Source organism: Ursus maritimus, unplaced genomic scaffold (genome assembly GCF_017311325.1).
Source record: "Ursus maritimus isolate PB19 unplaced genomic scaffold, ASM1731132v1 scaffold_35, whole genome shotgun sequence".
NCBI classification, from domain to species: domain Eukaryota; kingdom Metazoa; phylum Chordata; class Mammalia; order Carnivora; family Ursidae; genus Ursus; species Ursus maritimus.
Genome location: NW_024426119.1, coordinates 17,283,009 through 17,427,187, shown reverse-complemented (window position 1 = coordinate 17,427,187; position 144,179 = coordinate 17,283,009). Strand labels below are relative to the sequence as shown.

Below are 144,179 nucleotides of genomic sequence, written 5' to 3'. Positions count from 1 at the left end.
CTCCTGAAAAAGCACCCTAATTGACAGTTCAATATCACATTAATACAATCCTTATAGGAGCCAATGCTGATTAGCCAATGTTGACCCAAAGGCTATCAAGCTATGATCTGGCTAGAATAGGGTTCTGCCTATAACAGATGCCATTGGTTCCCTGCCTACGTCCTCTCCATGCTTCCTGGTCCACTTCATACTGACAGTATCCGACTATAAGCACCTGCCACTTTCTACGTAAGGGAAATGGGGCAGGTTGCAAGTACATGGAAGTCAATGTCCCTTGAATTGGCCCTCAGCAAATGACAGATAGGAGTTGAAGGACAAATATCCAACTTCTTTGCCTCCAAATTAGGATAAATCTGAGGAATATTCTATACTGTCTCCCAGAGTTCCCCCATGGGACTGAAATCCACTTGTCCATAGCAGTAACCTACTCAACAATGAATCCTTTATTGGTTTCCTTCCTTTCCTTGTCCCAATTCTGTGCTTCCAGGAACCACCTCCAAGTTAACTACCAGCTCTCAAATCCTTGCCTCTAAGTCAGCTTCTGTGGCAACCCAACCCAAAAACTACTCAAATGCCATAATAGTTATTAATAAAGACAAACAGATGTTTTTTCTCAGGTATTTAAATTAGAAGTGTATATATATATATATATATATATATATATATATACACATGTATATATGTATATGTATATATACGTGTATATATATATACACGTATATATACATATATATATATACACGTATATATACGTGTATATATATATACACACACACACATATATATGCTTTTAGTTGGATAGAAGGAAAGAGATGTGTAAACACTATCTGAACCACATAAATGGCGGAGCACTAGAGAAAAGGTACAAAAATCCCTGCATCACCCTTTGGATCCAGAACCACCCGTCAACTGTAATCTGGATTAGACTTTGGCTTATTACAGCTCCTCTTGGATTGCCATGAGATTCTATCACTCTATAACTTTATATGTTTTCTAAGAATAGTGAACACTCACTCTTATCTCCATATACCTGAGTTTATACTGAGAACCTCTGTTTCTTGAAACTAAACTACAACATTGGAGCCATCGACTTTGACTTGTATTTTGGCTCCTGTATTGCAACTAAAATAAAATCCTGCATACAGCAGGGACTCAGTTACTAATGAACAAATGAGAAGAGAATTTAAAAGGTAAATATGGATGGATGTCCATAGGTTCAGAACTAGTTTCTAAATCTTAGCTATGAAAAGTAACAAAAATTCTTTCTCTTTCCTTTTTCCCCTGGGGCAAACACTTGAACAAATCTTCATACCTTGTAACCGGAAGGAGCAATTCTTGTTTTTGTATGCTTGGCATCTCCTTCTGCTTTCTTTTGGTACCTGTCCCCCTTCCTCCATGCTCCCCTTTCCTTTAGTCAACTACCTGTCCCTCACTTCATGAGGTTCTGTCTCTTCCTGGGTGGCTCAGTTCATTAAGCATCCTGGGATCAAGCCCCACGTGGGGCTCCCTGCTCAGGGGGAAGTTTGCTTCTCCCTCTCCCCCTGCCCCTCCACCCTGCTTGTGCTCTCTCTCTTGTGCTCTCTGTCTCTCTCTCTCTCTCTCTAATAAATAAAATCTTAAAAAAAAAAAAAGAAGGTACATACCCTGCAACTGGTCATTCATAATCCCCTATATTTGTGTATGACTTAAACCAAATCAAACTCACATCCCATTCCCATCAATCCCCAAGAAGAGAAGTTCATCTTCAGTAGAAGTGGTTGAAACACATAAGGAAATACAGCCTAAGGCAGGGGTAGGGGAACTGAGGGATGAAGGGAGGGTGAGAGGGAGGGAGAGATGGAGATAGAGAGAAAGATCTAGCAATATTTCTGAGTGTCCAGAGTCCTAAAGCTAGCTTCACGTTGTATTTCTCTAAGAACTAATAAATTTCCTTTTACCTTTTTAGTTAGTTTGAGATGGGCTTTTATCACTTGCAACCAAATAAAAGACTATATATATATATATAGTCATATATTACATATTAAACAAGAATCTTTTTCTTATACACACACACACACACACACACACACACACACACACACACAAGTTGGAAAACTAACTCTCAAACTCTGATAGAAATACATTTCAAAGTATAAATTCCTCCCCCATGAGCACTCCACCTGCACCTCAGTCCTTAGAACATGAGAGAGTATCAATAGAAGTCCATGATTCTGTGTCTCCCATTACAATGTTTGCTGAATTCCTGGGAAACTACAGCAGGGGCCATTGTGTACCAGGGGATTCTTAGAAATTAGGGTGTATCCAGTGGAAGGAGATTTTAGAAAGAAAAGAGAAGATTCTGGGTTTTTTCTAGACAGATTTTTTTTATAGAGTTGACACAGAGTGTTACCTAAGTTTCAGGTGTACAAAACAGTGATTAACAAGTTATACACTATGCTATGCTTAGTGCAAGTATAGCTACTATCTGTCACCATACAACACAATACAACACTATCACAATACCATTGACTATATTCCTTATGCTGTACCTTTTAGTCCTGTGACTTATTCATTTCATAACTAGAAGCCTGTATTTCCACTCCCCTTCACTCATTTTGCCCACAGCATAACACCTTCTTAGTCCATCCATGTTGTCGCAAGTGGCAAGATCTCATTCTTTTTTATGGCTGAGTAATATTCCAGTGTGTGTGTGTGTGTGTGTGTGTGTGTGTGTGTGTGTGTGTATAAGAAAAAGATTCTTGTTTAATATGTAAAGGGAAGATTATGGGAGGGATGCTAATACTTATTTCGGGAAGGGGTTAGAAAGAGTGGGAAGCTATTTTTTTCTAATAGGAGGGGGCTTAGAGAAATTTAACCAAGTATGAAAGATGATTTGTCTCAAAGCCTTTAATAAATGTATCTAAGTATCCTCAGGCCAGTTCCACTCGGCTGTCTCAAAAGGAACTACAGTTAATCTGAATCTGAGACTGTATCCCTCAAAGCTGGTCTTCTTTTAATACCACTTACCAGTGTAATGTCACCATCACTTACGCAATTTATACGTAAGCCAGAAACCTGCGGGTTATCATTAATAACTTATTTTCCTTCACTTCCTCCGTGTGCATTTAATCACCAGGTTGCATTTATTTTACCTTCCAAATGTGTCTTGAATCTCTCTTCTTATTCCCTACTTTGTTGCCACTTCCTCTGTGCAAGCTATCATCATACTAGACTACTATTCTAACCTACTAATTGGTCTTCCCTGTTTGTGCTCTTGCTCAAAAGTATACTGCATATCTGGTGATTTCTGTCCAGAAAATTTCCACCTTCCTCAGGGTAATAACACCCTAAATTTCATTTAGGAAACCACTCCTCCCTCAACTGATTTGGGATTACCTCTACCTCCACCTCCAGAGTTATGGATGCCCTAACTGGTATACTTTTCCTTAGCCACAGAGATTGTTTGAGGGAAGGGCATTTAACTCATACCTAAACCACTTAAAATACTGCATTCCCCTAGTCAAAGGAATTAGTTCAATGTGAGCATGGGATTTAAGTACATCCAGTTCAGCAGCATTGACGGGTTCTTTTGACCATGATGGTACCAGAGTGAGGAATGAGCCAGCACAAGGGTGAGAGCAGAATCAAGGGATCCCAGGGAGCCAGAGCAGAGGCATGACGACATCAACTGTCTGTGCATAAAACTGCTTGGGGGGCAGCTGGGTGGCTAGCTCAGTTGAGCGGCCCACCCTTAGTTTTGGCTCACGAGTGGTAGGATCAAGCCCTGCATTGGGCTCTGCACTCCATGGGGAGTCATCTTGAGGATTCTCTCCCTCTGCCCCTTCCCCCACTCATGGGCACTCTCTCCCTCTAAGTGAATAAATAAATCTTTAAAATAAACTGTGCTTGGGTGAGGTCCGAACTCTGAATTTCATCATTATGTAAGCCAATTACTTTTTTTTTTTTTTGGCTTAAGGCAAGTTCACTGGGTTTTCCATCACTTGCTGCTGAAAGATTCTTAGCTAATATCCACCCAAGCCAATGTACCATTGCACATAGAATAAAAGCAAAAAGCTGTAATACAACTTGATGCACATTTGCATTTGCTCCCAGGGTTCAAGCCACAAAGGCCTACCTTTAACCTCTTTTCGTGCCATTCCCTCTTCCTGAAACCCTCTTGGCCTCTATATACCCAATATTATGCTTTTTATCCTACTTATCCTTTAATTCTCAGCTCAATTGCCTTTCATGAGTCCTCAAACATACCAGATCCTCATTATTTACTTTCCAAGCACTATACAGGTTCAGCTCTGCTACTTATAAGCATAGAACTTTTACCTTTATTTATGAGATTCTTTCATCAACATCTGTCGCTCTCACATAACTGTAAGCTACATGTAAGAAACTCTTTTTGCGTACTAATAAATTTCCTGACGCATAGTAAGTGCTTTGTTATTTCTTTTGTTGAATAAATTAAGGAATTAATGAAGTCAACAGGAGAGGCACCTGAGTGACACAGTTGGTTAAACATCTGACTCTTGGATTTGGCTCAGGTCATGATCTCAGGGTCATGAGATGGAGCCCGGCATCGGGCTCCACACTCAGCAGGGAGTCTGCTTGAGATTCTCTCCTTGTCCCTCTCCCTCTGCCCCTCCCCCCTCTTTCTCTCAAATAAATAAATAAACGTTTAAAAAAAAAAGAAGTCAACAAAAGGAACACTCTCTTAGTATAATAAATTTCAGTTAATACCACACTTTATCAAATACAACTTGAATTGCATTTGAAAAGAAGCATAAAGTTACAGCGAGCATCATTGGTTCATCTACAAAATGAAAATGGGTTAGTAAAATGTATTAAATTTTTTGAAGACATGATGGGAGAAATTTTCCTGGTTATATCCAAGCAATTTATAAAAATGAAAATTTTAAAAGCAGATATATCAGAAACACTATTTTATCTAGAGGATAAATTAAATAGATGAGTTAATATCTTTGTAGGGTAAAAGGTTGAAAGATAAATTGGTTTTAATGTAACTCAACCAAAGGGGGCAGAATATGACCAATGTATTGATTTAGATGTAGATGGAATAATTTGGGAAAAACATGATTTCTGGCAAAGTTCCTCCTCTAGCTTAAAGCTGCAACAACAACAACAAAAAACTAATAAATGTTCACAATTCCATTTCAATGCTGGATCAAATCTCAACACACAGATTTTCTCTCAGCTATTGGAAAAAGAGTTTAGATGATTTTGTTATACTACAAATTGCAAAGTACTTCTTCCTGGTTAAAAGACAATTTTAGATTAATTTTAACTTTAAGAGGCCATATTTCTGCATCAGTTTTTCTTTTCTGGTGTCCTATCCTCACCCCAGAGAAATAACAGTTGTGTAAGGGAAGGTTAAGCTGACAACATTGTTGCTCTAGTGAGAGTTTCACAATATAACAAAATGTATTTTATATTTAGTGAAACAATACTTTGTTGTTGTTTTCAATAATGGTTGAATGAAAATATACCATGAGTCAATTTGGATTTTGAATGAGCTATGATTCCATAATTAAGAACACCTAGAAAAGTAAGATCATAATGCTTATATCTCTAAATTTGTTTTTTCTTCAACCTGAAATGCCTTCCCTTCTCATTTCTGTCTAATCCAAATTTTTGTTTTTAACTACACACTGAAGTCATATCTAAAACCTTATTATTCTAGGTTTTTTTTTTTTTTAATTTCTAGACTAGTTGCTTATTGTGTGGGATCAGTTGTCAACCCAATTGTCAACCCAAGGAATATACTGTGTACATATGATACAATGTATCCAAAGCCACCTAGAAAACATTTTAAAATACAACTTCCAAATGCCCCACTCCTCCCAATTCTAAGATTTTGGCTCAGTAAATCAGAGAACGTAAGGAATCTGAAAATTTAAAGAACATTCTGCTTATATCCATGTTCATAGTAGCATTATTCCCAGTAGCTAAAAGGTGGAAGCAACCCAAGTATCCATCCAAGATAAACGGATAAACAAACGTGGCATTACATACAATGGAGTATTGTTCAACCTTAAAAAGTTAGGGAATTCTAATATAGGCTACCACATGGATGAATCTGAGAACATTATGCTAAGCAAAACAAACCAGTCACAAAAGGATAAACACTGCTTGATTCCACTTGTATGAGGTACTTAGTTAAATCCATAAAGAGAGAAAGTAGAGTGGTTGTAGCCAGTTGCTGAGGAGAGAGGAGAATGGAGACTTACTGTTTAATGGGTATAGAGCTTTTACCCATGAAGATGAGAAAAGTTGTGGAGATGGATGGTGGTAATGGATGTACAACAATGTGAATGTATTTAATATCACTGAACTGTACACTTAAAATAGTTAAGATGATAAATTTTATATTATATGTATTTTTACCACAGTTTTAAAAATGGTTAAATGGTAAATTTTATGTAATGTATAGTTAACCACAACTGAAAAATAGTAATTCTCTAGATGTGGGAAACAATTCTCAGTCATTTGTGTTGGTTCTCCATTCTTCCTTATCACAATATTTTATTCATATATTTCTTTATATATTTACCGAGTATCTGCCACGTACTAGACATGATTCTAGATGCTGGAGATATAGCCATGACTCAAGCAGACAAGGTCCCTGCTCTCAAATAGCCATAATTCTGTCTATGGCATTATATTTGTAAGAATTAGGTGGTGTAGCATGACAGAGAAAACCAATTTCACAGTGGCTTTAACCCTCAAGTTGTTATTCCCTAATATAAAGTGTCTATTTGGCAGGGACCAGGTTCCTTCTAGTTTTCTTCTTTATCAACACTAGGGTATGATCGTATAGGTATGGCCCATAGTGGTTGCTGGATAGCTGGTCATTGTATCTGCATTCCTACCAGCAAGAAGGAGAAAATCAAACCCAAAGGGCATAACCCTCACATCTGCCACATTGTCAGAAAGTGACATCTCATTGACAATTACTTAGTCATAATGGCCATGCCTAGCTGCAATGCAAGCTGGGAAATGCATTCTATTCTTGGCAGCCCTGTGACTACCTAAATTTCAACGGTTGTTTCATTGAAAAAGAGGAGTATGGATACTAGAGAACTATCAGACTCTGCCACAATTACTTTCCAAGCAGATCTTGAATCCTTTGAAGGCTGAGAGGTCTCTCAGAGTAGAATTAGTAAGAAGAGAACAAGGAGCAAGGTTAAGAGAGCATTTGGGATGTTATTCACCTGAAGGTTTCACCCCTTTTACATGCCACTTCCTATTGATAAGGATTGCCTTAGAGCAAGGGTCAGCAAGTATTTTTTGTAGAGGGCCGGAGAGTAAGCATTTTAGGCTTTGCAGGCAACAGGCTCTCTCCGTTTACCACACAACTCTGTTATGATTGCATGAAAATACCCAAAGAAAATGTGTAAGTGAATGAGTGTGGCTGTTTCCAATAAAACTTTATTTACAAAAATACATGGTAGGTAGAGTTTGACCGACAGGCCATAGATTGCCAACCATTACCTCATCTCAAAATATAAGCCCTTACGAGATTTTAGTATATTACCCATATATTTTGTCACCTTCATGGGTTAGTAATCAAAACCAAATGTGTGACTCAGATCTGTCAGGAATGTGAATTTTGTTCATACCATCAGGTTAGCCACTGAAACAAGTAGAGGTAATAGTTAAGCATTAGGAGAATTTAGAATGGATAGTAAAGGAGGTGTTGTGGAGGAAGGCCAATTGTGGCAAATATTTTCTCCCATTCTTTGAGTTGCCTTTTCACTTTCTTGATAATTTCCTATGAAGCATAAAAGTTTTTAATTCTGATGAACTCCAATTTTTCCTTTTTGCTTTGGTTGCTCATGATTTTTGGTGTCATATCTAAGAAACCACTGTCTGCCAATGTCACAAGTACTTATACCTATGTTTTCTTTTAAGAGTTTTGTAAGTCTTAACTTCTACATTTAAGTCTTTGGTCTATTTTGAGTTAATTTTTGTGTATAGTATGAGGCAGGAGTACAAATTCATTCTCTTGCATATGGAACCCAGATCTCTAAGTACCATTTCTTGAAGAGACTGTTCTTAGCCCCATTGAATTGTCTTGGTGCTCTTGTTAAAAATCAGTTGTCTAAGAATATATGGGTTTATTTCTAAAATCTTAAGTCTATGTACCTATCTTTATGCCAGTCCATAGTTACTTTTACTAACCAGAATGTCTATTTTTTCCAGTATAATGAATAACATGGTCTTTTATTCATGTAATCATTTACCAAATATTTTCTAAGCGTATGTCAAGCACTATATGGTGCTTAGAGGGGAAAGAAAAACATTAGATTAGATCTAGGTAGAGATATACTTCCTTAGATGTGTTTCCTCAAATGTAGCTCCCTGGGAATAGTTCTTTTTGATCTGCAGACCTGCGAACTAAAGAGACAAAAATCTCTCTCTCACATACATTCCCAACATACAATGATGGGACAGGCACAAAATAACTGTCATAGGTACCGCCATCCACAAAGGGGAAAATTGAAGAGAAGTCACTGGTCTGAAGCAATACGAAAATCCAGCTGGACATACACGGGCAGTTCTTTGATCAGAGGATCAGTCCTACTGTCTGGGAATGATTCACTATTGCTCTTGGCTCTACCCTCTGTATTTTTGACCTTCTGATTTTCCATGGAAAATAGTCCACATTTGCAGCTGAACAATTTTCTCAGTCTGCTCTGCCCATAGAAATTTGGAGGTCCAAAGATCTCTTCTCATTTTGTATTATCTCTATATCTTTCGGTCTAAGTTGATATAATTCTTTTAAAATATTTGTGGGTTTTTTATGAATCAATTTACAGTCCACTCCATTAAACAAAATCTATACCCAAAAGTCTCTGAGATAAGCCCTTCTCTTACTTTGGTCTTCCTAGTAAGCTCCTGAGGGATAACACCTTTAAGATTCTTAGATGTCCTTTTTGATACACTTTTAAGATCCTTAGAGGACTTTTTGTGTGACTAAATTGTTTTTTAAGGAACAACTTCAGATCTTTCTAAGATCATGAAAATGGATTTTATATTTCTTCCCTGGGTTTAATCTTTGCTATCAAGCTTTTCCTTAATTGGCAATTTTGGAGAGCCTGGAAATGATAGCTTTATTTTCAAATTCAGTTCTTTATTTGGCTTATTTTTTTCTTCCCACATTTTACTATAAGCAAGAAGAAGCCAGGTGGCACCTCCGATATTCTTCCAGGAAATCTCCTTAGCTAGATTACCCAGCTCATTAGGTATATTTTCTATTTTCTACTTTATCACAGGTTACAGTGTCGCAAAACTTTTTGTCCCTACATAATGAGGATCCTCTTTCTCCAATTTCCAGTAAGATTTCCCTTACTTTTCTTTAAGCTTTCTCTGAGAGTCCTCTTGAAGGCCATTAGACTCCTCCACCAGTTTCTTCAAGGCCCATTCACATTTCATCGACTGCCCCAAGTCCCACATTTTCAGGGTTTTGTTACAGCAATACCCTACTCCTAGGTCCTAAAACCTCTTCCAATTGCTATGAATGCATATAAATTACCCCAAAACTTGGCCTAAAGCAATTGTTTATCATGCTCATGGATTCTGTAGGTCAGGAACTTTTGGGGAGTAATTTTTGTCTGCTTTATAATATTTATGAGATTTGAAGGTTGAGGACTGGAATCATCTGAAGTCTCACCACTTACATGTCTGGCAGTTGATATATATAAACTATTCACTAGGGACCTCATTGAATGGGCTAATTTTAGTTTTCTCATAGCATGGTGGCTGGCTTCTAATGGACAGAATCTTGAAAAAGAGATAGCTAGATGATAGCTGAATTGATTTTCATGACCTAAACCTGGAAGTCCCCCAGTGTTGCTTCTGCCTTATTCTATTAGTTAAAATACTCACAAGATCCCCTCAAGTTCAAAGACTCCACTTCTTGATAGACTAGTGGCAATTTGAGAAGAAATACGAAAAGTATATGGGACCAGAAATAATGCTGTGGCCATTTTGGAAAACAGGAGAAACTTAGAAAGGTACTCTTTCAAAAGATCTCTCACACAAGAAATCTATCTCAGGCTCTGCTTCTAGGGAGCTTGATTATATTAGTTTCAAGGGTTGCTGTAACAAAGTACCAATGAATTGGGGGACAGAAATGAGATAAATTTATTGTTTCACAGTTCTGGAGGCTAGAAATTCAATATCAAGGTCTTGGCTCCTTCTCAGGGCTGTGAGGAAGAATGCCTATGCCTTTTCCCTAGCTTCTGGTGGTTTGCTGGCAATCTTTAGTGTTCCTTGGCTTGTAGATGCAATCACTTCAATCTCTGCCTTCATCTCCACGTGGCATTCTCCCCGTGTGCATGTCTTTGTGTCCAAATTTCCTCTTTTTATAAAGACACCAGTATTGGATTAGGGCCCACTGTAAAGACATCATCTTAGTAATTATATCTGCAATGACCCTATTTCCAAATAAGGTCACATTCTGAGGTGCTAGGGTTCAGACCTCAATATATGAATTAAACAATTAAGCCCACTGAACAATTAAACCCATAAGACTGACCTAAGACATAAGAGTATGTATGTTACCGTATTTATTATAAAGAATATCTGAAATAATGCACAGGAAGTTCCTGGTATTGATTAAATGATTAATAAATGTTAATGAACATCATTTTTTATCTTTGGATCCAGAGAGACTAGCACAGAGCCTATCACCTAGTGAGAAAATAGTAAACATCTTTGGGTTTTGTCTGTTGGGCGTTCATTCCATCTTTTTCTGGTAAGAACACCTTGAAACAATTCCCTTGACAGTCTTGGTGAGGCAATCATTCAAAATGTCCTGCCCTTCCTTGAACAAGAAGTGAGTGGTTGGATGACCCAAGAATGCCATTCAGACTCTCTCCCAAACATTAAATCTCAAGTAGGATAACAAAGGGATGGAAAATGGCTATCATCACTTATCCTAACAATACTGCCACAAAAAAAGACTGACCATTAGTTCCTGTCACTTGGACACTTAGAGCTATTGTGATTCCTGTTCTTTCCACAGCCTGGTGCTTAGTTTTTCTTTTAACTCTTTGTGCTACTCCACATTTTTTAGCACATTTCTTGTTTTTGCTTAAGATAGCTAGAGTTTCTTTTGTTTATGAGAAATTGAAATAGAAATTGATTCCTGAAAGCACCTCTTACAACTGACACTTGGAATGACAATATGAAGTTGCAAGGGTCACAGTGAGGCAGGAAACAGTGTGGATTTCCCCTTCTCTGGCTGGGAAGACGGCTAGCTTCATGAGCACATTTTATCTGGAGACTCAGGCAAGGTGTCTACCCAGGCTAGAGATTTAGGAGAGTCAGTAGAAAAATGTCATCTGGTTAGATCAGTTTGGATATTTTTTCAGCCTGGGATGAGTTACTGTAAGTAACTACTGGCTCATCAGAAAGCAGAGAGAATAGAAACTGTTAAGGAAAGCCCCTTATATCTATGGCCTGTGATCAAAGAGAGTTAGTAGCCAGATAATCTTGAGCTTTGCTCATTTGGCAAAGCTGAATTCTCTTCCCCAAGATAAAGTTAGTGGAAGCAAAGTCCAGGATACTGAAAACTTTAAAGGAAATAACAAGGGACCCATTGAAAGTGCTACTAAGCACCTTTTTCTGGGTCTTCATTGCCTGATGAAATCTCCACTTAGCCCCACTTTGGAACCCAACCACTGACATACATGGGATGAGGGAGCACAGTTTGGTTCTGTCTCTTCTAACTCCAGCTACTGCTTGTTATTGCCCCCAGGAAATGTCCAAAATAGAGCCATTATAGGTAAGGGCTAGAGATAAGGGCATAGATCTAAGGCCTGTTGCTATGAGAGAGGATATTCTCTCTGTTGGATATAGATGGAAAGCCTACTAGATTTCTAAATAAATTGTGTTCCTGGAAAAATGATGAGCAACCTAAAGCAGTCTCCTATATTCCCCACAGATGAGTCCTCCCCATTGTCTTTCTCAGATGTGACCACAGTGGACACTGCACATTGTCTCCACTACCAGAAGAGAAAGGCAGAGTTAGCCACTTTGGCTATCCACAGATTTCAGTCCATCACTGAAGCAGGGAGAGTTTTTTATTCCTGGAAAGCAGGATGTGATGATGCTGTTAGACAGTGACCATCCTAAGCTGATTCTTCTTCCCTTTTCTACATGGGACTTTTATTTTTTTAATTAAGGTATACCCTGACCTCTTTGCATCATAGTAGCTTAGGTTAAATTTGTCATTTGACAAAGCTGCCAATATGCAGGAGATATTCTGGACCAACCTGAGAGTAATGAACAGCATTAGTCAGGGTTCTACAGAGAAAGACAACCAGTAGGATATATAGAGATATATAAAAAGAGATTATTATGAGACACTGGTTTATGTGACTATGGAGGCTAAGAAATCCCATGATCTGCTGTCTGCAAACTGGAGGCCCAGAAAGCCAGTGGTATAGTTCTAGTCCAAATTCAAAGGTCTGAGAACCAGAGGAGTCAATGGTATAAGTCCCAATCCAAGTCCAAAGGCCCAAGAATCAAGAGCACTGATGTCCAAGAACAGGAGATGATGGATGTCTCAGCTCAAGCAGAGAAAGCAAATTCACTCTTCCTCTGCCTTTTTATTTTAGTCAAGCCCTCAATATATTAGCTGATGCCCCTGTGCACTGATAAGGGAGATCTTCTTTACTCAGTCTGATTCAAATGTTAATCTCTTCTAGAAACACACTCACAGACACATCTAGAAATAAAGTTTTGCCAGCTATCTGGGGATTCCTCAGCCCAGACACATAACATTAACCATCAAATGCACATTGCTGAGAGCCCCTAGAGCTGGATGCAATAACTGGCAAAGAGTCCAGGAAGGGAGTTTGGGGATGTACATGGAAGAGTTGCACTATCATGAGTGTGAACACTTACGATGTTGTATGATGACAGGAAGAGTGGGTGTTTGTGGATATTGAACTATCAGGAAGAGTACAGGGAAAACTATTGTTTTTGCCTGCCCAGCATCCCAATTTTCCTTCATAAAACATTTCTTCCCCCAGGCTTGAGCCAAACAGTTCTAAAAGGGCTGAACCTATACTTCTCAGCTCAGCTGGCATGTAACCCAGACCTGATGTGTTAATTTATTCCATCTCTCTGGCTCAACAAATGATTTAGGAAAGCTATGCAATCCAAGTCAGATCAATAGAGTCAGCCACAGATTTTGATGGAATCATTGGGAAAGAGACACACTCTCTACAAAGGGACTGCTTGGCTGATAGGTAAATTTGCAGCTCTCAGGAACCAGCATGCCACCTTTGTGGGGAGAATTGTGCTTGAGCAGAGGAAAGCAGAGTGAGAAAAAGCTAATAAAAGTCTCCTTTGCTTAGCCATTTGGAGGAGGTGTTGTGGACATTTGTCTGGAGGCCAGCACTTTATGAACACTCTCCCTTTGGTTAGGGAGTTTCCTTCCTCCCCAAGTTAAAAGTCAGAAAAGTCAGAGAGCTTCCCTTGTAGCTGGCCACAAGCATGTGATCACACCAGACAGTCTTGTGAAACCCTCTCTGAGAAGAGACTGATGTGAGGAAGAAATGCCATGTGGAATTCATTTTTTGCCAATGAGAGTGGCAGTGCTGCCACTTGGCCTTCAGAGACAACACTGGTGAGTTTCCGGTAACAGAGCTCTCAATAGCACCTGCATCAGTGCTAGGAGGGGGTGGTGGGGGCAGTGGCCCCCCAGGCTAGCTCTGATGTCTGCTTCACGTGGTGTCCTGCAGGCTGCCTCTCTAGTCCTCTTGGCAATTCTGTGACCCACCAAATACCTTTGACAAAAATATTTTTTGACTTAACCAATCAATTAAGTTTGTCACTTCCAGCTAAAAAATCTTGATAATTATATAACAATCAATAAAAATCTGTTTATAGAGGTAGATAAATGAATGACAACTGTGAGGGGTAGGCATCATTACTCCTATTGCACAGATGAAAAATAGCCCTAGTAGTATTAAGTGCATCCTGCCCAAGTTCATACAGCCAGTAAGTCCCAAAGCAGAGATTTTCATTCTAGTCTCTCTCTTTTTTTAATCTCCAAAGTTTGTCTTTTTTTAGCATGGCATTTGAAACTTCCTTTCAGAAATAATCTTGTGACGGGGACTAGATTGGCTTGCTCAGAATTCATCCCAATCTCCTTCTACTAAGCCTTCCCGTACTACAGAGGCTGGAAAGTTAAAACTGACATTTCCCATTCTTATTTGCAACTGGGAATATGACTGAGCCTCCACCAATTAAACGTACTTACATGAAAACTGAATTTAGAACTGAGTCAAGTAGGAGGGAAAGCAGGCCTTCATCCTGATGGTGCAAATCAGGTACACAAGGTTTGGGGCCAACGACTGAGGCTGCAACTTTCTGATTTCTGAATCAGCAAAAGTAGTGAGATCTTGAAGCTGGCAGGTGGCAATGGGCATCTTGATTCCCCAGGTTCCTGAATGTTGTAGAGATAGTTCTCTAGACAGGTCAGCTCTGTGGTAGCCTTCTGGAAGTCATTTCTGGAAACCCAGCCTAGAGGCTATTCCTCTAATCCTTCTAATTGTGAGCATCCAATTCCTTGCATCCAATCCTTTTCTGTTTCACTATTAGACTGGCTTCTATTATCTGTTTCTGAATCTAATGCTGTCTAAAAAAGCACATGTAGAAGTCAAGTACAACATAACCAAGCAGCACTGCAAAGAGATTCTATCTTTTCTCAGAGTCACGACTACAGGGGGAAAATACGTATTCAAGGAGAACTGATATATTGAAAAAGCTCTATGGCCTTTCCAATCTTGCCATACTTGTACCTCAAAAAACTGAGTGTATCAATCAAGATACAGGAAGGCAATAGATGTTTCATTCAAACTTGAATAAAAACCAATTTTTAAAGATATGCACAGAGCATAGAGAACCACAGGGTTATGCACTGCCCCTAGACCTGAAGTAGCAAGAGGAAAGAGTCTGTTATAGACTGAATGTTTGTGTTTCCTCAAAGTTCATAGTGTTGAAATTCTAACGCCCCATATGATGATATTAGAGGATGGGGCCTTTGGGAAGTAATACGGTCATGAGGGTGGCATCCTCATGAATGGAATTGGTGCCCTTATAAAAGAGACCCCAGAGAGCTCTCTTGCCCTTTTTCCATCGCATGAGAGTACGGCAAGAAGTCAGCTGTCTACAACCAAGGAATGGGTTCTCACCAGACACCAAACCTGTCAGCACCCTGATCTTAGACTTCCAGCCCCCAGACCTGGAAGAAATAAGATTCTGTTGTTTATAAGCCACCTAGTCTATGGCATTTTGTTATTGCAGCCCAAACAGACTAAGAGTTACATAGCAAGGATCCTTCCAGGAGCTGTGACCTTCAGTTGAGGGATGAAGCCAGTTCACAGCAACCTCACAGGCAGGGAGCAGCAAGGGGGCAACCTCACACTCTGTCCTCCTTTCACTTTCCTGCCCATTCACTGAATCCACCTGGCAGTCAGAGGACAAGAGCCTGTGTTGTAGTCCTCACAGGACAACCTTCCATGGTGGAGAACAATGGGGAATCCATCTGAGGAGCAAATGAGAGATATCCAGCGCACCAAGTAAAAAATCAGCAAAACCCAGTGCAGCAAGAGATCATGAGGACTGTGGCTCAGAGTGTTTGGCTGCTACCAAATTTTTTAATGCTCACGGGTTGAGTGCATGCATTCTTTCTAAAGATGGTCAATATAATCTGTCCTATATGATTTGAGGGTGTTTTACTCCGGTCCACACAGAGTGTCATACAGTGTGAGAAGTGGAAGCACCTTAGAGATCTCGACGAACATCTCTCATTTCATAGATGAGGAAACTCAGGCTTAGAGAAATGAAATAAATTCCTCCGAAGTCACATATCCAGGAACTTGCAGAGCCAGGGGGCACAGCCAAATCTAATGATGCCCAGTGCAGGCTTCTTCCACATTCTGCAGCTAAAATCCTTGCTGGACACAAGTTAGGCTTCTGACAAAGTGTCCGGCCGTGATGTGGCTGAAGGCTCAGTCTTGAGCATCCCTCCGCCTTGGTTTTATTTTTCTCTTCATTTTGAACATTTACCTGAAAGGCTGAATTTCAAAGACACTTTTCCTAAAAATAACTAAAAGAGATGCAGGAGGAAATTAGCATAATGTATTTTATCTATAAATTACAGTGTGTAATCTAGAAATGCACAACAAAGCAATGCTAGTAGCGCAGAGAAAATTCCCCTGGGATATTTGGTTCCATTTAAAAACACCTCAGTATGGGGGGACGTGGGAGCTGCAGCCTGTGACACACTTCCATCAGGGCAAAATGTTATTCTAGTGATTCACAGCAAGAGGCCTGACAAACACTTTGAGTCGATATAAAGGTTCTTGCCATCAGGATAAAATGAGAATTGCAGTGGGTGGTCCCATTCTAGCTTCATGTCTCCTTCTACTTCTGTCCTGGCTTAGGTGGTTGCCCTGGAAACAGTAGGGTGGCAAACAAAACCATTTGGAACAACTTTTAGGAAGCTTTATGCATGAAGGCCTAATTTTTATTTGCTGCTGTCTTTTTTCCTCTTCTTCAAGGGTGACTTTTCCAAGGCTATCATTCCCTGAGAGGGTGTGCTCTTTGGACTACCTTGGAAGTTGATTCACTCTGAAGTCTTTGGCAAGGTCCAGTTGGAGGGCTGGCCAGAGTTTGGCAGATAGCACGGGAAGGGGGCTTTATTTCTCATTATTCAGCTTTGTATCCCAACACAGATGGTCCTGATCTCCTCCTCCCCCACCTAAGAATTTTTCTAAAATGACACCCAAGTTTTTCTTGGCAGAAGTTATAATTCCTGGCAAACAGTTCACTGCAGCTCTAATTATGATGACAGCTTTAATGGAGAAGATAATCATATTAAATGGTTCTTATTCAGTTCCATGTGATGAATTAGTGATTACCATGAAATGCGTTAAGCAGCCAAAAGTCAGGGGAAGGGATGATGTACTGAGCTACAAGTTGAGGTCTGAGGGATTCCGAAACTTGCGGGAGGTAGGACAAAATGACCTTTGAAGAGGAGATGCTGATTTTAATGTCTCTTGTGGCTCATATACTGAGTAAGAAACCCCCTTTTCCTAATGTGTCTGTTAAAGAAAAAATTATTCTGACACTTGTTAAAATGGTAAAGGAGACTTTATTCAAGACTATTGCAATAGGAGCTGACTCTATTGCAATAGGAGAGAGATCAGATTCAACTCCCAATACAACAAAGACAAGTGGGCATTTATTAGCCAATGTGCAGAGTGAGGGGTCAGTGGGTAGAAAACTACTAACAGGAGACATCAAGAGCACAGGAGTTCTTTTTTAAAAGGATTCTTGTAAAAGGCTGGTCATGGACTTACACATCAATGGTGAGGGATGAGGGACTTGACCAGACATGGGGGGTGATTAGATATCAATGCTGGAGATACTCTTGCTAAACTTACTTAGCAGGATTCTTGTTAAAACTGGACTAGGTATGCCAAAGAAGGACAGGGCGAAGACTGAGGCCTGAGAATCTTTGTCAGTCCCTCCTCCTGATCGAGGAAAAGACAGACATTCTTCTTTCCTCTGAACAATTTAAGTTCATTTCTTGCTCACTCTCCTTTTGTTATTAAGGACCAGCTGAACCATCTGTTGGGACTTGGGAGTAGAGGATATTTACTGGATGGTGCAAATAATCAGACATTTAATGAGGGAAATTTCTATGAAAATAAAAAGAAAAATAAAGATTAAGGTTGAAGCAGACTATAAGCCCAGTTTCTGAGTCCAGAGGGTGGCCAGTTGAGAAGATTTCTAGATGCTGGGCTTGAAGCATCTTTAGGTGGTGAAGTGGGGGTTAGCGGTGGTGATCTGGTAGATTTCCTAGGCTGCAGTTTGAATGTCTTCAGTGATAGTATAATATCAGGGTCATGAGCAGAGCATGGAAGATGTGGCACTTTCTGTAAACCTCCTGAATGGCCCACACAGCAGGAGCTCCAGGCTTAAAGGCTACCCATCATGCAGCGTCAGCTTGCAGGACAACCTAGGATCCCAGGAAGGATCCAGGCAGTCAGGTTTGAGTTCTCAGAGACACCAAGGTAGACAGGTGGGAGAAAAATTGGAAACATTCATTCGGACAGTTGTATAGCCAGATATTGGAGAAAATTAGGAGAAGTGAGTGTCTGGGAGGGACTGACCAAAAGTGCGCATTGGCAGGACTCAGTCCAGTCTGCGCGTATACAACAAAATCTCAAAGACAGTGACCAGGGCTAGGGGCTGATAGTCCACAAGGTGTGCTATGGTTTTTTTATTGCAGCATAAAATTTCTCTTTACACTCACCCTTTTCTTCACCAAAGTTAACCAAAGTAAGATTATTCTTGTTTACAAAATGAATCTGGTCACATTAGATTTTGCCTATTATTTACATGAGGGCAGCAAGAATAGTAACTGACCACAGAAACCTTTGAAATTTTGCTTTGCTGGAACTTTTCATAAGGAATTTCAAATCAGACTTTTAAAAGCCTCTCAAGGCTAGGAAGCCAAGCCAAGAATTCGCCACCAGATTTTACTTGCGGGATCTAAAGATTTGGGTGAATTTCTCTGTGTTCTAGGTCCCCAAAATATCCTAAGCTTCCTGGGCCTGCCAGGAAGTGACCTTCCTTACTCTCCTACAAGGCTGGGAACCCTGTCAGCCGTACCAGCCCAGTTTTCCCAAAAGGGCTTTGTAAGCCTTAGCTCCATAAAATCAACCTTAGTTCCTTGAAACTATTTGGTCATAACTGATTCTATGCACATCAGTCTTAAATATGACATTCCACTCAAAGCCTTGGTTATATAACCAGTGTTTCCAATTATGTCCTGTTTAAAGAGGACAGATTCTTATTGAACTTCTGCAAATAATTATATCATCATGAAAATAAGAATACTCAGTTAAAGTTTCTGAATTCTGGAGGAATCAGGCAGGGAGAAAAGATAAATGTTTCATTTCTGTTTATAAAAAGTATTATCTACTCAATTGTTGTGAGTTATAGCTTAAACGAAAAGGAATCCCTTAAATCCAGCAGCAATCTTCCAAACAAAAACCATAATCGTCCTTCATCAGTTCATTCACTTTTATGTAATTAATTCCTTATTCTGCTTGGTCTTGGGTTAGCAGTTTTATGAACCCATCAGCTCCTCTACCAGAGTTCTAGGCTGCTTTCTCGGTCAAATAGTATGGTCTCAAAGTAATTTAAGCAATGCCATCAGTAGCCTATGTCCCAGAGACCTGTCCTAATCCTTTCCATGGGTCTCTTTCCATTCCTTTTTGTTGAAGATGAAGCACTCCGGCCTACAGCTGATTGTAAGTGCTTTCAGAGAAGAATCAGAATAAAACAAAAACTGTCTATTAATGACAAAAGATTTTAAATGGTTAAAGATCTGAGGAGATAAAAATGATGCAATTGACAAGGGAATTTAGTTATTTCTGTGTTGTAGAACATTTAAAATGATAAATAGAATGATGACTGGTAACATTATATCAGAACATATCATGGAATATAACTAGAGAAGGTTAAAGTATCTTTTATTTGACAATAGTTTTCATGCAACTGAACATATCAAATAAACCTAATTGTTTTTTGGCATCTCTCTTTTTCAAAATAAAAGAAAAAAATCCTTTAAGATTTTGAAAGAGCCATCTGAGAAATCTCAAGGTCAGTTCAAGATCAAGATTTCATTTAGGATTTGATTCTGGGAGGACGAAACTGTCCAAAAGTTCAAAAGGTTTGAATACTTGACTAAATACGACCCCAGGTTACTGTGAACAATCCTTAGTCACCTATTTAACCAAAGTGACAATAAAAGAACTCAGAAGTAAATATAGGACAGGACAAGACTGTAAAATTTTTAAAAAGTTAGTTCTTTTAGAAATGAGAAGACTTGGGGATGCCTGGGTGGCGCAGTCAGTTAAGCATCTAATTTTGGCTCAGGTCATGATCTCAGGGTCCTGTGGGCTCCGTGCTCGGTGGGGAGCCTACTTCTACCTCTGCCTCTGTCCCTCCCCCCTTTCTCTGCTGGGGCGCACTCTCTTTCTCTCAAATAAATAAATAAAATCTAAAAAAAAAAAAATGAAGTGAGAAGACTTGGTTCTCTTAAACAGTTAAGGATATGATAAAGGTTAACATAAAGCACAGGAAATTATTTTGATAAGACACAGAATTATAGGAATTCTAGGAGAATTACTTTAAAGATAAAGAAAAATCTTTTACAATCTCTTATTAAGAGCAGACCAATAAACCAAGAAAACTGTTATTTCAACAGAGAGAAAACCAAACTCTACTTCTGCATCAGTGTACTTTTAATATTAAAACGCATTTTCAGAAGCCTTATAAATAAACCTATTCAATCAGCCAGCTTTGACCACATGAGATAAGATTCCTTTCCCAAGATTCCTCTCCTGAAAACCTTCTACAGCTTTTTATATCCATTCCGTTTTTGTCCTATATTTTCCTTTCTCCCTTTTGGACAAAATTACATTCTTATTGCCTTAACAAAACCCATCCTACATACACTGTATACTTTTCTTTACCAAAAACACATTCTACTTTTCTTGCATACTTTCCCTGCAAAGTTGTTTTCACTTCACCTTTATTGTTTCTAGTAGCTTCATTTACAAATATTGATTGTACCTTTTAATCATTAATAACCCCTTTTAACAGAAAACTACAAAGTAGACTATTGCAAACTGTCTCTTCTATACCAGCATTCTGTAACAGTCTAGCAAATTTTATAAATATACCATCTCACAATTTTTTTAAGATTTTATTTATTTATTTATTTATTTATTTATTTGACACAGAGAGAGAGAGAGAGAGAGAGAGACAACACAAGCAGGCAGAGCAGCAGGCAGAGGGAGAGGGGGAAGCAGGCCCCCCGCTGAGCAGGGAGACTGATGTGGAGCTCGATCCCCGGATCCTGGGATCATGACCCAAGCCAAAGGCAGAAGCTCAACCGACTGAGCCACCCAGGCGCCCCCCCCCATGTCACAATTTTTTAAGTCTATGCTTCCTGATAGTACTTATAAATGTGTCAAAAAGATGTTATTAACAGACTCAAATATAGTTAGCCTCTCTCTATCACACAAAAATAAGAGGCCAAAGGCATATAAACTTGAACTTGTGCTTAGTAATCTAATGTTTAATAGTTTCTCTTAGAAATGATCCCAATATCTAATGAATGTTTAACACAGTGTATCTCTAAGGTTAGAAGTTACAAAAAAGATTTTGGAAATTGTTTTTAGGCAGATATAACACTAAACAAAGCTAGCCCCCGTCTCGTTATTTCCTTGTTAACTATTTTTACAGCACAGGCATGTTAGGCAAGTATCAAAACAAACAAACAAACAAACAAACAAAAAACACAAAAGCAAAGATCTAAAAATGGTTAAATACCAAATGTATACTTGTATTATACTTAATACTGGTAACTCAGAAGACAGAGCTGTTCTTATTTTTTTATTAGATTTTATTTATTTATTCGACAGAGATAGAGACAGCCAGCGAGAGAGGGAACACAAGCAGGGGGAGTGGGAGAGGAAGAAGCAGGCTCATAGCGGAGGAGCCTGATGTGGGGCTCGATCCCATAACGCCGGGATCACGCCCTGAGCCGAAGGCAGACGCTTAACTGCTGTGCCACCCAGGCGCCCCTCAGAGCTGTTCTTATTGAACAGTATTAAATTAGTCTTATTTACCAAAGATTTTTCCAAACCACATAAACTTAAAAAGCATTTGGGTTAGTTTCTGTATTTCTGAGAGATTTAGGAATATTTAATTTATATAGCACTTATTCATCTCTAAGCCAATTTATGAAACTCTTTCACAAGATTTTATACATTTTTTGGTAATACCATCTAGAAGTAAAAAATATCACATATACACAAACATAACTTTGTAAACATACAGACAGATACAAATAGAGACCTTGTCACTTTCATCCTAAAATTGTAGCCATGAGGGGTGCCTAGGTAGCTTAGTCGGTTAAGCATCTACCTTCAGCTCAGGTCATGATCCTGGAGTCCCAGGATCAAATCCCACATAAGGCTCCTTGCTCAGGAGGGAGCCTGCTTCTCCCTCTGCCTGCCGCTACCCCTGCTTGTGCTCTGTCTCTGTCTCTCTCTCTGAGAAATAAATAAATAAAATCTTCAAAAAAATAAAATAAAATTGTAGCCATGAGTCAGGTAAACATAGCAATGAAAAACTCGGTGGTTTATATAAAATAATTGGCTCTTGTTTTTGCTCCACTTTTTATTTTTATCCCAAACTGTGTCTCTGACAGATGGAACAAGTTAAGGTTACCTGCTCAATTGACAGTTAATGCTTTTTATCAATATTTGTGGAGGAAACTTTTAAGATTTTGTTTTGCCCTGCATGTAGTTTCTTTGGGTGGTCCCTGGGTCTCTTGAGAGGCTCCAGTGGAGAATGGGAGACCTAAAGTTCAGAGTTCAAGTGACTATAAGAAATTGAGGGGCTGGAATAGGAAAGAGAAAGTCTTGCACAAGTAGACAGAGAGATGGAGGAGGTAGGGGCTTGACGGCAATCTTATCAATGGATTCAAAGGAATGGAGGATTGAAGGTGGTAAAAGGAAGAAGGAGGAATGGAAACAATGCTGAGAGAGAAATCTTAGAGGGACAAGTTTGGGGAAGTCATTGAAGTTCCAAAATAGCCTTAGTAAAATTATTCCAATAAGAAAGGAAGTAGAGGGCGAGTGCCATGGTGGTGGGACATATAGTCAACAGGGGTATGAGAAGGGGGTTTCAGTCTACTGAGAAGCTCCCTTGTTCTTCACTCATGATACCTTGCTAACAAAGAAGGCTCAGACTCTAACCCAGCCTCCACTTGCCTGGGACTCTAACAGAGCTTCTAGAGTAAAGGCGTCCAAAAGAGTCTGGCATTTGCCACTTCAAGAGTCGGGGAGTAAATTCCCACTCAGAAAGATCCAATACGACATCCATCCAGAAAGATGCTTCTTAAACAGCCACTTTTCAACCAAAGAATCCTGGGACGCTAACTGGCCTCAGAGAGTATACTCAGAATCTTAAGAATAAAAATCTGCCCTTACCATGCTTCAACAGTCTGTCATCCTGAGCACTAGCTCAAGAGTTGGACTCACCAATGGATCTCCAATCAGTCAGGAGTGAAACAAAGTCTTCAGAAGCATACCCTTTGGGTCCTGGAGGAGAGTTTCCAGGGGTCCAATGATGAATTTAATTCTGTCCAAGTCATGGCACCATAACTGTTAAAGAAAAGAATTATTCAGGCACTTATTAAAATGGTAAGCAAAAGGGGTGGGTGGCTCAGTCAGTTGAGCATCTGACTCTTGATCTTGGCTCAGGTCTTGATCTCGGGTCGTGAGTTCAAGCCCCACATTGGGCTCCCCCTGGGCATGGAACCTACTTAAAGAATAAAAATTAATAAATAAAATGGCAATGAAGACATTATTCAGGACAACTGCAATAAGCACTGTAGTAGGGGAGAGATTACAGCAAAGACAGCAGGGGATTTATGGCCAATATGCAGAGTGAAGGGGTCAGCAGATGGAAAATTACTAAGAGGAGATTCAAGGGTAAGGGGATCCTTACTAAACCAACTTAATAGGATTCTTGTTAAAACTGGGATAGACAGGCCAAAGACAGGATAAGGGCCAAGGTGGAGACCCATAGAGAAGAGGGCTCAGAGAAGCCGACTGGACTACAGCCAGAGTATGCCATGTCCACTACTAATACACATAAGTTTACAAAGGTAAGAATGGAAAGGAAGGAAGGGAAGAAGGAAGAAAACGTTTATAAAATTGCCTTCTTAACTTAGACTATTTTGAGTGCTACCACATATTTGTTTGTGGGTGAGAAATTTGATCTTTCGCAATAGCCAAAAGATATTTAGGGCCAAGCCTTTAAAAATAAGGAGGGGATCAAATTGAGTAACAGAGTTACAGCCATAAAGCAATGAGCTGGCGCTTCTTGTGTGTGGTTTACAAATCGGATGACCAAACTTGACCCCTTTTGCCTGCCGCTCTCCCAGTTTGAGGACTGAAATCTCCCTCAGTTCCAGGTAACCCAGGAAAGTTGATCCAAGGCTACCCAGTTTTAAAACTCAAAGTCCCACATCCTGGGAAACCCTTCAGCTCCAGGCAAACTGAGACGGTTCATCACCCTGTGTGTAAAGAGAGCTCTGAAGGTACTTCAACGAGAAGTTCTGGAAGCATTTTGAGTCATGGCACATGACAAACTAGATGTTTGGCTTTCAATATAAGGAGTGGGTTTGTTTTTTTTTTAAGATTTTATTTACTTATTTGAGAGAGTGCGTGCATGAGAGAGCGGGAGCAGAGGGGAGGAGGAGAGGGAGAGGGAGAAGCAGGCTCCCTGCTGAGTAGGGAGCCCCACGCAGGGCTCAATCCCAGGACTCTGCTTAACTGACTGAGACACCCAGGTGCCCCAGGACTGTTTAAAAAAAAAAAAAAAGCCTCATTTGTTTAGTCACATATTATGCAGAAAAATAAATATTCACCCTGACTTCTATTTAGTTAAAAGTATGTTTACTTACTTTAATGCAAATAAAAGCCCAAACACCTCTTCACAAATGTTTGGCTGAACAAAGCTTGTTTACCAAATTAAAATACCTGTGTACAATTATGCATGTTTTCTTTTTAAATTAATATATCTCTTTATGTTTTGCTGCAAAATTCCTACTAGAAAAAAAGACATTCAAATTTGCTATTCATTCATCCATAAGCTACAGTAACTGTAGTTGCTAGGTGTGGGAACCAAAGTGCGGGTACACGTGTGTGGTCTTCCATGGGGAAGCGACCCTCTTCACCCTCAGGTCTCCAAACTCTAATATATCTGTACCTTCGCTCATTTTCCCAACGGAGGGTGTATTGTTCCTTTAGAAGGCTTTTTTTTTTTTTGGTGGGGGCATGCTAGAGATGGATAAAGAGGATGAGATGGTAGCAAAATCTTGCAGAAAGCTCTGTGGTTGCTGTTCTGCTCTGATTAGTCACAAACACCTTAGGATGACATTACTTTATCTTTTCAAAATCTATCTGATAGGCTTTTTATATGTTTTCCTGTTTATGTGAGGACCTTTCTCCCTAACAAGTGGGGGCCAGGAAAGCTGGGAGGGGATGTGGTAGCTGGGACCCTGGGACTTGTCTGAGGCTCCCTGGCGCTGAAGAGAAAGAGACTGGAGAGGAAGCAACCTAGAGAGAGGCTGAATTGAAAACCACTTAATGCCAAAGTATCTAAATATGAGGACAAACTGGGAAAACCACTGAGAATGAGGAGGTTAGAAATACAGTGTACAGCAGAAATGAAAATAAATTAAGGCAGCTGCCTGATGGCAATGGATGTTTTAACCAGAACTTGCACTCTGCACTCTACTAGACTCCATCCAGTGTGGGTGGCTAAAAAGACCTGCCTGTTCAGGGTTCTGAGTGTGGGGGATGGAATTTCCTGTGTTTGGTTCTCTAACTTGCTTCCCTTCTCATGGTCAAAGTACCAGAGCTGGCTGTGGTACTGCTGGGAATCCAGAACCCTTCGTTAAGATTCTTGGGTCTCCCCACTTGGTTGTCAGGTAAATTGATGGAGTTCTGGGTTGAGGGCAGGGTGTGAGTGAGCTAGGCTAGTGGAGCTGGTGGAAAAAGACTTCATCTCTCCTTTTACTATGAAAGAAGCAAGCAGAGACAGCTATGACAATTTCACATCATCACAGTTATTAATTTTTGCCTCTTTCCTTCATGGAGGAAGAACTGTCCTGGAGTGTAGGTCCTCATAGACTTCACCTCACTTAAGCCCTGGACCCTCTCCAACCTATTCAAAGGCTTTGTTCTTCCCATCATCTACTCTCTTTAGGATTTCCACCTTTCCTCTGTCTATTAGAAACATTCCTGTCTGCATATAGAAATGTTAGAATCTCTCCCACCTTAAAATAACTCTGTCCTCCTGTGACTCTATGCCCTTCTCCACCTACCCCCTCCTGCTGCTCAGATCCACCTATATCATCATTCCTAAAATCAGTGGTCAATGCCGAATGTCTCCACCTGCTCACCTCAGAGTTTCGTTTCCGTCTTCTCCAATCATTTTCTCCATTTTCTTCTCTACAACTCTACTGAAGCCCTTCTTCTCAGGATCACTGACAAGCTCCACCTCTCTAAATCCACTGAACCATTCCCAGTCCTTCTCTTACTGGCTCTCACAGCACTGTTTGACTCAGTAGATCACTTGGCTTCTGAGTCAACATCTGTCTCAGCCTTCCTCCTACATTCCCGCTTGGCTGCTTCTTAGTCTGCTGGTTCCCTCCGCTTATTCCCGATTTTTAAATTTGTCTAAACCTCTTCTGTTCTTTAAATACATTCACTCGCTTTGGAGGAGATTCATCCAGTCCCATGGCTTTCATTTCCTTCTCCCTGTCAATAATTCCCAGATCTCTATATTCTCCAGTACTGACATCTCCCCTGAGCTCCAGACTTAACAAACATATCATGCTGCCTACTTGACATTTCCATTAGATGTCTAATTAGAATTTCAAGTTGAACATTTTTTTAAATAGAACCGGATTTTATCTCCCAAACCTGTTTCTCCCAGTTTCCTCCACTGCAGCTACTGGCTACCATTCATCCATGCTATGGTCTGAATGTGTCCTCCCCAAAACTCATATGTCAAATCCTAACCCCCAAAACTGACGGTATTAGTGGGTGTGGCCTTTAGGAGGTGCTTAAGAACAATCATGAATGGGATTAGTGCCTTTATAAAAGAGCTCCAGAGATATCCCCAATGCCTTCCACCATGTGAGGACACAGCGAGAACATGCTGGCTTTGAACCAGTCAGAGGGCCCTCACCAGAAGGTGACAATGCCGGGGCCATGATCCAGACTCCCAGGCTTCTGAACTGTAAGCAATAAATTCTTGTTGTGTAAAGATACCAGTTCCATGTTATTTTGTTATAGAACCCTGAATGGACTAAGAAAATCCAGTTATCTCAGAATGTAAACTTAAAGCCCATTCCTAACCACTTTATTCCTCTTACACCTAGATATCACACAAATCCAATTGTGTGGGCCCCTATATGTGCCTGATGGCTAGGACTGGATGTCCTCAGAGTTCCCAGCCAGATGATTTCCAGGATTAGTGTTGTAAGTCTTCACTCATGGTTCTATACTTTCCAGGATGGGTATGAAATGGTAAACCCAAAGTGTGTGAAAAAGATGACACTGATGCGAACCGAGTCTTTCCACTTATCTTAGCCACTCTATTCTCTATGACAAGTGATCTTTGTTCTCAAGAAGGATGAGCAATTGAATTTTTCCAAAAGCCAATTTCCCAGGGAAGGAACCCCAAAGGGTGGAGGCATGAGGGTTGGGTCCTCTTGGGGTCTAATGTTTCCAGTCTGAATGGTTGGAGACATTCGTATGGGTTGGGCTGGGTCAGGTAGGCTAGTGGAAGGTTGGAGGAATTAAGCAAGTCTAATTGGAAAGCTGCATCTGCATCTGAGAATGAAAAAAAGCCTCCTTCCCTTTTGAAAGTGTCAGTTATTCTAACAGCCAAGGAAAAGAAATGTGTAATGAATTTTGTAATAAATTCCAGGAATTGCTAAATATATGTAATGAACCATGTGGGCTCTTACTGTGGGTCCATGAACACTTGAAGTGCAATGCAGATGTCTTGACTGTACAGAATACAACCCAGAAATTCCTCCATTTTCTTGAACATGTACTGTTCAGGGTTGGCCTGCAGGTGGAGCTGTAGCCCACAGAGGGACTTCATGTTCTACAGCATGGCAGGGGACTGACGGGATGTTAGATCCAGATGAGTAATTACGATATTGCCCAAGTAGATCTTGCCTCCTTGATTCCAGATGTGATTCATTCAGCACTAGAAGATGACTAAGGTACTGCACAGGCAAAATGACACCATAATCTGACAGACTGAGCCTCTCCCATTGTTCTGAAAGCTCTCGGACCAGTACACGGAAGTATCTACAACCTCCTCCAGGTCCAGGTAGGTGATAAGAGAAGAACTGCTTTCTGGATAAGCCCCAATGAACTGCCCATGTGAAGTTGCTAGTGCCTTTGACGAAAGGACATCTATCTATGAGTAAAGTGGCCAAGTCTCTCATAATGCTTGTTCCTAGGCTCAAAACAGCAGGTTAGCATCCCCATTCCACCTCCTGCCACATATTCCAACTCTGCTAAAGCTTGTGAAAAGAACTGTTGCCCATAACTGGGTTGGCAGGAAGGCAAACATATTTGAAGTAGGGTCACAAGTTCATTCATTCTGCCCTTAGATGTGCAAAGAGAATGCAGCTTCTTTATTTCCCCGTAATACATCTGCTCATCCACAGGGAACAAGGAAAAAGAATCCTAAATTTATCCCATTCAGTTGAATTTAGTTCAGTTCTATAATTCAGATAACCCCTTTATGCAAATTCTCTTTCATTTCTTTACGTAAAATGGTAAATCTTTCAAATTTTCTCTTCACCTCTTTGTGTCCTTCAAGATAACATCTGTGTGTACTAGGGTTTATAAGGGTTTAGATGACCCATAGCGGCAGAGATAGTATCATCTGGATCTTCACTGGTGAATAGTGGAGTGGTTGGATTTTCTGTTCCCTGGACTGGTGACCACTAAAGTATAGTTCTTCTGGTGTGGCTGATTTATTTTTTCTTTCTTTCTTTCTTTCTTTCTTTCTTTCTTTCTTTCTTTCTTTCTTTCTTTCTTTCTTAGATTTCATTTATTTATCTGTCAGAGAGAGAGAGCACAAGCAGGGGGAGCAGCAGACAGAGGGAGAAGCAGGCTCCCCACTGAGCAAGGAGCCCGATGAGGGCCTTGATTTCAAGGCCCTGGGATCATGACCTGAGCTGAAGGCAGACGTTTAACCACTGACTGAGCCACCCAGGTGTCCCTCTGGTGTGGCTTTCTGAGATGAAGTACTACCTATCTCTGAAATCTGTAGTTCTGGCCTTCTCAAAGTTCCTATTCAGCTATCTTTTTGTTTTGTCCAGAGCCCTCTGATGTACTTCTGTGCTCTCAAAACACATGGAACTTACTGGGTCACTTGTACACCAGGTCATGAGGGCCCAGGAGGGATGGCTCAAGCTCATCTGTCAACTCACCTCCCACTGCACCTACTTACTATCACTCCTTGCCAAGACTCTGACCTTCGACCTTGCTTCTGCTTTGTCTTCCTTATTTCTTCCATAATCCTTTAGAACTGGAAAGGGCAGTCTTTAGGCAATTCATTCATCCATGTACTATTTCCCTTGTAGGCTACAGAAATGAGACTCATGGTTTAGCTTCCATAGGTAGAAAGAATATCTTCTCTACACTTAAGAAAAAACACTGTGATTTGAGTTCCCCTATCTAGTTCTAGATATGCCTTAAATCTGAATTTAAAAAATCCTTTCTGGACAAAGCCTAACTTTAAGTCTTGATGTAGAGTCAGTACAAAATATAATCAAAGTCTCAAAGGTCAGAAATTACTTTGTTCTGGGGCGCCTGGGTGGCACAGCGGTTAAGAGTCTGCCTTCGGCTCAGGGCGTGATCCCGGCGTTCTGGGATCGAGCCCCACATCAGGCTCCTCCGCTGGGAGCCTGCTTCTTCCTCTCCCACTCCCCTGCTGTGTTCCCTCTCTCGCTGGCTGTCTCTCTGTCACATAAATAAATAAAATCTTAAAAAAAAAAAAAAAGAAATTACTTTGTTCTATAACTACACTGTCCAGTATGGTAGCCAGTAGCCCCATATGACTACTTAACTTTACATTTAAAACAATTAAAATTAATTAAAATTTAGAAATTCAGGTCCTCATATTAGCCACATTTCAAGTTCTCAGTAGCCACATGTGGCTAATGGCCACCATACTGGGCAGCAAGGGTATAGATAGAACATTAACATCATTGTTAATGTAATGAAAGTTCTATTGGATGGCTATTCTAGAGCTGTACCCACCTCCCCTTCCTGAAGCACTAAGATACTTTATGGAGAAGGAAGCTTCCCATAAGTTTTGCAGGATATGGCACTACATCTAAAAATATATTTTTAAATAATTACTCCTAATAGCTGTTGCCCAGGACTCCTAAGACGCTGGGTTAGTCAATAAGTCCCACCCACTTCTCCAAGAGTCAGTGATGTTCTCTCTCTCTTCTAAGGAGAGGGGACATAGTTTGTGGAGTCTAGTGCATAATCAAAAATTTTTTATTATATTCAAAAGTTATTTTAAAATGTCAAGATAGCAGTAGCAGAGTATGAATGCAATTACTGGCTTTTCCAAGTGAGGGGTCAGTATAACTGCATAGTCTCACACCTATGAAAGCTGGCTTTGTTCAAGATAATCGTACCTAAAAAAGAAATCAAGGCAGCCCTGTGGGCTCACTGGGGAATTTGCTCACGAGTGGCAATGCCAGGGACCACAGCTGGGCCAGCGCTGACCATGCTCAGACGTTAAGTCAGACAGCTGCCCAGGGAATGCCTGGACTGGGGGGAGCCCCCTAGCTAAAAAGAAGCAACAGGAAATAAGGGCCCCAACATGTTATATTGGAAAGCCCAATGCTGGAAGGTCTTGGCATGTCAACTGCTTCCAGCTGGGTATGTTTCCAAACCAGGGCCATGTGCAGCTAGGAAGGCTGAGATTTGTCATGGCCATCATTTTAGGAGCTACTGGAGGACAGGGGAAAGGCCACACACCCAGAAACTTCAGCTTGCCTACTTGGACTGTTGATGTATGGTATCCAGGAACTTGTGCAAAGGGGAGGTCTTCCCTGCCTCAATCTGAGAGACAAGGGGATTTGAAGAAAGGCCAGAACAACAGTCACTCAGAACTTCAAAATGAATCATCAATGCCAATGAGGAAGATGGAAAAGAAATAATCTACTTGTAACTTGGTTAAGCAGAAGCTGAGGAAAACAGACAAAAACTAAAAGACCTGAGGTGGCAGGTGAGACTTGGAACCTGTAAACATTCTGTAAGATAAGTAAATTAACTCCCACAGCTTTTTAGAGTATAGCAGATTGGTACCTACATGGAAATGCTGGTTAAAATTCAATAAAAAAAATAATTTTTTAATAAATAGCTGAGCTCAAAAGGGGAAAAAAAAAGCTTTCAGAATAAAAAGAGAAAAGAAAACCATAGTGACCCTCTAATTCATTTGATGGTCTAAATAGTTCTTGTTCAGGGCTTTCTTCAGGTGTCCTTGTCTGTCATATTGCCTCCCTACCTTGGGCGAAGAAGACCTGGTCCTGAGCCCAGCCCAGGCTCTTGGCCACCCTCTCTGTTCAAGCTCAGAAGCTGAATAAAGGATCTCTCTGAGCTTCCTGAAACACAGAATCTGGGGACCCAAGTAATGTCCTCGAAGGAAGACCCTTGAAGTATGAAAAGAGTAGAAATGTCCAACCACCCAGCTTGGGAAAGCACTATGGAAACTTGTGGTTTTAATTTCTCACTGGGACTTTTTAATTTTAATCCTAAACCTGGGCAGATAGCAAAATTCCAGTAGAGAGGAAAGAGGAAAATATATTTGAAAACTAGATTAACCCAGGGGTGCCTGGGTGGCTCAGTCAGTTAAGCATCCAGTTCTTGGTTTGAGCTCAGGTCATGATCTCAGAATCATGAGATGAGCCCTGGATTGGGCTCTGCACTCAGTGTGGAGTCTGCTTGGGTTTTTCTCCCTTTACCCCTGCCCCCCTCCCTTCTCCCTCCCCCCATGCAAATGTTCTCTCTCCCTCTCTCTCAAATAAATAAATAAATGAATAAATAAAATCTTAACAACAACAACAAAAAACAAAACAAACCTAGATCAACCTAATAGAAAGTAGAGAAGAAAAAAGTCAAAATTAAAGAATGGTAAATAGAAAACAACATAATGGTAGGAAAAAGTCCAAATAGGTCAATAATCAAAGTACATATAAATATTAACATATTGAACTTGGCTACTAAAAGACAGAGATTTTCATAAGGACTTTTAAAAATTCAATCATGTACTGCTTATTAAGAGATACACGTAGGGGCGCCTGGGTGGCTCAGTCATTAAGTGCCTGCCTTCAGCTCAGGACGTGATCCCAGAGTCCTGGGATCGAGCCCCACATCGGGCTCCTCGGCTGGGAGCCTGCTTCTTCTTCTCCCACTTCCCCTGCCTGTGTTCCCTCCCTCGCTGGCTGTCTCTCTGTCAAATAAATAAATAAAATCTTAAAAAAAAAAAAAAAGAGAGAAACACCTAAAGCATGATGATGGGGAGGTCATTATGTAAATGTATAATATGGACTAAAAATTTAATAAAAATTAAACAAATATAATAATATCAATATTAATTTTTTAACTTTAAGGCAAAAGGAGGGTTATTATATAAAGATACAAGGGTAAACAGAATAAATCACATTGAAGAAATAGTCATTTGGAACCTCAGATGTGTGTGTGTGTGTAAATCAAAAATCATAGTTGTAGAAGACATAAACAACATAAGTAATCCTACACGCAAAATTCAAAATACACATAATTTCTAGCACACATGAAACATTTATAAAAATTCACTATAATATGTCAAAAAGTAAATTTCAAATGAATACTAATGATACAAAATCATATGAAACATGTTCTCTAATAACAATGAGATAAAATTAGAAATCAATATAATAGTTGCACTGTCCTATTCATGTTAGAAGCTTCAAAATAATTATTAAGTAGGGGAGAAAAATTAATGAAAATTACCAAATGCCCAGACAATGAAAACACTAGTACCAAAATGTGTGGTATGCAATTTAAGCAGTATTTAGGAGGAAATTTAGAGCTTTAAGTGCATATAATAGAAGAGAAGGAAGCATATACCTCAAAAGTTAATTAGAACAAAGAATGCAAAAGAAAAGAAAAAATAACAAAAGGAAGAGAAACAGATGAAAAGGGGGGAATCAATAAGGAATCAATAGACCCAAAGGCTAGTCCTTTCTGAAGACTAATAAAATAGGCAAACCTGGCAAAATCGATTGAAGGAAAAAGAAAAAAAGTGCGGAAAAAGGGACACGACTACAAATAGTCAGTTTTTAAAAGCCCTAGAAAATACAATGAGTATCATTACACAAATAAATTTGACAATTTAATGAAATGGACAGTTCTTTAGAGATATATAAATCACTAAAATTGACTTGAAAAAGAAATGGCAACCTTTATATTTATTTATACCCATTAAATAAATTGAATCTGTAATTTTAAAAAATTGTACCCATTAAGTATGTCTCCTCAGGCAAAAGAAACAAAAGCAAAAATTAACTATTGGGATTATTCCAAAATAAAAAGCTTTTGCACAGCAAAGAAAACCATCAACAAAACAAAAGAACAACCTACTGAATGGGAGAAGATATTTGCAAATCATATAAATGATAAGGAGTTAATATCCAAAATAGATGAAGAACTTATACAACTCAACAACAAAAAAAAACCAGTCTAATTAAAAATGGGCAGAGGACCTGAACAGACATTTCTCCAAAGACATACAGATGGCCAACAGGCAAATGAAAAGATGCTTGACATCACTCAGTATCAGGGAAATGCATATCAAAGCCGCAATGAGATACCACCTCATACCTGTCAGAATGGCCGAAATCCAAAACACAAGAAACAACAAGTATTAGTGAGGACATGGAGAAAAAGGAACCCTCCTGCACTGTTGGTGGGAATGCAAATTGGTGCAACCACTGTGAAAAAGAGTGTGGAGGTTCCTCAAGACATTAAACATAGAAATACCATATGATCCAGTAATTCTATACTGGGTATTTATCCAAAGAAAATGAAGATATTAATTCAAACAGATATATGCGTCCCTGTGTTCCTGGAAGCTTCATTTGCAATAACCAAGATATGGAAGCAAGCCAAGTATCCACTGATAGATGAATGGATAAAGAAGATGGTGTATGTATATATATATATATATATATATATATATATATATACACATATTTGCATGCAACGGAACGTTACTCAGCTAAAAAGAAAAATGAAATCATGTCATTTGCAACATCATGGAAGGAATTAGAGGGTACTATGCTAAGTGAAGTAAGTCAGACAGAGAAAGACAAATACCATATGATTTCACTTATATGTGGAATATAAAAAAACAAAACAAAGGAATAAACAAACAAAAGCAGAAACAGACCCATAAATACAAAGAGAATATAACGAATACAATACAAAGAGAACAAACTGATGGTTGACAGAGGGGAGGGGGGTGAGGATGGACAAAATGAAGAAAGGGGAGTTGGAGGTACAGGCTTCCAGTTATGGGATGAATAAGTCACCAGGATGGCAGGTACAGCATACGGAATATAGTCACTGGTATTATAATAGTGTTGTATGGTAACAGACAGTAGCTACATTGAATCACTATATTGTACACCTGAAATTAATATAACAGTTTATGTCAGCTGTATGTCAATTAAAAAAAAGAAAACTGTACCCATTAAAAAAGCACCATGCCAACCAAGTACTTACCCACATAGGTGAGTTTAACCAAATCTTCAAAATTTATTTCCTGTATTAGACAGACTTTTTCAGTGAAGAGACAGAAGAGATCCTTGCTTCATTTTATGAGATAAGTATACTTTTGATACCTAAACTGCACAAAGACAATATGAAAAAAGAAAATATTTAGTTATTCTCACTTTTGAACACGTGCACAAATATTTTAAAACACTACCTAACTGAATTAAATAACGCATTTATAACACACCATAACAGATAAGGTACAAAGCAAATACAGTAAGATGTTAACCATAGAACCTGGGTGGTTGATGTATGCGTGTTCACTGTGCAGGCCCACTTATCTAGTTTAAAATTTTTCATTTGAAAATCTTAGGAAAAGTAAGAAATAAAATCTTTGTACATCTGCAACCTCTACAAGCATATCATGATAGAATCCCAAGAATGACTAAAAAAAATCTATCAGTGTATTTCGTCTCACTAGTACAGATGAGTAATTTATAAAAGTATAATTTATGGGGCCACCTGGGTGACTCAGTAAGTTAGGCATCTGACTCTTGGTTTCTGCTCAGGTCATGATCGCAGGCTCATGAGATCAAGCCCCCCCCACAACCAGTCGGGCTCCAGGCTCAGCAGAGTCTCTTTGGTATTCTCTCCCTCTCCCTCTGCCCCTCCCCCCACTCACATTCTCTCTCCCAAATAAATATGTAAAATCTTTTTTTTTTAAGTGCAATTTATGGAAAAAAGAAAAACTACTGGCAAACTGGGAATGGACTACAACCTCATCTTCCTGATGAAGAGTGTTGTAGGATTAGGCTTGGCTATTAGTGGCAGAAAACTCCAAACTATATAGAATTTTACTTCTCTCTCATATAAAAGACTAGTTAGGTGGCCCAGAGCCAAGTTCCTTGTATCATATTGTGTCATGTGTGATCTTTACTCCTAAGATTACTTCAAGTCCAATATATTGCTCCAACTCCAGTCATCACATCTGCATTCCAGGCTGCAGGAAGTAGAAAAGGGGAAAGTGGTATGTTTCCCCTTTAGGATACACTGAAATTTTCATATATGACTTCCACTTACAACCCCATGGCAGAAACTAAGTTATGTGCCCTCATGGAGTGGAAGGTGGCTGGGAAAAGCAGGCATTTTCTTGGCAGACATGTCTTCAGATAAAATGTAAAGATTCTGGGACGCCTGGGTACCTCAGTCAGTTAAGTGTTCAACCCTTGATTTTAGCTCAGGTCATGATCTCAGGGTTATAAGACTGAGTCTTGGAGCCTGCTTAAGGTTTTCTCTCTCCTTCTCTCTTTGCTCCTTCCCCTTCCCTCTCTCTCTAAAAAAAAAAAAAAAATGAAGATTCTACTTAGGAAAAAGGAGACAACCAATTCTGGGGGAAGGGGAGCACCCAGCAGTCTCTTCCACATGTATCTATCAGAAACCTCTAGAAAACATGATACTTAGTGGTAAAACATTAGACGTGTGCTCTTTAGAGTCAGGAACAAGTCAAGAGTACCCGTTATCATAGCTTCTCTCCTTTTTTTTTTATTTAAGATTTTTATTTATTTATTTGACAGAGGGAGAGAGAAAGCAGGGGGAGGGGCAGAGGGAGAAGCAGGCTCCCCGCTGAGCAGAGAGCCCGATGTGTGCTCAATCCCAGGACCCTGGGATCATGACCTGAGCCAAAGGCAGATCCTTAACCAATTGAGCCACCCAGGTGCCCCTCCTAGCTTCTCTTAAACACCGTATAGAGTCCTAGGCAGTGTGATACTTAAAAAGAAGCAGGAGGAGGAGGAAGAGGAGGAGGAAGAGGAAGAAGGAAAGAGAATTTTTCTTATTTGCAGACCATGGGATTAGTTACATAGAAATTGCAAGAGAATTTGTAGGTAAATAATTCAAACAAATAGGAGAATTCAGCACTCTGGATAATTCAGAGTGTAAGAGAAAAAATATATATTTATATATACTTATATAAAATCTCTCATTTACAATAGGTACCTAGGCAAAAATCTAAAGAAATTTATGTAAGACCTATTCGGTAAAATTACAAAACATTACATAAAAGATGCACTGGATAAATGATAAAACACTGAAAGACTGAAAGATATAATTGTGTAAATCTATAGCTCTCCCCATGAATTTATAATAGATCTATGAATCACTTTCATTCCAATCAGAATCCCAACAAGACTTTTCATGGAATTTAACAATCCTGCCCTAAAGTTCATGTGGAAAATAAAAGAGACAAAACTAGCAAAGAAATTTTTGAAAAAGAAAACTGAAGAGTGGAGATTTGCCCTAGTAGGCTCTAAGGCCATAGTTATTTAAATAGTGTGGTATTGAGGCAAGGATATAAAAATGGGCCAAATGAGCATAATGAACAAAATAAGTCAATATTGACCTATACATATATGGAAACTTGGCATGGGACGGAGATGGCTTTATCTGTCAGCAGGGAGTGGTGACCATTAGATAAACGGTACCAAGAGAACTGGCCACAGCCAGTGCATATCTTGGGGGGAGGGGGTATGTAGATCTCTACTTCATGCCATAATAAAAATATAGTCCACACAGATTAAAAATTTTAATGTATGGGGGAAATCTTAAAAGTTAAAAAGTAAAAACAGGAGAATGTCTTCATTACATTTCTTTAGGTTTCCCAAACAAAATGCTAAAAGCACAAATGATAACTGAGAATTTGAATACATGAAAATATAAAAATTGCATTAGACAAAAGACACCATAAATGGTAAAAATGCAAGCCATAATTATAATACATATTATGGGGTATCAGTATCCAGAATATAAAATAATCCTGACTAATCAATAAAGAAAAACAAGTAATGTGGTAGAAAATTTGTCAAAAGTTTCGATAATTTATTATAGAGGGAAACTAAATCGCCAAAAAGAGTAAGAAAAGGTACTTTCAGGGGCGCCTGGGTGGCTCAGTCGTTGAGTGTCTGCCTTTGGCTCAGGGTGTGACCCCGGCGTTCTGGGATCGAGCCCCACGTCAGGCTCCTATGCTGGGAGCCTGCTTCTTCCTCTCCCACTCCCCCTGCTTGTGTTCCCTCTCTCGCTGGCTGTCTCTCTCTCTGTGTCAAATAAATAAATAAAATCTTTTTTAAAAAATAAAGAAAAAGAAAAGGTACCTTCAGAAATAAATGCAAATTAAAACCATAATGAGGTATTATTTCATCCCTATCAGCTTGGCAACATTTCTTAAGTCTGAGAAGCCCAAGTGTTGGTAAGACTGTAGCAATAAAATAAAGAAAGAAAAGAAAAGAAAAGAAAAGAAAAGAAAAGAAAAGAAAAGAAAAGAAAAGAAAAGAAAGAAAGAAAGAAAGAAAGAAAGAAAGAAAGAAAGAAAGAAAGAAAGAAAAAAGAGAGAAAGGAAGTAAGAAAGGAAGGGAGGGAGACAGAGAGAGAGAGAGAAAGAAAGAAAGAAAGAAAGAAAGAAAGAAAGAAAGAAAGAAAGAAAAAGAAAAAGAGAAAAGGAAAGAGAAAGGAAGGAAGGAAGGAAAGAAGGAAGGAAAGGAAAGAGAAAGAGAAAGGAAGGAAGGAAGAAAAAAAGAAAGAAAGAAAGAAAGAAAAAGAGAAAAAAAGAAAGAATTTTAAAACATGGTTGGTGTGAATGTGCATTGTTCAAAACCACACTGGAGAATAATGTTGCAATATCAGATGAGGTCGGTATGCACATACCCTATGCCCTAGAAATCTCCTTGTGGATATATATCCTAAAAAACGCACATACATGTCCCTGGAGAGACATGAAAGAGAATACTTATTGTAGCATTGTATTTAACAGCAAAAACTTGAAAACAAACTAACTGTTTAAAAACATGATTGTGGATAAATTGTGGTGCCAGAGTCACACAATGAAATACTAAATACGTATGTACTAAATATATAACAACTAGGCAGGAAGGATACATGCTAATTTTGGGATAGTGATTACCTTTGGGCAGAGAGCAACAGAACTGGGCAGTGGGGGCTGTGGTTGAAATGTATCTGTACTGTTAAAACAAAAAACCCTAAAGCCATTATGGCAAGATGTCAACATTAGTTAAATCTGTTAAAAACCATGAGCCTGGCCGTATGTACAGACTGCTAAGGCATACTGTTAAGGAAAAAAGTGAGCTGTGGAAGAATTTGACGAGTAGACTACCATTTGTGTAAAAGGAGGATCAGCTTGTGCTGAATATTCCTGAATGATACAAAATAAATGGACACTGATGGTCTCTAAAGGGGGAGGAGGCTGGGGACTGGGGTCAGCAGTGGGAAAGAGACCTACTTTATGTACCTTTTTCTACTCTTGGACTGCTTTTATCACTTGCATTTGTTTTCTCAAAAGTAAAATAGTAAAGCAAAAAACATCTTTAATTAAAATTATTTCTACCCCAACAATGCATTTAGAGCCAAAATTACTGTTTTGAGGAATATTTTGCATAAAAATATAAGTGTACCCTTATGTTTGCCATCTTCCCAAATGACTGATTTTTCCAAAGAGTTCTTGATAATGAGTTCCTTATGATCAGTCACACCGAAATATACACTCTGCCCGCCGCATCTGCCTTAACTGTGCATCTATTTATATGGTATGACGGATACTTTCCCTAATAAATCTTACCATTTCCCCTGCTAAGGAACTGAGTGCTGACTAAACGGTTGATGACACATGGGAGTTATTCCTACATTTTCCACACGCAGTAAGACAAATCGATGCAATGCCCCTAGTGCTGGTAGAAACACTAACAGCTTTGGGGCATTGTCAGAAGGGGTGGGGGGCATACAATGAATCCATAGTTACTGGACTTTCCTATGAGGGGCAGCCTGAGGCAATTTGAGAGCAAAAGCAGGATTTGGAGTTCCTAACCTCACACGTTTTATTTCTGTGAGCTAATCTACAATCAAGAGAGCTCCCACGCTGTCAGATCTAGAACTCGACTACCTCAAACAGTCAACTTCCCTCTTACATTTTGCTTTGAGTTGCTTAAGTATGAGTTTGTTTAAAGGCTGATTACCGGAGCAGAGTAGTATTTTCAAACCTTTATCATAGGACCACTTTAGGAAACAAAACTGATCCTCACTGCTTTCTGTTTCCCCAGACTAGACCTCCAGGGTCCCGCGCCCCAGCTGGTGTAAAGTGCGAGATTCTGGTTTATACCACTTTCTGGGTATCGAAGAGGCAGGAGAGAGACTCAGGGTGATAGGGGAAAAGAGGAAAGAGGCTCATAGTCATCTCTTTTTCATGTCTTTCATTTCACAACTTCTTCCTTCCCATGCCTGCTGTTGTGCTCCCTCGCCTTGTTCCAGAGCCAAAAGACAGGTCAACTTTGCTGCTTCTGATCCAAGTTGGCAGAGGCTGGGGCAGCAGGGTGGTAACTCTGCCTGACGTACTCAAGCTACACTTGGGACATGTCCAACAGCAAAGTCACTCAGTAAACAGTTCTCTGTATTCTCTTTTCCTTGAGCTGGCTGTAATATCTAGGACCCAGTACCACCCACTCTCTAATTCGAGACAAGCCCACAGACCAGAAACTTCACGGATCACCCTATCTTAAAGCAGTCTTTTGTGAGGTACAAAAGGCCATCTACGAAATCACTGATATGCTACATTATTTCAATTCCAAGCCCTACTGATGTCCTTTTCAGGGCTTGGTTTTTCCATTTTTAGGAATATTTCCTGTACATCATTCATTCAGTACTCAAGAACCTTACTAAATGTCTATTTTGTGCCTAGGTTTCCACTGGGATTGAGTGCGGGTAAGGGAGAGGAACAGATATTACATGCAACAGTTCCTTGTTTTAAGCTTACAAAGTGACTGGAGAGAGAAAAGTCAATATGAAATAAATAAAGAATAACTCAAGACAAAATATCTTTCAATGCCAAAAGCAAGGACTATATATCAGAGACCTGGAGAGATTAGGAAACGCTTTAAGAAAGATGTTGGGCTGGAGCTGGGTTGTTAAGGAAGGGCGGAAGGTTGCGGAGGGTTTTCTAGGTGTGACATAATAGTGAAGACCACAGACGAACAGACTGTGGGACTCTCAGAGCAGTCTAATAAAGCAACTCTGACACCCATAAACAGGTAAATAAACAAACAAAACCAAGGGGCAAAAATAGGTTCATAAGGTAAGAATTAGTTATTTTGCTACATATAGACTCCTAGAGATCAAAGGGACCTCACGAATTATGTAATCCACCTTCTGCCTTCATTTTACAGATGAGAACACAGGATTAGAGAGGTGAAGTGATTTCACCAGATCAGGTAACAAATTAGTGCCAGAGCGGAAATCAAACTCCAGAGCTTCTGACTCCCAACACATCACACTCTACTTTAAACCATCAGACTATTATGCTCAGATGACTCCAGGCCAACTGGGACCAGTGACATACTAACAGTAACAATGTAAGTTTCAAAAGGGAGGATTGTAGGAGGGATAAAGCTCATTTTTTACACAGATACTTGGGATATTTCTAAATTTTTCTTTTCTTGAATTGTAGTACTTATTGCCTCATGTTTCACCTCCTCTGCTTCACATTCAAAGTCTTCCACAACATGGCCATGCTGGCCTTTCTGACCTTATTTCCCAACATTCTCCTCTCTACAGCCTCTACTCTAGCCAGATATGATCGTCCACAGTCCCCAGCTTTCACCAGGCTCATTCTCCCCTCTGGGGCATTGCTCCTGTCATTTCCCCCTTCTCTAAGAATTTGTTCCCCTTTTCAACATTGACATAAAAACCTGGGCTTCACTTAGGATCTTCAGCTACTTCAAGTCTTCTCTACACTCCTACTTAATTCAATGCAAACCAGTTCATTTCAATAAAATGTTATGAGGGACCTGCTGTGTGCCAGGAACTCTTACTAGGCACTCAGGATTCCAGACTCAGTAAGGCATGGGTGCTGCCCACTAGAAGGAGAATGCAGGCAGACGTTGAAAGCAAACCATCACCACCCAGAATCATAAAAACAAGTACAAAAGACAGAGACAGCACAATCGACAGGATTGAAAGGGAAGAGACCTCACTGAGAGAGTGATGTATGAGCTAGGTTAATGGATGAGTGGGAGTTTGTCAAGGGCAAAATTGGGGGAAAGGGAAAGAAAAGACTGGTCTATGCAGAGAAGACTACATGTGGAAATTCACAGCATTTGGTAAATTTTGTTTTGTTTTGTTTAGTAAACCAGCTTTGGATTTGGTACCAGTTTTTGGTTTGCCTTCAAAATAGTGTGCAAATAGATGAGCAAGGGGAGATAAGGTAGGAGAGCTCCTCAGGGGCTTCTCACCAGGCTACAGAGGCTGGACTGATCCTGTCAATGATAAAGAGCTACTGAAGATATTTAAGTATCAAGTGTTAGGTTGGGTGTTTCAGAGGAACGTTGGCCCTACCTTATATTCGAGTAATCGAGTAAAGCTAAATGAAGGAAAGTTCTGGAAACAGACTCTGAAGAATGGGTAAAATTTCAACAGACTGAAATGGAGGGGAAGTTATTACACCATTAGTGGAAACAGCAAAGCTGCCATTCAATCGTTATTATATTGTTCTAAGTATGTTAATTTTTTTCGCCTGAGACATATTACCTAAATTCTTCAAGGACAGGGATTATTTTTCAAGTTTCCTTTTAATAGCTCCAAGTACCTAACACATCTCTGGATACACAGTGGGTGTTTGGTCCATTATCAATGACCTTTGGGATATGGCAAAAAAAAAGAAGAAGAAAAAGAGAGAAGAAAACCCCTCATATTTGTTCATGACAGAAGCTTGTGTTTATTCCTAAATCTGTTGCTAGGAATGAAAATTCATAAGGTTTTATAAATCCATAATTTGAAATGAAGATGGTGTGTATAATTGGAAGCTTATGGTTGTCTAATAAAGGACAGAAGATTCCAATTAAAGCCAAAATTCCATCTCTAAGCAGCCTTTCTCACTGTGTGGGCATCCCAACTGCTAAGTTTGTTTAATAGATCAAATTAAATGGATGACTGCTTTTGAAGGGCATCTTAGGGACTTGGGACTTAGCTTTCCTTTGGTGCATGTGTCCCTAAGCTCACTACTGACAGAAGTATTCAGTTTTATTATCAGAAAACCAAACCACTCTTAGACATTGAGGAGAGTGATAATATGATATAAACACTTAGTGAAAGACTATATATACATGTTATTTATTTCTTCTTTAATAAAAAAAGGGGGGGCAATGGTTTCCCCAATTCTCTTTGTTTGTTCCAAATCTTATCAGGTTCTGAAAAATACCCTGTCCAAAAAAAATTATTTAGGTATAAAGTAATTTTTGCTCCATAAAAATAAATGTTTTTATGTGTTCAACTGTGCTCATATTGCATTACATATGTTATTTTTAACTCGTAAGTGGTGAGATGCTGTCATGCAGGGATGATATTCAAAACAGTTAACAATGGTACAGCATGTACACCAGTCATTGAGAAGGGACCCCTGAGCAATCTGGACGGATGCCAGCTGGTTCTCCAGACCTGCGTATACAAGCTCCATCTCAGCCCTGGCATAGTAGACTTGTAAGCTACTTTTGTCCATGTGTTTCCCTTTTGATAACAGTCACACATTTTCCACTGGAGGCCTGCCCTCCCCCATTCCAGGTGATCTTGAAGGAAATGACCATTATGGGACTTCCCTTTCCCTTGGCCACAAGGCTGGGACATATGATCCAGATTAAGCCAGTCAAAATATCCCATTCTTTCACCACAGTGATTAATTGAGAAATGGGTACATGACCCAGTTTAGGCCAAGTAGAGTCCTCCCCAGAACTTTTCCCCTGGACTTAATTGGGATGATTTCCCCTACTTTGGAAACTGCTAAACTTGAATGCATTGAACGTAAGGCAACTGGAGGCCACATTGCCTTCACAGAGGAGAAATCCTTCTGAAGAATGAAGCCAAGAAGAAATAAATGATCCTGAGAGAGGACTAGAGAGACAAGGTTCTGACAACATTATTCGAAACTCTGGAACCAGCCATGCCTACAGCCAGGTGCAATCTCCTGGACTTCCCATCAACTCAAAAAATGTGTTCTCTTTATCTATCTATCTTTCTTTCTCTCTCTCTCTCTCTTTTTTCCTTCTTTCTTTTCTTTTGCTTAAACTAAATTGAATTGAATTTCTTTCCCTTGCATTCAAATAAGTACTGATTAATAATTATGCCCACATAACATAACTCTATATAATTTCCATTACACAATGCTGATGAAATCTTGAACTTAATTGAAAACTCTGCTTTTTATTAGATTGTCCTAAGGCTCCAAACCAATACATTATGCAACTAGAAGTCATCATGGGTCCTTAATCAGGGGAATAACAAAATAAAGATGGTGCTTTAGAAAAGTTTGCCTGCCAGAGATGTGTGGCAACAATCAAAACAACATATGCTCATACATGCATTCGGAAATATATATATATTTCCTTAATTTTCAAAGATGCCAGGTACCATTTCTTTTTATGTTAGCATAACTGAAATGAACTGTTATTGCCCCTACCTTAAGAATGCTTAGAAATTATTAATACGCTCTGCTTTTTATTATTTGGGACACTGAATCATAGATTTAGAACATTTACTTGTCCTAAAAGCAGATATTAGGAAGTTGCTATATGCAAGTTACTGTTAGAGGCTCTAGGGACAAAAAGATGAATTAGACAATCTCTCTGCCCTCTAGGAATTCACATTCTGTGAGAGAAGCAGAAGTGTAAATAGATAAATAGTGTAACTGTTGGCAGGACTGGAACCCTTCCTTCTGCTGGAGGTCTCCTCTTCACTGGCATTATTAACTGAGAGCTGTATGCAGGGAGGAGAGTAGGTGCACAAAGGTCCGTAAGAGCAGCTCCTGAGTATTCCAGGCCAGGCAGCTCACTGAATCATGTAGCCCTGGGTTTTCTTGCATTTCACACACAACTCAGATTGCATTTATCTTTTTTTATGTAAAGAACTTCCTCACAGGAAAAATAAAGAGTTATTCCATGGTTGTTGAACGTGGTCTTAACTCTCTTTACAAGGCCAGACATGATATTTAGGAAGTCACTTTGGTTGATTTATACTGCAAACTGTAAATTAAATTTAAATTTTAAGACGTTTAATTATGAACAAAATTCTTGATAGCACAGTGAGGGGACCCACTAAATTTATATTTTCAATCATTAACAAGACTCTGCTTATTTGGAGCCACTCCCTCCTTAAAGATGCAGAGCAGTTAGACCTTTAGAGTGGATTCTGTGGCAAGGAACTCCTCCAGGCTATCTCATTTTCCTCAATTCCTCATTGGAATTTCACAATAACTTAACACATAGCTAGAATTCACTACAAATTCCTAGGAGCTAGAAGCAAAAAGACGCTGACAACAATTTATTTTACCTTTTTTCCTTATTCTAGTTCCTGTATCTTTCTGTAAGTGTTGTTTGCTTTAGTGGATGGTTGGAGTGTTTGAAAAGGAGAAAAAAATATAAGTCTTCATTCCTTTTCCCTTTCCATTTTAACTGGCTCTTTAATTCACCATGTAGACTTTCAAACTAAATGTAGTCTAAAAAGGCCTGGTTTTTACTTCCAAGGTAACTCTTAAAAGGGAGGAAATATTTATTGTGTTAGATTTCTTATTAGAAAGGATTTAGTGCCTGACTTCTAAATTAAATGATTTAGGAACTTAAGAGCTCTTTAGAAATTACCTAGTCCATGTTGGGAAAACTGGACAGCTACATGCAAAAGAATGAAACTGCAGTACTTTCTTACATGATACACAAAAATAAACTCCAAATGGCTGAAAGACTGAAATATGAGACCTGAAACAATGAAACTCCTGAAGGAAGACATAGGCAGTAAGTTCTCTGACATTAGTCTTAGCAATATGTTTTTGGATATGTCTCCTCAGGCAAGGGTAACAAAGCAAAAATAAACAAATGGAACTATATCACACTAAAAAGCTTTCAACAGCAAAGGAAACCATCAACCAGACAAAAACGCAGCCTACTGAATGGGAGAAGATACTTAGAAATGATACATCCAATAATTGATATTGATACAAATCAATATCCCCCAAACCTAAATAATCTGATTAAAACATGGTCAGAGGACCTGAACAGACATTTTTGCTAAACTACTTGCTTAATTCACAGAGCTAGTAAGGGCCACAGCCAAAACTGGAACCCAGATCTCAACAAGATTGTCAACATTGTTGGAGAGTTCCCTACCCATTTCTCATAATAGCTATTACAAATCTTCACAACTGTTTTCATGAATCTTATACAACTATCTCTCCATCACTCTGGTCCCTACTTCACAGAAAACTAAAAGCTACCAAGCATGACTCCAGTTTCCACTTTTAAACTTTCTCATATGTCATCTCAAAGGAACATTATCATTACTCTTCAACGGGAAATCCTGCCATTTGTTACCTGTATCACACTGAGTCCCAACTTTTTTGAGAGCCTATTTTGTTAATTATTTCTTCTGACATATATGGGAATCCTTTCTCCACTCACTCCTTTTTAGTACATAAATATGCTCAAGGACTTGCATTTATAATGATGTTATGTCCCATTCCAGAACCATTTTTTCTTTCCTTTCATCATAACCAAGCACATTTTAAGAAACTGTTCCTACATTCTCCCCTTACTCACTCCTTCAACTTTGAACATAAGACTTTTGACACTATCACTCAACTGAAAGTGTTTGGGCAAAGACCATCTCTGCCTTTTAAGGACATTTCAATTTCCTCCTTGTGAGAACTCTCTTCTCTTTTGACCACTTTATTGCCATCTTAACACTGAGTTTGTAAGCTTTTCTCTTTCCCTTCATTCATTCCTTAATTACTAATGCTTCCTAACGTTCTGTTCTCAGCACCCTTTCTTTCTCATTTTGTACTTTCTTTGGACAAGTCCCACTTAATCCATGCCCAACTCTGACACACAAATCTGTAAAATGTAAAAAATATTTCTCTTAAGCTTTCAATGTTAACCAAAAGCAATTTTATTAAAATATTATTTACTTAAATATAAAAATAAGTATAAATTCCTTATGCTTATAGCTCTTAACAAGCTTACAACCAAATCTTTATAAAATAAATTCAAATAAAGCTAAAAATCTAAAAAACTCCTAAGATGAAATAAACATCAATTTATGTGGATGGTTATATTTTTTTTCTTTGAAACTAAATTGCCAACTCAATGTGAATATGGGGCTGGCTGCTAATAACATAGGCTCTTTTTAATTTTTTTTTTTAAGATTTTTATTTATTTATTTACTTGAGAGAGAGACAGAGACAGAGAGAATGAGAGAGAGAGAGTGACAAGCCGGGGGGAGGAGCAGAGGGAGAGGGACAAGCAGACTCCGTGCTGAACACAGAGCCTAATGCGGGGCTTGATCCCAAGACCCCGTGATCATGACCTCAGCTGAAACCAAGAGTCAGATGCTTAACTAACTGAGCCACCCAGGCGCCCTGGTTCCTTTTAATTTAAATAGAACCATGTACTGTGAGATGATTCAGTTCTCCCACCACTGTTCTCTATTCACAGTACTATGAAACCTTCATTCACATGAAGGAGCACACAATGATACCATTTCATCTTCACTTGACCTGATTGCATCATTTACATAGTAAGCCAGGCTCTGTGATACTTGGCACACACAAGATTATAAAAATAAACACAAATGCAGACATTGAAGTAAGTTGGCAATACTATTGATAAAGTGGTCATCCAGATGATCCAGATTATTCGTGAAATGAAAGCATGAATATAAGCATTACTATAAAAATCTATTTAGCAAACACATAAACCTCTGAAAATATATTTGATGGATCCCAGTGTTCCAGCACCCCCAATTTTGTAAACCCCATATCTGTATCTATAGCCCAAAACCCTCTCCTGAGCCTCTGCCCTGTATATGCAACTGCCTACTGAAAATTTCTCCACCTACATGACCTATAATCACCTCAGATACAACATGTCCAAACTGAACTTGTTATCATTCCCCACACACACACACACCTTAACCTGTATTCCCAATCTTAGTTAATGACATCATCATCTACCCAGTTACTTAAACCGAAAACTCAAACTAGTTTCCTACCTCTGCCTTACCTCCTACATTCAATTGTTACAGATACTAACTACCTTCAAATCAATGGTCATTTTTCTTTTGACCCAGAAATCCTACCCAAAAATATCCCAAGGATATAACCAAAATATTAATAAAGCAACAAAAAAGAGGAAACATGTTCACTTCACTATTATACTTAATTTAAAAAACTAATGAAGAAATTAAAAAGAAAATTGGCATGACAATTTAAGAGTAGCGGAAGAGTAAACTAAATATGGTAGGGGTTATCTTTATTCAGAAATAACATAATATTCTAGTTCTTGGCAGACTACATATCAAGTCTCTTTTTAAATGCCCAGTGCAAAACACCTTAAAAATGCTAAATTTAAAAATAAATTTTACACCCATGATTGATTTATTGATTTATCAGGAATACAAGAGAGATCCTCAGAAGCCAAAATAAAGAACAAGAAGAAGGGGATCATAAATCCAAAGAGGTATAAGAGATCTGAAGCCAGCTACTATCTTGGGTATCTGTCAATCTTTGGTGGCCTAGCATTTTAGTTTTGAAGGGCATTGAGCATGGCAAACAAGAGACAATGTAAGCCCAAGGCAGGATATTATATTGGACTTTGCATATAGCAAGGAATCCCAAAAAGCTATATCCTCAGTGAGTAACCTAGAAAACAATCTATCCCACACTCTTGGTTTTGATTCAGGTTGTGATCTCAGGGTTGTGGGACTGAGCCCTGTGTGGGGCTCCACGCTCAGCTTGGAGTCTGCTTAGGATTCTCTTTTCCTCTTCCTCTGCCCCTCCTTCCCCCACTCCCTCCCTCCCTCTCTCCCTCTCTCTCTCTCAAATAAATAAATAAATCTTTAAAAAAATAACTAATACAGCTAATAAACTAATTCAACAAGCTACAGGGTATAAGATTAATATTCAAAAATCAGTTATGTTGTTATATACCAGCAGTAAACAATCCAAAAAGGAAATTAAGGAAACTATTCCATTTACAATAGCATCCAAAAAACAAAAATAGCTCAGAATACATTTAACCTAGGAGATTAAAGACTTGTACACTGGTAAGTATAAAAAACTACTGAAAAGAAATTAAAGAGCTAAATAAATGGAAAGATACTCTGTGTTCAAGAACTGGAAAAAAATATTGTATATGGCAATACTACCCAGAGCGATCTACAGATTCATTGAAATTCCAAAGGCCTTTTTATGCAAAAACAGAAAGCCAATCCTCAAATTCATGTGGAAGTACAAGGGGCTCTGAACAGCCAAAACAATCTTGACAAAGAAGAACAAAGATGGAGGCCTCATTATTTCTGGTTAGAAACTTACTACAAAGCTACAGTAGTCAAAGCAAGGTTGTACTGCATGAGAATAGACTGATAGAGCAACAGAATGAAATTGAGAATCCAGAAATAAACCTATATATCTGTGGCCAACTGATTTTCAACAAAAGTGTCAACACTATTCAATGGAGAAAGAACAGTTTTTTCAATGAATAATACTGGGAAAAATGGATATCTATATATAAAAGAATGAAGTTGGACTTCTGCCTCACAGCACATAGAAAAATTAACTCAAAATGAATCAAAGACCTAAATGTAAGAACTAAAACTATAAAGCTCTTAGAAAAAAACAAAGGGGTAAATCTTCATGTACTCAGACAATGGATTCTTAGATGTACCATTAAAAGTATGAGCAACAGAAGAAAAAATAGATAAACTTGACTTCATCAAAATTAAAAACTTCTGTACATCAAAGAACATTAAGTTAAAAGACAACCTCAGAATGGAAAAATATTTTCAAATTATATCTGATAAGAATAGTGTCTCAAATATATAAAGAACTCTTAAAACTCAAAAAAAAAAAAAGACCAAAAACCTAATTTAAAAGTGCACATAGGACTTGAACAGACGTTTCTGTTAAAAAGAATATGCAAATGGTAAACAAGCACATGAAAAAGTGCTCTACATCATTAGTCACCAGGGAAATGCAAATCAAAACCACAATGAGATACCACTTCACACCCACTAGAATAACTATAACAATAAAACAAAAACAGAAAATAACAAGTATCGATGAGGAGGAAGAGAAATTGGAATCCTTATATATTGCTAGTGGGAATGTAAAATGATGCAGCCACTGTGGAAATAGTTCAGCAGTTCCTAAAACGTTAAACATTTAATTACCATATCACCCAGCAATTCCAGTCCTATGTATAAATCCAAAAGAATTGAAAACAGGGACTCAAACAGATACTTGTATGCTGATGCCAATATTCATTACAGCATTATTCATAATAGTCAAAAGGTGGAAGCAGTCCAAATGTCCATCAGCAGATGAATGGATAAACAAAATATGGTATATATATATTACTCAGCCATAAAAATGAATGAAGTACTGATACATGCTACAATACTGTTGAACTTCAAAAATATTATGCTAAATGGAAGAAGCCAGACACAAAATGTCATATAGTGCATGATCCCTTTTTTATGAAATATCTATAATAGGTAAATTCATAGAGACAGAAAGCAGATTGGTGGTTCCAGAGCTAGAAGGAGAGAGAAATGGGGAGTGACTGCTCAATGGGTCCAGGGTTTTCTTTGGGGGTGATGAAAATGTTTTGGAATTAGATAAAGGTGGTTATACAACGTTGTGACTGTACTAAAATGCCATTGAATTGTACACTCTAAAATGGTTAATTTTATACTATGAATTTAAAAAAGTATAAATTAATACATATTCATAGAAATAGAGAAAGCAAAATGTGACTAAATGATAACAGTTTGTGAATCTAAACAAAAGATGTATTTAAGTTTGTTGAATTATTCTTTCAAATTTTATGTAGGAGTCTCCTCTCAAAATAAAATATTAGGAAAACTTGTACAAACAATAACTTAGCTTCAAAATATAGAAAGCAAAAATTGACAAAATCACAAGGAGAAACTGGCAAACCCACCACCAAAGTGAGAGATTTTAATAAACTCTCTTAATAATTGATAGAGTAAACAGATTAAAAAATTAGTAAAGATAAAGAATACTTGAACAAGTTTGATTTAATTAACATGTAAAAAACTTACATCCAACATCTGCAAAAAGATAACCTTTTAAATACATATGAAGTATTTATGAAAATTGACCATGTATTAGGAGATAAAACAAGTCTCAACAAATTCTGATGAATCAGTATCATACAGAACACATCCTGACTACAAAGCTAGTATTCATAAACAAATAACAAAAAATACACTTTTAAAAATCTACATCAAAAAATTTCTAAACATATTTCCAAATTATTCATGGAATAAGGAAAAATACGATGAAAGAAAAAATGGAACTAAATGATATCGAAAACAGTACACATCAAAACTTGCAATACTAGAGGAAATATATAGCCATCTTAGAAAAAAGAAAAACTGAAAATTAATGACATTAGTTGAAAACATTGAAACATTATAAAAAGAGCAAGAGAATAAAGATATTCAAGGTGAGAAGATAAAATTAATGAAATAGAAAATATACATGAAAGAGCATTAATAAAGGAAAAGATTGCTTTTGAAGACACTAATAAAATTGTCAAACCTTTGGCAAGATTAAACAGAAAAAAGGGAGACACAAGTTAAAGAATTATAAATATACACATAAGTTAAAAACATAAGAATATTAAGAAAATATTTATGCCAATAAGTTTGAGCAAAGAGGACAAGTTCTTAGAAATCAGACTCGAAAAAAAAATAGAAAAAATGAAATAAAAATAGAAAACCCCAAATGATCTTACAACCAACACAGAAATGAAATATCTTGAGTATCTTAAATCTTTTCACAGACAGCACACACACACACACACACACACACACACACACACCATACAATACATTCCACATCAGACCCAAATGGTTTTACCAGCAAGTTCTACTGCGAAGAGTTGATTTCAATTTTAATCAAACTTTTCCAGAGAATACAAAGAAAGTAAGCACTCCCCAACTGAATTATAATAATAGCATAATTTTGATGCCAAATTCAAGCAGAGGTATTATAAGAAAGAAAATTTCAGGTCAATCTCACTCATGTAGATGCAACAATCATAAATAAAGTATTAGTAATCTGGGGTACCTGGCCGGCTCAGTTGGTAGAGCATGCAATACCTGATCTCAGGGTTGTGGGTTTGAGCTCCCTGTTGGTGCAGAGATTGCTTAAAAATAAAATCTTTAAATAAATTTTAAAAAATAAAGTATTAGCAACGTAAACCTAGAATCATTTTTTTTAAGATTTTATTTATTTGAGAGAGAAAGAAAGAAAGCACAGAGGAAGAAGGAGAGGGACAAGCAGACTCCCTGCTGAGCACAGAGTCTGATGTGGGGCTCGATCCCAGGACCCCAAGTTATGACCTGAGCCAAAGGCAGATGTCTAACTGAGTGAGCCACCCAGGCACCCCTAGAACCATTTTCTTAAAATATTTTATTTATTTGAGAGAGAAAGAGAGAGCAAGAGCGGGGGGTGCGGATGGGGGGCAGAGGGAGAAGCAGATTCCCGGCTGAGCAGGGAGCCTGACTCGGGGCTTCTTCCCAGGACCCTGGGATCATGACCTGAGTGAAAGGCAGACGCTTAACTGACTGAGCCATCCAGGTGCCCCTAGAATCATTTTTAAAAAGCAATTCATCACAAATAAGTCAGCTCTCCAGTCAAAACAGCCTTGATTTGTAGATGTTTGCTGATTTCCATGGTGTAAATACAATAGTCTTAGCTAATTTCAAGCTGCCAGTGTGACTTCACTGAATTCAGAATTGGGGAGAGATGCTAACAATCAGTTTTCACAAATCACTATGAGCTGGCTCCTCTATACCATTCACATGACTCACATACCATGACACTGAATACCAATGGATAAAGATAATCAGGCTGGGATAACTGGCTATGCAAATTTTCTAAATTACATTGAATCTCCACCTCATACCAAACAAAATCAATTCCAGATGGATTATGGGCTTAAATATTAAATGCAAACTTTCACATATTTAGAATTTAGGAGATCTTTCTGAACTTGAAGTCAGAAATTATTTCTGTAAGACACAAAATCACTGACAATAATGGGAAAGATTTACATTTTATTATTAAAATTATTAAATTTTGTTCATCAAAATACACAAGCAAGAGAGTAGAAAAACTCATCACTGGGTGAAGTGTGAAAATTCTCATTTGGAGAAGATTCTTGTCCCCATACAAGTACAGCTGGATACCATTGTCTTCTGCCTCCCTAGTGACTCCTCCTTATGTTTTTGTAGCTCAAGTCTCTCTGCTGGCTTTTTTCCAAAACACTCCCCTCTCTCTCTTCTTCACAGCCACGCTTATTGAAAGATTAATATACATTTACCTTCTCCACATAGTCATTTCTCAACTCACATCTTTATTCGGCATTTCCTTCTCATTTCCAATACACTGATTTCTTGGTTGACAATGACTTTCTCTAGGGTGACATGATAATGTGAAATTCCATGAACACTTTTCAGTGTTCAACTAACTGGCCACTCCTCAGAAGCATTCAATAATGTTGACTACTTACTTCTTGAAATCAGTTCCTCCCTTGGCTTCTCCAACAGTACTTATCCTTATTTCTCACTCCTTCCTCTAAATATCCTCTGCAGGTCTTCCACTCTATTTTGCTTCTTCCTACCTCCTACCAAATTTAACTAGCTTTTAAAAATATATAAGAAAGACTGTATAATCATTAATTCTAGAGCATTTCTAGAGCATTTAGGAAAATATAAAGGAAAGAATTAAAATTGCCAGTAATCCTAATACCCAAAGATAATAATTATTATTAACATTTTAATTAGTATATACTGCCAGGCTTTCTCTAGGAATATATACTTATTTTCACAAAATGGTAACTACCATACATAATGGTCCTTTTATCCTTTAGTATAATGTACATACTTTCATATTAGTATAGATTAATATTGCTACTTTAATTATCAATAGCCAATATTCATTGAGATTTTACTGAGGGTACTGTGGTAAACTCTTTACATATATTTAATCTTCACCCTACAACCTTATAAGATAGAAGCTATATTATTATCCTTATTTTACAGTTGAGAAAACTAAGGTTTTGACAATTTAAGTAAATAGTCCATGGTCTAATAGTGGCCTAGCCCTAGTAAGAGCTACCCAAGATTTGAACTCAAGCAGTTTAACTCCAGAACTGGAGCTCTTTTCACTATCTATAAAGCTTAATCAGGCAGAGTAATTTCATTTGTGCCTAACAGGATGCCCAACTAAAAGAAAATTAAACAATTAAAAAGTCTTAAATTAGATAGTTTTAAAGCAACCTCAACAATGCAAAGCTTTGGGTTGGCATTTCTATGATTCTCACAGCTTTCCCTCAGAGTCAAAAGATAGCTACATAGCTCCAAGCACCACATTCTTACATTCTCACATGAAATATCCAAAGATAAGAACGAATGGGCAGGGTTTTCTCCTCCTGTATTTTTATCAGAATAAAAACCTTTCCAAAAGCTCCAAGAAGAACAACCTCAGTGTCTCATTGACCAGAAATAGCTCATTTGTTGACCTCTAAACCAAACACATAGGGATAGGATCACCACTGTCTTCACAATTCACTCCTCAGACTACGTCCACCTTCCCTGAGCATATTACCTCAACGTCTGAAATAAAATGGCAACCCTGTTAACAAGGGAGAAGAGGAAAGTGATGACTATTACAGTGGCAACTAATATGATGCCAATAGACATTTAAAATTTTATGTATGTAACACGATTTAATTAAGAAATCCCATGTTGAAGGATATTTATGTTATTGCTAATTTTACACTATTATAAAGAAAGCTGAAATGAACAGAGGCTTTTTAATTTTTCCCTAAGAGAAATTCCTAGAATTTTTGTATCAAAGCAAATATTCTAAGGTTAAATATATATATACATATATATATACATTGCCAAATTACTCTCCAAAATATTTAAGCAAATACATGCTCTCCCCAGAAGAGTATGAGAGCACCCATTTCTTCATACTCTTAAACATTAATTAGCTTTAAATATTTGAAAATATAATTTAAAATTGTATAACTTTTTCTCTTAAAACTCAGTTTTTAAGTTACAAAAGCAAAAGGCTGCTTTCTGACAAAAATTTAACATCCAAATTTGTAAAAAGTAAACATTTTCCCCACCACGCCCCCAACTGCCACTGTTTCATTCACCATGGTAACCACTGTTAACAATTTTTTTAACTCCACAATTGCAGGGACTTTGTCTACCTTGTTCTTTGCTGGATCTCTAGTTAATGACCCAGTCCCCACTACATACATTTAATAAATGGTTATTTGGGGGGCACCTGGGTGGCTCAGTCAGTTAAGCTTCTGCCTTCGACTCAGGTCATGATCCCAGGGTCCTGGGATCAAGTACCGCATGGAGCTCCCACCTCAGCAGGAAGCCTGCTCTCCCTCTCCCTGTGCCACTCCCCCTGCTTGTGCTCTCTCGCATGCTCTCTCTCAAAGAAATAAATTCTTTAAAAAAAAAATAAAAATAAAAAATAAATGTTTATTTTTTAAAATGCCATCATACCTGTCATTTTTTTCTGAAACCTGACATTTCCACACAACGACATATTGTAAAAGTCTTTATTCTTTGTACATATAGATCTGCTTCATTTAAAAAAAAATATGAATAGTATTCCATTGTATGGATGTAACAATTTATGAAACCCCTAATTAAATGTTCTCAATTTTTCACTATTATAAGCACCACTGAAATGACAATCCTTGGAAGTATATTTTTGTTTTACAGTGCAAATATTTCTGAGCGATAAGGTCCTATAAGAGATTCAAGGTCAAAAAATATGTGCCAGGGGCGCCTGGGTGGCGCAGTCGTTAGGCGTCTGCCTTCGGCTCAGGGCGTGATCCCGGTGTTATGGGATCGAGCCCCGCATCAGGCTCCTCGGCTGGGAGCCTGATTCTTCCTCTCCCACTCCCCCTGCTTGTGTTCCCTCTCTCGCTGGCTGTCTCTCTCTCTGTCAGATAAATAAACAAAATCTTTAAAAAAAATATGTGCCAAATTGCTTTCCAAAAGATTGCACCAATTTATAATATCTGAATGTTTTCCTATTCTCAAGCCAGCATTTGATACCTTAAACATTTTTACCTTTTTCTACACTGAGATGGTAAAATTATATCTTATCATTTGAATTTTAGGCATAACTTCTTAGCCAGTGGTTTAACAATTTCTTACATTCATTGGCCATTTTCATCTTATCTGTAAATTGCTCCTTTAAATCCTTTACCTATTTTTCTTTTTTAAAAATATTTATTTATTGAAAGAGAGCAGGAGGAGCAGAGGGAGGGGGAGAGAGAATCTCAAGCAGACTCCTCACTGAGTGCAGAGCTAGACGTGGGGCTCGATCTCAGGACCCTGAGATTATGACCTGAGCCAAAAACAAAAATAGGATGCTTAACCAACGGCACCACCCAGGTGCCCCCTATTTTCCTATTTTTAAAATCTTTTTCTTATTTATCTGAGGGAATTGTTAATACATTATAGTTACCTTTTTCTGCTATATATTTTGAAATATTTTCTCCCCAGTTTGTTTTTTGTTCTTTAATATTATTTGTGGTATCTTTATCATATATGAATTTCAAATTCAAATCTTTTCTCGGTAGAGTATCTGCTAACTGTTGCAGCTTCGTAACATGATATTTTGCTATCTGGTATGGCAAGCCCTTCCTCAACACCTGTTTAAAAATGTCTTGCCTTTTTCCATTTACTTTTTGCAATTCACCAAATTTTCCTAAAAATTGTTCAACCTCTTTTTCAAAATTTTGTGAATGAACTACCACATCAAATTACCCAATTCAAACACTTTTGATTCTTTCCTCTCTCTCCATAGGAGTCTACCTCTTCAAAATTTCTCAAACCTTTCCTCTCTTCACTGTTCCCACAGTCATGGCTTTAGTTCAGGCCTTATTACTTCTTTTTTTTTTTTTTTTAAAGATTTTATTTATTTATGTGACAGAGAGACAGCCAGCGAGAGAGGGAACAGAAGCAGGGGGAGTGGGAGAGGAAGAAGCAGGCTCCCAGCGGAGGAGCCCGATGTGGGACTCGATCCCAGAACGCCGGGATCACGCCCTGAGCCGAAGGCAGACGCCTAAGGACTGCGCCACCCAGGCGCCCCCAGGCCTTATTACTTCTGAACTGAATTTCTGTAATAACCCCCCCAACAATCTCCCAAACTCCAGTCTTACCCTCATCCAATCCATTCTCTACAATGTGATCAGAAATACTTTTCTTCAGGGGTACCTGGCTGACTCAGTTGGTAGAGCATGTGACACTTAATCTCAGGATTGTAAGTACAAAACCCACACTGGATGTAGAGATTACTTAAAAATAAAATCCTTTGGGGTGCCTGGGTGGCGCAGTCATTAAGCGTCTGCCTTTGGCTCAGGGCGTGATCCCGGCATTCTGGGATCGAGCCCCACATCAGGCTTCTCTGCTGGGAGCCTGCTTCTTCCTCTCCCACTCCCCCTGCTTGTGTTCCCTCTCTCACTGGCTGTTTCTCATTGTCAAATAAATAAATAAAAAATCTTTAAAAAAATAAAACTAAAATGAAATCTTTATTAAAAAATACTTTTCTTAAAATAAGACTTCATTATGTGATTAGATATTTGAAATTCTTCAGAGTAAAGTTTGGACCTTTTAGTTTATCGTGGCAATGTCTACCTATTACTTTGGTCTCCTCTCCGCCCACTTTCTCTATAATTTCTTGCTGATTCTCTTCCCAGTCTCTATGGATCTTCCTTTTGTCTAGAATCTTTTCATTTGCTTTTTCATATAGTCATTTCTTACTCCCCTAAAAACTCAGCTCAAGCTTCACTTTCCCTCGAAACATACATTTGTGATGCCACAGCATCTAGTGCGTACATCTGTCATAGCACCTATCAAACCATTCTGTATAAGAATGCTCATAACAGTTTTATTCATAATAACCCCAAACAACCTAAATGTCCAACAATAACAAAATTAGTTAATGTTGTTTTATTGATGCATGAGAATGCTAAATATCAATAAATAACAAACTACTGTACATGGAACAACATGGATAAATCTTACAGATAAAATATTGAGTAGAGAAAGACAGACACAAAAGAGTACATAGTGTACCATCCCACCAGCTATACTGGAAAACCTAATAAATTAAAGGCATTGGGTGAAGTACATGGAAGAATCATATCTCTGAAGTAGGGAATAATTAGTTATAAATTAAGCACTACTTCAGCTGCCCAAAGAATCTTAAAACTAAGACTAGAAAGGATCAAATTATTTCAGTTACTTAACTGTGTCCAAGGACAAAATTTAAGAATATTTATAGGAATATAAAAATATCCAGCATCTAGTTACAATAAAATTCAAAATGTCCAGACTCCAATCGAAACTTGTCAGACATGAAATACAGCAGGGGGAAAAAAAAAAACCAGTCCATAACAAGGAGAAAATTCAATCAATCAAAACCAACCAGAACTGAGAGAGATGAAGGAATTAGCAGAGGAAGGCATTAAAACTCCATGCCACTTGTTCAATATTCAGTAAAGACATGGATGATATGAAAAAGACTCACTAAAACTTTTAGAGATGAAAACTATAATACATGAAATAAAAATACACTAAGTGATATTAACAGCATATTTAAAATTATAGAAGAAAAAATTAGTGAACCTGAAGTTATAGCAATGGAAACTACCTAGAACTAAGCATAAAAAGATAATTTTAGCAAGGGAAACAAAAGTAAAAGTAAACCATTGGCACTTCATCAAAATAAAGAGCTTCTGGGGCGCCTGGGTGGCACAGCGGTTAAGCGTCTGCCTTCGGCTCAGGGCATGATTCCGGCGTTACGGATCGAGCCCCACATCAGGCTCCTCTGCTATGAGCCTGCTTCTTCCTCTCCCACTCCGCCTGCTTGTGTTCCCTCTCTTGCTGGCTGTCTCTATCTCTGTCAAATAAATAAATAAAATCTTTAAAAATAAATAAATAAATAGCTTCTGCACAGCAAAGGAAACAATCAACAAAACTAAAAGGCAATCTACAGAATGGGAGATGTTTGCAAATGACAAATCTGATAAAGGGTTAGAATTCAAAATGTATAAAGAACTGATACAACTCAACACCCAAAAAACAAATAAACCAGTCAAAAAATGGGCAGAAGACATGAACAGACATTCTTCCAAAGAAGACATACAGATGGATAACTAATAGATGAAAAGTTGCTCACCATCGCTCAGCATCAGGGAAATACAAATCAAAACTACAATGAGATATCACCTCGCACCAGTCAGAATGGCTAAAATGAACAACACAGGAAACAACAGGTGTTGATAAGGATGTGGAGAAAGGGGAACCCTCCTGCACTATTGGTGGGAATGCAAACTGCTGTAGCCACTCTGGAAAACAGTATGAAGTTTCCTCAAAAAGTTAGAAATAGAACTACCCCACCATCCAGCAATTGCACTAGTAGGTATTTACCCAAAGGCTACAAAAATACTGATTCAAAGGGATGCATGCACCCCAATGTTTATAGCAGCATTATCAACAATAGCCAAATTATGGAAAGAGCCCAATGTTCATCAACTGATGAATGGATAAACACAATGGAATCTTACTCAGACATAAAAAAGAATGAAATCTTGTCATTTGCAATGACAGGGATGGAGCTAGAGAGTATTAAAATAAGTGAGTCAGGGAAAGACAAATACCATATGATTTCACTCATCTGTGGAATTTAAGAAACAAAACAAATGAACATGGTGGGGGAGAGGCAGAAACAGACTCTTAACTATAGGGAACAAACTGATGGTTACTGGAGGGGAGGTAGGGAGGCAGGGGAGGGTGGATGGATTAAAAAGGTGATGGGTATTAAGGAGGACACTTGTGGTGAGCACTGTGTGTTATATGTAAGTGATGAATCACTAAATTCTACACCTGAAACTAATATTGCACAATATGTTAACCAGATGGAATTTAAATAAAAACTTGGAGGAAAAAAAATGTAAATTAAAAAATTTAGCAGAGCATAAGGGACCTATAGAATAATGTCAAGGGCTTAATACATGTGTAATTAGAATCCTTTAAAAAAAAAAGAGAAGGTGACAGAAGAATATTTGAAGAAATAAAAGTCTAAAATATTTCAAAACTGATGAAAATCATAAACCCAAATATTAAAAAAGCTTAACCAATCCTAATATAAGAAACATGAGGGGTGCCTGGCTGGCTCAGTCAGAGAGCATGTGACTCTTGATCTTGGGATGGTGAGTTCTAGCCCCATGTGGAGCCTACTTTTTAAAAAATAATAAAATATTTTATTTAAATATTAAAAATAATTAGAATTAAAAATTATAGAGACTCCTGAAGCCTTAAGAAAAAAAGAAGCATGAAAAATGTTACATCAAGACACATCATAATTAAATTGCTCAAAACCAGTGAAAAGGAGAAAATATAAAAAGTAGGAGGGGATAAAAGACACATTATGTAGAAAGGAACACAGGCAAGGATAACAGCAGGTTACTTTTCAGACACGATGCAATAGAAAAGACAGTGAAGCAACACTGTTAAAATAGTAAAAGGAAAAACTATCAACATCTAATTCTATACCTAACAAAAATATCTTTCAAAAGCAAAAGCTAAATACAGACTTTTCAAACATCCAAAAGCTGAAAACATTCCATGAGGAATGAAATGTTTTCCAAAGAGCATGGAATATCTTCCAATTCCTCATGAGCACACCTAGGCTATAAAAGAAATATTAAAGGTCCTTAAGGCAGAAGAAAAATGATGCCAGATGGAAATACAGATCTATGCAAGCAATACAGAACAATGGAAACCATAACTCCTTGAATAAAAACACAAAAATTTAATCTCTAAATCCCTTTAAAAGATAATAATTTAAATAAAAATAATAACAATGTGTTGTGAGGTTTATAATATATGTAAAAGAGTGACAAAAGCAGTTATAGAAGGCTTTTATACTATACATGAGGTGGTATAATAACACTTGCAGGTAGATGAAAGAAGTTAAAAGGTATACTACAAACCTACAGCATTAAAAAAAAAAGAGTTGTAACTTAAAATAACATTAAATGTAAATAATCTAAACACACCCAGTCAAAAGACAGAAATTGTCAGATTGGATAAAAAGCAAGACAATTACATGATTTCTATAAGAAATATATATATACATTTTTTAATTTGAGTATAGTTGTCACACACAATGTTACAATAGTTTCGGGTGTACAGCTTAGTGATTTGACAAGTTTATACATTATGCTATGTTCACTACAAGAACAGCAGCCATGTATTCCATTACATCACTATGATAATATCATTGACTGAATTGCTTATGTTCTGCTTTTTATTCCTGTGACTTACTCATTCCATAACTGGAGGCCTGTATCTTTCTCTCCCCTTCACCCATTTTGCCCAACCGTCCCCCCACCCTCCCCTCCTCTGGCAACCATCAGTTTGTTCTCTGTATTTAGTGTTCTGATTCTGCTTTTTATTCTTTTTTTAAAAATTCTATTTATGAGTGGAATCATATGGTATTTGTCTTTTTCAGTCGGACTTATTTCTCCTAGCATAATACCCTCTAGGTCCATCCATGTTGTCTCAAATGGCATGATCTCAACCTTTTTTTGTGGCTGTGTAATACTCCATTGTGTATATATACTGTATTTTCCTTACTCATTCGTCCACTATTAGACACTTGGGTTGCTTTCATGTCTTGGCTACTGTAAATAATGCTACAATAAGCATAGGGGTGAACACATTTTTTTGTCAGTGCTTCCATTTTCCCTGAGTAAATACTCAATAGTGGAATTACTGGATCATATAGTATTTCTATTTTTATTTTTTTGAGGAACCTCCACACTGTTTTCCACAGTGGCATCAATTTACATTCCCAATAGCACACAAGGGTTCTTTTTACTCTATATCCATGTCAACACTTTCTGTTTCTTGTTTTCCTGTTTCTTGTTTTCCTGATTTTAGTCATTCTACAGGCGTGAGGTGAGATTTCATCATGGTTTCGATTTGCATTTCCCTGATGAGTACTGATGTTGAACATCTTTTCATGTGTCTGTTGGCCATCTGTATGTCTTCTTTGGAAAAACATCTATTCAGGTCCTATGCTCATGTTTTTTCAGGTGCTCTGCTCATTTATTAATTGGATTATTTTTTGTTGTTAAGTTGTATGAGTTCTTCATATATTTTGGATTCTAACTCCTTATTGAATATATCACTTGCAAATATCTTTCAGTAGGTTGTCTTTTGTTTTGCTAATGGTTTCCTTCACTGTGCAAAGGCTTTTTATTTTGATGTAGTTGCAATAGGTTGTTTTTGCTTTTATTTCCCTTGCCTTAGGAAACATACCTAGAAAAATGTTCCTATGGCCAATATCAGAGAAATTACTGCCTTTGCTCTCTTCTAAGATTTTTATGGTTTCAGGTCTCACATTTAGGTCTCTAATCCATTTTGAGTTTATTTTTGTGTTATGATGTTAGAAAGTAGTCCAGTTTCATTCTTTTACATGTAGCTGTCCAGTTTTCCCAGCACCATTTATTGAAAAGACTTTTTCCCACTGTATATTCTTGCCTCCTTTGTCATAGATTATTTGACCATATAAATGTGGTCTTATTTCTGGGGTTTCTATCCTGTTCTATTGATGTACATGTCTATTTTTGTGCTTGTACCATACTGTTTTGATTACTACAGCTTTGTAGTATATCTTGCAATCAGGAATTATGATAGCACCAACTTTGATCTTCTTTCTCTGGATCGCTGTGGTTATTCAGGGTCTTCTGTGGTCCCACAGAAATTTTAGTATTATTTGTTCTATTTTTGTGAAAAATGTTGTTGATATTTTGATAGAAATCGCATTGAATCTGTAGATTGCTTTGGGTAGTATGGACATTTTAACAATATTAATTCTTCCAATCCATGAGCACAGAATATCTTTCCATTTGTTTGTGTCATCTTCAATATCTTTCATCAGTGTTTTACAGTTTTCAGAGTACAGGTCTTTCACCTCTTTGGTTAAGTTTATTCCTAGATATTTTATTCTTTTTGCTGCACCTGTAAATGGCGTTGTTTTTAACTTCTCTTTCTGCAATTTCATTGTTAGTGTATAGAAATGCTAGTGATTTCTGGGTATGAATTTTGTATCTTGCCATTTTACTGAATTTGTTTATTACTTCTAGCACTTTTTTGTGTGGAATATTTAGAATTTTCTATGTATAGCATCATGTTGTCTGTGAATAGTGACAATTTAACTTCTTCTTTACCAATATGGATGCCTTTTATTTCTTTTTCTTGTCTGATCGGTGTGGCTAGGACTTCTAGTAGTGTGTTGAATGAAAGAAGTGAGAGTGGACATCCTTGTCTTGTTTCTGACCTTAGAGGGAAGTTTCTCAGTTTTTCACCATTGAGAATGATGTTAGATGTGTATTTTTCATATATGGTCTTTATTATGCTGCAGTATGTTCCTTTTAACTCCATTTTGTTGAGAGTTTTTATCACGAATGTAGGCTGAAAAATATCAATTGGTTAAAACTTTTAAAATGGAAAAAATATGTCATGTTAATATTAATATCAGAAAGATTAGTGTACATTAATTACCAGCAAAGTAGATTTCAGAGCCAAGAATGCTATCAGAGACTTTAAAGGATCATTTCATAATGATAAAAGGTCAATTAATCAAGGCAATATAACAATCTAAAAATCCTTATTTGCCTAATAAGAGAGCTTTGAAATATATGAAGCAAAAAATAATAGAACTACAAGGAGAAACAGGAAATCCACAATTCTAGTAAAAGCTTTTAGTAATGCTTTCTCAATAATTAATACCACAAGTAGGCAGTAAATTGGTAAAGATATAGATTTTACAAACACTGTCAACCAAGTTGACCTAGTGACATATATAGAACACTCCATCAACAATAGCAGAATACATATTCTTTTCAAGTACCTTTGGAATATTTTACCAAGGTACACCATATTGTTTGCCATAAAACAAGTCTCAAAAACAACATTTATATCATATAAAGTCTGTTCTCAACCACAGAAAGATTACATTAGAAATCAATAATATCAAGATCTCTGGAAAATCCTTGAATATTTAGACACCAAATAAAACACTTACAAGTAACAGATGGATTAAAGCAGTAATACAAAGAATATCAGAAATTATTTTGCACTGAACGAAAGTGAAAAGAAGCAATTAAAACTTGGTGATATTTACTGAAGCAGCACTTAATGGGAAATTTATGGCCTTAATGACTATTAGAAGAAAAATCTCAAATCAATGACTTCAGCTTTTACCTTAAGAAACTAGAAAAAAAAAAGGGCAAAATAAACCCAAAATAAACAAAATAAAGGAAATAATAAAGATCAGAGCAGAAACCAAAGAAATAAAAAACAAAAATCATGGGACAAAATCAGTGAAACTAAAAGCTATATGCTTTGAGAAGATTATGAAAATTGATAACTTTCTATACTGATCAGGAAAAAAGAAGACACAAATGACCAATATCAGGAAGAAGAGAGGTGACACAAATATAGATTCTACAGATGCTAAAAGGTCAATAAAGGAAGATTATAAATAACTTTGAAGCAATAAATTTGACAATTTAGATGAAATGGACAAATCCATAAAAGACACAAACTACCAAAACTCACTCAAAAAGAAGTAGATAACCTAAATATATGAATATCTATTTAAAAACTGAATTTTGGAGAGTGCCTGGGTGGCTCAGTCAGTTAAGCGTCCGACTCTCGATTTGGGCTCAGGTCATGATCTCGGGGTCATGAAATTGAGCCCTGCATTGGGTTCTGTGCTGGGCATGGAATCTGCTTGAGATTCTCTTTCTCCCTCTGCCCCTCCCTGCTTATTCTCTCTCTATCTCAAAAAAAAAAAAAAAAAAAAAAAAAAAAAAAAAAAAAAACACCAAAAAAAAAAAAAAAAAAAGGAACAAAAAACCTGAGTTTGGGGCTAAATCCTTCCCACAAAGAAAACTCCAAATCCAGATTGGTTTACTGGTGAATTCTACCAAGCATTTAGGGAAGAAATAATTCTAATTCTACACAAATTCTTCCCAAAAAATTGATGAAGAGGAAAACTTTTCAACTCATTCTATGAATCCCACCAGACAAAGATATTATGAAAAAAAAAAACCCCACAAACCAATATCCCTCATAAACATAGATATAAAATTCTATACAAAATTGAGCCAATCAACTCCAACAATATATAGAAAGGATAAAGCATAATAGACCAAGTTCAGTTTACCCCAGGAATGCAAGATTGTTTTACAGTTGAAAATCAATTGATATAATTCACCATATTAACACAAATTTAAAAAGAAAACCATATGATCATTTCAACAGATACAATGCCTTTGGAAAACATCCAACATCCATTCTTGATTTTTAAAAAAAACTCTCAGCATGGTGCCTGGGTGACTCAGTTGCTTAAGGCTCAGACTCTTAATCTGGGCTCAGGTCATGATCTCAGGGTCCTGGGATCAAGCCCTCTGTCAGGCTTCCTGCTCAGCAGAAGCAAGAGAAATCAAGGAATAGATCCCATTTACAACTGCACCAAAAACCATAAAATACCTAGGAATAAATCTAACCAAAGAGGAAAAGGATCTGTACTCTGAAAACCATAGAACACTTATGAAAGAAATTGAGAAAGAAATGAAAAAACATTCCATGCTCATGGATTGGAAGAACAAATATTGTTAAAATGTCTATGCTACCCAACCCAATCTACACATTCAATGCAATCCCGATCAAAATACCATCAGTATTTTTCACAGAGCTGGAACAAACAATCCTAAAACTTGTGTGGAACCAGAAAAGACCCTGACTAGCCAAAGTAATGATGAAAAAGAAAACCAAAGCTGGTGGCATCACAATTCCAGACTTCAAGCTGTATTACAAAGCTGTAACCATTAATACAGGATGGTACTGGCACAAAAAAAAGACACATAGATCAATGGAACAGATTAGAGAACCCAGAAATGGACCTTTAACTCTTCAAAAAGAGTTGTCAACCAATCTTTGACAAACAGGAAAGAATACCCAATAGAAAAAAGACAGTCTCTTCAACAAATGGTGTTGGGAAAATTGGACAGCCACATACAGAAGAATGAAACTGGACCATTTCCTTACACCATACACAAAAATAGACTCAAAACAGATGAAAGACCTAAATGTGAGACAGGAATCCATCAAAATCTAAGAGAACACAAGCGGCAACCTCCGTGACCTCAGCTGCAGCAACTTCTTGCTAGACATGTCTCCAAAAGCAAGAGAAACAAAGGAAAAAATGAACTATTGGGACTTCATCAAGATAAAAAGCTTTTGCACAGCAAAGGAAACAGTCAACAAAACCAAAGGACAACTGACAGAATGGGAGAAGATATTTGCAAATGTCTTATCCAATAAAGGGTTAGTACCCCAAATCTATAAAGAACTTATCAAACTCAACACACAAAGAACAAATAATCCAATCAAGAAATGGGCAGAAGACATAAACAGACATCTCTCCAAAGACATACAAATGGCCAACAGACACATGAAAAAGTGTTCCCCATCACTGAGCATCAGGGAAGTACAAATCAAAACCACAATGAGATACCACCTCACACCAGTCAGAATGGTTAAAATTAACAAGTCAGGAAACGACAGATAGTGGCGAGCCTGCAGAGAAAGGGGAACCCTCTTACACTGTTAGTGGGAATGCAAGCTGGTACAGCCACTCTGGAAAACAGTATGGAGGTTCTTCAAAAAGTTGAAAATAGGGGCGCCTGGGTGGCTTAGTCATTAAGCATCTGCCTTCGGCTTAGGGTGTGATCTCAGGGTTCTGGGATGGAGCCCCTCATTGGACTCCCTGCTCTGCCAGGAGCCTGCTTCTACCTCTCCCACTCCCTCTGCTTGTGTTCCCTCTCTCGCTGGCTGTCTCTCTCTCTCTGTCAAATAAATAAATAAAAATCTTAAAAAAAAAAAGTTGAAAATAGAGCTATTCCACAACCCAGCAATTGCACTACTAGGGATTTACCCTAAAGATACAAATATAGGGATCTGAAGGGGCACCTGCACCCCAATATTTATAGCGGCAATGTCCACAATAGCCAAATTATGGAAAGAGCCCAGATGTCCATCGACAGATGAACGGATAAAGAAGATGTGGTATATATACACAATGGAATACTACCCAGCCATCAAAAAAAATTAAATCTTGCCATTTGCAAGGACGTGGATGGAACTAGAGGGTATTATGTTAAGTGAAATAAGTCAATCAGAGAAGACAATTATCATACAATTTCACTCATATGTGGAATTTAAGAAACAGAACAGGTTCATAGGGGAAGGGAGGGAAAAACAAAACAGGTTCATAGGGGAAGGGAGGGAAAAATAAAACAAGATGAAATCAGAGAGGGAGACAAACCATAAGGACTCTTAATCATAGGAAACAAACAGAGGGGTGCTAGAGGGGAGCAGGGTGGGGGGACAGGTAACTGTGTGATGGACATTGAGGGCATGAGGTGTAATGAACACTGGGTATTATATGAGACTGATGAATCACTGAACCCTACCTCTGAAAGTAATAATACTTTATATGTTAATTAATTGAATTTAAATTAAAAAAGAAGAAAAACCCTAAGGAATCCACAAAAAAAGAGCTACTAAAACTAGTAAGTGGATCTGTGAATTTAGCAAACTTGCAGGATACAAGATTAATATATAAAAATCAATTGTATTTCTATATGTCAGTAAATGAACAACTGGAAATAAAAATATTAAAATAATATTTATAATAGCACTAAAATATGAAACATTTAGGAATAAATCTGACAAAAGATATGAGAGATTTGTACACTGGCAACTCCAAAACACTGCTGTGACTAATTAAAGAAAATCCAAATAAATGAAGATTTATACTCTGTGCTTCAGAAGGTTCAATATGGTGAAGATGGCAATTCTCTCCAGTTTGAGCTACAGAGTCAATGAAACTTCAGTAGGCTCTATTTTCTTTCTTTCTTTCTTTCTTTCTTTCTTTCTTTCTTTCTTTCTTTCTTTCTGTCTTTTTTAGAATTTGGAAGGCTAATTATAAAATTTATATAGCAATGGAAAGGGCCTACAATAACCAAAACAATTTTGAAAAAGAACAAATTTGGAGAGCTAATGCTACCTGACTTCAATACATTATTTTGAGTCAATACAGTGTGGTAGTGGAGTAAAGATGACAAAGAAATATTACAACAGAACAGAATCCAGAAATAGAGCCATACATACATATGTGGATGACTGATTTTTTACAAAGGACAAAGGAAATCCAGTAGAGAAAAGATACAGTTTTCAACCAATGATGCTAGGCAGGACATGGGAGAAAACTTAGAGACATGCCTTCTCAGGGCATGTCATATTTGGCAGATTGGGCTACATAAAAATTTATAACATGGGTATGGAAAAGATAACCTTAACTAAAAGATAAAACAACAGATCTTCTGAAGAAAAGATATAATTAGGGTACAAAGGATTAAATTCCATGATCCATCAAGAGTTTCTGCAAATTAGTAAGTAAAGGACAAAGACCAGGCAATTCACAGAAAAAGAAATACGGTCAAAAGACCTAAGTTGTTCAACAGAAGCTTCTTACTTTGAGTAGTTCCATTTTTTAATTTTTGTTTTTGTTGTTTGTGCGCTGGGTGTCATATCCATAAATCATTGCCAAGATTTTTGCAAAGGAGCTTCTTTCCTTTGTTTTGTTCTAGGGGATTCTTGGTTTCTGGTCTTATAGTTAAGTCTCTAATCCATTTCAACTTAATTTTTGTCAATGGTCCAAGATAGGGGTCCAGTTTCATTCTTTTGCATGTGAATATCCAGTCTCCCCAGAACCACTTATTAAAGAGACTCTTTTCGCCATTGAGAATTCTTCACTCTCTTGTCAAATATTAGTTGACCATATATGAATGGGTTTATTTCTGGATTCTGTTCCAGTGGCCTATTGTCTGTTATCATACCAGTACCATATCATTTTTTGTTTTGTTTTGGGGTTTTTTTTGTTTTTTAGAGAGAGAGAGTGCAAATGGCGGTGGGAGTGGCGGAGGGAGAGAGAATCTTAAGTAGGCTCCACACCCAGTGTGAAGCCCAACATGGGGCTCAATCTCACAACCCTGAGGTCATGACCCTGGCCCAAATCAAGAGTCAGACACTTAACCAACTGAGCCACCCAGGCACCCCCAGTACCATATTGTTTTGATTACTATAGCTTTGTAGTATAGTTTGGTATCAGGAAGTGTGATGCCTCAAGCTTTGTTCTTCTTTCTCAAGATTGTTTTGGCTATTCAAGGTCTTTTGTGGTTCCATATGAATTTTGGAATATTATTCAGCCATAAGAAAGAAGAAAATCCTACCATTTAAAGGAACACGGGTCAAACTTGAGAGCATTATGCTAGGTGAAATAAGTCAGACAGAAAATGACAAATACTGCATGATCTCAGTTATATGTGGAGTCTTAAAAAACTAAGCTCACAGAAACAGAGAATGGATTTGTGGTTTCAAGGGGCGGGGAGGGAGAGGTAGTGGGAGCAGAGAATGGGTGAAGGTTAAGGGTACAAACTTGCAGTTATAAGATGAGTAAATTCTGAGGATGTAATATGCAGCATGATGACTACAGTTAACAATACTGATTGCATATTTGAAAGTTTCTAAGAGAGTACATTTTTAAAGTCTCAGCACAAAGCAAACTGTAACTTTATGAGGTGATAGATGTGTTAACTAATCTTACTGTGTTAATCACTTTGTAGCACATACACATATGAAATCACTATGTTGTCCATCTTAAACTTCCACAATGTTATATTGTCAATTATATCTCAATAAAGCTGGAAACAATAAATAAAAAAGAAGTTGTTTAATATCATTAATGATTAAAGAAACAAATTATTTTCTGACAGTCTTATTACTGAACCTATAAAAGGTGGACAATGGTCCCACAGGTCCAGGCCAGTTCTCCAGTGTGCTCTTGGAAGTAGGGCGTCCCTTCTCTAGGCACAGAAAGGATATCAAAACATGATAAACTTATTCTGCATACATCTATCTATAGGACCTTGAGAAGAGCATATCAGAGTTGAGCACTGGATTTCCATACTCAACTCTGGGCAATAAGAGAAGTAAACAAGATACTCCCTCAGTCCTTGCCAACTCTAATAAATCTTCTGAGATTGGCTTAAAGACTTATTTTTTCTTAACTCAAGGGAAGATAACTCATCTTTCTGGAGAGGCCACTTGGTGACAAATGCTATCCCACAGACTTTGCGTTAACTATTTCATTTCATTTCTACCACAACACTTCAAGGTTTATATAGATGAGAAAATTGAAGCTCAGAGAACTTAAGTAACAATATACTTCAATATTCATGTTCTTTCTACTGCAGTGCAAAGAATCGGTAAGTCTTTCTCTGGTCATATGCAAATCAGAATATGACAAAGTCTCTGAAGAACACCCAATTGGTTAAAATTATAATAATTGGTAGAAGTTCCACATGAACACTGAAAACAACTTTAATGTTGCATATTTCTGTGAAAGGTCCTGATATTTATGATATTGTGTGTTGCAGTTTTAAAGTAAAAACAAAACAAAACAAAACAAAAAAACCAACACCGGTCTTGGAGACAGACCTGATCTCAAATCTCAGTTCTGTTGTTATCCAGTGGTGTAATCCTCACCAAGAACCTGATTCTCTATGCTAAACCCTGACTTCATGGTGTTCCAATCGTATGCTATCTATAATGCCATCATATGACTTGTTTTGGAGTTAGGTGTTTCTGACAGTCTTCTTAACTGATAGATTGTGAGCTACTGGAGGACAATTACTTTGTGTCACTAACAATACCCAAAAAGTTACCTGTACATAAGAGTTTTACCATACATATTTATAAGATGAATATCTTATTATAAACAAAAACGGGAAAGCTTAGTAATACTAAGAGTTGGCAAAAAAATATATATATATATATGGGAAGGCAAATTTGCCATGATTAATAAAAGGAGTGCTATAAAGGATAAGACTCAAATGCTCCCCCTTCCACACTCTACTCTATACTTCCTCCACCCATACCTTTTTCCTTTGATTTTCTTTGAATGCTCTGAATTGAGAGGAAACTATTTAAGAACAGGGACCATGTTTTATTCGTCTTTGAATTCTCAGAAATAGCATAGTATAATACTCAATAGAAGACTCTTGAAGGGAACTGAATGGTAATGTTGAGAAGGAAGAGATCATTGCAGGAGAATATTCATCGCAAGAGGTAAAGTTACAGTTTTAACTTATTTTCAGTTGCAATTCCTCTACAAGTAGGGAAATTCTATATCAAAGACTGAAAAGAAGCACATCACAAAACATGGTTCAGTCCATCTGAGTCCTGTTTCAATTTTAGCACAAAATGTGTTGAACTTCAGCATTCCTGATTCACACCTTTCTAATGCAAATATATCAAACTTACAATTATTTGAGGGTGAATTATCAAATTTGTACATTAGCAAGGCTTTTTGCTTCTTCTACTCCCTCTAGCTACATAGTCCTTTGGGCGCCTTCTTTCCTTGTGCATGAATGGCAGTGGGATTAACTCATTATGAATAAAGGAAACATCTGTGATGCTTAAATGGCGGTAAGGAATGCATAGAAATCCAATACCACCTGTATGCAGCTCTATTACTGGTCATAAATTGTATTGAAAAAAAGCTGTCACAGTATTCAAAATTCAAAGGATATTTCCTGAAGTAGTTCATCAGAGAACATTTTTTCCTCATATCAACCAAAGAACTAACTAAATGAAGCATTTTATTTACGATAATAAAAAATGTTATATTGATTCAAATCACGGGCAGTGTCTACAGACACACAACGGAAAGTGGATGTCAACATCACTGAAAGATTTGGCCAGTCAGGCCTATCCCAGCTTGTCTATGCTTTTCATTTAGTGGCAGGAAATCTATCAGTCTCTATCACTTAGTGGTCAATTAATCTCAGGTTTTGGTTCTATTCAAAAACTTTGCTTTGATCCAGTTGTAATCAACTCATAAAAGTAAGAAAAAGCAATCCTGTTTATAAATTACGAGCACTTTAAAACCTGGCAAATGTAATTAAATCTTTATTTCCCTACTCGTATTTTTCTATCACTGTTAACACATAGGTATGAATATAAGCTTATATGCTCACAAACACACACAACTGCCAGTTGAATGCCAACACCTCTGGAAAGGGAAAAAGAAGACTTGTATAGGGAAACCAATGAGTAAAGCTTTAGTCTGTGTATGTCATCTGGTGAGTATCCATATTTACATAAATACGAAGAAAAAACACGAAAGGAGTTAAGGAAAAGAAAAAAAGTTAAAGTGAATGGTAGTCTTCAGAGCTACCATGCATGGCTACATGGATTGTCAACTGCACAATCTCAAGGATAGCAGTCATTCTGACTACCGAGGTGGATGGCGCCCCCTGGAGTTGTGCAACATAGTTGTCTTGGTGGGACATTCTTTTCTTTGGGATTTAAACATTTTGCTTTATAATAAGGACTAGACTGTAAGTACAGCTCCAGATCATACTTCTTAACCTCCTGGCATGCTTGGAAGTAACTTATTACTCACAAGGGGACAGAGGAAGGAAAGAAAAGTAGAAAGGACAGGAAAAAGTATCTATAGAGGTAACAAGGATAAAATAACACTAGCCAAAAATGTTTTGTACATTTGCTATGTGCCAGGTATGGGTCACAACACTTTGTATATACTAATTCTTTTAATCCCTACAACCATCATAGAAGCAGGTACTGTTATCCACATTTCACAGAGAAGTGAGGTCCAGAGATGTTAAATAACCTGCCTGAGACCACATAGCAGTAAGTGAGGTAGAAGTAGCAGAGTGAGCTGACTCCTCTGCTCTACAAAATTGTGACTCTTAGCTGAAAGTCAATTGGAGGCTCCCCTCATTTAAATCTCTATTTGCTCTTGCTAAAATAAATATTTTATGGGGAAAAGCAGTCTCTTAAGAAGACCCTATGTTAGGGGTGCCTGGATGGCTCAGTTGGTTAATGGTTAATCTGTCTGTCTTTGGCTCAGGTCAATGTCTCAGGGTCCTAGGATCCAGCCTCACACTGGGCTCCCTGCTCAGCAGGGAAGCAAGGAGGCTGCTTCTCCCTCCCCCTCTGCCCCTGTCCCTCTCCTTTTGCCCCTCTCCCCTGCTCGTGCATGCCCTCTCTCTAATAAATAAAGCTTAAAAAAAAAAAGAAGATCCTCTGTCTGCAATCATAAAATCAGATTTAAGAGTAGAGAAAAAATTAAGTTCCAAATAAAATTCTGACAAAATGATAATTCTCCAAAATAAGCCCCAAAATTGAAATATAAAATGCCAAGGGTTACATTTATATTTAGCACAAAGGCCGAAGGATAAAAATTCTTAACTGATCAGTTAGCACATTGTGGAAACTTCTGGCTTTTAGAATGAATAAATAGAAATGTTAGCAGAAGATGAGGAAACATCACAGAGGCACTGATAAAAAAAGAGAGGGGAGCAGTAAATAAACACAGCCGTCACAAGAGCCTCTAGAGCAAAAGGAAATGGGAGTCGGGGGTGGGGGCACAGTTACATAGCACAGGAGGCCTGAAATATTTCTCAAGTGAGTCATTAGCCTTTGTATATCTAATTGATTCCTTGTTTCATAACTTCTGAAAATTTGAATTTCTGTCGATCCAATTTATTACATTCACTTTGAAATGACTTCAAGAACTCTACGAAATTTAAATTTGAAAAACCAACTTAATGAAATTATGACATCAAATGTAAGAAGAAATCACAATAATTATCTCCGCAAATTATTTGTTCCAATTGTCCCATCCCCATGCTGCTATGTTAAATTATTTAAGCAACTGAAATATTTAGAGCTACAAAGGAAAAATGTAAAGGTAAAGATAAAATAGCATTTGCAAAATGACCATTAATAAAGCTCCGTCCTACAGACTGCAGGCAAACAGTCAATTTTCCAGCTTGTCAAAACGACCCACTTTCTGAGCATGTTTAGAGTGCGCAGAGGTCTTCATTTATACCAGGATGTCAGGGTTTGAAGAAGCAATAATATTTTGAAAATGATCTGTGATGTACATCGTTTTGTCAAATATCTGATCAACTGGGGAAAACGTGTCAAAGTCAAGAAATGTTACTTGGCTACACTGGGTAGGATACAGACCTGGCCACCCACTCACCAGCTGCAGGAAATGAATTTAAAGTAAGTTGGTCATCTGTCCCAGGATAAAAAACAACTGCCAAATATTTTATCCCAATTTGTCAGCCCTGCTCCATTCTAGTGAATTCCATCAATCCAAGGCCAGTCCCACTGTTTATTCTCTCCAGAACAATAAGCTTAACCAATAGGTTTATTTGTTTAAGTCATCTGGTGATTTCTTTTAAGTTTAGCCTTGTTTCTACTACCACTTGCATTTTGCTTGCATTCATGTAAGCTTCTGTGGCAGCTGCTTGAGAAGAAAAGGAAAGGTGGCTCTTGTGGAGCAGTGAGGAGAATACATTTTTAAACTTTCCTTTCTTTCTCCTAAAATTAGTACCTAGCATATGGAATATTCAGCAGGTGGCTCAGCAGGGAAAGGCTTACTGTTTTTCATACCTGCCACTGAGATGTTTGACATTCTGACTTGCTAAGAGAGTAAGATTTTTGAGGTGATTACTGTGTGTGTGTGTGTGTGTGTGTGTGTGTGTGTGTGTGTGTAGGGTGGAGCGTGGGTGTGGTGTGTAGTCATGGGCATGCTGAGGAACATCTCATGGAGTTCTCTCAGAGGAGAGAGTGCAAGACAGAAGCAACTAACAAAGTAATGCAATTGAGAAAAGCTAAATACTCGAAAAGGGAGTGCATTTGTGTGTGTTTCATACTATTGAAGTTGAATAACCAATTCAAATCCCACTAGTGTTAGAGAGTAAGAAATTACTTTGTGGGGCCCTGGGCCTTCGGCTCAGGTCATGATTCCCAGGGGCCTGGGATGGAGCCCCATGTTGTTGTCGTCGTCATCGTCGTCGGGCTCCCTGCTCTTGCTCTCCTTGCTCACTCTGTCTCTCTCAAATAAACAAAATCTTAAAAATAAACTGTTCTTTGGGGGGAAAAAGTCACTTTGTGACTTAAAGAATTCAGGAATTATGCTTTATAATAATACAATAACAATACTCTTTGAATCCTATTTGAAGACCCCAATTTAAAGTTCACTGCAATAACTTCCCCCATTGTCTGAAAAGCAACTATTAAATCAGCATTCCACAAACATTTATAAACATAAACAGAATGCATCATGCACTATTTTAGGCAATGGAGCTTTAAAGAAAAAAGTGGAGTTTCAAATTTAAAAGAAATTTAGGAAGTATAATAAACTAACCTTGGACATGTGCAGTGAGAGAGACAAAATAGTCTCAGATAATCCCTAGGTCTCTGGTTTGATGAATAGGTGAATGGTAGAATCATTAATGATGTCTGCTTACCTAATATCCACTCTGCCCATTTTTTAATGTAATTGACCTATACAGTATTAAAGACCGGATAAAAACCATATGAAAACTATATTTTCCTGTCTCTACTATGTCTGATTAGACATAATGACATAAGACATAAGCAGACACCTTTGGGTGGAGTATCCAATGTGTCTAAAGTACATTGACTTAGCAGGGTGACCACATTTTTTTCTTTACCTTCCTTTTCTCTGCCTGGAATGTGATAGTTGAGGCACAAGCAGCTAGTTTGTGACCATGAGGTAACTTGAAGATAGACACTTCATGCTAAGGAGTGTAGAACAAAAAGATGGATTCCTGAAATTGGTGAGTCACCACGTTAACCCTGGGTTGCCTAATTCTAGAGTTTTATTTTGACAGAAAAATAAATGTTTATCTTGTTTAAGCTTATTTCAGGTCTCTGTTACTAGCCACTAATCCTAATTGATACCTCGGTAGAGAGAATCAAGTTCCTTGGGGCTTTTTGGTAGGTGGCAGGGTTAGGAGGAAGTTCAGTTTTGGATGTGTTGAATGTGAGGTGCTTGCTGGTGGAATGCCCAGACATCACTTGGAAACACAAGGTGGAGATATAGACTTGGGGAGTGATCCAATTTGGAGGCTAACATCTACAGCTTATCATTTCCAGCCAGCGGTTCTTTATTTTCTTCAGATCAACTATGGTAAGGACTTTCTGTTTTTCATTTTGAGCATTTATTTTCTTTTATTTTTTTTAAGATTTCATTTATTTATTTGACAGAGAGATAGAGAGAGCACAGCAGGGGGAGCAGCAGGCTTGCCTAGCAGGGAGCCCGATGCAGGGTTAGATCCCAGGCCCCGGGACCATGACCTGAGCTGAAGGCAGACACCTAACAACTGAGCCACCCAGGCGCCCCCATTTCTGAACGTTTAACTTGCATTTTATCTTGAATGCAAAAAAGGCAGTCTTCATGCAGAAGCTCAAAAATGAGCATGCAAGGGGCCCCTGGATGGCTTAATCAGTTAAGTATCTGCCCTCAGCTCGGGTCATGATCACAGGGTCCTGGGATCAAGCCCCACGTTGGGCTTCCTGCTCAGCAGGGAGCCTGCTTCTCCCTCTCCCCCTGCCCGTGCTCTCTCTCTCTCTCTCTCACTCACTCTTTCTCTCAAATAAATAAATCAAATCTTTTTAAAAACTGAGCATGCAAGGTGAAATTGTGCAGTGATTTCAATCAATGAAAAAATTATGATTGCTTCATGAACTTCAAAATTGTTGTCAAAACATTAAAATCTCTTATTATCTATACATGTACAGAGGAATGAAAAAATAAAGCTATTACTTAGTATATTGAAATTTAAGGCATTAGAAATATTGAGAATGGAAGTGTTTTATTTCTTTGTTTTAAACGCATCAAGAGTAACCTAAACACTGCTTGCCTTCTTCTCACTGTATAACCTACAATAGGGAATAAGGATCTTGTGTTTGCCCTAGTGAATTGTTATACTCTTTCCTAAGTTTGGATTAGCTTCCAACATTTTATCCTTTGAAATTTGTGTTGTGAAGTATCTCCAAAAGTTCTGTTAATGTGGAGGGGTTTTTTTTGTTTTGTTTTGTTTTGGTTTTTTGCCTGTGTTACTTCTGGGATATCTCCACCCTTTTTGTTGCAACCACTTTCCTTCTTTATGTTGATAAGTTCTCCTTCATGAAGTTCTTAGGCTGTACATCTAGAGTCTTTCAAACAGTGGCAGTGCCAACATTCCCACCGTCAGCTATTTCTTCTATAATTCTATTTATGTTCAATGTGAATTTCACTTCCAGCCGTGTTATTTTTGGGTTATCTGCTGTACTGTTGGCCGATTCCCTCTTTTGATTATCCATTTTTATAAAATGTCATGTGAATTTATCACTGGGAGACCAGATTGCAACACAACTACACACTTTTGCTGTGTGTGTATAAAATGAATAACAGATGCAGAGTGATCAATCACTGATAGACTTTGAAAGAAGGGATTCAGTTGGTCACTGATCACAATGTGCATGTGTTATTTATGTGGTGATTTGTAGACTGAAGACCCAGCAACGAAGTTTGTACTTTATGCAATTACTGAACCGAACTAAATCATGGTAACTGAAACGTGAATGGTGACGTTCAGGACTGGATTATTTAACTAAACCATGGTAACTGGAAATCATGCATGTCAGAACCATGCAAAGTGAGACCTGTGTAGAATCCAGCTGAGGGCTGCTGAGGAAATCTAGATATATCTATGCAACATTCATTCCCTTCCTTTCATACCTCTTCTTTCTCCCCACTTTTTAGCTATTTCATTTCTATTAGTATCACCTCTAGAGAGTGTTAACAGTAATTTGCAAGGCATCCTAAATTAGTCAGTTTTACTACTGATAATTTTGGTTAAATATCTGACCTAAAATGGGGGTTTTAAATTATCCTCAATCATATATTTTCTGTCCTGTTTTCATTTCCTATAACCATGGTCTGCTGAATTAACATTGCTGTAATAATGTTCTGTCATAAAGGACTTTTATTATAATAAATTCTGTGTTGTTCAACATCCTGCCAATCAGAATTATCTTTTCATTCATTCATTCGGTAAATATGTGCTAGGCACTGTACCATGTGCTTGGAATATTTTGTATCAGCAAATAAAACGGGCAATAATCCTTGCCCCTGTGTGCTTACATTTTAGTTGGTAGTTGTGAGGGGCTGGACCATGAGGCAGTAATAATGAAGTCTGCTACAGTGCTACCATGTTGTTAGGCTATGATGATATTATAAATAAGACAAATAAAGATATTCAAGTATATGTTTTTTTAAAAGGATTAGCAACTTTGGCAAGGTGATCAAAATTAATACCACTAATAAAATGATATTATGAACATCATGTACTTTCTTTTTTATTTTTTTAAAGAACTTTATTTTTTTTAGAAAGGAAAAAAGGGGGGAGGAGCCGGGGGAGAGGGAGAGAGAGAATCAAAATCAGATGTTTAACCAACTGAGCCACTCAAGTGCTCCTGACATCATGTACTTTAGATAGGATGCCCTAAAACGGGCATAATATCACTATGTGATATTCTGGTCAGATATGTGTGACTTTAATCCAATCCTGATGAAACTTCAGACAAATCCCAAATTATAGACATTCTATACAAAAGGAAGTATCCTCCAAAAATGTGAATATCATAAATGCTGAAGGTTTTTTTTTAACATCAATTTTAGGGGTGCCTGGGTGGCTCAGTCATTAAGCATCTGCCTTCATTCAGCTCAGGGCGTGATCCTGGCGTTCTGGGATCGAGCCCCACGTCAGGCTCTTCCGCTGGGAGCCTGCTTCTTCCTCTCCCACTCCCCCTGCTTGTGTTCCCTCTCTCACTGGCTGTCTCTCTCTCTGTCAAGTAAATAAATACAATCTTTTTAAAAAATAAATAAATATCAATTTTAGCATTCTTTATTGCCAGGAATTTTATACCAAAAGATCATTATTCACATTTCTGTATCTGCAGCAAATTTTGACTCTATTTACAGAATATCTTCTTGAAGCATGCATTTTGACACTGTTTTGGGGACTGTCTTCACTTGAATTACATAGCAAACAAAGCCTGAACAAATTTGAGGACTGGCACTTCGTTGGGAGATGTAATCCAGGGACAGGGAGAGTGAGGAAATAAGCAAATGAGGCCGAAGAGGGTGCATTACTAATCTGACCACAGTTTCATGAAGAGATACGGTAAGGATGTCTTTGGGAAAATCATACCTAGAAAACAAAAGCTTAATTCTGATGTTTTGCTTTATTTATTATAGTGTTTATTCAGTGGCTTTACTGAGCACCTACTCAGTACTGAGCACCTGGCTTAGTATTAGAATACCACTGAGGATTTCACCCTAAGTCACCTAATTCTCAACCGCATGGATATATCTACACCTTGTGTTGAGTTTTTCTGTTCAGAAGTCCTTTCAAGTCAAATGATTTTCTATCTCCTTTTTACTGAGAAGAGCTAAATGAGCAGTTGAGGTTCCATTTCTACATAGGAGAGGCTTAAATGGTTGGAAGTAGGTCTTAGAACTTGTACTCCATGTAAGAATGAAAACTATTTTTTTTAAGATTTTATTTATTTATTTGACAGAGAGAGAGACAGCCAGCGAGAGAGGGAACACAAGCAGGGGGAGTGGGAAAGGAAGAAGCAGGCTCCCAGAAGAGCAAGGAGCCCGGTGCGGGGCTTGATTCCAGGACCCTGGGATCACGCCCTGTGCCAAAGGCAGACACTTAACAACTGAGATACCCAGGCCCCCCTGAAAACTAATTTCTTTTTTTTAATAATAATTTATTATTATGTTATGTTAGTCACCATACAGTACATCCTTAGTTTTTGATGTAGTGTTCCATGATTCATTATTTGCATATAACACCCAGTGCTCCATTGAAAACTAATTTCTTGACCTCTCTTGATTTAAGCCTTTATAATATTTACCTTGAAAACTACTATAGACTTATATTCAGAAGAAAGTAAAAAAAAAAAAATCATTCTAAAGCCAAATAGAAAAATGTGTGGGTATTAATATGTTTTGGGGGATACCCTGAGTCATTTCCCTCCATTGGTTAAAAAAGGGCATTTTTAAGCAAAATGGTGCCACAGTAAAAGAAATTTGTTTTTGCTATTCCTCCACTCTCCTCTTTTTCATGTTTCTTCCCTACCCCCATAGACATAAGGATCTTAAATATTCATGCTGCCCTTGCCTACCTATGGCAACCCCTGATCTTGCCTTTTCTAGACAGTGCTTCATTTTATTTATTCTTTTATAGTGCCTTTTATACTAACCTCCTGCCATCACAAAGTGCCATAGACTGGGTGGCTTAAACAATAGAAAAATATTTTCTCACAGTTCTGGAGACTAAAAGTCAAGATCAAGATGCTGTAGGGTTTGTGTCTGATGAGAGCTCTCCCCTTGAGATGCAAATGGCCACGTTCCTACTATAGACACCTATGGCCTTTCCTCAGTGAATGCATGGGTGGGGGAGGTGGGTGGAGAGCAAGTTCTCTGGTGTTTCTTCTTATAGGGACACTAATCCTATCAGAAGAGAATCCCACCCTTATGACCTCATTTAACTTTAATTACTTCCTTAGAGACCTCATCAAATACAGCCACACTCAGGGTTAGGACTTCAGCATGTGAATTTTGGGGGGATGCAAACATTCAGTTCACACCATCTCTTGTTGTAAGTCTTCTCTCAAATCTTAACTTTCCCCTAGCATAGCCTTAGAGACTTGTTTTGGCTAGGTAGCTATTGTGATGAACTAATCTGTCAACAGACTAGTTCTGCTCTTAAAGAGTGATTCACACAGGAAAGCAGATAGAGTTTTATCTGTTAGAGAGTATCAGTTTGAAAGAAGCATTTTATTAATTCATCTAACCATCAAGCGTTGCTGGCCATGCTCAGCCCTATACCCAAGCATTTGCTAGATGCTTCAGAAACGAAGGCATGTGATGCCTAGGCATCTATTTTTTCCCCATTTCTGGCATATACCATTTTGGATTTCTCATTATTAATGGTATCATTGAAGTTCAGAGAAGAAACTTCAATAACAACGAGAACAAAGATAGGCATGCCTGGGTGGCTCAGTTGGTTGAGCGTCCGGGTCTTGATACCAGATCAGGTCATGATCTCAGGATCCTGGGATGGAGTTCCGTGCTCAGCACGGAGTCTGCTTGCCTCCCTCTGCCTGCTCCTCCCTCCCTAAAATAAATAAATCTTTAAAAAAAAAAAAAAAAGAATGGGAACAAAGATATACAAATCATACTTTCTAAATTTAAGTTCTAGTTCTATATAATTTATTAATAATCCCAGAAATGAAGACAATAATAAGCCTTATACTATGGTGATTTGTGAGGAAATTGATTCACTTATTTTGAAATATACTGTGCCAGCTACTAATTTATTGCTTCTCAGCTCTAAATTCCCCCTTCATTCACTCTCTGCAAAAACTCCCCCTTAAAATGAGCACAACTAAACTTTATCAGTAGAGACCATGGGAAGGACATTGCAGAAAGAAGAGGGTTTCTCTTCCTGGTTCCTGATTGTTGCATTTTGCCTTTTCTAGTTCCTGCTGTATCATCTATCAGTGGTGCAAGTATGTGGGGAGGAACTTCTGGCTCTGCTCCAACTGTATACCCAAAGTGCACAGTCCCCCAGCAACCTTGCAGACCCCAGCCCAGGCCCAGTGACCACCTCAGGGTGGTTACTCCAGTGCGGGCACCATGCACTCTAAGCCTTGTGCTCACAACAGGGCCTCAACTCCCTCTAAGCCTGACAGCCTTGGCTCACCTGCACTAGTGAGGGAGACCAGGTAGGGCGCTCTTGCAGCAGGCAAGAGATAATGACATCTTTTAACTAGGGTTATTGAAGTAGAGATAATGAGAATGGTTGGTTCCAGATACAATTTGGAATTAGAGCCAATAAAACTTACTGATGGATTGAATGTGGGGTGTGATTTAAAGTGAGAAACTAGATATTTGTACCAAGCAATGGGATAAACAATAGAGGCATAATTTATTGAGATGGAAAAGATTCAGGGAAGTCCATTATTTGGGAAGTGGGGAAGGCAGATGGAAATCAAGTTATCTATTTTAACCATGTTTAATTTGAAATAATTATGAGACATACAAGTAAAGATACTGAGTAAGCAGTTCGATATACTAGCCTAGAACTCAGGAGAGAAAAGAAGGTTGAACATACAAATTAGAGTCATCAGCATTTAGATGGTTTACTAAGCCATGGCTCTGGATAGGATTACATGAAGTCTAGATAAAGAATAGAAAGAAGGAAAAAGAAAGGGGAATGGAACAGAGGGGAGAGGAAGAGACAGTTCTGGAATAAATACAGAGTAAGCTTAGGAGAGAGATTGAACCATCAGCTGTGGTATTAGCTTGTCATGGGTGATCCTGGTAAGAAACTTTTTAAGGGTATCAGTATAAACAAAACCAGTTTAACACTAATAACAGCTCTAGACCTCTGAGGGCTGCTTTTTTTCAAATCTTATTGATTGCACTAATATCTTCTATTCCTTCAAACCAACCATCACATTGTTACACTAAACCACTTGGAACTGTACTTTCCTTCTTTTATTTCAGCCATTGGTTTGTCAGCAAATTGGAAAGCACAGGTGGGAACTGATGACATTTGAAACATTTTTATTTTCAGGCATTTATACCATCTTTGTTACCATTTGAATTTCAGGTCTTGCTCTGACAAACTCAATTTTACCTGAACATTAAGTAAATGAAAATCAGCCTGGGAACTGTGAGAATAGATAGGGTTGGGGTCCTCATGTCTGAGATGTTCTTGGCTCGATCTGAGCTCTATCCAACATCATTTGCTCCACCTTGCTTCTTTCAACATTAAGCATATATTAATTGAACTCCTTTCCTTGCTCTAGTTTCTTCATACTATTTATCATTACCTGACATTATGTTATGTAACTTATTTCCTTATCTGCTTACTGTCTGTCCTACCCTCACTCCCATGTAGAACAAAAACTCCACGAAGTCACAGACTTTGTTTTATTCATTCCTGTTCTATATGCTGTCCTTGGACGAGTGGCACATAATTGGTGCCCAATATTTGTTGAACAAATGAACTTACCAGAAATTAGCTTGGTTAAAACAGAAAAAAATCACGTAGTACAAAAATTAGCTTGTTTCCTCCTCGAAATTAAAAGGGATATATTATGTAATGATTGAACTATGGTAACTGGTAATGAATACACACAGTACACAAATGTTAGTACAAGTCCTGACAAAGCTTTTTAAAAGATAGTGTGCACATCAGGGAGTTCACAGGTTACTCAGGCTTTTGTCATTCTCTCTGAAGCTGGACAGTGTGAAAGGGAAAGGTCTCTCCTTCTGTTTATATTTGTACCTTCAGTGTGAGAGCAGCGAAAGAGAACAAACATGGTGGGGGAACATCTGAAGGTCAGCTTTAGGGGCACCAGATTAGGAATGAGCTACACAGACATCTCACATCCATCATTCATTTATTCATTCATTCTGTATCTCTCTCTTTCTTTCTCTCTCTTTGCTATTCTCTCTTGTGTTCTGGCTCCCCTTGACCAACTAAAATACCCACCCTATCCCTAATTTGCCTTCAAAACGGTATACCTTTCTCCAGAACAGATGATCTTAACCAATATGCTAATTTTTAGAGTCTATTAAGCATATCAACCTATTGTCGGTTTTGCATGTTGCCTTCCCCACCCCCTGCCCCAGTATTCTCTCTTTTGACTTTGTTTAATTGGCTCCAGCATAGAGACTGGCACTACATAAATGTTAGTTCCTGTTTCTCCCTCCCTTAAGACACACATAGATGAAGGGGCACCTGGACAGCTCAGTTGGTCAAGTGTCTGACTCTTGATTTTGGCTCTGGTCATGATCTCAGGGTCATGATGTCCAGCCCAGCATCAGGCTCTGTGCTGGGCATGGAGCCTGCTTGAGATTCTCTCTCTCCCTCTGACCCTCTCCTCTCTCTAAAATAAATAAATAAAATATTTTAAAAAAAGACACACATAGATTAAGCATCTTCTTCAGACCAAGTACACACCAAAAATTAAGAAGACACAATTTTACTTTCAATGAGCTGATACTCCTGCCAGGATAATAGCAGTGCTGGTGTTGATACGGATGGAGTTAATGTGGTTTTATTTATTGAGCCTTCCTTCCCTGGCTCCTGGATCAGGGAAAAGTAGAGGCTTGTTCATTTCTATCACCTTTCGTGAACATTAGCATGTTTTATAAATTTTATGATTACCTTATTATACAGTTTGTATTGACTATAGATTTTGTGTACAGATACCTTCAAGGATTGATTATGTAACTTCTTTTTCAAAAAGACTCAAAGTCTGACTATAATCCTGTCACAGTGGCCTGGTTTCAGTTTTTGGAATATTCCAAGCTTCCCCTTCAAAGCCTTGTTAATGCTCTCAGTATGAGCCTCTCTGCCTGGAATGCTCTCCTCTTGGCTCTTAGGCACAGCCAGGTTCTCCAACATGAAGCCACCATAACCATCTTACATAACAGCCAATGCTATCACTATACCTAATCATAACACTTATTTGTTTCCTTTGTGAGACTTGACATCATTTATAGTTATTTCAATGACTTGTTTTTAGGTTTACTGTCTTCTTCACGAAACTGTGAGGCAAATCTTGTCTGTCATGTTCATAGCTATACTCCCAATGCATAGCAGAGTACCTGGCATATAATAGTTGTTGAGTAAATATTTGTCAAATGACTGGTTAAGTAATGAGAAAGACAGCAAAAGAGGGGAGGAAAGATGGAGAGAAAAAGAGACCTGCACAATCCTCAATCATCTTGCTCTTCTGAACTCTTGAAGGGTCTACTGTCTGTTAATCTTCAAAACTCTTTCCTTGTATACCTCCTAAAATAATGCATTTAAGTGATACATGCCTCACATGTTTAAGTTGATATCTATAATTTTGCATTCTAAGTTTAAGTAAATGCAAACAATAAATATCCTGTATATTATAAATAGCATTTAAAATAAATCTATTACACAATATTCTTTGAAATTTATCCAATGGGACATAAAGACAATAAAGATTTAATATCCACCACTATTCATTTTTAAAAGGCACAAACATTCAGCCATACCACTCCTAGACATCAGTTGGAAAGTAGTATAGAGGTCCCCTGAAAGACATATACAAAAGTACTCATAGCAACTTTATCCACAATAAACAAAAACTGAAGAAAAAAACAACTGTTCCTCAGCAGTAGAAAGGCCAAGTAAATTATGGTACATACATATGTACATACATACATATATACACTGGGATATTATGTAGCAATGATTCTCCAACTCTTTGGTCTCAGGACCCCTTTATACTCCTAAAACTTACTGAGGACACCAATGACTTTTTAAAATCCATTTGGACAGTTCTATCAACATGTGTCATATTAAAAACTAGAACTGAGACATTTTTAAAATGTTTATTAACCTAACAACAATGACATGGATAAACCTTGAAAAAGTTATGCCAAGTGAAAGGAGCCAGACACACATACACACAAATATTGTGTGATTTCACTTATTGGAAGTACCTAGAATAGTTAAATTCATAGAAACAGAAAAGAAAATGGTGGTTGCCAAGGGCTAGGAAGAAAGGCAAACAGAGAGTTATTGTTTAATGCATAAAGAGTTACAGTTTGGGAACAGAAAATGTTCTAGAGAAGAATGGTGGTGACAACTGCATAACAATGTGAATGTACTTAAGGTCACTTACCTATACACCTAAAAATAGTTAAAATGGTAAATTTTGTTATGTATATCCTACCAAATTAAAAAATAACAATAATAAATCTATTCCATGTTAAGGTATATATTTTTATATATGAGTGTATCTTCCAAATAAAAATATTAGTAAGAAGTAGTAGCCTTATTTTTAATTATTGGCAAGTCTTTTAACAGTCAGGCTTAATAGAAGACAATTGAATTTTGATATCTGCTTCTATTTCAATCTGTCACAATGAGTTCTTTTGTTAAAGTATATGAAGAAAATCTGGCCTTACAAAAATATATAATGGAAAAGAGAAAGATTATTTTAATAATCTTCTCAGAAAATTCTGAATTGCCTTCTTTAATACTACATCAAAACTTGATAAGCGGTAATTTCTTAAAATACTGTTTCGTTAATATATGCAGATCTTCCAAATACTGACATACTTCACTGTATGTCAGAAAAAGCACATTTGTTAATATCACCACCAATCTCAACAGAAAAGTTGTAAAGTACTGGGAAGATATTAAGCCCAGGATAGTGAATATAAATTTTCCAAAATTCCATTTTTGCTCAAAAATGCAAATTTTATCAATGTCAACAAATATAGTCAGTTGTTTGCCTTGAAGTAACAGGCTCACTCCTTTTTTGTTTTTAACAAAGTATCTGCCAAACACTTGTCTGAGTAATCATAGTTTGCCCTTGTTTTTTTCAAGTAAAAATGAAGTTCTAGGAAAAAAACCAACCAGTTCAGTTCACAATTCAGTTGCACAAGTGCTTTGTTTTTTATACAATCATCATACTCCTATATGCAGCAGAAGTACTTCATGTGTATTTTCCATTTCATCATATATAATATTAAGAAGACACGTACTAGTCTCAGTAACCTATGAATGGAAGGAAGCTTCTTCAATCTAATAAAAAACTATGAAACACCTATTTCTAATATCATAACTAATGATAAAAAACTGAATGTTTTCCCTTCCAAGACTGAAAACAAGGCAAGGATATTTGCTTTCATTGCTTCTACTCAACATTGTACTCAAGAATCTAGCCAGTGCAATAAGACAAGAATTCATCTGTGAATAAAGACAGTTTTATTTCTTTCTGTTCAATCTATGCGCTTTTTATATATATGTGCTTTTTTTATATATATAAATTATATATAATAACATTATTATATATAATTTATATATATATATATAATTATGAGAAATAATTACCAAAAAGCTGCTAGAATTAAAAAGTGGATTTAACAAATTCACAGGATATAATATAAAATTATATGTAATTAACAACTGGAAACTGAAATGTAAAAAATAAAATTTTCAAAAAATAGAAAATACTTAGGAATAAATCTAAGAAAATTTGTGCAAGATTTTTGTATCCTGTAAACCATGATATATTCATGAGAGAAATTTAAAAAGATATAAATAGAAATTTAAAAAGATATAAATAAACATATACCATGTTCATGGATCTAAAGATTTAATTTTTTTAAGGTGGAAATTTTCCCCAAACAAATCAAAATCCCAGTCTTTTTGTAGAAATTGACAAGCTAATTTTAAGCTTTCCATGGTAAACCCAAGCATCCAGAATAACCAAACAACTTTCGAATTCTTTTCCTCTTGAGTTCTTTAAAGTGGGTATGACGTTTAAAACAAGGGCTTAAAACAAATTGGCTGTCAACATAGATGTTATGGACATTAGAAGAATAGTAACACAACACTATAAATAATATTACAACAACAAATTCAACAACATAGATGAAAAAGACAAATTTCTTGAAATTTACCACGTGCCAAAATAGGCACAAGGAAAAGCAGAACAATAAACAAATTGAATTGTTATAAAAAACCTTCCCCCAAAGAAAACTCCAGGGTCAGACAGTTTCACTACTGAAAACACTGAAGTTACACAAATGATTTTCAGGAAAAAGTGGAGGAAAGAACACTATCCAACTCATTTTATAAGGCCAACAGTTATGGGCTGAATTGTGTCCCCTCTCTCCAAAAACTCATATGTTGAAGTCCCAACTCTTAGTACTTCAGAATATAACCACATTTGGAAATAAGGTCTTTATTATGGTGATTAAATCAAAACAATACTGTTAGAGTAGGGTCTTAATCTAATATGACTAGCGTCCCTATAAGAGGAAGAAGAGACACCATGGGCACGTGGTTGCATAGAGAAAGGCCATGTGAAGACACAGTGAGAAGACGGCCATCTACAAGCCAAGGAGAGAGGCATTAGGAGAAACCAAACATGTCAACAACTTGATCTTGAACTTCTCGCCTCAGAACTGCGAGAAAATAAATTCTGTTGGTTAAGCCCAGTCTGTGGTATTTTGTCACAGCAGCCTTAGGAAACTAACATACCAACATAAGCTGAATACCAAAACCTGACAAAGATGATATTTAAAAAATTACAGACCAATATCCTTCATGGAAAGAGAGGCAAAATCCTTAACAAAACACTAGCAAATCAAGCAGACCATACATAAAAAGAATAACACTTCAGGACTCAGTAGGATTTACCCCAGAAATGCAAGACTAGTTTAAGAATTTAAAACCAATCAATGTAATTCGCTAAAAAAGATAACCAATATGATGATTTCAATAGATACAGAAAATGCATTTGACACAATCCAACATTCGTTCCTGATAAAAACTTTAGCAAATCAGAAATAGTAGGGAACTTCCTCAAATGAATAAAGGCATCTATAAAACACCTACAGCATAATTAGCAATGAAAGACTGAATTGTTTTCCCCTACAATGGGAACAAAGCAAACATGCCATTATTACTACGTGTATTCAACATTGTACTAGAAGTCCTAGTCACTGTGAGAGGAAAAAGGAAATAAATGTCATTAAGATCGAAAAGGAAGAAGTAATATTGTCCCTATATGCAAATTACTTGAATATTAATGTAAAAATCCTAATGAGTCTAGAAAACAATTACTAGAACCCATAAGTAAATTTAACAAGGTCACAGGATACAAGGTTCATATATAAGAACCTATTTAAAGCAAGCATTAAACATATATCTTTATATACTAATAGCAAACTATTGTAAAATGCAATTCAAAAATCCACTCTGTTTACAGCAGCACAAAAAAAATAACTATGCATAAATGTAACAAAAGATCTTTATATTAGAAACTACAAAAGACAGTTGAAAGAAATTAAAGAATACCTAAATAGAGAAATATACCATGTTCATGGATTAGAGGATTCAATATTAATATAACAATGCTCCTCAAACTGTGGTATTATTAAAGTATAGATATATAGGTCAATGAAACTAAATACAAAGTCTAGAAACAGACCAATAAACATACAGTCAATTTTACAAAAGTGCCAGTGTGATTCAATGGAGAAAGTCATTTTTGCAATAAGTAGTGCCGTAGCAATTGGACACTGGACATCCATATTAAGAAAAAAAAAAAAAGGACTATTGATCCTGAAGTCACACCATATGCATAAATTAACCTGAATTGGGTCATAGTCCTACACGTAAAACCTAAAATTATAAAACTTTTGGAAAAGAACATCAGAGAAAATATTTGTGTCCTCAAGGTAGACAAAGATATTTCAGAGGACACAAAAAGTATGGATCCAAGGGGGGAAAAATTCACGCTAAGGTGCCAGCAGTTTTAACCATCGTTGCTTCTGCATCGTGAATTAAAACATCAATGCACTGAAAAAGGCAAATAAATAAAATCCTAAATTATTATGAAAATAATGACTCATGGACCCTCCCTGAAAATTCTCAGGCAGCACCCCCCCCCACAAGGATTCTCAGACCACACTTTGAGAATAGCTATTTTGCAATAATTAAAAAGAACGGACTGTGGTGTATGCAACAATGGATGCATCATACAGACATAATGTTGAACAAAAGAAGCCTGGCAGAAAAGAGAGCATACTGTATAATTCAATTTATACAACTTCCAAGACCAGGCTAAAGTACTCTATGGCATGAGAAGTCAGAATAATGGTTATCTCTGGGATAGGGGAAGGAGATTAACTAAGAAAGGTCATAGTGGGAAGGGGGATCACCTATATCTCGATTTAAGTGGTGGTCTGTGCATTTTACTGTATGGATGTTATACCTCAATAAAAATACAAAAAGAATTTTATAAACAAGTTCTTAATCTTTAACAGTTTTATATAATTTCCCCCCTTGAATTTATATTTCAATTCCACTTCCCTGCAGAACATTATTCTAATGAAACATATGTCTATATTTAAGTCTTTTGTCAAACATACTCTAGTACCTTTACACAACAAAACCACAGGCATATTCTCAAGCCAGTCAATTTCAGGGAAGAAGCCATAATGAAGCTGAGAATCTGAGAATTCTAGTTTGAGGACGATGGACCATAACATTTATTTGGTATCTCATACTTAATTGTTAAATACCTTTCATTCTATATATGGCTTATTTCACTAGAAAGTTTCTAAAAGGCAGGATGCATCTTGGATCTTCCATAGCTGAGGGCCTGACACATAGTAGGTGGCTCACTGATTCATTTTCTCATTCACTCATGCAACAAAAATTTCTTCAGCATTTTATTTATGTTTAAGGCTTGCTAGCCTCTCTGCCTATAATGCTGGGTAAGTGAAGGGCTCAATAAATTCCCATTGATAATTGATTGATAATTTTCAGCTACATTTCAGAAAGAGTATAATTCTCTTTCTCCCCCAAATTCCAAGTACGGGTGCTCTACCTGTCTTACTAACCCTGTTGTAAAAACGGGAACACCAAGACACTGAGATTAATTAACTGACTTGTTTAGGGTCATGCACTTCATCATGAGTCAAGTGAAGATTAAAACCCTTAGAGGTTCTTTTCTGGACTGAGGTGCTAAGGGAATTCATTCAAATTGACTAGAGTTCATATTTCATTTAAATGCTCTCATTTCACTTCTGCTACATCCACCTTCTCTGACTTGTATTTTAGGACCTGCAGTCTGAATTGGTTTACTTCTACTTCAGACCCTGTCAAGATAAATTAGACACTGAGGGTCCACGACACCATCTGAAGTACAAGTGCTATTAGTTGAAAATACACAAGCAGTTTTATATTTCAGTATTGTATAGCAATTCTTTGGAGAACCTATTTTCTATTAAAAATGAAAGTGGGAATAATAAACCTAGGTGAATTTTGAAAATGTTAAAAAATTTGATTTTACTATATATCCTCAGGTAAGTATAGCCAAAGGAAGGCAGAGTAATAGTAAATATTTTTATCTCCTGCCAATGCATCTACAAACCATTCTGTTGAATAAGATCTGGCAGGTTCCTGACTGTGAGCAGAGATAGGGTAACAACTCTGATGATACATAAACTGGTATCAGATACAGGCTCCATTTTTTGCTGTAATCATCCATCCATAGCCTAGCCCGCTCAGCTGACAAGACATGTTATTAATAAAATGTACTGTACCACAAGTGCATTGCCCTACATGGTGTTTATCTTGTTGTAAAGTGTAATTGTCTGAAACAATAGCCTCTGTGAAAAGATATGTTATGAGCTGTGTAAAGAGCAAAATAATTTCGACTAATAGTGGTAGTTGTTAGTGAAGAATTAAACCATAGATTATGCTGCACAGACTTAACAACTCAGCCTTGCTTTTAAGGTTCCTGTGAGATAGCCTTGAATTTCATGCCACACCTTGTGGATAAATGAAGATCCTCCACCAGAATGTAAACTCATCGAAGGCAGAGAATTCCAACTCATTTGCCAATGTCTCACTAGCACAAAGTGCAGTCCTTGAAAGAATTGACATTTAATATTAGTTAAGTAAAAAAAAAAAAAAAAAAAAAAGAATAGGGAAGAAATGGAACAAGTTTCAGGTTCAAGACAATAACAGCGTTCTACCAGGTTGTGACTCAGAAAAATAGAGTGGGATCCAAACTCCAGGAGACTGGTATTAGTGGAAAGAGAGAGGGTAAAATGGAAGCAGTCTGAAATCAAGTCGCTGAGGATACCACGTGGCACTCCCATATTGCTGAGGCAGACAGAGAAGCCCTGGGTATAGAAAAGGATGAAGCTTGTCCTTGGTCCCTACTGCTCTCCCCGCCCCAGCCCCACTGGATAGGATCCAAACAAGTTCTTGCATCTTTCAACCTGGATTCTCCTGGCACAACAAAAGGAGCTTTGGATCTCTAATTCTCACTAGTGGAATGTTGGGTGGAATAGCTGGCAGGTGACTGCACATGGCTTAGGGACCACTGTGACGGGCTAGGACAAGAGCAAGGCCTTAGAGAGGCAGGCAGATGGAGCGTCAGATCCTGAAATGGAGCCTTTCCATTGGGATAGTAAAAAAAGTATACGAAGGAAGATAGAAAAATTTAGAAGTGATGGAGGAGAGTAGATACAGAAACATTTTGAAGTAGAGGAAAGGAAGGTTGAAGGAGCCTGCTGAGACCTCAACCACAGCCACTTTTCCTTATTTTTTTCCACAGCAAAATTTTATGTTGTTTGGATTATATCCTCCCACACGCTCACAGAAAGTGATTTCTCTCTCTCTCTCTCTCTGTCTCTCTCTCTCCCCAGTGTGAGAGGTAAATTATGTTTGGCATCATCCTTTTTACAAACTGTTAGTTTAGGATGTGTATGTGACACAATTCTGCCCGATGGGACTCAGTTCTGCCAGAGGCCTTTAGAAAATAGGGTTATCCTTCCTTTATTGTGAGAAAGAGAAAGACAGAAAGAGGTGGGAGACAATATCCCCCTTCTTTGGGCAATGCCCTTCCTGCACCTGATGCCAAAAAAGCAGAAGCTATGGTACAGCCTTGAATGGAGATGGCAGGAGAGAGTGTCATCGGAGAATGGCAGAGCAGAAAGAAGAAATCCCCTTGGGTCCTCGACACCAACCTTGAGTTACTCAATTAACCAATATAGGAACAACTTTCCTTTGAACTTATTTGATGAGATAATAAATTCCTTCTCTTTCAAAAGCCACCACTAGTCAAGTTTTCTGTTGCTTGTATTTTGTCGATAGCTTGATCTTTTCTTGTAAAGGTGAGAGCATGTGTTTGAATGTGAAATGTGGGATTTGAAAGTTTGAAACATATTTCAGCTTTCGTCTATAGCCTCCCTCCATCTTTCTCCTCCCCCCCCCTTCCCCATGTCTACTGGACTCAGATGAGGGCCAGGGGTCACCAGACTGGACGCAGAAAGACTTCTCTATTTTTCAAGATTTAGTCTTTCCTAGCTACAGCCCACTGTCTTTGGCTCCTTCTTTACTAAGGACATGTTCTGTCCCAGGAAACTCCTCAGTCACTGCAGGAAACAGGTTTTTTGGGCCTTGCCCCAAGAGTTCCACAGACATACCCAGATATATCTGAACCCCAAGCCACAGCTTAGACTCAAATGGGGAGCCCCAACCACAGCATCATTCTGTACCTGTAGCTAGCGATGCTTTGTGGAACACAAGTGGAGAATGAAAATGGCCAAGACTTAGGGATGGGAGAAAGTCTGCGAATGCAGGAATTAGCATGGCTTTACTAGATTATAAATCTTACGAAGACCACTTAGCACCCAGCACAGAACTCAGTTAGTCTCAACACATGTGTATTAAATGTAATTGAAATGACCAGATTGCAGGCTGAAGGTCAAATGGCTTCCTTTTACAGAATCTTCTATCCAGAGAATGCCTTTCAACCACCACCACCACCACCACCACCTTCCCCCCAAAACAAAACCTTCAATGTTTTCACCTCTGTTATCTAAGTCTATTTTTTATAATACACTTTGAGACAGGCAGCAAGAATAGTTTTAACTTACCAGGAGGAAACGAAGACACAAAGAGATGATCTGACTTGGCCACGGTCCCAGAGGGCATCCGTGGCAGAGCTAGGATGGTCGCTAAGTCCCTGGGGGCTCTCAAGCCATTGTTCTGATGTCCCTGTATGTAATTGTTTTGATGGCAATTTCCCTGCTTCTCTCTCACTGGCCTGCTAATCACGCATGTCAATCACATTCAGGACGGCCATGGGCCTAAGGGTCAGCCACAGTCTCAGGAGGACGTAATTCAAAAGGAAAAACAAGACACAATAGCGCACTTTCTCCTTCAAGCATGTATGTCAGTTGTGGCCTCGTCTAAGTCTGACAGTGTGTGGAGAGAGGGTTGCATTTTTTTTTTCTTCCCGGTGGAGAAAGGATGTATCGAGTGCTCTGACCACAGCAGAAAGCCCAGTGAGAAATCCACCAGTGTAAGATCCTCTTACTAGAGAACACTCAAGGATATTGCAAGAGTTCTCCACCCACTCTCTAAAGAATCAGGAGGGGTGTCCTCTTTCTTCCTCCTCAGTGAGTCTCTGTAGCTTCACTCCATCTGTTAGGCAAGCCTGGACGGTGGAGCAGTAGTGTAAACCTTGACACAGATGCTAATTACCCTTCCCCTACGGACCACTTGGCCTTCTTTCCTCATTTCACTTTCACTTTAGAGAGCAGCATCTGGGGCCCACGAGACGGGGTTCCAGGCCTGGACCTGGAAAAGGCCCCGAGGAGAGGCGCGCGTGCGGCCGCCAGGGCGGGGTGGGAAGGGGAGCGTGCGCGGGGTGGAGGCCGTTCGCGTGAGGCGTGGATCCTGGAATGTGCGTGTGCGCGGCCCTCGAGCACCGCCCGCGCGGCGCCGATTGGCCGGGGGCGCGCGGCGGGGGAAGCCCTTGGCTAATCTCCTGCCACTCAGCCGGGTCGACGTCGGCGCCGGGGCCGCAGCGCGGCACGCGGAAGGACAAATAGTCCCCGCGGCGGCTCCGCGCGCCCCTCCACGGCTCGGCTCGCCCCGCCCGGGGCTGCCGGGGCCCGGAGGCCCGGGCGGCGGGGGAGGGGCGGCCTCTGCGGCAGCTCGACCCCCGCTCCCCTTCTTCGCGGCCTGAGGAGTGGATGGCGCTCCCTTGAGAAAAGTAATTGGATTCCCGGCTCCCTCCAGCCGGAATCGGCGGAAATCGGTGGCTGAGCCTGCAGGTTGGGGGGCGGGGGGCAGAAGAGAGGTCGGGGAGCAGCCGCTTGGGAAGGAAACTTGGTGAAAGCACCACTCTGCCCTGACGTGTTGGCGTGCTTGTTTCTGTACAGGCCGCGGTAGAAAGCTGGGTGGTAAGGAAGGATCAACGGAGATGACCCCTGGTGCCCCAACCACCTGGCACGTGACTCTTGCCCCTCCAAGTTGTCATCATTCCGAAATTCACCTGGTTGCTGATCTCCGGGAAGAGAAATAATTTGGAACGTTTGAGTGTTTCAGCCACCACCACCTCGTTTTTCTCTCAGAGCTCTACTTGGAGCTAAGATGGAGAAAGAGCCCTGCCAAATCTGGGATCGGAGATAACTCTTGTTAACCGGGTACCTCGGGAGAAAATAACATTCTCACCAGAGTCATCCAGGAAGGTATCTCAGGTCCTTGCTTTAGCAGTAGCGAACTTCCCTAAACTGTCGTTCTTTGGGGAGATGGAGCAGAAGTGGGAGCCTTAAGCAGAGTTTTTGGCTGAAATGATAGGAATGTGCTAGGAATTTAAGTGACTAACTCATCCCTCTTGAGATTGGTTTTTCGTCTTATTTACCATACTTCACTCATTCATTCATCTTCAAGCTTTTTTATGGGGGGGGGGGGTTCTATGTGCCATTCTCTGATGTACTTACCAGGGGTATATCAGTGAATAAAACAAGTCCGTGCACTCATGGAATCCGTTATAGTTCAGGCAATACATGCAAAAACAAGTAGATACACAATAAAATGTCATGTAGTGGTGAATGCCATGAGGACAAAACAGAGTAGAAGGACAAAGATACAGGTGAGAGTAGTGTGGCTTTTTAATACTTTAGGTAAATTGATATAGAAAGGCCTTTTTGATGAAGTCATGTTCAAACGGTGGTCTGAATGAAATGAGGGAGAAAGCCAGGCAAATGTATGGGGGAAGGAACTTTCCAGGCAGAGAAAAGAACAAGTATGAAGGCTCTCAGGTCAGAGTGTTTGGGGAGCTTGAATTAGTGGGAAGCAAGGAGGCCAACATGAATGCTATGCAATGAGCAGGAAAACAGAGGTGGTCTTTCTGACTTCCTTCTTCCTCTGCTCCGATCTAACCCATCAGAATAATCATTCTAAATCTTCACTTTTAGTACATCTCTTGGTGCTTCGATAGTTTCATGGCTGTATTTTCTACTCCATTAAATTTAAATTCTTTTGACTAATTGTCAAATTCTTGCCCCAGTCTAGTTCCCTCTTAACCAATGAACCATTTTTCAATCTACTCCTTTAGTTCCAGTTATGTCTGTCTCTCAAGTATATTTATGTTAACTTATTCCTATGTATATTTGTTTATGGATCTACCCTCACACAACTTAGTATTGATTCAGTAAGGATGTATAGTTGAAGGTGACCTAAAATCCAACTCAAATTGGCTTAAATAGAAAAGGGAATTTATTGGCTCACGTTAACTGAACAGTTCAAGATAGTTTTGTTAGACATGGCTTGGCTGAAGAGTTCAAATTATGTCGTCAAGATTTGGATTCTCCCTGATACGTTAGCTCTTTCCTCTGCTGTTGGCTTCATTCTCAGGCTCCACAAATGAACAACCAGCAACTCTAGGCTCACACTATCCTCACTACCAGCAAAGGTCAAGAGCCTATTCCTAAACCAATCACTGTTGCCAGAGAAAGAGATGCTCAGATTGGCCTGCACCAATTGATAAGCCCATCTCAAAAACTGAGTCCACCAGTAACACATGAATGGCACAAGAAGGTGCTTTTAGGAAAATAGGAGTAGGTTATCAGAGGAAGGGTGGATATGTCTTGGGAAATGAGAACAGCAGACATACCACACATCCCTGTTCTCTTGATTCTTCTCAAACATTCTTCCCACTATATATGCCTTCAAAATGTTTATGCCTAGTCAATGCAATATTATTTACCAAAAAATATGCTCACTTCCTCCCCAAAGAGAAATGATCCAAATTCTTATGTAGTTACGGAAGATAACTCCCAAGTCCAGGACAGCAGGGTAATAAGCATGTTTCTCTATTATAAAACAGTATAGTTCCTCAAGGTCTAGTAACCTAAATCTCTGAGATAAAATTAGCCACAAAAAAAAATTAGCTACAAAATACTTAATACATAATGACAGAAAAAGAAAAGAACAACTGCTATGAAAACTCATATTTGGAAAAATGACTAATGGCAAACACATAGTGGTCTTTAATTCATAGCATATATCATGCTGGACAGAAACACCAATGGCTTCCTACCATGAGAGAGGAGAAAGTTCTTTGATCAATACATCTGGCTGCCATATGTTCAACTATTGGAGATTCTCTCATCTATTGTTCCTCCGTGCCATATCTGTAATGGACATTGGGGAGTATAATCCTTCTAGGGAACACACCTCTTTAACATTCTCTTTCCTGATACAGTGGTGATTGAAAAAAAAAAACAACCAAAAACCAAATTGCTATTGCAGAGATAATTAGCTTTTACTACCAAATAGCTCTGATCCTCTTCTGTTATGTAGAATTGTTGCTAGAAAGTAGCTGCATAGGCAGGGACTACATTTTCCAGCTTCTCCAATTAATCTTGGTAAAGTTGTATAATTAATATGAGTGGAAGTGATGTGAATCACTTCTTGCCAATGTGGTTAAGAAATAGATATCTTTTCTATGGTTTCTTTTTCTTCTTCTAGCTGCACTAAAAGGACTCTAAGATCCTAGAGAATAGTCATAAGAGAGCCATGAGATAGAAGGAGTTTGGGTAGCTGAATGACCTTGCAGAAGGCCACTTGCTAATCAGGAATACTGATATTGGACTTTACAAAAGTGAAAAGTAAACATCGGTAGTGTTAAGCCAATCAAACTTCTGCACAATGTGTTACAATACTTAGTGCTAAGCCTAATACTGGCCTTTATTCTCCAGACTTAGGATTTCTCCCACCATACAATTTACTTTACTCTTTTTTTTTTTTTTTAAGTAGGCTCTACACCCAATGTGGGTCTTGAACTCATTCCCTGAGACCAACAGTCCCATGCTCTACAGACTGAACCAGCCAGGTGCCACAATTTTCTTTACTTCTTACTAAGCTTCCAGTCTATTTGCACCTGGCCAATTTCATGGGGAAAACACTCCGAAGTTAGATGTGATCTTAAGCTGCAGTCTTTGCATCTAGATTCCAACACGGGTATTTTTATCTTTCCATAATACGCCTTCGTATACTCCCCACTTAGTGGCCTCCGTTTTGGTTTCTGCCTGAGAATAATTTGAAACAATACTAAAGGAAAAAAAATGAAAAACAAAAAAAACGAAACAATGGCTACTAGTTTTGCAAGGGGGGACATGGGCAAAGTGGTGCTGGAGGGAGTAGAATGGGGTAATGATTACCTTCCTAAGCAGGCAGGAATTGCTTGAGAGAGGCCTGGGTGTGTTCGGACTTCTCCCAAGTGCCAGTCTTTTCCATTTCTTGCCTTCATTGGCATTAAAATTCTCTTGGGGCTTTTCCAACTCTAATGGCTTCAGATTATTGAAATTTCTGTCATATTTGATTGCAGCCTTTAGCAAAAATGGGCACTTATAACAAAGCAGTATTTTTCCCTCTCAGGCTTAGATAAATCAAGTTCAATCCTAAACTTGAGTCTTTCTTATAGGGCCTAACTGAAAGCCAACATGCCAACATGTAATAGTATCTGCACTCTAGTATCTGACCTTTTAGTAACATTTTTTACATTTCATACTTGATAGGCACGTGTTTTGAATTCTAGTATACAACAGGTGCCACTTTAATGTACTACTTTGCTATTGAATTCCCAGCCCAATATAGATGAGGCCTCATCTGAATCAACTGATTCAACATTTTAAGATCTTTCACTTACTAATCCCCACTTCTGGTACCAATTTGTGAATTGTTAGAGCTATTTTAGTTGCAGGTGACAAAATAAAAAACACAAACTTAATTATACAAAAAAGAATATATTGGCTATTGGCTCACATAGCTAAGGAACTAGTGATATATTTAGCTTAAGGCATAGCTTGATCCAAGGGCTTAAGCAATGTCATTAGAATTCTATTTCGTTTCATCTCTTGGCTCTCTCTTCTGTGTTGGCTTCAATCTCAGGCTCCATATGGTGGCTCCTGGCAGCTCCAGTTCACATAATCCTTACTGTTAGCAATCTCAGTGGAAGAGTACGTGCCTTTTTCCCAGAAGTGCCAGCAATAATCTCCTTATATTCTATTGGCTTTGATTAGGACATGTGACCAGAAGAATGATTACTCATGTTGTTAAGAGTGGAGTCCAGTCTCCCTAAAAGACATTGACTGAGAGTAATAGAGGAAAATAGGGTATGGTTACAAAAGAGTGAATGTCTTTTGACAACCAAAAAATCAAATGTCTCTCATTAGATACCAATGTGAAGTGATTCCTAATTGCTTCCTATGTGTTGGTTTTCTCTCCTTCACTGGACTGTAAGTCTCTCTGGAGCAGGATCATGTATTATATGTCTTAACAGTGCCAGCCCAGCAGGCAGTCCTTAGATACTGGCTGATTGATTGCCTCTTCGTGTAACACTAAAGATGGCACACCAAAGAGGGTAAAGAGAGCTCAGGAAAAGGATGATTTACAGAGATGTGGGAAGGGTTAAGGGAACCCACTAGCAGTGGCCATTTAACTGGTAACAATGAGAAGACTTAAGCCTGAAGGAGCAGGGGAAAGGAACTTTTTTTTTTTTTTTTTAAGATTTTATTTATTTATGTGACAGAGATAGAGACAGCCAGCGAGAGAGGGAACACAGCAGGAGAGTGGGAGAGGAAGAAGCAGGCTCCCAGCGGAGGAGCCCAATGCAGGACTCAATCCCCGAACGCCAGGATCACGCCCTGAGCCGAAGGCAGACGCTTAACGACTGCGCTACCCAGGCGCTCCGGGAAAGGAACTTTTAAGAGCTATAGTTTAGAAGGGGATGTCTGACAAACGCTGTGACTATAAATAGAGAAATGCAGCCACTGCCAAATGTGGCCCAGGAAGGGACTGGGGAATAAACACTTGTCCTCTTTCCCCCCACTCTCCAAATTTCTGTTGGTACCTCCCATTGGCCAAACTCAACCAGAAGCTATAGGGTTTGGATGATAGATAAAGTCTGTAGAGGTCAGCCTTCAGTATAGAGCAAGGCAAATAGATGAAAAATGGATCTGGACGAGCAAATGGAAAATAACCAGGACATCCTTGTTATATTCCTTAAAGCAACCCTCAATAAAAACTACTCCTGTTTTGTAAGTGTTAATCATATAGCCTGATTTCCCAAGAAAATGTAATTTTATCTTTTCCAATACACTTGTTAAATATATAACTAATGTGGCTTAATTTTTATAGCATTTCAAGACTTTAACATTCATGAATTCATAAAGCATGAAAAATCTTTTGTTAGCCTATGTAGTTAAAAAGCTATCATCATTGTACCGATATGGAACTCCTCAAGAATACAGTACCTGGTAATCCATCAGAAAGCCCTGGCACAGAACTTGTCAAACAGTGACAAATTTGATAAATGTTTGATGATTTGAAGAATGATTAAATGAATACATTAAAGCATTTAGAGCCAGACTCTAAGTGGGAAACTAGATAGGTTTTCCTTGTTAAAGTTGATGCTAACTAAATAATCTCTACCAATCCTGTTTCTTAAAGTCTGACATTGGCTTAGCTGTTGATCAACGTCTTATCTCATAGAAAACGGAACTGCAATAAATTTTCTTTGTTAACCTCTAGAAGTAAGAAGTTTTATAATTAACTGTCATGCTAATAAACTCACTATAAAGTCCATTCCAGTTAAGGGACTATTACTTATCGTAATCAAAACTGGGTTTCCTTATGGAATTGTCATTTAAGTGTAAGAAAAATAAATGTATTTGCTTCAGTATATAAACTGGCATTATAAAATATCAGTCCAAACTGTTTCTCTAACAGATTTTAGTTAAGCCAAAAATCCACACTTTGATTCTTTGGCAATCTTGTGTATATAGGCCTTGAGCAGTTTACAAAATGTTTTCATATGAATCACCATTTAGTCATACAACAAATAGTACTGAGTACCTACTGCGTGTCAGACATACTCTCTGCCCTTGTAGAACTTACAGGGTAGAGCATTGTTTCTCAGACCTTAATGAGAATGTAAATCACCTGAGGATCTTATGAAAATGCAGGTTCAAGATCATATTGCTAACTAGCTTCTGGGTGCTGCTGCTGCTGCTGCTGCTGGTGGTCTAAGGACAACATTTTGAGTAGCAAGAACCTAATAGGCTCTTTAATTCTCACAACAACTTCATAAGAAATTATCAGTGTTTTTTTATTGTATTATCTTGAGTACTTGTACTATGTACAAAGCACTGTGCTATTAACACTTCAATAAAGATAAACAGTTCAATTGCACAAAGGCCTTTTGGAAACTCACCATATAGAAGGAAAAAAACTAGTGTAACAAATAATTATGAATGTGTGATTCTATTTATATGAAATAGCCAGGAAAGGCAAATCTATAAAGACAGACGATAGGTTGGTGGTGGGAATGAGGATTAATTGTAAATCATCATGAAGGATCTTACTGGGGTTATGAAAATGTTTTAAAAACTAGATATAGTAATGACTACACAGCTCGATAAATTTACTAAAAATCTTTGAATCGTACACACTCAAAAAGGGATGAATTTGTTAGTTGATATAAATTATACCTCAATAAAGTTGTAAAAAAACAATTATGATATAATGTGAAAAAATGCAATACTAAACATGTAGTCAACTCATTTTTTGTAACTGCGTTTAATAGCCAAGAAAATAGAGCTCACAGAGGCTGTGATTTGCTCAAAGTCACATAACTAGTTAATGACAGGGTTAGCATATAAATCTAGTTCTATTAAACCAAGACTAGTCATTGTCCAAACCTCATCGCCAGAGGAGGCATAGAAATGATGTCAGGAAATAGATACCCTTTCACCTCAGTGGAGGTCGTACCTCTCGCAGAATTGTCTTCACCCTCGGCGGCAGAGATCATCCTGCGTGGTGCTCTAAGTGCAATCTCACACATATACTGCAGGTGATGGGCTGTGCAAGCCAGTTCTCTTCTGGCAGAACCTTTGCCTTATCAGGGTTCTTAGATTCAAGCAATGAAAATCAATTCTGACTGCTTTAGTAGCAAAGAAAGTGGCCAACTCACAGAATCATTGAGGGTTGAGAACCAAGCTCAGAGCTGTGCAGCCAAGAACAATGTCCGAAATCATGCTGCAGGAACAAACACAGTGAGAAGCCTGCTATCACCGATGCTGCTAAACATACTGGACTCTGCCCCTTTCTTCCACCACCACCGCTGCCCTGGGAACTTAATTTGGCCACAACCGCACTGTTGCAGGAGAACTGACTGCTATCCTTGTTTCCTTGTGTTTCTAGCTCTCTACTCAAGGCTCTGCAGGTGCTCCTGACTGGCCAAGGGCAGGTTATGTACCTGAATCCAGGCTGCAAAGTATGGATGGTAAAGTATTTGACAACTTCTGTCAGTTTCTAGATAGTGAGAATGGGGCTTCACTTTTCCACTTTCTTCCAAGATTCACATATCACTGAATTCTCTAAGGTAAGAGATGCTGGGCCACCAAAACAAAACAACCAAAAAAAAAAAAAAAGATGTCCATTATAGACTTGCACAAATCATGGTTCATGAAACAGCAGCATCAACACAAAGCAGAAAGTTGTTAGAAATGCAGAATCTCAGGTCCTATTCCAGATCTGCAGAATCAAGATCTGCTTTCTAACACATAGCTGAGGTAATCTGTATGCATATTAAAGTTTTAGAAGTGTTGCTCTACATTATATAACATATATTTCTTTTTAAACTTTTAAAGATCAGTCACCATTAGGCTCTATTCATCCACAGGGTTGCCAGATATAATGCAGGATGCCCAATTAAATCTGAATTTTAGATCAAGAACAAATCATTTTTAGAATAAATATGTTCCCATGAAATATTGGGGACATACTTATACCAAAATTATTCCTTGTATATCTGAGATTCAAATATAACTGGGTATGCTGTACTTTATTTGGCAGTCATAATCATCACAAAACTCTCTCACCACAATGAACGGAAATTAACAAAAAGAAAGGACATTAACGTAACGGCCTAATTTACACCAGTTTTCTATTTTGCCGCAGTAGACTCTAAGTATCCTGAGATCGGAACATGGAAATTCTATACAGTTTCAAACCCACTTTGAGTTCTGCTTATAAGCATTTAATGCTTGAGATCCCCAATGATATGAAGGTGAATGTCCTGAATATTAATTGTTCTGTAGGATGAGTTTATTTTTTATTTTTTTTTAAAGATTTTATTTATTTATTTGACAGAGAGAGACAGCCAGCGAGAGAGGGAACACAAGCAGGGGGAGTGGGAGCAGAAGATGCAGGCTCCCAGCGGAGCAGGGAGCCCGATGCGGGGCTCGATCCCAGGACCCTGGGATTGTGCCCTGAGCCGAAGGCAGACGCTTAACGACTGAGCCACCCAGGTGCCCCGGATGAGTTTATTTTTAAATACACCTATGAATTGCAACTAACTTCATTTAATGAGTTTTGACCAATAGCACCTTTATCCCACAGAACCTGACCACATGAACTGAGTAAATAAAGGAAATGAGTGATGACATCACCATTGGCTTCCTTCTGGAAAATGCTATTATACTTTCATTTTCTTCAAAGGAAAGAGCTTTCAAACATTCTGTCTGGGAAAGAGGCGGATCGTATCATATATCAGTGGGATTTAGAAGCATCACATTCAAAAATTAAAGAAAACTTTCAGTATTCCAAGATGTATATCAATGCATTTGGAAGATGTTTTAAGTCACTTTAATATTTTAGCCAGTCCAAATATTCCCAATCAGCCAAATAGGGAATTGGGGGTGATTGGGATATGGTGACTTTCCTTTTATAACCTTTTGCATAGTTATCAGTGAGCCACCAATACAGTTTATCAAGAAAAATCTTCCATTTATTATACTCTCACCAAGCCTTATCTTATCCTCTTGGCTAGTGATGAAATGTCCAGGGACTGTGAGAGGGATTGCAGTTCCAAGAAGTGGAATATCCTGAGGGGCTGACGAGTGTTAGGGACTAAAATACATAGTGTCCCCCACAGAGATTTTATATTTTATTTGCTGTCACCTTTTAATTAATTGTTTGCAAGCTCCACCCTGGAGTCAAATGTCTGTAATAGGTGACTGATATACCCTGGTTTATAGGCCAGGCCATAAATGGGCCTATTGACTAGCCTTTCTTTAAACATTAAATAATAGAAAAAAACATTTGCTAATACACCATCAGTCACTCATACGTGCTGTTTCTATAAAAGAGCTAAGTACTTAATTTTTAATAGAGAACAGCTAGAAACTATGTCCCCCCCCCCCAGTCATGGACTAGTTCTAATAAATAATGGTGGGTGCGTAAGATGCAGCCATCACAAATCATCTTTTCCAGGGCTCTTCAGAGAAATGGCTGATTCTAGGACTAGAGCAGGAAATTACAAGATGATTTTGGAACACCTTGTCATACCAGAAGGTGCCACAGACTTCTGGGTCACGTCAAAAGGGATTCAGGAGCTGACTTGAAAATGCTCTCATTGGTCAAAGAAGAGACAATTTGAGTTTGAACTAGGATAACTGTAATGGAATGGATTGAAGCATATTATATATGTTTCAATCTATTAGTTCAAATTGATACTAAACAAAAAACTACTGGTAGCCTTGGAAAATGCAAAGAAATGGATTTATCATTTTGAAAACTGGTAAAGAGAATGAATCAAGCATCTTTCTCACCTCTCATATACATATTGTACCTCGGGGTAACCCAATAGTTGATAAGAGGAGGTTTCTCTTTACAGAGTGTTCCAGCTAATAATTGAAGCAGAGATGATAAAATAACATCATATTGTAATCCCTAATGAAATAATGCAATTAGGAGGTGACCATTAATGATGGCTAACGTCACAAAAAGAGAGACAAGCAGATATTACTTACCTCCTATACATATATTTATCATCGTGTATGAAATATTCTTGCCAAAAATAAAACTAGAATTTAGTCAAGCCTATATATCTAAATAATAAATTACAGAAAATACAGGTCATAAAGGAATATATTAAATGACATGATTAGAATCAGAAAATCCAGGCTATGGAAAATCTTACAGGACAAAGCCATGGTTTTGCATTAACAAATCAACTGAACGAGAAGGAGGATAAAGTCACAGATTAAAAGATTTAACACATATTAAACAATTCACTGTGTGGATCTTATTTGGATACCATTTTTTAAAAAGATTTATTTATTTGAGAAAGAGAGAGACCATGCACAGGGCAAAGAGCAGAGGGAGAGAGAATCTCAAGCAGACTCCCTGCTGAGTGCAGAGCCCCAAGGCGGGGCTTGATACCAAGCTCAGGAGATCATGACCCTGAAATCATGACCTGAGCCAAAATAAAGAGTTGGATGCTTGGGGCACCTAGGTGGCGCAGTCATTAACCGTCTGCCTTCGGCTCAGATCCCAGCTCTCTGGGATCGAGCCCCACATCAGGCTCCTCTGCTGGGAGCCTGCTTCTTCCTCTCCCACGCCCCCTGCTTGTGTTCCCTCTCTTGCTGGCTGTCTCTCTCTGACAAATAAATAAATAAAATCTTAAAAAAAAAAAAAAGAGTCGGATTTTTTTTTTAAAGATTTTATTTATTTATTCGACAGAGATAGAGACAGCCAGCGAGAGAGGGAACACAAGCAGGGGGCGTGGGAGAGGAAGAAGCAGGCTCATAGTGGAAGAGCCTGATGTGGGGCTTGGTCCCATAACGCCAGGATCACGCCCTGAGCCGAAGGCAGACGCTTAACCGCTGTGCCACCCAGGCGCCCCAAAAGAGTTGGATGTTTAACCGACTAAGCCACTCAGGTGCCCCAATTTGGATCTCAATTTAAACAGATCAACTACAGTTGACCCTTTAACAACATGGGTTTGAACTGTGGGGGTCCACTTGTAAGTGGAATTTTTTCGGATAAATACTATATATGTATTTTCTCTTATAATTTTCTTACTAACATTTGCTTTCCTTTAGCTTGCATTATTATAGTGTACAGTATATAATACCTGTAATGTACAAAATATGTGTTAATCTACTATTTATGTTATCAGTGAGGCTTCCAGTCAACAGTAAGTTCCCAGTAGTTAAGTTTTACGGGAGTCAAAAATAATAGGTGGATTTTCAACTGCGTGGGAGTTGGTGTGCCTATACACTCCACATTATTCAAGTGTCAACTGGATGATTAAAAAAAAAAACAAACATTCATGAGACAATTAGGGGAAATTTAATTTGAAATCACTATCCCAAAGAGACATCTGCATTTCCATGTTCATTGCAGCATTATTCACAGTATCCATCTACATTCAGTTACTTTCTGAATATTTTATGATATTAAAGCATTTTTATAAACACTGGAGACGTGATGATGATATTGTCATTATAGTGCAAAGAAGCATCCTATTTTTTAGATATAAACATTCTGAACTGTTTGTGGATGACCTATTTCATGTTTGCTTCAAATTAATCTGGAGGTGGGGATGCTTGAATAATTGTTGAAGCCACGTGGTAGGCTCAAGAGCACTGATTATACTCCTCCTCCTACTTTTGTATGTGTTTGAAAATGTCCATCAAATAATTAGGTTTTAAAATTATGTTTAGAGTATGGTCTCAATTTTAAGTTTGTAAGATAAATGCAGAGAATTCGTTCCGTCTTGAACATACATGTCCTCCCCCACCCCCACTTTCTTACCCATTACCCGATCATCCCAATGCTTTTGAAGTTCTCTTCTTCAAGTCCTCTATGTGTACCTGTCTCCAAATCAGTTCAGTTCTGTAGACAGAGCAAAAAACAACAGGCAGAGGATGTTATTGATGAGCCAATTGCATTCTTTGTTCTATCCTGGGACCAATGCTTGTTGAGATGGTCAGGAATGGAAGACTGATCTGTAGTGAAGAGACCCCTGCTTCTCTGAGAGAAGTTAACGGATCCTTTGGGGATAAGCCTATGATTTTGATCTCATTAGCATTGTGAGCTCCATTCAAGTGTGACTGACAGTCACACAAGTCAATACAGGAGCACTTTGGGAGAGCCAAGTTAGAGAGTTTTTTCTCATAGATTAGTGCTTCTGTTCTTACAGAGCTCATCAAAAAACAAATCAGAGCACTTCTGATTCAACAAATGAATGTAATGAAGCTACATTTCTAAGAAAACTGCATTATTGGGTTAAAAGAGAAATGAAATACTAATCCACTTGTTCAAATAAAAATGTTACTGAAGGAAATGGAAGTGTATACTAGATGATTATTAATGCTTTCATTTTCACTTTCTTTAATCCTAGCTTAAGTCATATCTAAAGGCTAAATGCAACTTTAAAATAAATAAAGAATATTTATATCTTTGCCAGTTTTAATCCCATCAAACACAGCTTATTAAAAAAGAAAAGTAAAATCAAGATGGAAATAGAAATTAGAAATAGAATAGAAAACAACAGCCAAAGACCTGGGGAATAATGAACCAGTCCCATCTAGTATTTTCCTCAGGTTTCATTCCCAACTCCCAAGAAGCAAAAGATGTTTAAAATATTCAATGGCATCCTTTTATCATGCAACTGAATATAGTTTGAAAGCATAAGGTGATATGTTTAAAGATTAGAAACAATAAAAAAATCCTGTAGGCTTATAATGCAAATGAAATGGGAAAAATTATAGTAAGATATTTTGGATTTAGAGAAGAATGTGCCAATCACCAAAATTTAACGTTTAATTGCATAAAAATGCTGGTGCAGTGAAATTAGAAATTCAACAGATGGTCCTAAAATAAAATATTTCTGCAGTATACGAGAACAATTGTTCCCCAACTCCTCTCAAATCAAAGTGCAGATAATTAAGCGCAATCTAAATCATCCAATCCAAGTCAATCAATTCATTTTATCAAATACTCGGGGGGAATGAACTCAAGACAAGGCAACTTTCACGGAAAATACAATTTCTCATTTAATTAATAAACAATTACTGAGGGATTACTGAGCTTAGAGAGAAGATACAGTTATTAATAAGAAAAGGAGGCTAGCCTTTCCCCTTGAAGAGTCCCTAGCTGAGGGAAACAGGGTATATGCACCCAAGAACATGAGAATATTGACTATGCATTCTCCTGATTTTTTCATAAATGTTAAACAGTAAATTCATCCTATTAGACTGAATTTGCCTAAGATACCAATGACTTACAAGAAAAAATTCATAAGATCTGACATGTGGTGAAAGCTGAAGTTGGTGTCAGGTCTTCCTGGACTTTTCACCAGCAATAACATTGCTTTTAGCAACCCTTTAAAAACAGTTAATTCATATATACTTTATTCCTTTCAGCATTGCGCTACCTTGCTAAGTACATTTTTTTTCCAGTGGTGTTTATCTATTCAAAGTAAATACACTCTGGCAATCCATTTCATATTCATCTTTATTGTCCTGAGGCATTAAAGACCTCATAGAACCACCATTCTAAGGTGCTAGTTCTCAAACTTTGGTGTAGAACAGAATCACAGAGATTTGTTAAAAATAGATTGCTAGCCCCACCCTCAGAGTTTCTAAGGGTGGAGTCTAAGAGTTTGCATTTCTAATGAACTGCCAGGTGAAACTGATGCTACTGGTCCAAGGACCACACTTTGTTGTTGTTGTTTTATTTTTTTTCCTCTTTTTTTTTTTTTTTTTTTTTTTAAGTCATCTCTACACCCAACATGGGGCTCAAATTCTGAGATCAAGAGTCAGGTGCTCTACCGACTGAGCCAGCCAGGTGCCTCTAGGACCACACTTTGAGAACCACTCTTCTAAGTGATATCTATCTGCTTATTCTCAGAAGTTAGAGAGCAGAGGTCACAAGAGGAGTGGAGGAAGCCAAAAAAGAATTTTCTTACTCACATGAAAATCTCAGGCCTGGCTCTATATGTTCATATGTTTTTCTTTTATTTTATTTTTATTATGTTCCGTTACCCAGCATATAGTACGTATATTTAAGGCCAATGTCTTCCTTTCTGGAGAGTTCTAATATCAGAATGTCTTTTTAAGGCAGGTAGCTGCTAACACACATGTGCTCATAACGGCAGGATGGAGGTCAGCTTACATATTTAGAGAGATGTGCGGGCTACAATCATAGATTAATGATTAATTATTTCCAAAATAGCTGAGATAAAAAACAAAGAACAGAGACTCCTTACCATGTTATACCACATGTAATAAGTGACTCCTTACTCCAACAAAGTAAAACTTCTACACACTAAAAACTTAAGTAAGAGACGGCTGGTACATGAGCATAATAGGGAAGGAACAGCTCCTCTTAAAATAGTTGCTGAGAGTGTTATCAACTCCAAACACCAGGTTGTCTTTCCAGGTGATGAAAAATGAGGTTGTCACTGATAGTCATAAGAATCTCATAAAATCTTAACCTCTAAACTTAGATTTCTCCTGATTATCCTCATTTTCTTTCATCTCCTACTTTTCTTTCTTGAATATTGAGCATGGGTTCTTTAACACAGTGAGTTGAATAAAAGGATTAAGTATTTTAGTATAGATACCTAATTTGGAGCATTGCATTTGATAAATGATGGGGGGACGCCTGGGTGGCTTAACGTCTGCCTTCAGCTCGGGTCAGTCCTAGGAAGGAGTCCCGTGTTGGGCTCCTTGCTCAGTGGGGAGTCGGCTTCTCTTTCTGCCTGACACTCCCCCTGCTTGTGCTTGCCCTCTTTCTCTCTCTGACAAATAAATAAATAAAATATTTAAAAATAAATAAATAAATAGGGCAATTGGATAGCCAACTGGAAAAAATAAGCTGAACCCCTACCACACTCCTTACACCAGAATAAGTTCCAGTTATGTTGAAGATTTAAATAAAAATAAGTCAAACTACTAGTTCTAGAAAAAAATTATGAGTGAATTTTATTTTATTTTTTTACAGTCTCAAAAGGAGATAGACTTTCCTAAGTATGACATAAACCTCAAATGCCCATACAAGATGAAAACATTGGACTACATAAAACATTTCTAAAATTTTGCATATAAAAATAAAGACAAGGGGTGACCCTGGGTGGCTCAGTCAGTTATACATCTGCCTTTGACTCAGGTCATAATCCCAGAGTTCTGGGATCGAGCCCCGCATCAGGCTCCCTGCTCAGTGGGGAGTCTGCCTGTCCCTTTCCCTCTGCTCCTCCCATCCCCCCCAACTGTGTTCTCTCTCTCTCTCCCAAATAAAGAAATAAAATTTAAAAAAAAGACAAATTACAAGTGAAAATATTTGCTACTAGTATCACAGAAACATGGCTAGGTCTGATATTAAGATCTATACAAATCAATAAAGGAAAGACCAACACCCAAATGACAAAGTGGCAGCTGCGACCATAGCCTGTTTCCTCAAGTTGCTTACTTCTGAACCAAAATCTCAAGCGGGTACCCAGGTCACAAGTCTATATCCTGGATGCAAAAGGGTCTTGGGAATTTTTGCCTCTGACTTTTACATGTTAGGGATAAAAGGGTCATATCATTCAAACGTCCTTTAACACAGAAAGGCTGCTTAAAAGGTGAACGTTCATGACTATGACAAATGTCCACTACCATTCTTTTGCCAGTTTTATTTTAATAGTGGTCAGTAGGAAAATATGGATGCAAATTTAATTTTCATTTTCCATTTACTTGGCAATTCAGCTGCTACTTGGAAATTTGGCTTCTGTTATTCATGTACTCTTTCAGTTTTTCATAAACCGAACAAATATTTATTAAGCACATATTATGTACCTGGCAGTGTCTTCTAGATGCTTGAAATACACTAATGAACAAAACAGAAGAAAATTTCTGCCTCCATAGAACTTATGTTCTAGTGGGATGTCTTCAGTCCTTGTTGGTAATACACATCAGTTTTCCAATTTTTATTCCAAACAAAGAGAGGTTAAAGGGGGTAGAGCAGAATAAGTAGCCTGGTGTTTGTCAGCTTTTCCAAGACAGTTCTATTAGTCGGTCTAGTTTCTAGACACCTGCCTTTTCAAATACATGCAAAAATAAATTCCAAAAAAGCCATTTGCTGTTTGGGATGTTTCCCTCATTGTAGTGAATAAATGAGATTTGATCGTAAGAAATATGTATATTGAATTTAACTATATTCAAAAGAGAATATAATAAGAAGATTCTTTGCTTGCTAAAAGTTCAGAGGACACTAATATTTTCTAAATGCTTTAGAAATGCTGAGAAAACAGAGAATAAAAATTGTATGTGTATTTGCAGGGGATGCCTCTGTATGTTCTTTTTTTTTTTTTTTTAGATTGATTGATTGATTGATTTGAGAGAGAGAGGCCAGGGGAGGGGTGGAGAGGCAGAGGGAGAGAGAATCTCATGCAGACTCCATACTGAGCGTGGAACCTATCTTGGGGCTTGATCGCCAGGACCCAGAGATCACAACATGAGTTGAAACCAAGAGTTGGACACTCAAAGGACTGCACCACCCAGGCACCCTGATTCCCCTTTGTGTTCTATTGGACCCAGTTAGTAATATCTCTTCATCCCTAACTCACATTGACTGAAATCAGAAAAAAGCAATATTTGGTTTAGCAATGATATATAAAGTTATTTTAAAGATACTCCCAGTGGGTGCCTGGCTGGCTCCGTCGGTGGAGCAAGCTACCCTTGATCTCGGGGCTGTAAATTCAAGCCCCATGTTGGGTGAAGAGATTATTTAAAAATTAAAAAAATCTTAAAAAAAAGATACTTCCAAATCATTAATTCATTTAGTAAATACTTTTTCTTCAGAATATTTGAAGGCCTTGTTCCACTGCCCTCTAGCTTCCAGTATTGTTGTTGAACAGCGGACAGAACACCATTTTGAGTGTTAGTCCTTGGTATTTGTCCTGTTTTATATTCTCTCTGGAAGCTTGAAGGTCTTCTCTTTGTCTTCTGTGTGCTCAAATTTCCTGATCACAGGCTTCGGTATAGATCTATTTTTATCCATTGTGGTAGGCTCACTGTGAAACCATTTAATTTGTTAACTCACGTTACTTCAGTTCTGAAAATTTTTCTTAGATTGTTTCATAGACGACTATCCCTATTCCCCCCTCTCAGGCACCCCCCCCCCCGTTTTTGGAGCCCTTATTATTTGGATTTTGAATTTCCTGAACTAGTCCTTTCTTTTTGTTCTGCATTCTAGGAAATTTTCTCAACTTTTTCTTCCAATCCTTTTATTAAGCTTATACTCTCCTATTTTCAATTCTAAATGTCTAAATGTCTAAATGTCTCACATGATAGTGGCTTCTCTTAAGTATCTGATAATCCTTGGTCATCTGCTCATATTTAAGAATAAGGCAACAACCTGCTGAGAGGCAATTCTGAGTCTACAGGTGGGGATTTGTCACTTGTAAACTTACCTTAGAGTAATTTCTTTGGGCTTATAGGTAGGGAACCTTCCACATCAGTATATTCAGGTCTTTCCTTTTGGGTTGACCAGAGTCCATACAGAAGGATCTTCCAATCTCCTCCTTGGAAGTTGTAACCCTGGCTGCCCTGAATCTGGGAGCCAAGTTGGTTAACATATCTGGGGCCTCAGCATCCAATACACAAATGTTCACTTAATTTCCTTACCCCTGAGAGACCTCCTGTTTCATCATCTGCAGAGAATAAGTTTGCAGTATTTTGCCTCAGTAGGAGAGAGGCATTTGTTTGCCTGACTGCATGGAGTTGGGAAGGAATCTGGGGATCTGATTGCTTCTTAAACAGATTGACAACCAATCCTCCTTATAGCATTACCCCCTTTCCTCACGTCACTTTAAGGGGAACCTGAAACTGTCTGGTTATGGGTCTTTGGGCGACACTTAAGTGTGTATAGGTTTGATACTGATTCACGTCATTGCCCCCTTAAGATGTAGTGTTGATAGTCTACCACACCCTTTATCACTCTTCTGCTTTTCCAGTTAACAGTCTTCTCAAATTCTGTTGCCATTGTCTCCTCTTTGGCTTCCCATGGTTTTTATCCTTAAAAGTCATCTTATGACAGGACATGATTAACTTAACATGGGGGTGGAAAAGCGGGAGGAAAGATAGAAGAATCCACGATTTTTAAAAATGGGTGATTATTAAGTACATGGAAGTTCTTAACACTACTGTACTTTTTTTTTAAATAGACTTGACACTTTCTATAATAAAAATATTTTTTAAAAATCCCTTTACTGATTTCTTAGTGTGATATCAGGAGGGAGCAAACTTCAGAACACGTGCTAAACTGTCATCTCTACCTGGAAGTACAGAACCACTCATTTTTCAATAAATATTTATTGAGCCTCCACTATGTACTATGCATTGTGCCAAGATACACACAGGAATATGGAAAAAAGATTATTTATTTTACTTGGTCTACTGTACTGAGTTTTAAAAAATTAAAATCTATGACTATCTAGGTTTGATGTTTCTGAGCGTTTGGCAGTATTTTTTTTTCCTTTTCCGATTCTGAATTTGTCTTGATTTTGGTATAAATGCACACTTCTATGAAATATGAAAGAAGGAATCCTAAAGGGGGAAAAGACATTGAATAGAAGATGGACCATTAGGGGATATCTCCTCAAGTCTGAAAATAGCATTCACACAAGCAGTTTAATGGCTTAAGTAATAAATTACATTAGCAAGGAATAGAGAACTCTTTTTACCTATGAACAGAGCGAAAAGGCAAAATCTGTAACAGGAAATCCTGCAAGGGGTTCTTGCTGGTGATAGAAGAGAATGAGGAGAGCGGACCTTTGATGACTAGTAGAATGTGGCTTATGATAGAGTGGAAAATCTTGGCCTTTAGTTCATCAGTGATGGAAGTACCATGAACTGAAGATAATACTTATAAAACTAATTGTTACATAAAATTGTTCCCTTTAGTCCCAAGAGCTTAGCTGTGGAAAAGAAAGCAAGAATTCCTAGCTGCTCTCCTGTGGAGAAGGGAGCTACAAGGGAGTCCATTACCCATCAAACTTGGTTCTAGTTGGATAATGCTAGGAGGCCACTCACTCCACCTAGGTAGCAACTTGCCACTTAACTTGATTAGCTCTGTTCTCTTTCCTCCTCTTCCTTCTATGAACTTTCTAGAATACTTCCTTCTAAATCATAGGCCGAGTTCAAGTCAATCTCCCAAAGAAGCAAAGCCCATTGCCTTGATTACTTTTCTTTTTGACTGTAAAGTTTTCTCTGGGCAACGCAGGTCTCCCTCATAAAATTATGTGTGTATGTGTTTTTGAGTGTAGAGTGGGGGCTCTTAGAAAGCGGGAACTGAAACTTTGTTGACAGAATTATTGTATCTTCCCAGTGGCAGGCTAAGGTGAATGGGCATGGAAATCAAATATATCAGATTATAACATTCTTGAGGCAGGATGGGTGTGAGATTCTCTGTTCCTCACAGCATTCAGCACCAACCTATCTATTTTGCAAGGTCAGCAAAGGCACAGAAATAAGTTGTAAGTGACACAAAATTGTGGTTTTTATATGCTTTTTGTCTTCCATATATATCAGGAATATTACAGGAAATCCATTGGTAGGATTAATATTCCTGTATTAAAAATGATACATGCAAAGACGACATCACAGCATGAAAAACTGATTCATGTTATAATGTCAAATGATTGATAGATTTAATTCCAGCTTTCTTTTTTGAGCGTCTACTATGTATTCAGTCCCATGTTAGGTGCATGGTACAGACAGATGCATGATAATCCTATTGCTCAAGGAGTAAATAATCTAAGGAGCAAATAAACTATAAAACAGTATGGGCCAAAACAGATGTGAAAAACTTCACCAGTCCTTCAAAGGAGTGAAGGAGCCCTGAGGATTTGGCCAGATAGCTATTTCTTCCTCCGAATTAGTCATATGAGAAAGAGGAGAAGAAACTAGTTCTCTCCTCCCCCTTTTTTTGAAAACAGCATCAATCCTTCAGATGGAATTACATTCTCCTTTCCCCAATACTTCTCTTTGGGTTTATCACAGTGATAGAATCTTACCCCTAGAATGGGCCTTAAAAGTTCTAGTCAGACTTCCCATCTGATGTTTAGGTCTTTGCTAGCAAAAGATGGCCCTCGGGCCTGTATTACTTAGAACACACTAGATTACAAATTGCAGAAAACTCGAATCCTAGGGGCGCCTGGGTGGCACAGCGGTTAAACGCCTGCCTTCGGCTCAGGGCGTGATCCCGGCATTATGGGATGGAGCCCCACATCAGGCTCCTCCGCTATGAGCCTCCTTCTTCCTCTCCCACTCCCCCTGCTTGTGTTCCCTCTCTCGTTGGCTGTCTCTATCTCTGTCGAATAAATAAATAAAATCTTTAAAAAAAAAAAAAGAAAACTCGAATCCTGTTGGTTTCATCAATGAAGATAGACTTGGGTCAGAAGCCTTTTGATCAGAGCCTCAGAAACATCATCAAAGATCATCTCTCTCTGCTTTTTCCAAGCCTGCTTTATTTAACCTAGCTGGACCTTGTGCTTGGAAGATGACCAGGGGCTCCTTAATTTTTTCTTTTTTTTTCATACAACATGCTGGTGATATTCCTTCAATTTTTGTTGTTGCTATGCTCCCTGATATTTGGAGTACATGCAGAAAGAGGAGGTTGCCGCTGCAGTTGTTTTGGAATATGTGAAACAGACCAAATTGCTCCTCTTACTGTCCCAAATTGTGTCATGCCCATTGCCAACCAGTAACTGTGGCAGGGATGGGACTATGTTGCTTTATTTAGGTTGGAATTATGCTAATTTGTTTATATCGGACCCACATGCTCTAGGACGCAGCCAGGGCAGGGATATGACGGCAAAGAACAAAGGGTGTCAACCTAGATAAAGGAGAGTGGATAATGGAGAAACTACCACAGGATATGGCACAAGGTCCAGGGTGTGGCCATTGACAACGTCATGGAAACCCCCAGCCCCAAGCTACAATTGCCTTCTCACTCTGGACAGGTTGGGTTGTAATAAAGTACAGCAACTGCATATTTGCAGCTAAGTCTACCTTCTTGTTTTCACCCAAGTCTAGGCTTCAATGACTCCTTGCCATGTTGTTGTCCTCAAGGCGTTGGCTGCTTCCTTCAATTTGTTACTTCGGATGTGTTTTCTTTCTTCAGTGTTTCTTCTGCCTGGCCCTTACTGGTCTTTACTGCACTGACTGAGCCAAAAGACTTAAACACTGGCTGCCACTGGAGAAAACCTTACTTCCATTTCCAAACTGAAAGGAATGGAAGTTTAGTTATTTTGTCCTCTTTTTACTCTGTTGGGGGCTTCTTTGGGCGAAGTTCAGAACTTGTGCCAAGATAGTGGCTGTGCGACCAAACCTCCCTGGGCCATCTCTGCAAAATGAAGGCGCTGGCTTGATCCAAGAACTCGTCTCGCTGTCCAGTTCCGTGGCCCCGAACAGGATGCCCGTGGGAAGAGGTGATTGTAGACTTGGGGGCTTGTGTGAGTGGAGTGTTTGGGTACCTAAGCCCACACTGCTTTGTATAGTTTGAGGGAGCTTTTGACCCCTTTTCTGCATTCTGTGCAGCAACGAATTGGACCAGCTGCACCAACTCCAAGCGCGGACCGAAGTGGCTCGGTCTCCCTTCCCCACGCACGCATCTTCCGCGCCCAGCGCTGCGCAGCCTCCCGGGCTGGAACGTCCGGGCCCGGCCGACCACTGCGTCCGGCGTCCAGCGCGGCTTGGTCGGGAACTGCAGCTTCCAGGGCTCCGCGGCCTCGGGCTGGGTGGCCTGGGGAGCGGATCCAGATGCGCCCGCAGCTGCGTCTCCCCCGCGCCGCTCCGCCGCCCGAGGCAGGAGCGGGACAAGCCAGAGGAGGCGCCACGGTGCCTGCTGCCCTGCTCCCGGGGGCACGGACTAGGCGCCCTCGGCAGGCGGCCCGGCCCTACTTCGCGGGGTGTCTGCGCGCGTCTCCCGCCCCTCCCCGGAGGCCCCGATTCCGTCCCGCCTCACCCCACCGCAGGCTTTGTCCACCGGCCGCGCGGCGGCCCCTCCCCGTTCCCGCCGGCTCCTCCCCACCCCCTCCGATGGCCCCACTTCCTCGGCGCAGGCGGCGGGAGCGAGCCGGGGACGAAAGGGTTAACCCGGGGCTCTTCCCGGCGCGGAGGGATCCGGAGCTGAGCCGAGCGCGGTGCTGAGGCCGCCTCAGCGAAAAAAATGTCCGCCTGAGGAGACCCACAAGTTCTATTCGGGGGGACCGCCAGCCCGCCCCGGGAGGAAGGGGCGGCCAGGCCCGAGAGCCGCCTCCCCCGCCCGGATCCGAGAGCTCGCGCGGGGCAAAGTGAGCCGAGCCGCCGGGAGGTGCAAGGGGAAGCCCGAGCCCGCTCTCCCGGCCAAAGTGAACTTTAATCGGGGTGGTTGGATGCGGAGACGGGGCGGCAGGTAATTGCGGAGAGGCGAGCGGGAGGGCTACGCCGTGGCGGGGCTGGGGGGCGCCGCCGCGTCCCTGCCGGAGCGGAGGCGTCCCCGGCCCCGCGCCCCAACTCCGCGCCCCTTTGTACAGAGGCGAGCCCGGGGTTCCCTCCAACTTGGGGAGCGGAGTGGGGGCGGAGGCGAGAGTCGCGGGCGGCCAGGCCCGCGGGCGGCGCGCTCGGCCTGCGCGCCCCGCTCGGCACTCGGCTCCGGCTCTGGGGCGCGCGGGAGAGCAGGCTGCTTCGGCCGCCGCGCCGGGCTCATTGTTCGGCAGGTCCGGGGCTGGCCGGCCGAAGGCAGGGCAGCAAAAGTGGGAGGAGGCCGAGCCGGGGGAGGAGGACGCCGGGCAAGAGCGAGACTAGTTGTCGGGGTTTGTGTTTTCTTTTTAAAAGCGCCCCTTGGACGCGCGGGGGTTGCTTTTCGACCCCCGGGGCCCGCTGGGGACGTCCGGGCGGCGGCGGCGGCAGACGCGGGCCTGCGAGTGGCGCGTTCCCTGCAACTTGTCAGTTCTATTGTTGCCGAGCCTGTGAGTCACTTCGCATCTCCCCTCGTCGCCGCTCCGCTCCCTGGACGCCCAGTCGCCCCTCACCCCGCCCCTCGAGACCCCCGCCTGGCCGGGCGCCGCGCGGAGCCCCCGGCGGCCGCGCGGGGTGGGGGCGCGGGGGAGGGGGCAGGGTTGGGCTTGGAAACTTGCGGGAGAGGCGGCGAGTTGCGGGAGCCGCCGCGACGCTCCCGGGCCGCGCGGAGGAACGCGTGGATTCACCGACCCGGCGCAGTGCTGGCCTCTCCTGCCCCCTGCCCGCGAGGCGGTGGGAACGAGTGGGGTACTGGAAGTCAGCTCACGGCTCTGGCCCCTGCCCTACGTCCCTCTTCATCTCTTCGCACACTTCGGGCCTCGGTGGTCTCTCTGAGCCTGTTTCCTCTGCTTTAGGACCCGCTAGAAGTGGCCGAAGATGAATCCCCAGCAGCAGCGCATGGCCGCTATAGGGACCGACAAGGAGCTGAGCGACCTGCTGGACTTCAGTGCGGTATGAGAGCTTTCCGCGGCATCTTGGGGTTCTGCTGAGGTTTACAAAAAAAAAAAAAAAAAAAAGAAAAGAAAAGAAAAAACGAAAAGGAAAGGGAGGGGGGAAAGCGACATGGAGACTAGGCAGCGTGAACTCCATCTGCTTTGAGCAGTAGTTCTCAGGGCTGGAGTCCAGCTCCCCCAAGTTGGACACCTGAACTTTGATGTAATGTCTAGACTTGCAGATTTAAAACTTTAATGCCAGAGGGGTCATTTGATTTAACCAGTTAAAAGGAGAACAATGTAACCATGAGCTTTGGTTGAGTCACTCTCTGACCCTGATGATTATTAGGAATTTTGAACTTTATATGAAAAAATAAAATTTTTTCTGCACTCCATTTCCCTCTCTAAGATGTGATAGAATTTATGATACCTGAAAGATGTCAGTTATGAGAAAGCCAGTTAAAGGCCAGGATTTCCAGCCTTTTTGGCTGAACACTTTTAAGTACATGTATATTTATATGAGTATGTATGTGTATATATATGTAGGTGTATACATAAGTACATATGTATATATTTATAAGTCTTTTACCATGGGGAATAATTGAATGACTTAAAAATAGCTGAAACCGAAGGCCTACTGCCTTTATCTCTAATGGGTTGAATTCCTTGATTGACTGTTGTTAGGTGGTAGGACCAATACCTACTTTATAAAACTTGGTTATAGTGGATCCATACTCTATGTAGTAGTTTCATTGGATGTGATTCTGACTGTGTATTGAATAGTAATGCAAATGTAATGAGATTTCTGTTAGAGTCTTCTGTTAGAAGATCATGGACAAAAATTTACAATTTAAACTTAGTAATCTTAGACTTTTTCATGTAAATGACTGGGTTTTGAGAACAGAATATAACCATTATTTCTTAGTAGCGTTAGCAAATAGTATCACTCAGTGTATTTGCTTTTCTGGGTCTGAATGTGTATCTTCAATTTTATCTTAACTCCCTTCTGAAATACAGTATCTGATGACTCTCGGTGGACTTTTGTTTGTAAGGAGTCTAGAAGAATTTCAGGACTAACAGATACATTTGGGTTATTTTGTAGATGTTTTCTCCACCTGTTAATAGTGGGAAAACCAGACCAACGACACTGGGAAGCAGTCAGTTCAGTGGATCAGGTAAGATGATATCTAAAATCAGAAACTGATATTTTGTTGTTGTGATACATTTTAATAGAAAAACAAAAGTATTTTAATATCTTCATGTCATTCTCTAGAGTCCAGTTCAAATCAGAAGAAAAGCCTCAAATGAAGGCTCTTGCTTTCAGGATCCATTGATATTTCTGAGAATTTTAAATATTGATGTAAAATTTTTCTGTTTTCCATGAATTTTTAAGTTGAATTTGTCTTGTTTGAGTATAAGGGATTATATCCTACCTCTATATTTAGACAAGTACCAGAAGAAAACATTCTGTGGTCCATGTGTGGGTTTTTTTTTTCCTTTATTTATGTTTATTTAAGTATGTGTATTTTTAAATTTTGCTAAAATTTCAGCCTCTTAGGATTATTTACCTTTGGGTTCTAAAAAAATTGTTGAAATAATGTTATTTAATATATGAGTATGGAAAGTGGAATTGAGTCAGTAATAATTAGTAAGACTCATTTAAAAAGATGGCCATTCCTTGGAAGTCATTAACAATTTTGAGGACAGTTATTTAAAATGTTAGAGGAATGAATGTTACAAATAAATGAATAGATTTATTTTCAGATGACATCTATTAGATGACTGAATTCTATATTCAGATGACATTTAGGATAATGTTTAGAATAAGTGAAATTAGATTCCTATTCCTACACTGGTGCTGTGGTCTTTACTTTCTGTATATTTATAAGTACTCTGCTCCATTAACATTTATCCCTTATTTCTTAAGTGTGCATTTTTTATTTTTCTGACTTATTTAAACTTATGATTTCCAAAATAAACAGTGCAGAAGCAAGGTCCATTCCAGTGTTCAAAACGTATAATTTTCAAGTTAAACTTATTCCTTAGTTTTCAAAGGTGAAAAAAAAAACAAAAAAACAAAACAAAAAACCATGGACAGCATCATCTCAAAACCAGCTGTCAAATCCCTGGGCTAAAATTTAGTAATTCCTCTTTGACCGGTGCTTTTATTTTCCCTAGTAAAATGGTAGCTGATTTCTTAAGATACTTTAAGAGCAAAACATCAGAAAGAAGGAAATGTCATAACCGATAACATGTTATACCACTTTATATTTAAAAAGTGTTTCTATTTAAAAATAGTTCACTAACTTAATTTGTTAAAATTTATTTTTCATGATAAAATGACAGCTTATGGGTAAAATATAGCATGTTTAACACCTCAGCTAAGCAAAATAAAAGCATTCTAGGTTTTAAATATGGGTTTCATATTCAGAAGGATATCATAAAATGTTAGCCAAACCCCGACTCTACTCTTCCCTCCCTCCCATTTACTGATACTTATTTGAAAATTGTCACTTTTTTGGGAGGGGAGAAAAAATTATTAGTTAATGGAGAAGGCGGCTATATTCCTTTCTTTACTACTGTTTTGCAACTAATAATTCATTTCCAGTACTTTCAAATTTAGTTTGATACATAGTAGATGCTTAGTATATTTCTTTAAATGAGTGGTGACGTTGCTCTTTTAGGCTGTTAGTTCGAGCTTGAATTGTGGAAAATAAATTTAACTGATACTCATGATATCAAGAACATGAACTTCAGAAACCTATTAGAAATACTTTCTGTTTTTAGAATAAAGGCAATTATATTTTTTTCACTTTTTAAAATGTGTGATTTATGTAGTGTGTGAAACTAAAAAGTATGCGTGAACTTGGTATGTATTATAAGCATGGCATTGGAACATTTGTGGGCCTTTCTGTTGTTAGCATTAAGCAAAGAAAAAATTATTTTGTCTGTATTGCAGAAATAGTTACATGGTGTTTGATTCTTTGGAGTAGGAAATTTTTAATTTTAAAACTGTCAGATTTTTTACTTGTCCATTGAAAGTTTGAATTTAAACACATGTGTTCAGTGGGCATGGTTATATTTATCTCTGTGGTTTGTTTTAAATTCCAGGAGAAAAAAAAGCTATGACCTTTAATAATTAGTGAATGGATTTAAATTTGGGGGAAAGCATAATGGGATAAGTAATTATTTTATGTCAGAGTATATTGGTAGATGTGGCTTTTCTATAGTCAGTTTTTTGTTTTTTTTTTAAGATTTTATTTATTTATTTGACAGAGATAGAGACAGCCAGCGAGAGAGGGAACACAAGCAGGGGGAGTGGGAGAGGAAGAAGCAGGCTCATAGCGGAGGAGCCTGATATGGGGCTCGATCCCACAACCCTGGGATCCCTGCGCCGAAGGCAGATGCTTAACTGCTGTGGCACCCAGGCGCCCCTATAGTCAGTTTTTTTATCTTGAAATGTCTAGAAGAAATTTGGCTGAACACTTTTAAGTACACTTCTAAGTACAGCAGTATTATTTTATTTATATACTTTATTGACATCTGAATAATCTTCTATTCTGATTTCAAAGGATACATAATATGTCCTAATGCCTGCTTATTTGCAGCAACATAAGGAGCTAAAGAGAGCTAAAGATCTTTCTTTCTGAAGAGCTGACTTAAAGATTAGAGTTTTCTTGTATTTGGAGTAACATTGTAAGACCCCAAGCCTTTGCCTCATGAAAACTGTAGTTGTCCAGTATAATTTCCTTTCTTATGTTCTTTTGGAGGATGACTTAATTTCACATTGGACTTTTTTTGAGAAATAATAAAACAGATTTAGAATTTTTTTAGCTGAAAGCATACAATATATTTTATAGTTTAAAAAAGCATAATGTTTTTTAAAGTCTTATTCCTAAAACAAACAGGTAACTTGTATGATAGCTGACACTTATTCAGAAGTCGGAAAAGATGAGAATGTATTTCTATTACTTCTTTGTCTGGAGAAATCTGTTCTAGTGCTGTTTCTTCACCAAGGTGTTAATTTTCTTGAATTATCATAAGACTGAATTTATCCCTTTCGTATGATAGAGTCTGCAGTGTTCTTACAGTGACCTTGAGAGGTGTTTCTCTCTGTAGGAGTTAAAAGTGAGGTACTGTGTTACGTTAGGCCAGTCTATCAGGAGAAAACTTGTTGAAAGGATTGATAAAATGGAAGTAGTTCAGGTGTTTAAATCCACTATTCCCTTCAACTTCACAGTTTCAGTGTGTAGAACTAAATTGTGGTATTAGGTTTAATTTTTAGTAGTTTAAATGTTTACATGATATCCAAAGAATTTCCTTTGTTAGTTTTTGAATCCAAGTAGTAAGAGATATTGGAAAGGAACAGGTATATTCATTTTGTAGTCTATCTCTATATATTGAATCTATCTTTGATATCTCTAGAAAGTTGTCTTACTTAGCAAGTAAAGCTTTACTTTTTGTTATTCAAAGCAGATTTTTGTAATGTAATTTCTTCTCTCTCAAGATTTTTGGAAATAATTTTAAAAACTATTTTCCAGATTTTAATTTTTAAAAGGAATACAGTTTTTCATTATTTAGTTCCTGATCACCTTTTTGGGGGAAGTTTTCCATTTGTACAGGCTTTATGCTTTTTGAAAGTATTGATACAGAGCCAGAAAAATTAATTTTCATTAAATTTTTTTAATTAAACTTTTTGTTCAAATAACTGTAGATTCATATGCAGTTGTAGGAAACAATACAGAGATCCTGTGTACACTTTAGCAAGTTTTCCATAATAGCAGCATCTTGCAAAACTGTAGTGCAATATTAGAACCAAGTTATTGACAGTGATACAGTGAGGATAAAAAAACATTTCCATTACCACAAAGATCCCTGGTGTTTTCCTTTTATAACTGCATCCACTTCTCAAGTAATTAAAGAAAAATCCATAGTAATAATAGTAAATACCTGCTCACCCTATTAAACATGAAATAAGCTTTTCAAATTGTTGCGGCATTATTTGTAACATTTGAAAGAAATCAAGAAAGGAAACCAAAATGTTATCAGTGTGTATTTTAACTGAACTGTAATATAGGTAAGAATGGTAATTTTAAGTAGAGGGTAAACTAGGTTTGTTCTTTACACTTAAGGTATTTTAAGGTAATGAGTAAGCTGTGGTTCATAGTATGTACCTATTAGTATTAAAATTTGTAATAAATATAATGTCTAGTAATACACACTTGTACTGTTGTTTGGATAACTGAACCATGTTGGACATTTGCTTCAGGCAAGCTGTAGTGATGAGTAAGAGTAACTGCAGAATCAGGAGACATGTAAAGAAACATGTAATATCTTAGGATAAATACGGTCTGGTGTTAAGGGGCTCATTTAAGGTTAAAGCTAAGTAGCAAAGGAGTCCTTTAGAGATAAGCTGTATATGAAAGTGTTAACTTGGAAAACAAAAATTAGAGACAAGATTATAACTGTGAGTATTGTGTGCTTTTTAGAACAGTTCCTGCAGTGTTACTTTAAGTGGTCATGGCTTATAATGGATTTGGAAAACAATTTGATTAGTTCGTTACATGTAGTGCATACCTATAAGGAATTTCATTTTTACCTGTTTTCATTAACAATTTAAATATGAATTCAACTTTCTGTCTTTTAGACTGTCCTTTAGTATATCTTTTTCTTTGAGTTTTAAAATAATTCTCTTGGAATAGGAAGATCAAGATTTCAACCTTAAACGTAAAAACAGTTGCTTTCACAGTTTTAGATTTGAAGGGGACAATTTAGAATAATCTCTTATTAAAAACAGATAGTCTTTTCTGTTCTTGAACAATTGGAAATCATGCCTGGAATGTCACTGCCTGCTTAGTGTTGTGGAAGACTAGGATATAACTCTGGCCATAAGGGAGTAAAGTAACACTATTAGAGTCTCCTGGGGGAAAAAAGGCAGCATGTGGGATACCCCCCTTTTTTTTTTTTTTTAAATCATTTAATAAGACTGCTTTTGGGTATCATTTAAATATATCTTTTTGGATGAGGATGTTGCAGTTAGAAATCTAATGCGTTTGCGTTTAGGGAATAAAATGAGAAGACAAACATTTAGATATGTCGGTTCAGAAGACTAATGAATGACTTTCTTTGTTAAATAGTTGAGCCATACGTATCTCAGATTTCGGTTAATTGCATATTTATTTAGTATCTACTTTGTGCAGTCTGCTATTCTAGTACCTATTTGGAAGGTGGGAAATGGGGAAGGACATAGACCAAAAAAAGTGGAGGCATTACATTATCTAGGTAGGACGATAAAATGTAAAATTGTGAGGCAAACTTATGTGACATAAAAAAATGTCAACAACTGCACATTAATGTAGTTTAAATTGAGTCTGTGAGAATAAGGATGTGCTGAGGAGTCAGGGAACTGGCTTAAGGAGAACTCAGAGATGTTGAATTTAGAGTTGATTTTTGAAGGAGATATGGAAAATGAATTAGAGAAGAGAACTGGGCTTCCAGTTGTGGGGTAGCGTGAAGAGAGACCAAGAAATGGGAATTTGACCTGCTGCAAAGGGCTATACAGTTGAGGGAAAGAGAAGCTGGTTTCTGTTGATCACCACTGCACTCCTGGAGCTCATATTTACATACTATTATCTGAGCCAAACTGCGTATCTTCAAATCCAGTCATTGCCACTTATTAGCTAGGGGATCTTGAGTAAATTACTTAACCTCTCTGTGCTTCTGTTTCTTAATCTGTAAAACAGGACTAATAACAGTAGCTATCTTCACAGAGTTGTTATGAATGTTAACTGAGTTAATACAGGTAAAGCTTCCAGAACAGTCCCTCGCACCTAGTTAGCTGTGGTGGAGTGAATTGTTTGCAGTTAGACAATAGAATAAGGAAAGCATTTGTTCATCCCGGAAGCAATGTGCTAATCTAGGGATAAGCTGGTGAAGATTTGACTTGGTATTAGTATAGGGAGAAGGAAGGAAAAATACCAGAAGGAAAGGACTGACAGAATTTGAAGAACTGGATTTCTGTAGGTTAAGAGAAATGACTTAGGGTTGCAGTTGTAGCATAACTGGAGCGTGGTAGTGCTGGAGGAAATAAAGATGCTGAACTGTTCTGAGCATTTTAAATTTCACACGACCTGGGACTCTTCTAGCTAATTTTGGAATTTATGAGAGAAAAGTGCTGGGAGATGAGTTAAAGATGTTGGTTTTAAAAAAAAGCAGCTCTTTTTTGTTTATAAAATTAATAGTCATCATTGAAAAGAAAGTTGGAGAACAGGAAAAACAACAAAGGAAAAAACCCATTATTTCACTGTCCAGAGAAAATTGTTATGTTTTGATGTATTTCCATTTGGTTTTGTTTTTTCCGTGAGTCCTTTGTTTGCAAAGTTGAGAGCTTAATGATGGTTTCATTTTATGTCCTCCTTTTTTATTTCACTTAATATTATGAGCATTTTCCTCATATACTTGAAGATTCTTTATAAACTTGGCTTAAAATTGTATGATATTACATGGAATGGATATAGCATAACTTAACAAATTAGTTCTCTTACTGCTTGACATTTAGGGCTTTTGTTTGTTCATTTGGATTCTGTTATAAAAAATGTGATAGTGAACACCTCTTTGTACATACCTATATTTTTATCTACACTTCGATTTCCTTTGGATAGGAGATGTAGATTTTGTTTTTTGTGCCTGCAAGTTATAATTAAAGCTAAGAGAGTGAACGAATACCCTTAGGGAAATGAACTCGGAGGAAGATAAATTATCAGGCCTAAGGATTGATGTTAATGGTGGAGTTAGATGTATAAAATTAGTGATTTTGGATAATTATTTAGTGTAAAAATACAATTTTTATTTGTATGTGAATGGAGTATAAGATGGCATTATGTACAGATTTATGTTTGTGTATAAATTGGTTGTGCGGTAACTGGAGGGAATTCCCATCATTCTTTGACCTGTGCCTGTTGAAATGGAGTGTAATCTAATTGGGAGTCTATCAGTGAGAGCTCTTGAATTCTTGACTTCTTAAGAGAGGCACTGTAGGATAGCGGGAGGAATTGGGCTCAGGAACCAAACAACTGGAATGGAATCAGTGCTTTGCAGCTTATTAGCTGGGTGGCCTTAGGCAAGTCATTTAAATGATCTGAGCATACTTTTCTTTTTTGGGAAAAGTAGATGATACTGCCTACCTTCAGAATCTTTATGAGGATCAAATAAGATTATATATCTCCTGCCATACAGCAGCTTCAAAAATGGTAGCTGCCCGAGGTGCCTGGGTGGTCTTTCTGGTTAATGAGTGGTTAATCATCTGATTCTTGATTTTGGCTCATGTTATGATCTCAGAGTCCTGGGATTGAGCCCTGTGTGTGGCTCTGTACTGGGTGTGGAGTCTGCTTAAAATTCTCTCTCCCTCTTCCCCCGGCACCCCCTCTCTAAACAATACAAACGGTGGCTGCCATTATTGTGGCGTCCTCTGAAGTAATACTAATGATAATATTAATAATTAACAGTAATACTTAGAACCAGCTTTACAGGCAATGTTTATTGAACTATTATTATATAATAGGTGCTATGCTAGTGGTGGTGGAGGTGAGGAAATGCCCCCACAAGGGCAACATATCAAAGTTGCTTTTCAGTGCTATAATTATATATATTGTCAGAAGTCTAAGAAGAAATCAGGCAGTAGTTTTTTAAATTAAAAAAAAAAGGTTTTTTTTTTTTTGCTCCTAGAAGAGTAGCTTTGCAAGGGCACCAGGTACCTAAGAACCTTACCTTTTTTTTTTTCTTTTACAGTTGATTTCTTCTTAATACTATTATTTTGTAGATTAGGTGTTGTATAGTGCAGAGTGGCGGACAGAAATGTGTATAGTTTTGAAAACCCTCTTCCATGCTTAGGTATTGCACTTGGATGTAGTGTTTTCTCCATATTCTCTAACTACTTGAAATTCTTTCTGGAATGAGACGTAGACTAAATAAATAAGTAAAATAAAAATTACGTGACCTGAGAGGATAGAATAGCTGGGAGAGAGGTTGGAGAGAATGTTAAGAGTCTCTAGAGTAGAGCTTCTCCAGTTTTTTCTTAATAGCAGAGGAGAAGGAACATAAACTCCCCTGGTAGCCTGAAGCAACACATTGCAAGTGAGCAGAAGAAATCTTATCTTAAAAATTTATGTGCATTTTACTTTCTACTCCCAAACACAAACATATTTGTTGTAATATAAATATGTTTTAATTAATCATTGAGTAAAACTGAGGTTCTAGGAACACACATCATGTTAGCTGATAGCATTGCCTTCCACCTGTTTTGCTTGTATCTTTGGGCTTAGGGGCAAAGGTGGAGTGGGATGCAGGCCTATACTATCCTTCTTTAGTGAGAAGCCCAGCCGTAGAGTATATTATTCAGCTGTTTTTATTTGTGGATCTTCTCTTGCTCCCACAGAAGTCTGTGAAAAAGGATCATTACATTAGGAGGCAAATGGTTTTAGTAGGGAGGAAATTGTTATTCCATTTGTTAGTAATGTCTTGTTAGCTTGTCTTTTGAACCCTTGTTTTCTGTATCCAGCCAGATCATCCTGTAATTTCTTAACATGCCCGTGGCTTGAGAAGAAAACGTATATTTTTATAGAGAGAGCTTTGTTTTGTTGTTGTTGTTCCATGTTTGAAATGTGCTCTGGTGTGTTCCAGGTTAAAAATGTGCTTTCATAAAGACCATGGTGAATCATCCGAGCTGCTCTAAGCTGATTGGGGGCATAAAGATCATATTTAAAGATCACACTGAAATGTAAACAGATTAGGGATTGGTTGCTAATTTTTATTGCATTGGGTAGTGACTCAGTGATGAAATTTTCAAAATAAAAACAATTTAAGAGAAGGTGCAGGATAGAAGAGATTACTTAAAAACAAAACAAAAACAAAAACAACCACTACCACACCTTACCATGTTTTTGGCTATTAAAAATGTTGGCTGAAGGTGTCATTTTGTCAGATCTGTTTTAGGTGCTAGGAAAGTGCCTGAATTTGAACTGAGGGAGTTCTTTGAAAGATTATTCCGGTTACCCAAGGGAAATCTCTTTGGAAACCTCCCTCAAAAATTGTTGGTTTATTTTCTTCCGGTGGTTTTACCAGGGAGCCATTGTGAGGCTTTGAAATGAGCAGGATCAACTCATGATTGCTCTTCTGCCACTTCATTGGTGGTTAACGTAGAGAACACAGGTTGAATTTAATATGATCACGCGGCTCCAGTCAATGAACAAATGTGCTCCTGCTCTCAGCGAGAGTTGTGAGTAGTGGTGGAGCACTGCAGGGATCCCTGCTAGGAGGGAATTACAGTCATCAGGCTTCTCAGTCCTTGAGGCATATGTTGTTTTGAGGTTGTTGAGGATAAATAAAAGGTTTGCGGTACCACGAGAGGAAAAAATGCCAGGCTTCACTTTGAACTTACGGCAGAAGCATGGTTTGGCCACAAGTTAATTTAGAGAATCTGAGTTTGTGTGGGTCCTCAAATAGCAAAAACCTGAGTTAGCAGGTCGTCTTAGGTTTTTGCTATTTGGAAGCCCTACTATATCTAGCTGACTTTGTCATCTGGTGAGAGGCCCATTGCCTGCCTACTTGTCTTTGACATGCTAAAGGTTTTAGAAACTGTTTTTCAGTGTTGGTCCCAATTTAAAGTTTAAGGGGAAAGTTGTTTCATGTTCAATTTCTTGGTGGGAACTTATAGAAACCTTGAATTGATCATGCCTTTCTAAGTAGGCAAGTAATTAGCCATTTCAAGACCATACGAAATACCCTAATTGTCTCTTCTCTAAGCATCAGTTCTTTTTATTCTAGGGGATGGCATAATTAATTATTGTATGTCAAGATCATCTTACCTGGCAAAGGTCCACAATCCCTGATTTGCGATTTTGATCTAAAAAAGTCTGAATCAAAATTTTTCCTTTAAATTCAGCATACATTATTTTAGTGGCAAAATCTGATCTTATCTGAAGGGAGGCTGTTCACAGTTTGTTTTCCTAGTTGTTGTATGGTTACCGGGTGCTGGAAGTGATTTGTAGTGTATGGTATGTGCACTGTATTTCTTTCTTAAATTTGAAAAAGTGAATTTTAAAATCCACCTGTCCCCATGGATTTTTGAAAAGGTATTATAGACACACCCCCCCCCTGCCCTGAGTGTGTCTCCCAGGTATTGTTTACAACTCAAAATAAAATTTTCTTTTTTTGGACTAGAAGTCTAGACTAGAGAATTTATTATTTTAAATACAGAAAACATAATGGTGGTGAACTTGTTAACATAAAGGAAATTCTTCTTGGAATTTGACTTTTCAGGCTGAGCTTTGTGTTGGAGTATTTTGGCCAGTACATTGATATAGGGAATCGATTTCTATTTTGAGGAGGGATACACTTTTTCATCTTTTAGGCCGAGGTGTGTACCAATATTTCCCTGGTCACTTTGCATGGGAGTTTTCAGGGTGCTAACAGGAGATATACTTACATATAGATATATAAACCCAAGTAAAAATAATTTTTTTTTTTAAGATTTTATTTATTTATTTGACAGAGATAGAGACAGCCAGCGAGAGAGGGAACACAAGCAGGGGGAGTGGGAGAGGAAGAAGCAGGCTCCTAGCGGAGGAGCCTGATGTGGGGCTCGATCCCATAACGCCGGGATCACGCCCTGAGCCGAAGGCAGGCGCTTAACCGCTGTGCCACCCAGGCGCCCCAGTAAAAATAATTCTTTATGTATATATAAATAATCTGTAAAACTAGCACTATATGATCACTTTTAAAAGGAAGCCTCAACCCTGACCATACCCACTTTTAACTGTTGCCTGAGAGCAAATGGAGAAGAGAATCCTAGCAAGTCATCTCCATGAAGAAAAGGAGGAGCTAAGATACAGTTTTGTATGGCACAGATAACAAAACCAGTCTTTGGTAATTTTAATTAATTAATTAATTAATTTATTTGAGAGAGAGTGCGCATGTGAGCAGGGGAGGGAGGGGTAGAGGGAGAAGCACATTCTTCAGGAGCAGGGAGCCCGATGTGGGGCTTGATTCTAGGACCCTGGGATCATGACCTGAGCTAACAGACTGAGCCACCCAGGCACCCCCAGTCTTTGGTAATTTTATTCTCTTCTTTTATATTGGTTAAAAGTTTTCATAGATTGATATGTAGCATGATGTTTATTCCTACAATATACTTATTAAGGGCATCTTCATTGAAAACACATTGTGATTCTAATGGGTGTATGAAATTTTCCTCAGTAACCTGTCATTGGCTCAGTCCTATTAATAAAAACTGTGAAACTCGTTATGAAACTAGTTTGTTGGGTATGTTTTGAGGGGCATGCCAGTTGGCCATTCAGACTCTTCTGGCCTTGAAAACCTGTTCCCTATAGTATTCCTGGTGATGCTGTCTCAAGAACCATGAATACTTAAATAAGGTAAATTAAATAAATAGATTAAATAATAATTAAATAATTGAATAATTAAACCCACTTAAAATTTGTAGGGGTTTGAGATGCTCTGCTGTAGAAACACAGAACAGGTCATACAGCCAAGGTCTCCCTTGCCTTCATATTTATATAATCTCTCTTGTAGTGCCACAATGAACAGACTCTTGAGTTTGACTGTGGAAGCTTGCTAGACAAGTTGTATAGTAATAGCACTTTGCCCAGTGAATGATTGAAGGAAGGAGGAGTCTTACTGTTGAAAAAAAAAATCAGTAATGATAAAAGTATTTTGTAAATATTATACACTGTTTTCTTCATAATTCTTATAGGAAGTTGGTAACTTCATTTTGCAGAGGAAATAGAGAAATCAACAGTGATACACATTTGCCTGTGGTTTCTTATTGCCCCTCAGAAGTAGCAAACTGATGAGTTGTAGTTGCACCTGCACTGATACCAATCTACACCAGGGCAAGGTTTGTCTTGAGGAGGAATTTAATATCTCTAGAAATCTTTAAAATTTGTTGTTGTAACAGGAGGCTTTAAATGGTGTAATGTTGATATTCTCCACAAGAAAGTCCTTCAAAATTTATTTTTATTAAAAAGCAAACAATAATCAAAGCCTTTATACGATAAAACTTTCTAAAAAGTATTGGAAGATATTAAATATAAATAGCTACAACCTGAAATGTCTTTAGGAGAGTGTAATTCTTGTGTATGGTCTTATTGTACAGCTGTCATCAGACTTTGTGCCTTGGGAAGAAGATGAAATTTGATAATTGTAAGATATTGGAATATTCATAACTATTATTTAGTTGAGTCCTAGAAAAGAATGGTTGCTTCATAGTATGGAAAATTGTTTATTTTCACTTTCCCATTTTCAGAGATTTAGTGTTTGTTTAGTTATAAAGGCAAGTAAAAGCAGATGGAAAATAGTTATTCCAAGGGTAGTTTAAAAATGTTATTAAACATACAGAAGGGATTTTAATGGAAGTTGTTAAAATTTAATTTTGGGAACAGAACTTTTCAATGAATTAAAATGAAGAGACTTATGCTAATTCTTATAGTATTGAATGGTGCTGATTAGTCCATTTTGTATTTTCATTCATATAAAAGTAGACCGGACTTTCATTTGTCAAAGGGACATCTATAGATATTTGAGAGAGCACCTAGTAATACCTGGTTGTTTTTCATTGGTCTTTGTAGGATGGTTTATTTACATTTAAGGTGGTGGAGAATAGAGACACGTTGTATGTTGGAAAGAGGAGGGGTGTGGAGTCACAAAGTATTGGTTCAGTGTTGGCTTTATCATTTACTAGATCTGTGATGTTAGGGCAGTATGGTTAACTTCTCTTAGCCTGTTTATCTTCTGTGTAAAATGAGGAAAATAAAAATACTACCTTAAGGGGTTGTGATAGTGATCAAGTTAAGTAATTTTTAAGGAAATTCCTTTCTAAAATGTGGAGACTTACAGTTCTGTACAAATATTGGTTGCCTTATGTTAGGTGGCATAGCAACTCTAGAAGGGATTCTAAGCTCACAAATGTATATGGAGAGAATGACTATTCATGCAAAACTCAACATTTCTGACAATCGCTTATTGAATATTACATCAGGTGATTGAGAGGTAAGGAACTCCTTAAGGTAGTTAACGTTCAAAATTTCTAAGTTTTTCAAATGAATTCTTTCTCTTTTTGGTTAGATGGGGAATGTTAAGGCAGAAAAGTAAAATTTTCATGTATATTCTTTGGTAGAACTCTTAATTATATCCCAAACCATGGAACCCCAAAGTTACTATCCCTGAATCCTTTATTCTCAGCTTAGTTGTTTTAAATACTTGTTGAGGATCTCTTGTAGTGACAAGGTTAATCCCAGGCTTAAGTAGGTGTGACAGCTGAATGGTTCTTGGGAGTAGTCTCCTTTTGCTTTGTTTGATGAGCAGTAATCTGAACAAAATTTTAGTGTAAGAATTAACATTTTAAAGATTTAAAAGTACAGGATCTAGTGGCCTTGGTATATTCCCGAGTGAGGACAAGAGGTTGTAAGGATGAGGTTGGGAAATGCAGGTGGACCTCTCATCTGCTGTATGCCTGTGCTTGAAGCAGGAAGGGCTCAGTCTTACCCATAAATGTCAAAAGGTATCAGGGTTCCGAGCTGTCTGATGATGGCTGCTGTTTCTGGGTGTGTGATTAGGGAGGTGAGGGCTTCCCCAGGTCCTAATAGTGCTTTCCATTTAGTGTGCTTGTCTGGCTATCTAAAACACCTGGTTCACCTGTTATTGGGAAATACTGAGGCTTTTCCTGATTCTTTGTATGTATGTGTTTGTGGGATTGTGTTGCTTAGACTTTTTTACTTTATTTTAAAGAAGGAAATCAGCAAATTCAAACTTCATAGAACCCAGAGCCAGTAAGCCTATTAGGGTGGTTTTGATGGAGGTCTGTGGACTTGTGGGCTCCATAGGAGCTATTTGCTAATTATTCTTCAGGATAAGACAATGACTGGGTTTGGATTATAGCATGATTTGACAGCCACTTAACTGGCGTCAAGAAAGTTCTGAGGCCTTCTGTCTCTGCATTTTCCATTGTAAGAATTCCTAATCCTTCCTTAAAAGATCTGTATTAAATTGCAGTGATGTGAGAGTAGATGGTAGTTGAGACAGTGAAACCAGGGACCTTTGGGAATGGAGATTGAGGGTTTCTGAATATAACTTCTCAGCACCCGGGGGCCAGGTGAAATAGCTTATTTTTTTTCATAGTTAATTGATGGCTTCTGCATGCCTGCTGCCAACTCTGATCTGGTACTTCACTGCTAGACATTGTAGTGGTCTCCTTACTGGGGCTTCTTGTGTCCATTTGCTCTCTTTTCCAATCTTAGTCTGCTAAGCTGCCATAACAGAATACCACAGACTGGGTGGTTTAAACAATAGCAGTTTATTTTCTTACAGTTCTGGAGGCTGGAAGTCTGAGCCCAGCATGGTCAGGTTCTGGTACTTTTCCTGGATTGCAGATGGCTGCCTTCTTGTTGCATTCTCACATAGCCTTTCCTTAATGTGTATGGAGAGGGGCTGTAGGAGAGAAAACTCTATGGTGTCTTTTCTTATAAGGACACATCTCATCATAGCATCTCCATTCTTATCTCCCAAAGGCCTCACCTCTAAATACCAGCTTCTGTAGATGAATTCTGAGGGGACAGAAGGCCATAACACAATCCTCATATTTTCCTCCTGTGATTCATGTCAGATTTGTTCCCTATTGGCTATGAAAACAATTAAAAGGGGGTACCTGGGGGCTCAGTCGGTTAAGCATCTGACTCTTGATTTCAGCTCAGGTCCTGATCTCAGGGTCGTGAGATCGAGCCCAGCGTTGGGCTCCGTGCTGGGCACAGAACCTGCTTAAGATTCTCTCTCTCCCTCTGTCCCCTCCCCAAAATAAATAAAATCTTAAAAACAAACAAACAAAAAACCAAAAGTCTCCCCTTGGCATTTAAGTTCTTTAATAATCTGATAGGAACTTGCCTTAGTTTTATAGTCACTACTTCCCAGTCTGAATTGTGTGGTTCAGTTACACTGGTCTCCTATCTGACCTCTTGCCTTTAGTTATTCTTTTCTCCCAAACTGGCATACCTTCTTGCCATTCTTGTGCTGTTTGAACCTCCTTTCCTTTATGAAATCTTTTCCAGCCATTTCTAGGCACAATTGTGTAAAAGTGTGGCTTCTAGATATTTTAAAGACGTTTGGGTAAAGGATTTCTTTTTTTGCTCCTGAAGGCAAAGCTAGGGTCAGTATGGCAGTTAGGTCCGGTCAGTTTTGAGTCCAACCAGTTATTGTAGCTGGACAGCCTCTTGAGTCTAACCCTATAGTTTAAAGGAAGACTGAAGCCTACTTCTGTTGAATACTGAACATAGGATTTCTGTTTGTAGGAGTTGAACTAGGTGTTCCAAGTTCTTTTTTGCCTTAAATTCTTTAGAATACTGTCCTTTTTAAAAAAATTACATGTATCTCATGGGGCGCCTGGGTAGCGCAGTTGTTAAGCGTCTGCCTTCGGCTCAGGGCGTGATCCCAGCGTTCTGGGATCGAGCCCCACATCAGGCTCCTCCGCTGGGAGCCTGCTTCTCCCTTTCCCACTCCCTCTGCTTGTGTTCCCTCTCTCGCTGGCTGTCTCTCTGTCAAATAAATAAAATCTTAAAAAAAAAATTACATGTATCTCAGCCAAGTTATAAACTCCCTGAAAGCAAAGATAGTGTTTTATGTTTGTATTTCTGCAAAGTACCTTGCTTTGAGGTGAGTAAACACCTGGTGATTGACTGTTTTTAAGATTTGGAGATGTGTGATAGGTTGGTGGAAAGAAAGATTAAATTCCCTAAGTTAACTTTCCTGGATTAAATTTCCTTTATTGCATTTTTCTTTTCTAGCATCAGCTGCATGGTGAGGTTTTTAAGGAAACACTGAACTTGTATGGGTTAGCTGAGTGGAGACCTGGGGTGTTTACTTGTTAGAATGTTTCACCTGTTCTCTTATTTCTTCTGAAAAGATCTTATCCCATCCAGGACTCCACATTTAATTATCAAGGATGAGCGTCTTTTACTAAATGTTTCCTGTTTTGTTTTAAGATTTATTTATTTATTTTAGAGGGAGAGAGAGCATGAGCAGGAGTGGGAGAGGGAAACAGAATCTCAAGCAGACTCCATGCCTAGTGTGGAGCCAGACACAGGGCTCAATTTCATGATCCCAAGATCACTACCTGAGCCAAAACCAAGAGTTGGATGCTTAATCGACTGCTCCACCCAGGAGCCCCTAAATGTTTCTAAATCATCTTCATTGGAGATTTTTGGGCTAAAGCTGCTTTTGTCTACTCCGGAAAATACAGCATCTTCATATTTTGAAGTTAGCTTGCAGATCTAGACATGGTATCTTGGGCAGTTGTATCTTTTATCTTTTTTTTTTTTTTAACTAGGAATTGAGTTGATCACTCTGAGGTAATTTGGAACTAAAATGTTACCCTTGTGTGTGGAATTTGGAAAAAGCTCGTTTTGAGGGAAACATCAATTGAAGGTTAAGAATTTTTGTGAGGAGAGATCTAGGGCTCAATCAAGCTGGAGATGTGATCTTTGTGATAAAGATAGTAAAAATTCTCATCTCAGTAATCTACCTCAGAACAGAATTTCTCCATTATAAGCTTCTCACTTACTTAAAGCCACTTTATCTGATTTGTTGCCTGCTAGAATACTCTTTTACATGACTCAGGTCTCTTATAGCTTACCTCTGAAATATGTAGAATATGTTTTCTTGTGTAGTCTGACAGAGTGGTTTTTTACTTTGAACAGTAATTTTCATTGCTTGTGAAACTCACAGATTTCTGAGATGCCACCTTTACAGACTAGACTTATGGTTGATTTTTCTCTCAAAGTGCCCATTTGCTCCCTGTGAAAGGAGCAGGTTTGCATTTATTCAGTGAATCTAAGATGAGATAATTGGTATTTTTATGATTTGAATAGAGGCTTTGTATTTTTGAATTTTGTGAAACAAAGCGGTGTTTGTAAACACATTTCAAAAATATAAATGACACTTTTTGGTAAAGATGTTCACTGAATAGCAAGAAAGTTCAGAAAAGAGCTTTTGTTAACATTCAGTAATAATCTGACTGTTTTCATTGACTTTCTCATTGATTAAAGAGTACCTGATTTTTAGAACTTTTTGTGTTGAAAGTAATCTTTATACTGGTTTGTGGTAGGAGAATTTTATCTTGGTATCCAGTACTCCTGGGAGTTTGGAATTTTCAACTGTTGTCTAGGTTTAGAAGAATGTTTGATAAACAGTATATTTCAATGTAAAAATAGTCCTGGGAGACTCTAGGAAAGCATTTGTTTAGTGCTCTGATGTAAGATGAACAAGTTGCTCTGGTATTGGACCCATAACATAGAAATATTTTAGTATGGCTCCACTGGTTTAAGTATAAATATGGATTTCAGGCAAAATCCAAAGTGAGTCTTCAGATTTTGTAAAACAAAGTGGTTGATTTTATATTCCCCTCCAATTCCTTCGTCTTTTAAAGACTTCTGTTGGCTTTTATAAATGAAGTTGTGTGGTCAGGTATGGACGTATTGTTTCCAGAAGTATATTATGTCTATATATAGTGGTTTTCATGTGGGAAGAAAGTGTTGAATAAAATAATTTTGAGAGCCTATATGTAAGTGACTGAAAATTTTTCTTTCTAAACTACTTTTGAAAAATTGTAAAAATATAAGCCTTAGCTAAATGAACCTAAACAGCATAGAAAGGTACACAGTGAAAAACAAAAATTCTAGTCATTCTTTCCTGTTTCCCATTTCCACTCCCTTGACAAAGATTAATTCTGTTGAGTTTCTTCTCAAAGTTTTTCATGCATATGCAAGCGATGTTTTACACAGGGAACAACAGTTCTGCAACTTAATCTTTTTACTTAAGAGAGGGAGGGTAGGGGATCATTATGTAAAGGTCTTTTTGAGTCCACGTAGATTTTACTAGGACATTTGATTCCCTAAAATCTGTATAATGATTTGACCTGTTACAAAAAGTAACAATCATATAGTACATATGGCTTAGTGAAGCTAAAATACCCCAAAGCATTAGCATTTATTGGCAGTCAAAGATTTCAGTTTTACCTACTTAATAATTGTTCTCCCCTTTAGAAAACAAACACACAAATGAGTTTTATTGTAATGGAAAGCATTTGGGAAGAAATTCGTTCTTTATGTATAGGCACTGTGCACAGGATACACTTTTACATGAGTTATTTAACGATCTTCATAATAATAACTGAGGCAGATTCAATTTTACTCCTATTTTTGCAAATGAGGAAACAGGCTTCACGCCATTGTAACACATCTACTAAGGGGCAGAATCAGGTTTCAAAGCTGATCATGCAATTCTGTGGCAGTAGCTAGTTATTTAGATTGTTAAAATAAAATCTAGTCTCATGGATAGTTGACTAATATCCTATCAAATATCACAGTTATTTAATATAAAAATTGGTGAAGTCATCGTTATAATGTGTTTAATGGAGGGATTGGCTTTTTCCTGATCCCAAATTCAGCAGTAATTAGCATCACTTGGGGAGCTTTTAACAAATACCTATTTCTGGATCACTGACCCTAGATCTTCAGGTTGCATAGATCTGGAGTAGAGCCTAGGAATCGGAATTTTTAACAAGCTACTGCTTCTTAAGCAACCAACCTGGCTTCACTGAAGTATGTCTTTATTTAAAATTTATGAGTATGAGGTTTTAGTTCTTACTAAATTTTTTTCTGAAGATAATGAACCATTACTTTATAGAAACAGACGTGTAAAACTTAAAGTTCATTTAGTGATGTGTTGGAAACAAAGCTTTACTTGTTGAGCTATATTATATTGTGCTGTAAGGTGGTTTTTCGTAGGGCCACACTATAACTGAAGGTTGTCTTGTCTCTTGCAGAGGTGAACTGTGGAAACATTTTGTGAATACATCTCTAAAATGCATAGACTGGAAATAAAAATGAAGTGATTTGAGGCTCAAGATCCTCTAGAAATGGGTTTATCAGTATCATTTTTAGTTGAGAGCAGTATAATACTTATCCAAAGAAATAATTGTGCATTAGATCTCTTGCCTTATGATTGCTTTAAATGTTGAAGTTATATTACCATGCTTCTAAGGAAAGAGAATTAAAAAATAAATCACTTGGTGGCTTTTTGGTTTGGTTTCTTGGTTTGCCTCTCCTTTTTTTCCTTTTACTCATTTGTTTTGTATCTTAAATTCCACATATGAGTGAACTCACATGGTATTTGTCTTTCTCTGACATATTTTACTTAGCATAATACTCTGTAGCTCCATCCACGTCATTGCAAATGGCAAGATTTCACTCTTTTTGATGGCTGAGTAATATTCCTGTGTGTGTGTGTGTGTGTGTGTGTGTGTGTATGTGTGTGTGTATGTGTACCGTATCTTTAGCCATCCATCAGTAGATGGACACTTGGACTGTTTCCATAAGTTGGCTATTGTTTGTTTGTTTGTGTTTTTTTTTAAGATTTTATTTATTTGTTTGACACAGAGAGAGAGAGTACAAGCAGCGGAGCAGCAGTGGGAGGGGGAGAAGCAGGCTCCCCGCCTGAGCAGGGAACCTGATGCGGGGCTCGATCCCAGAACCCCGGGATTAGACCCAGGCCGAAGGCAGACACTGACTGAGATGCCCAGGCACCCCCCCATAAGTTGGCTGTTGTTGATAATGCTGCTATAAACGCTGGGGTACATATATCCCTTTGAATTAGTATTTTTGTATTCTTTGGGTAAATACTTAATTGGTGCAATTGCTGGATTGTAGGTTAGTTCTCTTTTTTAACTTTTTAAGGAATCTTTATACTGTTTGTGTGAGGGGCCATACCAGTTTATATTTCCACCAACAGTACAAGAGGGTTCCTCTTTCTCTACATCCTCTGCAGCACCTGTTGTCTCTTGTGTTGTTGATTTTAGCCATTCTGACAAGTGTGAGGTGATATCTCATGGTAGTTTTGATTTGCATGATGAATGATATTGAGCATCTTTTCATGTGTTTGTTGCCTATCTGTATTGTCTTCTTTGGAAAAGTGTCTATTCATGTCTTCTGCACATTTTTAAATTGGATTATTCATTTTTGGGGTGTTGAGTTTTATAAGTTCTTTATAGATTTTGGATACTCTTTATCAGATTCGCCATTTGCCAAGAATCTTCTCCCCTTCAGTAAGTTGCCTTTTAGTTTTATTGATTGTTTCCTTCACTGTGCAGAAGCTTTTTCTTTGATGAAGTTCCAGTAGTTTATTTTTGCTTTTGTTTCCCTTGCCTCAGGAGACATATCTGGACAGAAGGTGCTATAGTCAGTGTCAAAGTGGTTAGTCTGTGTTCTCTTCCAGGATTTTTAGTTTTTGAATTTATTTTTGTGTATGGTGTTAAGAAAGTGGTCCAGTTTAATTCTTTTGCACGTGGCTGTCCACTTTTCTCAACACAATTTGTTGAAGAGATTGTTTTTTTTCCATTGCATATTCTTTCCTGCCTTGTTGAAGATTATTTGATCATATAGTTGTGGGTTCATTTCTGGGTTTTCTGTTCTGTTCCATTGATCTATGTGTCTGTTTTTGTGCCAGTACCGTACTGTTTTGATCAGTGCAGCTTTGTAATATAAATTGTTGCTGGTATATAGAGATGAAAATAATATTTATATGTTAACTTTATGTCCCGTGACCTTGCTAAATTAAATAGACTTATTAGGTATAATAGCTTGTTAAAAATGGATATCTTAGGATTTATTATGTGTATAATCACATTGTAAATTAAGACAGGTACATATTTTTCATTCTTATCTGTATATCTTTTATTTCTTTTACTGATTTAGGATACTGGCAATTATAGTAAATATATAATGTTAAATAGAAGTGGTGAGAGTGGATATCTTTGTCTTGTTCTCAGTTTTAGGGGAAAAGCATTCAGTTTTTCACCAGTAAGTGTGATACAAGGTACAGGTTTTCTGAAGATGCCTTTTACCAGGTTGAGGAGATACCCTTCTCATCCCAGTTTGCTGAATGTTTTTTATTTTTTTTTAAGATTTTATTTATTTATTTGACAGGATAGAGACAGCCAGCGAGAGAGGGAACACAAGCAGGGGGAGTGGGAGAGGAAGAAGCAGGCTCATAGCGGAGGAGCCTGATGTGGGGCTCGATCCCATAACGCCGGGATCACGCCCTGAGCCGAAGGCAGACGCTTAACTGCTGTGCCACCCAGGGGCCCCTGAATGTTTTTTAAATCAGGAATGGATTGAAATTTTGTCAAAAGCTTTTTTTCTAAATCCATTGAGATCATGAGATGGATTTCTTCCTTTGTTCTATTCATATAGTGAATAACCTTGATTTTTGAATGGTAAACCAGCTTTGTGTTCCTAGAATAAATTCCATTTGGTCGTGATATATTATTTTTATATTACTGAATTTGATAGTACATTGTCAGGGGTTTTTGTATCTGTATTCATGATGGATATTTATCTATAGTTTTCTTCTTTTTTTCTTTTTTTGTGTTATCTTTGTTTTGGTTTTGGCATCAGTGTCATGTTTGCCTCATTAAATGAATTGGAAAGTGTTCCTTTGCCCCTCTAGTATTTTCTGAGAGTTTTGTGTAGAAGTGGTTTTATGTCTTCCTTAAGTACATAACAGAATTCACCATTGAGGCCTTCTAGGCCTAGTATTTTCTTTGTAAGAAGGTTATAAATTATGAATTCAGTTTCTTTAGTAGTTAAGGCGATTTAGGTTTTCTGTTTTTTCTTGAATCAGTTTTTGTAATTTTTGTCTTTCAAGGAATTTGTCCAGTTCATTTGTTATTGAGTTTATTGCTCTAAGAATTATTCATAATACTCCATTATCCTTTTATTTATTTATTTATATTTATTTATATATTTTTAAAAGATTTTATTTATTTATTAGAGAGATAGAACGAAGAGGGAGGAGAGGCAGAGGGGGAAAGAGAGAGAAGTAGACTCCCAGCTGAGCAGGGAACCCAATGCGGGGCTCGATCCCAGGATCCTGGGATCATGACCCTATTAGCCAAAGGCAGACTCTTAACTGACTGATCCACCCGGACACTCCTCCATTATCCTTTTTATTGTGTATAGCATATGTACTCATATTTTATCTTTACCTCTTGATATTGGTAGTTGTGGCTTTCCTTTTTTTATTTCTGATCAGTCTTAAGAGAGAGTTCATATTTATCCATATATATTTTTGATTTCTATCATTCTTCATTCCTTTGTGTATATCCACGTTTCCATCTTGTCTCATTTTCCTTTCACCTGCAGAATTTCCTTTAAATTTCTTACAGTACAGGACTCTGGGAAGTGAATTCTTTTTATTTTTGCTGATTTGAAAAGTTACCTTGCCTTTACTTTTGAGGGATATTTTTGCTGGGTATGGAATTCTGGTTTGACTTTTTTCTTTTGACAATTTAAAGATATCTCTCCATTGTATTTTTGCTCTCATTTTCATGACAAGTCTGGAATAAGTCTTAATTTCAGTTCCTTTTTATGTGATATGTTTTTCTGTCTTGCTGCTTTTAAGACTTGTTCTCAGTAATTTGATTATGAGGTTTTTAATGAGTGTATATATGTGTATGTTTGTTTGATATGTATGTTTATGCTGTTTCATCAAATTTGAAAACATTTTGGCCATTATATCTTCAAATATTTTTCCATTTAGGACACCAGTTACACCTGTGTTAGCTTTCTTGATACATCACATATTACTGAGGTTATATAAAATTTGTTTCAGTTTTCTTTCTTTTTATAGTTCAGTTTTAACAGTTTCTATTGTGTCTTAAGTCTACTGATCTCTTCTTTTGTAGTATCTAATCTGTGGTTCATCCTATCCATTAAATTTTCATTCCAGATACTGTTATTTTGGTCTTGCATCTCTTTCTTCATGATGTTTCTGTTTTTATTCTGTTTTCCATTCTTTGTTAATATCATTACCTTTTTATTCTAGGCCTATTTCTATTGACAATTTTTTTTTCCAGGTTATGGGTCACATTTTCCTGCCTCCACATGTGTCTGTTACAAAGTCATAACCCTTCTGAGATTTTTACTAAATTCCTTGAATTTTCAATGTTTATGCTCTACTCTGACTACTTCCAACTTAAAACATCTCCTAATCCTGTTTGAGTTCTGGGAATTGTTCAACTTAACAACTCTTGGGGGTAATTTTTTGCCTGCCTTTGTGGAGTTTTACCATATGCTTGTGTGATTTCCTGTTAGTAACATACTCGGGGGACTCCATGCAGATTTCTTTGCATAGCTCCTTGCTGTGGATCTCTGCCCCACAAATTCTAGCTGTCCTTGTCTTCCAGAACTCTAATATCTGTCCCCTCAACCTGTTGATATCCTCTGGTTTGCTTGAGATCACCTCCCTGCATGGTGATACACAAATTACATCTAGGTAGGAAACTAGGATGGTGGTAGAGTTCATGTAGTTTGTTTCCCTTTTCGCAGGGTTCATAGTCTTACTCTATTTGTTTTCCATTGTCTGAAAGCAGTCATTTGACATATTTTCTAGTTTTCTACTTTTTGTGGTGGGAGGTTAAATTCAGTTCCAATTACTGCATTATGGCTGAAATTAGAAATTCCCCTCCTTTTTAGGAAGGTAGTGTGGCTAACAGAAAACGTGTAACAGAGTGGAGTCATTGTTCTTGAATGAGGGTAGTGTTCCTGAAGGTAGGACAACCACATATGTCTGGTTAGGTGTTACACTGCGTTGTGAGTGATGACCCTGGAGTCGTGTGGTGCACAGCTTAAATGACAGCTTTGCGTGGAGCAGAGCTGGGTGAGGATAGAAGTGAGAACATGCAGATGTGGAATTGACAGGACCTCTTCTTTAATTAGTTAGTATTGTGGAGTGGAGTGGGCCATCCGAGGTGATGTCACAGTTTTTATATTTTGTGATTTATTATTACTATGGTGGCGAATAAGTCCTGTTCACAAGTATTTCTTTAAGTTTATAAGATTGTGCATGTGAAAATGTTTTCCAAGTGAAAAAATAGTATATAACTTGAAATATTGTTTATTGCTAAAGTCCATCCTCTGGATCTCTACAGAAAAGCCTGTATAATGTTGCCCTGGTGTCATAGTGACCTGAAAAAGTTACTGTAACTCCAAAACATCAGAATTTATATCCAGGGAGAAGTTTTTTTCTCTCTTTGAAGAATTCAGGCTAGCTAATGAGAGTTTTTTGGGTTCAGGGCAATCTGTATAAGACAGCTTTTTAAAAAAATCCCTTGACTCCAGAAGAGACTGTTCAGACAAACTGAGGTTAATACCAGTGGAGCAGTAAACACCAGTGACATTTTATATAGGTTGAGGAAGATAAGACGTTGTTTTCAGTGGCGCAGTCACCTAAGAATGAAGCTGAGGATGAAGTTTATGATGGAATCAGCTTAAAGTTTATAGCCAAACTACAGAAATAACAGCAGTCTTCAAGCCTCTATAGAATATCAACATGTTCTATTATTCTGAGTGTTAGATCCAGTCACTTGCCTATGTATTCTACTTGTACTTATTTTCCTGTATCATGAGAGGGAAGAGAATGTTTATACATTTCCTTGGTAAGGGCAAGAAGAGTCCCATTCTCTTCCCCAGAGCAATTATAATCTATAAGAAATGGACAAGACTCAAATATAGATTACCTTTAAACTGACTGATTTTCTCTGCTGATTTCTCTTGATTCCAGCCAGATTTTGTTGGTGACTGTGTATTATTTTATTTATTTTTAAAGATTTTATTTATTTTTTTTTGTCAGAGAGAGAGCGAGCATGAGTGCGCACAAGCAGGGGGAGTGACAGGCAGAGGGAGAAGCAGGCTCCCCATTAAGCAAGGAGCCAGATGTGAGACTCAATCCCAGGATTCTGGGATCATGACCTGAGCCGAAGGCAGACACTTAACTGACTAAGCCACCCAGGCATTCCTCATTGAGTTATTTTAGATGTCTTAATTTTTTAGGTGTTCTGGGCTATTTATGTCATTGACTGTTGCATTACTCTGTATCCTAAACATAATTTGTGTAATTCTGTTTGTTAATATAATATGAATATTTACTAATATACGGTTTTGTTATCTTCATAATTTTTAAAAAGTACATACCAAAAAGTATCATAATCCACTCTTCCAGTTATTTCATTAGAATGTGAATGAACAGAATGTCCTTTGTTTTATTCATTTTATTCTATAATTTATTCCAAGTACATAGGACATTGTTATATATTAGTGATTCAGTAATTTTATTGATGAA

At 38.2% G+C, this 144,179-nt stretch overlaps 1 protein-coding gene and 2 long non-coding RNA genes across 4 annotated transcripts in view; 2 read left to right on the top strand and 1 right to left on the bottom strand.

Annotated features, from left to right (window-relative positions):
• Window positions 1-23,123: 23,123 nt before the first annotated feature.
• LOC103676781 lies at window positions 23,124-94,080 on the bottom strand. Its single transcript, XR_572212.2, has 3 exons — window positions 93,253-94,080; window positions 34,515-34,638; window positions 23,124-23,285 (listed from the first exon to the last, which is right to left on the bottom strand). It is a non-coding gene; the product is annotated as an uncharacterized LOC103676781 (long non-coding RNA).
• Window positions 94,081-94,233: 153 nt separating this feature from the next.
• LOC103676782 lies at window positions 94,234-102,863 on the top strand. The gene is made up of 4 exons (XR_005831977.1): window positions 94,234-94,376; window positions 94,546-94,854; window positions 101,873-101,954; window positions 102,824-102,863. It is a non-coding gene; the product is annotated as an uncharacterized LOC103676782 (long non-coding RNA).
• Window positions 102,864-116,614: 13,751 nt separating this feature from the next.
• TCF12 (transcription factor 12) overlaps window positions 116,615-144,179 on the top strand; it is a 350,911-nt gene continuing 323,346 nt past the window's right edge. For both annotated transcript variants that reach the window (XM_040620599.1, XM_040620598.1), the window contains exons 1-3: window positions 116,615-116,902; window positions 117,864-117,960; window positions 119,044-119,116. In XM_040620599.1, coding sequence (XP_040476533.1) covers window positions 117,886-117,960; window positions 119,044-119,116 — 148 coding nt within the window. In that variant the 5' untranslated portion in view covers window positions 116,615-116,902; window positions 117,864-117,885. The remainder of the gene's footprint in view (window positions 116,903-117,863; window positions 117,961-119,043; window positions 119,117-144,179) is intronic.